Source organism: Poecilia mexicana, unplaced genomic scaffold (assembly GCF_051168715.1).
Source record: "Poecilia mexicana isolate PSO_F unplaced genomic scaffold, ASM5116871v1 scaffold_13, whole genome shotgun sequence".
NCBI lineage: Eukaryota > Metazoa > Chordata > Actinopteri > Cyprinodontiformes > Poeciliidae > Poecilia > Poecilia mexicana.
The window spans coordinates 20,151,505-20,295,683 of record NW_028263382.1 but is presented as its reverse complement, the minus strand read 5'-3'; the positions used below and the strand labels follow the sequence as shown (position 1 = coordinate 20,295,683).

General features: G+C 38.4%; 2 protein-coding genes and 1 long non-coding RNA gene across 3 annotated transcripts; 2 read left to right on the top strand and 1 right to left on the bottom strand.

Annotated features, from left to right (window-relative positions):
* Positions 1-29,290: 29,290 nt before the first annotated feature.
* slitrk3a (SLIT and NTRK-like family, member 3a) lies at positions 29,291-33,397 on the top strand. Its single transcript, XM_088011852.1, has one exon. The coding sequence runs from the start codon at positions 29,555-29,557 to the stop codon at positions 32,273-32,275; it is 2,721 nt and encodes a 906-aa protein (XP_087867978.1). The 5' UTR covers positions 29,291-29,554; the 3' UTR covers positions 32,276-33,397.
* A 29,872-nt stretch (positions 33,398-63,269) lies between these two features.
* Positions 63,270-131,543, top strand: si (sucrase-isomaltase). The gene is made up of 47 exons (XM_014986269.2): positions 63,270-63,802; positions 64,484-64,569; positions 64,791-64,911; positions 66,288-66,397; positions 66,539-66,690; positions 70,012-70,183; positions 70,483-70,582; positions 71,592-71,704; positions 71,805-71,930; positions 73,538-73,669; positions 73,871-73,990; positions 76,559-76,672; positions 77,093-77,177; positions 77,480-77,597; positions 80,221-80,392; positions 81,809-81,925; positions 84,359-84,513; positions 85,413-85,497; positions 89,026-89,082; positions 92,555-92,679; positions 92,804-92,892; positions 93,107-93,156; positions 93,508-93,687; positions 95,904-96,053; positions 96,147-96,353; positions 96,492-96,646; positions 97,218-97,386; positions 98,217-98,313; positions 98,948-99,060; positions 99,367-99,492; positions 99,771-99,899; positions 100,140-100,253; positions 100,386-100,448; positions 100,912-101,025; positions 101,130-101,220; positions 101,320-101,458; positions 103,300-103,433; positions 103,591-103,625; positions 104,215-104,331; positions 110,069-110,217; positions 110,803-110,887; positions 111,019-111,075; positions 111,498-111,622; positions 125,552-125,640; positions 127,197-127,246; positions 128,965-129,135; positions 131,204-131,543. Exons 1-47 carry the CDS (start codon positions 63,679-63,681, stop codon positions 131,276-131,278), a joined length of 5,457 nt encoding a protein of 1,818 aa, XP_014841755.2. The 5' UTR covers positions 63,270-63,678; the 3' UTR covers positions 131,279-131,543.
* LOC148155812 (uncharacterized) lies at positions 112,040-125,037 on the bottom strand. The gene is made up of 3 exons (XR_015765077.1): positions 116,468-125,037; positions 114,873-114,975; positions 112,040-113,083 (listed from the first exon to the last, which is right to left on the bottom strand). It is a non-coding gene; the product is annotated as an uncharacterized LOC148155812 (long non-coding RNA).
* Positions 131,544-144,179: the final 12,636 nt, after the last annotated feature.

The window sequence follows — 144,179 nt, the reverse complement described above, 5'->3', positions numbered from 1 at the left end:
TTAACGTACATAATAAAATAAAATAATGATGCAGTGTATACAGAGCATTACAAGAACAAAGAACGGGTGTTCTGTCAGGTCAGATCATGGTGTTCTGTCAGATCAGCATACGTTGTCAGATAGTCGTACGCTTAGCTCAGATATGCATACGCTGTCATTACCATATGATTTTATTTAATCAGCAACATAGAATCATGACGTAGATCATCATACACTTGGTTATTAACAGTTGTATGGCATCCAGCTGCAGCCAGACCTGCTTTAAACACACTTTGAAACCACGACAACGCATGTATATCCATCTAGTTATCACATTATGTCATATTATAAACAATTTAATTACTTATTTTCGTCATAACTTGTTGCGTATACTGACAACTCCACTGACGGTCGGACTTAATGCGCATGCGCTGGCATGGTACTCACTGCATGTATGCTATTCTGACAGCGTATGGCTATCTGATAGAACACCGGCTATATCTGTCAGACACGTCATTACCATAAGATTTCATTTAATCAACAACACAGAATCATGACGTAGATCGTCATACACTTTGTAATTAACAGTTGTATGGCATCCTGACTTAGCGGTTAAGTGAGTTTTACACGGGTGTGTGTTGTAGCTAACTCCAGCTGCAGCCAGACCCTGCTTTAAATACACTTTGAAACCTTGACAACACATGTATATCTATATAGTTATCATTGAAAACAATTTAATGACTTATGTTCATCATAACTTGCTGCGTATGGTGAACTGACAACTCCTCTGACGGTCGGATTTCTTAATGCTTAATGCATGTATGCTATCCTGACAGCGTATGGCTATCTGATAGAACAACGGCTCTCAGTGAGTGACACTCCAGTCCTATCTAATAAGTAAAGAGCCGTGCAGAAGAATCGACTGTTTCTGAATGTCACCTCACTATATTGCAGACTTTTGGACATAGCGTTGTCGCATATATGCGACAAGTCAGTCAACACCTCCGCACAATAATTCAGCATAGTGAGTGATAACATGTTTCATCACAATGCTTATGTGTCTCTGTACAGCTAGCTTTGCTAACATCACGTTAACGGAGCTTACCTTCTTTGAGCTACTTTTCTAAGTGACGAAAAAAGTTAGACGTTGTCCCCACCGTCTGTGAAAGCGAAGCGCTGCTGAGTTAGCTGTGGCCATCGGATTTCTTACTATTTATGCAGCGCTATTATATTACTGACGATTAGACAAACATTTTCTGCCACTGAGAGAAAACCACTGCGCATGTCCTGGAGCGCCGCGTGCGAGTGAAAGGTGGGGAGGGTGGGGGGAGTAACAGAAACACGTAGTTGCTTGGATTTTAATTGGTGCGTTTTGCATCCACTGAAAACAAAGATGTTAACAAATAAAGTGGACAGAATGCTGTACGTTTAGTGATATTTTCACAGTTGCGGTCTTGACTGGTCTTGAAATAAAATGCCGAGTCCTCAGCGCCCGAGACCGAGACAAGACCGAGACCAAATGCGGTTGAGTCCGAGACGAGACCGAGACCATCAAAAAATGGTCTTAAGACCGGTCTTAAGACCAAGACCAACTTCGAGTACCACAACACTGCCAAGACAGATAAATAATATAGTTTCTTTACTATCTATATCCTCAGAAAAAGGAATAAATGCAAAAAAAAAAAAAAAAAAAAAAGCAGTGAATTCATGTCATCCTGCTTACTTGTGATTTCTCATCCTCAGCGAGTGCAGATTTAGAGACAGAGAGGATTTTCTTCTTGAAGATGAAAACAGGCTCATTAGTCACTTTAGGTGCTTGGATCTGGAACCTGACTCTGAGTTCAGATAAAAATATTGAACTCGCCTTTTCAAAAATGTGACACACCAGAGTTGATCTATAGTACTAGAGGTTTGGGGGAATGTCTTCCACCATAACAGTAAACACCTTGAAATTTATCTTTACTTTTAGTATTGTCTGATATTTAAAATACGTTGATGTTGTGAAACATTTACATATGGCAAACATACATCAAAGAAAAAAGAAAAAGGAAGCAATAGGCTCTCGGAGAGAAAAGCTAAAAATAATTATACCTATGAAGTTGATCTTCTGTGAAGGTGTTTCACAATTATCCATTGTCCTTCATCTTCTTTCAGAAAGCAAGTTGCAAATTTATTCTAAAGCCTCCTCTTGTGGCATTGCAGTGAGATTCTGTTGGGTACGTACAGATGTGTGACTTTTAGAATGTTTGCGTCTGCGTTACATTAGAGTAACCTTACCAATATGTAATTTTTTAGTTTTTTGGTATGTGCAACATGTATGTAATCTAAATTAAAATGTGGTAGAAAATTAAAGAGTGCAAGAACAACTCTCTGTGATTTCGAGTGTGGAGTTGAGGCTAAAAGTATCGACTAGATATTTTCCCAGTGGTGTTGTTGTCTGTTGAGACTCTTGGCAGCTGCTGTTATGGCTCCCATTCAGCAATATTTACTGTTGGACCACATACAAAATTAGAATTTCCACTTCCTTTTGTGGTTGGTTTGTCAGGACACACAGCATCGTTGTCCAATCGCTGGTTCGCCACTGGAAGGTCTGGGAGGTTACCCCAGCAGCTGGTGTGCTAAAGGCAAAACCAACCAGTGGTTGGAATGTGTTTTTATTTTCCTACCCCATAAATAACATGCTGACACACTGCCGCCCTCACAAGCACTTTGGTGCTTCATATACAGTGAAAGGTCAGACTGGGTCTCCCTGATAGTTTGCATGGCAATTTGAAAAGGAAAGGAGTAAGGAGGAGTGGTTTAAGTTGGCCAATATGTGAGAAAGACAGGTGAAAGACATGGAAGATGCTGCAAAACGTATACAGAAAAAAACAAAAAAGACAAGCATGAGGCCAAATTAACAGGTAATTTCTTTCACCAGGTAATCAAGCACCGTCTGCATGGCTCTACAATCTGTTCCCAGACTTGGCATTTAGTGTTTTTGTTTGTTTGTTTGTTTTTCAATGTGTTCAGGACACAGAATATAAAAACACCCTTTCAGTAGTGTTACTCCATGCATGCATGAATAATTAATCTTTTCCATCAGTTAAAATAAATCTGCACTAGATGACCAAAAGACACATTTCTTTATATAAAAAAAATACATTTTATGAGAAAGTCTGTGTTCAAATTTAGAAGATATATCTGAATATTCAGACTATACATCCATTTGTCCTGTTCTGTGTTTTTTATTAATATGTAGCCTTTTTCTTGCTAGCTCAAGAAATATACATATAAAGCGAGTCATTTACTTCCTGTCTGTTTAGTGCTTTTCTTAAGTTGATTTTCATATCGTTTTTGTACTCTAACACTATGAATTCTTTGCAAACATCATACACAGTTTATCATTATTGCTGTTAAGTAGGCAAGTAGTAGACAAGGACAGTGTCAGCTGTGGGCTAGGAGTGGTTAAAGGGGGCCAGAGTATTTCCAGTCAGAGTAGAAATGAGCAGAAGGAGGAGAAACAGGGGAGTGGAGCAGAAACCATGAAAATAAAAGGCCAGGTTCAGGTGCCATGTGCAGGATTACTTTACTTATGTTTCTTTCCTTAGGATTATGTTGACCTCTTAAAATCAAAGCCTCATCTTTTTCACATCTAAAAGCATTCTATAAAATTATTAATTTCCCTTCTTGATGTATTGGTCTGTACAGCTTTGAAAGCTGGTTTTTGTTTCCCAATATTGGCTTTATAGGCTGTTTGTATAACTGTCATGAGGACACAATGTCCTCCTGAACCCATTGGACAACATGTTGGTTTTCAGGGAGACAGTTAAGGGGTTAATAAACTTTTGTCGACTGTTTGTCATTAAATACGTACATACACACACACACACACACACAGAGACACACCTAAACACACACACACACACACACACACAGTAGTTTTGATAGTGTTTTCATACAACACAGGAAGTTGTGTCATTTTAAACTTGTGATTCCACTTTTGTCTTGTGTGTGATTAGATGAAAGGCCAGTCCAAACCAAGCTCCCAGGCTGAATTTTAACCCCTGCCCGCCCCAGGATACCATCCATCTCTCCGTTTTCTCTCTCCTATGGCCAATAGGAGAGAGGCAGCGGACAGATCTCCAATTCATTACAGAGCAACACAGAGACAACAGTGTTTCTGAGCTGTTCTCTCCCACTTGAATTACATGCAGCACATAAACTACAAACTCATGGTTTTTACTCATGTGCCCAGATACAGTGTGAATGATCCGATTAATTCAGCTCTTTAAAGGATTTTCTGTGTTCTTTTAAAGATGTATTAATGTTGTGTATCACAGCTACATTTAGCAGTGACTTTTCTCCCTCTCTTCTCACTCCGTGTCTGGCCCACTTGGAGGGTTCACTGGCTGGCTTTTCTGACGATGCCATCACCATGTCATCCTCATGGTGATGGCATCCTAACTTTTGAGGAGTCAAACTGTCAATAGCTAAACAGACGCCGGGCTTTCGGATAAAGATTTTATTTAGGACAAGCTGAGTATTGAGTCTTATGTGTTAGCATTCTTTTGTGAGTCTCCAAAGCTCCGGTCAAGCTTCAGGTCTCCGAAGCCGTAGCTTCTCCACTAAACTTCAAAGTACTGGTTCTTCAATGAGTCTTTTGAGCTCCAGCTCATTGACAGGTCTTTGCATCCACATCTCCTTCATAAGTGGCTGTAATTCTGTCTCCTGCAGGGCCCTATGCTCCAGTCTGCATGCAAGTTTTCTAAAGGGTCAAAATCGACCTGCCTCTACTACTTTGTGTCAGCATGTGAATATCTGAAAATATTAATGAGTTCATATTTCATAACATAGATTAATCAATTTACTATTTTGACCTAAAAGGCTCTGACCCGCGCAGGGTTAAATAGTTCACAGCAGTGCGTTATAGCAGTGGGGAGTGACAAAAGATGAAAGGTTTGCGTGACAGTAGACATCGACAGAAGTGTTGTGTTGTGACGTTTGCCCATGTGTGCACATCTTTGTGTACAAGCACGAAATTTCACATGCACGAATTACACCAGTTACTTGGCTGTTTTAGGACAAGCGACTGTAACCTCATCAGAAATTAATGGAGTGGCACATTCCCAAATTAACATTTGAAAGAAAACCACTTCCTTAAAATACTCCTCAATTAAAAAATAAAATAAAATAATAATAATAATAATAAAAAAAAAAAACTGGAAAACTGAGAATCTTCTGACATGTTTGGTTTGAGACAGTAAAACATTTATTGAAAACGTGCAGACATTGGCAGACGGTGGCAGTTTAAGATTTGGGCTATGTGGGCAGTTGCCCAGGGTGGCATTAGAAAGTGGTGGGGCACCTAAGAAACTAAAATATATCTTATCTGTTGTTGCCCCCTGTTGTTGCCTTGGACAACTGCGTGCATATTTATGTGTCAGGCTTACAACAATAGGCACAGCCATTAATCGTGATTGATCACAGCGCCACAGTGTGATTAATCAGATTAAAATTTTTAATTGATTGGCAGCAGCACTAACACTAACATGTGGAAATGCTTCACAGCCCCTCTAAGTTTCCTCAGGAAGTGCAGTTTGTCCAGTCCATTCATATCTCTCTCATATTCTCTCTCAATATGCAGCATTGTGTGTCCCATTGATTCAGTGAGATGCTTGTCAAACATGATTGTACATACAAAGTTTCTGTTTCTAACAAAAACACTAGGTCCACTAATTATAACAACAGCCTGATAAATTTGCCTGGTTATATAAACTTAATTAGACTCCAAGGATTATGTAATAAAATCAGATATCATTCTGCTCGGTAAGTATGTTTCTTTAAAAAATGGCATTAGATTCAGCAGATGACTCATAGATATGCTCCTTAACTTTTCCAACAATGTAGATCTCATAAAAAAAAAACACGTTTAGATATCCTAAACATAAATAATGTTTTCATCAGCTGTAAGTTTAAGTTTTAAGTATCAGAAACGTCAGTCTACATGTAATTAATCTGCATGAAGTGGTTTGCTTACTAAATTGATTTACAAAAATGTAACTTTCAAAAATATTTCATTTCGTTGAAAGTATGTGCGATCTGAAATTCTCATCACAGCAAATGCTGCAGCATCTTGGTTAAGCAGAGTGTTTTTTTTTTTAGAGATCTTTCCAGGGAACATTTGGGTTAAAAAAAAAACATGGTAAAACTCTATGCTGTAATAATGTTACAAGTGCATGGACTAATTTGTCTGCGTCACACATGGACAAGATGTTCCCAGTTGTTCTCATTCATCCAATTAACACGTGTTCAGCCTTTATGTGAAATTAACTAATTTACAGAAAAAAAAACCCTCATTGTGCTTTGTGGTTGGTCTCTCATGCACCAACCACCACCAGACTTGACCCCTCACCAGAGGACTTGTGCATTGTTGCTGGAGCACAATGAAAGTCCCTCCTGCAGATTCATGAGCTGGAATTTCTTCAACCCTAATTTTATTTTTCCCTCAAGTCATAATTTTTGAACATGCTTCAGTTAAAATCAGTGTCTCTGTGCTGTCTAATGACAACGTCATTGGCATTCTGCTTTACATTGTTATGTTCTAATGAACAAAACAACATCAAATCGTTTTCAAAAACGTCTCCAGATGGCGTAGTGGGAATTATTGCAAAGACACATGGCCTTCTTCAAATTTTAAGCACTTCTGGTGACTTTAACTCAGAAAATCTAATATAATAATATGACAATAAATCAGAGTCAGCTCTATTGTCCAAGTTTATGTGCACAAACAAGGTTTGGTCAACTCTGCTTTCATTATACAGATATCAAATATAAATATATAGATATCTGATAGATAAAAGAGAAAGAGAAAATATTGATATATGTACATCCAGTTTTTCCCTTTTCTGTTTTCACATAGCTTTACACCTGATGTCATTTCACTTTCACAAAGATGCTTTTTTGTAACTTAAACGTTTAACCAGTGATAACATAGAGTTTTAATTACATGGACCAACCTTGAACTGACTGTCATTTGAATGTATAACCACTTTGGTGTCATTCACAGTGACAACGTAATTGGCATTCTCCTTTAAAATCCACCTCAGTGCCTGCATACATTATGCAGTGTGTGGGTAGATGTCATCAGTTGATCTAAAAATTTGCCCAGCACTAGAAATGAAGGATATATTTTTAACTTTCCCATGTCCTTTTTGCAAAGTTTAATGCTTCTGCTCGTGCTGTTGATAAAGCAATCTTGTTCAGTTTTATTGTCATGTAATTTAGCTTTCATTTATGTTTAGTCTCAAGCTTTACCTTACTTTCCATCTGTTTTAGGAAAGAGTATATCATAATAAAAACTTGATTGGCTAAAGGTAGTCTAATGTGACATTCATGACTGGTGAGCAATTTATGTAAAAATCAGTGTTAGGCCCAAAAGGGCTCCAAGCCCTTCTCTGCAGGCCTAAACATGATCAAAATCCCTAAAATATATCTACAACCCAAATTATAATTTTTTATTCAAATTTTATTAGCCTACTCCCAATAATCTATTCCCTTTTTTATAACGTTTCTCTTGGCTGCGCTGCGTCCCATACATGTCAGTGTGGATTATCGGAGCTCTGTCCAATCAGATTTCAGTATCTACAGGTGCTGGTCATAAAATTAGAATATTGTGATAAAGTTCATTATTTTCCATAATGTCATGATAAAAATTAAATTGTCATATATTTTAGATTCATTGCACACCAACTGAAATATTTCAGGTCTTTTATTGTTTTAATTTTGATGATTTTGGCAAACAGCTCATGAAAACCCAAAATCCCTGTCTCAAAAAATTAGAATATTATGAAAAGATTCTCTGAACGAGCAATAAAAATAATCATCTGAATCAACAAAGTAACTCTAAACACCTGAAAAAGATTCCTGAGGCCTTTAAAAACTCCCAGCCTGGTTCGTTACTCAAAACCGCAATCATGGGTCAGACTGCTGACCTGACTGCTGTCCAGAAGGCCATCACTGACATCCTCAAGCAAGAGGGTGAGAAACAGATAGAAATTTCTGAACGAATCGGCTGTTTGCAGAGTGTTATATCAAGGCACCTCAGTGGGAAGTCAGTAGGAAGGAAAAAGTGTGGCAGAAAACGCTGCACAACGAGAAGAGGTGACCGGACCCTGAGGAAGATTGTGGAGAAGGGCCGATTCCAGACCAAATTAAATTTTCATCTCCATAAAACTTTTCAGCAGATGGAAGCATGAAGTGCTCCAAAATCTTCTGATAGCGGCTGCATTGATCCTGCCCTTGATAAAACCCAGTGGACCAACACCAGCAGCTGACATGGCACCCAGACCATCACTGACTGTGGGTACTTGACACTGGACTTCTGGCATTTTGGCATTTCCTTCTCCCCAGTCTTCCTCCAGAGTCTGGCACTTTGATTTCCGAATGACATGCAAAGTTTGCTTTCATCCGAAAAAAGTACTTTGGACCACTGAACAACAGTGGTCCAAAGTGCTGCTTCTCTGTAGCCCAGGTCAGGCGCTTCTGCCGCTGTTTCTGGTTCAAAAGTGGCTTGACCTTTGACCTGGGGAATGCGGCACCTGTAGCTCATTTCCTGCACACGCCTGTGCACAGTGGCTCTGGATGTTTCTACTCCAGACTCAGTCCACTGCTTCCCCCAAGGTCTGGAATCGGCCCTTCTCCACAATCTTCCTCAGGGTCCGGTCACCTCTTCTCGTTGTGCAGCGTTTTCTGCCACACTTTTTCCTTCCTACTGACTTCCCACTGAGGTGCCTTGATATAACACTCTGCAAACAGCCGATTCGTTCAGAAATTTCTATCTGTTTCTCACCCTCTTGCTTGAGGATGTCAGTGATGGCCTTCTGGACAGCAGTCAGGTCAGCAGTCTGACCCATGATTGCGGTTTTGAGTAACGAACCAGGCTGGGAGTTTTTAAAGGCCTCAGGAATCTTTTTCAGGTGTTTAGAGTTACTTTGTTGATTCAGATGATTATTTTTATTGCTCGTTCAGAGAACCTTTTCATAATATTCTAATTTTTTGAGACAGGGATTTTGGGTTTTCATGAGCTGTTTGCCAAAATCATCAAAATTAAAACAATAAAAGACCTGAAATATTTCAGTTGGTGTGCAATGAATCTAAAATATATGACAATTTAATTTTTATCATGACATTATGGAAAATAATGAACTTTATCACAATATTCTAATTTTATGACCAGCACCTGTATGTGTTACCTGGGTCACTGAGTTTTTTTTGTTTATGATGGTATTGGCGGCTTGTATACATGTATGTATTTAATCCACCATTATAGTGGTGGATTAAATCTGTAATGTCCCTCTGAAGGCCCAGGTGCCAAATTCACATTAAGCCTAAAATAGTAGTTTAGATTTCAATTTGACCTTGATTTTAAAAAGTCAAATTATGATTTAATAAGTCACATTCTCTTCAACAAGATGATAGCCAGAAAAAAGTCATTTTGTTTAAAAGGACTTGTTAAAAAGTCCTTTTTAACAAAAATGTCCTTTGTTAAAAATTTTGTTACATTTTTTTAGTAAAATATGTGAAAATACAACTTGTTTGTGGCTGATATCTCTTTTTTCATTAAGGTGGAGTATTATGTAACAGTGATTCTTGAGAATAGGGACAAAACAGGTCCTATGGATAAAGCATGAAATTTGAATAAAATATACACAAAATATATTGTTTTCAAATATCTGACTAAACTAACCTGGGTCATTTGAGCACAACAATGTATATTTTTCTTGTGTTTGCTGAATATTTTTTTATTTTAAACATTGCAGTTGGTGGATGATGCCTGTAAAAGCCCTTGTCCAGGAGCAGAACTCAATACATTCTTATAGTCTAAAACAATTAAAGAAATACTAAAATTATATATTATGACAATTAAGTATAAGTAGTCATATAAATAATTATAAAAGTATCGATAAATTGAATTAAAAATAATTTTTAGATATTTTCCAATTCCGTTGAAATTTGTCCTTAGTTTTTGTCAACACCGTCAGAAATGAAAAGAATGTAAAAAAAATCAGGCATTATTGGGGGGCACCAGAACTTCTGAGGACCCCATGACGTTGTCTTTTCTCTTCCTTTGCTAGGAGGGCTAGTTAGCTCCGGTTAGCTTAAGTTATTCTTTAGTTTTTTCTTCTGTTTTATTCCTAAGTTGTTTGTCACAACCATGATGTGTCAACTCCATAACTGACAATTTACAAAACTTTGATGAAATTTTGCGAAATAAAAGCTTAATTTTGGTATAATGTAAATATTTCATGGACCTGACGAGCTACAATATGGCCTCCTTCAGAATAACATCATATACATAGAGGTAGTTTGGCATTTCGTCAACTCCGTCAGATGTCAACTCCGTCAGAGTTTTTCTGACTCTTTCAGTGAAATTGTTGTCAAATCTCACTTAATTGTGCAACTAATTCATTTTAATGTATTTTACATGAATTGCATTACTTCACATGTACCAAGTTTTTCATTTTACTCACTAGTTTGTCACCACCTTCAGTTCTGTGTCAACTCCGTCATGCACTGTCAACTCCATCAGATGGACTTTTTCTTGTTTTTTGTTTTAAATAATATTTATTTTATTTCTTGAGAAGCATTTGTCTGTAAATTGAGTAAAAATATCACTAATGGAGTATTTTAAAAATCATTTTAGATTTATTTTTGTCAGATGGTGATGACAAAGTTTTGGGTCAGGTCGATTAAAAATGTAATTTTTTTTAAAAAATTCGCAACTGGGAGCCTGTACCTTAGCATCTTCATATTTTCTAAACATTATTTGTCATATTTTCATACATAAGGTTGAGAAATAATAATAAAAAAAAATATGGGAAAATTAAAACCCATTTTGTCCCTATTCTCAAGAATCAATCAACTTTTTTTTTAAGCTTCACATCATGTTATAATATTTCCTCCTCAGAAACCAAAATCAAAGTGTTTTGATTCTTTAGAAATCCGTTAATTTCCATTTTCAGCCATTTGGGATGCAGAACCACTTTCTCTCACCAAGCGCCGGTGCTGCAGTCTCCAAGCTGAGCTTCCACCTCACAGCATCCCTACCTGCACCTTACCCACTCAACTACGTCAGATAAGTGTTAGCAACAACTAACACCTGGTAGAACTGCGCATCTGCCTAACTCATCATACAAACTACTGACCAGTGCAAAGCTCCTAACATTGGAAACAACTTAACGGAGAAACGCTGAAGTGTGCTGAGAGTTAGAGAGGGCAGGAGCTTCTTAAAGAGACAGAGGCCCAATTTCAAGGTGTTAAATTGCAAAGTCAAAATAATTTTGAGCCATGTTTGATAGACGCAGCATTTTTATAACACCTGAAAGTAACATTGTCACCCTATTGTGCTATAAAATGGCGCTGTGGTTGCTCCATTTCTCTGGTCTTGTTTGGGGTGTTCTCAAAAGAATTTTAGCAAAGGTCTGATTTGTAAATCTGTGGTCTGCAACTTGTAAATGTATGGACCTTTCACCTGTGATTGCTTTAGATAAAAGCAAACATCCACTAAAGCCTCACACAAATTTATGTTTATGTTCATACACAGTGTTTGTGTAATGTCACATTTATAGTGAGATTAATCATTTTTATGTATCTTTTAAAGTACAATCCCTTTGTGTTTGATATTTGAATAAGTTGGCAACTATGATCTTCTAAAAACCAAGTAACTGGCAGCTTTGAATTCACTAATCAATGCACATTCTTCAGTCAGTGCATGCTTGGTACTTTCAACACTAAAGTAAGTCTAAATACATAAAGATGGAGAAGTGCTGAGACCTAAATTGCCATTTGCCCCACAGTCGTTAAAGTTGGGCACTTAGAAAGAAAAGTGCTTGGAATAGAAAACCATTTATCGTCTCTCATGGCTTTAGAAAAGTATAAATCTAGATGGGCAGAGCGATAACTACCTGAATGAATTTCAGATGCAGGAAGGTTTTCCCCTTAGTGACTTAACACTGCAACCTTTATGGGTCTCTTTTTGCTATAAGTCAGTCTTTGTCATACATGGTATTGGTCATGCATTTTGCTTTACTGTATAATTTGACTTTTTCTAGGCACTGGCTCCATATAATGATTTGTTAAAGCATACCTACTTTTAAGTTGCCAACATGGGATAATTAAAAATGTTTTCTATTGACAAGTCACTTAAGAAATTATTGGTTTTCCAATAGAGCTGTGTGGTGGCGCAGCTGGCAGCACTGCACTGTAAAGACATAAAATCTTCCTAAATATTTTTCGCTGGTTTCTAGTGCAAATGAGATAAGGCTAACTTAAAAGTAACTTTTTCCGGAAAGATACTAAACCTTGTTTTAAGTAAATAATTAAAACTGCACAAGTTTCAGACTATGGTTTCAATATAAACCATTCGGTATAAATCACTGAATGGTTTAGCTGTTGCCACTGAACCACCTCCAGGAGCACTCGTGTTCTGGTTCAAGTTGACCCTGCAGCCAGAGCCAAACATGGAGAACAAGCGTCCAGTTTTCATGGTCCACAAACCTGCAGACTCAGCTTAAGCACTGAGTTCCTTTTAAGTAATTGTTGTACTCATACAAGATAAAGTTTGTTCATTAGACTTGAGTTCCAAAGAGAGAGTAATTCAAATTCACATTCAATTCAAATCCAAATACTTTATTGATCCCAAAGGGAAATTAAGATGGCCTCAAGTCTTCAAGGCATTTACAAAACCAGACAAAGTCGACTGAAGTCTTAGTTTGTGCCACTTAAATGCCATCTGAGCCATTATCTCATGGACTTTTGGGGTTTGTGTTTACTATTCAGGACATCATCCACTGGTAAACATAACCTGAATGATCTCAGGTTGAAGAATCAGGAGCAGATTCTCTTGAGGGAGCTGAGCTGATTGTTTGCTACTGTGGGGAAGCGTTAAAAAGGAAAGCAGTCAAAAGCAACACAAATCTCTCATATTTAGTTTAATATTTAACTGCAGACTAAAACAATGAGCTCAAGTGAATCCTGGAACATGTCAGTTGTGTGTGAAATAATTTCTCAGTCTGTGTATTGCACAACAGAAGCAATCAGAAGCAACATCTGATTGCTCTACACTGCTGATCCCCAAATCCGCGAGGACAGCTGCAAAAGATTCAGGTGAGCTTCTAGAAAAATTACACGGGGGTGTGTGTTGTGAATAAATCACTTGCAAATGCTGTGATAAATTACAGTTTTGTTCCATTCAAATGATGTTGTTAATTACTGGGTAAAGGTAAGAAATGCAAGCAGTCTAACAAAAAGAGTAAATGCCCGTCAATCTGCAAATCAAAGTAGTGTGATAAGCAAATGTGGGCAGAAGGTTGCCTGAAGTAAATTAAATGGTTCCAAGAAGATTTGGCTTCTCCTGATCTCTGCACAATAGAATAGAGATAATGACGTGTTGTGCTTATCACCACATGATGAGCCCTTGCAGTAGATATCAGATCGGCAGGCCCTTAAATTCCTAAACATAACCACAAGCAGAACATATGGTGTCTAAAAGCTTAGACTGGGGAGAAAATGGCTCCCTCAGGAAAATTCTAAGTCAAATTGAAAAATGAAAAGAGAAAGAATTTTATCTTCAACATACTGGGATGTGCCAATCACTCTCAAACAAAAAAAATAAAATAAAAAAAAACAGTGGCTCACACATACAAAAATAGCAAAACTTAAAGCTCAGACACAAAGCTAGCTGAAAAACTGAATGGCATGCTGGAGAACAGATGAACGCTTAAGTACTAATCTGGTATTCTGGGAAACATTAACACATTGAGAAAAAGGGGGTTACAAAGCAATGCGATCTCCTAAATTTTTTGCACCCATTTTGCTCTTCAATAAATTCACAAAGCAGGCTGCAGAAAACATTGATGGGCAGATTGCATATATCTAAAACAAAATGACCAGGTTGCACTTCCTGAGCAGTTGTAATCTGTGCTTATTTTTGCACAGGCAAAATTATGTAAAAGCCAACCAGCTAAAGTAGGTGAAGTTTAAAGTGATCGAAAAATGCACTCAGCCTCTTTAGAGCTCATTATGAACGATGTACATTATTACAGATCCCCCTTTATACGAACAGCTAATACTTTCTAGAGTTGATTTCAAATATTGTATATCCTGCTTGACTATAAACACAAACGCTTATGAAAAAGTAAAAAAAAAAACTTAGAACTGAGATTTAAAGGGATATTTGAGATGTTATTTTTAAGCAGACAATCTCTGAAGTAAAAACTGTTCCTCTGTACCTTTCCTGACTATACAAGAGGTTGTTTGGAAAAAGAAACTTTCTCCTGAAGGAATGCTGTTATTGGCTTGTCAATAACAGCATTCCTATTGCTTCTAAGAACTGCTACGTACTTAGAAGCAATAGGGTTTTCTACTTAACACAGGGTTAACTAGATAAATACCTTTTTTTTTTTTTTCCAATATGGTGCTTTTGTACACTCCCTCTTTCAGTGCAGCCCTGGGTAAATGCCCATATAGCCCATATCAGAAACCACCACTGCTCAGTCCAACAGTGTCCATGTAAAGGTTATAACAATCTGAATGATTAGTTGGGACTCATTCTTCTGCTTTTATCATTTTAAAACTGCAAAACAACCAATCAAATTGGTGAAGACAATTGAGGAGACAAGAGAATATTTGTGTGATCCAAAGTGACTTGCAGTAAAAGAACAAAGAAACACAGAAGAGAGAAAAATGGTGGACTGAAACTCCAAAGAGAGCACAATCTACTTGGAGGTGCAAAGGTGATAACTATGTTTTGTTGCCATCATGTCCTGACTGATAGTGCTGCCATGAAGGGAATCTGCTCAGCACAGGCAGTATTTCAGTGAGTCTGTGTCACACATAACGCGGTTCCCCGCATCCTTTCATTCCGGTGCTTAAATAAATTTTTCAAATATGAATTAGAAAAAAAAAATCAGCTTTGCTTCGTCTCTATTTTCTCTTAATGCTTGATGGACTTGGACTTGTACCTGCCGAATAATGAATCTGGACTGATCTGGTGGACTAATACGACCAGCTGTTTCGGCATGCTCAATTTTTAATGCCAATTCCCCCGTCACACAATTGCATTTCTACATAAAGAGATGTACTGCCATATTTTGTGGTTGAGGACCCAAAGGAGGCGCATGAGGCTGACAGAGTCATAATGAAAAGTTTTAATTAATAAAATTCAATGGACAGGTGCAACAACACAACAGGAATTAAACAACATACAAAAACCACTGAGTGGGTGTCTGATGCACGATAGAAGGATTGAAGGAAAAGAGAAAAGAGGGGTAATCAATGGAACAAGGAACTAGTGATTCGAACCAAATTAAAGAGAAAACTTCGATGTGGGGGAAGAGCAGAGGGGAAATGACTAATTGACCTGGAATGACTGTGGATTCAGGGAAACAAATTCCTCAAAAACTAAGATGGTCACACCACAAAAATCCAAGAATTAGCAGAAATTCAAGAAATTATCGGACTAAACTCCAAAGGTACCATGACATTCACAGCTTCACACAAAGCTCTAGAATCACCTTCTCACAAATTTCTTATAGCAAGTAAGGTGAAAACGCACAAATTGATTCTGATGACAATTACTGAGAGAGCTTTCTTGAACAGGACATTGGAGGGGTACTGTACTTCTGATTTCAGTGTCTCTTTAGAGTAAAGCTTTACAGTAATGTCCTACAGTTTGAACAATAATCTGATATCAGTATTATGATACACTCAAACCTGATGAGAATTTAAAGAGACCAATTGACCTGACAGTCATGTTTTTGGGCTGTGGGAGGAAGCTAAAGTACCCAGTTTGTCCTCAAATATTTCTCAGCAAATTATAACCAGCCATCGTGATTGCTTTTAAGCTTGGCCAGTTAAACTCGGCCCTCTCTTCCAGATTCCACCCAATGTGCATTAAAATGCTGTTAGTGGTGGTGATGTTCCTAACAGCAAGAGCGGCCCTTAAATCGTATTGTGCTTGAGGCCCCATACCATTCGGGGCACGGCCCTGCTAGACGAGCTAGAGCCACAGCACTGCTCAGCTCTCTGCTGGCTGCAAGAGACAAACAGGGAGATTTAATTTATGTGGCACAAGTAGGGTAATGGCTTTTTTTTTTTTTTTTTTTGCTTTGTGGCTGTTGAGTTTTTAATAAAAACCACAGAAGTTATTTATTTTTGTAGGCCAGGCTTCATGAAACTAGGTTTTCTGATCTATGCTCTTCATCGTCAGCTGGCTGACTCTTTAGCTCTCCTTCATGTGCTGAAGGATCTGCCTGGCTGGAGCGGAGGAGAGGCAGAGACGCATTGGCTGAGGCATAGTTTGAGGCAGAGTGTCGTTCCAAAGCAACAATGTTGGTCTAAACTGGCAGCCCACCCTATCCGACCAGGGAAACCCCTAGGAGTCCAATACGCCATTTTGCCCTGGATTATAACATAAGGGCATCCTACTGTTTGTTTATTTATATTAATACAGGCGTTAAATCCACAAACAGTGCTATAGTCTTTAAGGACAACTCCTCATTTAATAAATTTAGAAGACTTTCTTTGTAATTATCTTACGTGTCATTTTATCAGAACATTGAATCAGAACATTTTAGTGCTATTTTACTTGGGATGTTTGATAATGGCAGAAGCTTATTTTGTACAGATCACATTAGTTCTCAACTTTGTATTGTTTCATCTAATTCAGCAGTTTTCTGTTTATCGTTCTATTGCATGTTCGTTTTTACATTTGCCTTTTTCTTGGTGATTATTTTGTACTCCTACTTGATTTACTACGTTTAGTATTTTTTATGCAAGCGAGTTAAAATTACTTTTAGCATACAGTGGATGATGTTTTCCTGTAGGGCATTATGTGCAGTTTGTGTGTGACTCAGGCATCTAAGTTTTTGGCTTTTTGCTTTATGCACATAGAACTCTTCAAGCTAAATCCATACTTAGCATTTTTTAAAAACAAGTTTATTTTTTTTCTGACCACCCTTCAAACTAGACTGAATAACTTGTAAGCAATCCACAGTCTGACTTTATGATCATCTCTCTCAGTTGCCAACTTCTTGAAAGATTAGAAATGTCATTATACCTCTCCAGTGATTGATAGACAGCAACAATTGCCCCTCTAAGGGCTCTGTACACTAAATCAACACTAAGAAACTGCAGAGATGGAAGGCACCCCTGCTGTTTCTCTTCACCCCCACTGCGCTTCGTCATGTCGCCCAGGGCTAGAAAAAGACTCTACTGGAACTCAATTTAAGGACAACCTCAGTCAATTTTTAATGTAAAATAAATGCCTGCAAGATGTGTCTCAACTGTTGCTGTTCAAAGCGATCCCAAGGTATGTGGAATGCTTCACATGGTAGGAAACATACTCAGGGACATGCATGTATGTGATTTTTATTAAATGTCTAGGCTTTACGCATTAACAGAAAAGAGCAAAAAAGAACGAATAGCTCAAAGTGCCAGGTTTTCTTTTTCAATGACTGACCAGATGTTAATTTCCCATCTAAAATCAGACCTGACGTCTTTCCCTCTTGGCTTTGTGGAAACTCACACTTAAAAGTTCCTGACAAAAAAGAGCTTAAACATTTATACATCACTGTTAACTTTTGCTATTAATTTAAGGGTGGCCCTTTGAACTTTTTTTTTTTTTGATATGTACAAAATATCAAAGTACTTTAATGTTTTCATTTTTAACAAGTTGGAAGTAGTTGTTGAGATCTTAACGAGAAGTATGAGTTACATAACTTGTTCAGACAGTAGTTTTGACCTCATTAGCCTTATTTAAAGCAGCTACGTAGTTGTAAAAGCTTAATGTGCATGCCTCTTCGTGTAATGGTGGTGAGATCAGTACATTGGCCATCTATCCATCATGGGCCTCTCATTTCTACTCAGGTTCACCGAAGGCAAGAGCCTGTGCAGCAAATTTAAACCAACGATGCCACTGCTAACCCTATTGTCAGAAAATCTTAATTGCAAAAATATTTTCAACAAATACAAACTCACCCAAGCATTTAAATGAGTGTGAGAGACAGAAAAACAAAAGGTACAGTCCTAATAGAATCCCTTAAATTTAATTATGTTTTTGCTTTCATCAGCCAAAAACCAGGTTTTGTCCCTTTTTTTCCCTTTTTCGGGAGGGTTTCTCTTGATTTCCAGCTCAGCTTATGATAACAAAGCTGTGTTGGAGATTTGCATCAGTGAGGCACTTAGTATTTATGCTTATAAGGGTAAAATGTAAATCATCTCCTGCTCTCACTATCTGCTTGTGTGTAAAATTATTTTTATCATTCCCTTACTAGACCCCGCTTCACCTCCACTTTTTTATTTTGTCATCGAAATTTAGCCCCTAAAAATATTGTCGAAGCAGCATCTCATTTTCCTCTGTGTCTCTCGCTGTCTTGTTCTCCAGGGAGGGCTGGGTGTGAGAATTGGGTCTCTCAGTAGATATGTTGTGGGTATTTTTGCTTCGACAGTTTGAGGCTACAGCAGGCAGAGAGAGAGATTGTAGGACAAGATGGAAGGCTTCTAGACTTTTTAGCTTTCCTGCTTGTGTGTCGAGGTTGGTCACACTACAGGGATTTCAGAAGACACCCATCTGGCCATGGGCTTAGGATGACTGCAAGACGAAGAACAAAATATGCATATTTTTGTCCGCATCTTGTGAATTCCCTCCATCCTTTTGAATGAAATTTGCTCTACAAACCCCTCAAGGACGTGATCATCCCCGTTGCTTGTAGTTTTTCATGACATAGTTATAACAAAGAAAAGAAAAACATTTAAAATATGTGTGCAATGCATCCATATTCTGATTTTTTTAAAGCTGAAATACCGAACTAAATAACCGTTTAAATTGTATTCTTATCAATCGAGGTACACCCACGTGAATGTTAAGTCATGTTTGTTGACTCTCTCTTGAAACACCTAATACATGCTTATGTCTTGCTTCAATCAATTTAAGGCAAAATTTTAGAAATCTTGCCAAAGTACATAGTTTGTCCTTGATGAAAAAGAATGCAGATTGACAAAACAAATAGCTGAAAGGCCATCTTACTCTGCTGTTGCCACATATTCCAATTTCCTCAGGGCTCCCTACATTAAAAGATCAAGACAGCGGTTACATTGTTATGAGTGTTTAAAATTGTTGTTCAAAGTTTGTGTTATCAGTATGTTTTGCTTATGTTTTTTTTTTTCAGCATTTTTTCCCTTCATACCCACAATTAAATTTTTATCACGTTTAGTTTTAGCTTAAGGAACAACAATTATTCAATATGGCAAACATTTTCAAAAAGTTTCTGGGATATTGGCTGTGACATCAAACTTGTTTCTCGGGTAGGTGCATAATTTGGGGTTTGTTTCAGAAAAAAGTCAGAATGGTGAGATGAAAAGCTAGGGGAAAAAATGGCATCGCTTTCGAAACAATCAGAAGTTTACATCCATAAATTGCTACAGCTTTAAACAATGTGGGAAAGCCAATGTTCTGATGCGATGGCTTTGCAAGCTTCTGATGTGTTAATTTGAAATATCTGAGTTAAATGGAGGCCTCATTAAAAGACTGACTAAATTTTATGACACATTGTTTCCCCACTGATTCTCTATCTTTACATTTTAAAATTTTCAAAATGTTAAAACACCTGGATGTTATTTACCCTGGTTCTCCTGAATACAGTTCAGTAGTATGCATTTTTTTTGTAATCTTTTTCAAATTATACTGGTGTGTTACAATTACACTGTAACCAGACTAAAAAAAGACTCTTGGTATTATGTAAGTAGTTGTGTATTTTTAAGATGCAACAAGCAATTGCTATTTATTTCTTTATTTTGGATTACTTGTGCATCTTGAAATAAAGTGACAGTAAAAATGAAAATATAATAATTTGCTGTATTCGACTATTTGACATGCCAAGCAATTTGAAATAAAATTTGGCATATCATCATAAAAATTAATTCCTACATGGCTCCTGCAGTTTTGTAACAAAGACTAAGGTTGTCTCCTAGTTCGATGATGAGTAGCTCTGTGAGGGTTTTCAGGTCATAATTGCAGACAGGGACAATGTCAGAGACGGTACGTCTGAAAGAGAACGAAGGAGAAAGAACACTTGAACACTTGTCTACATTTTATATTTGGAAGCTCTTTTGTCCTGGACTTCATTTACACTGTCTGCCCAATCACTGAGACGTGACCAGATTAGTGAGCGACACTAAGACATGTCTGCCAACAAATGCACGACCTACACAAATACACACACACACCCTGGAAAAAAAAAAGAGAAGAATTTATACAATAAGCATTCACTAAAAGCAAACCTTTGTTTAAGTTTTTTTATTTTTTATTTATTGAGAAGCAATAACTTCTCCAGTAAAAATGATTATTTAGACACATCTAAAAGAACACAGGGTTAATTAAAATCCCCACTTCAACCTTCTTGTGAGATACCATGGAATAAAAGAGGAAAAGAAAGCTATTCTGTAAAACAGAAAAAAAAAAAAAACATTTGTGTTTAGACTGAATGAGCGTTTGCTGATTGAATTACTGTCTGTGCTGCTTTTTAACACCATAGCTGCAAACAGCCACTGCCTCTAAACACATAGGCCAAGGTAGATTCTTACCCTGAAAACAGATTGGAATTTCAAACAAGGCCCTGAACTACAGAGAGCAACTTTTAAAGCGAGAACAGCTGTGTATTTCCATATTCTCACTATGTCTTCTGCATAACCTTATCGAGAGCTTTTTTCATAAAGCCTGTCAGTCAGCAACTTTATACGGCCCCTGTAATAAATTCAGTGAAACGATGAATGCATTATGAAAAGAGAGAACCTCAAATAAAACAGTTGGTCAGTTTTTCTTGCAAGGTTGCTGCTTTCATTAAAATCATATGAATAATTAAATACGTTTTTACGTTCATACAGTTTGGCCCTCAAGCATGGAGAGCAAATACATTTTTGCCTTTCATTTTTCTTCTGTTTGATGTACCAAAAATCAAACAACCATGCTCAATTTTCCAAGTATAAAACAGCCTGAAGCCGTGCGATTATGGAACGGTATTTTACATGTTAAAAGACTTTTTTTTTTTTTTTTTACCCTTCATTTTATAATTGATTTTGTCTATGTTGGTCAGTGAAACAAGCTAATCAAGATTATGACTCAACCATGTGCTAACCATAGTGGAATGCTGTGAGACAGATTGGTGTACTGAAAGCTTCGTGGACTGATACACTGGCATGGAGACAAGGAGACATGAAAGCAAGCAGGCAGCGAGCCATACGGGCAGGCCATCAGGCAGAAAAGACTGGCAGGAGGTAGGTGGTCTGGCTGGTGGGCAGCCAGGTGGGGATGTAAGTAAGTGGAAAGCAAGAACGGCAGGCGAGGTGACACGTTGGTTACACTGACTCAAGTAGTCAGGCAGAGTGACAGGAGGTAAGACATGGAGACAGACAGACAGACCAACAGGCTGGGAATTGCTTGACTGTGCCCCTCGTCGTCCCTCGGGGTCCACTAAGGGCTGGAGCGGGTGGCATGTGGTATGTCACTGAAAGCCCCTGATGACAAGCAGAGAGGCAGAAACGGAATACTTTAAAAGAGACAGCTGAAGAGTGGAAAGTTTTTAATGGGATACAAAACTTTTTTTTTTTTTTTTTTTTTCTTGTATCAGATTTTATTTTATTTTTTATTTTAATTAATTTGTTAATTTATTTAATTATTTCAGGTTGCGTTTTTTTTAAAAGAAAACATATTTACCTCAGTATTAGCTGGCGATAGAGGATTTATCTCATATTTAATACTGCAACATTTAAGATTTATTCAGTAATTGACTCTTATTTCCATACTGATTGTTTCCGTTTTAGACATTCTTGCACTCATATAATTCAGAATTTTGATATGAATGCATTCTCTTCTCTTTTAAAATGTACATAGAAGTTTAAATAAGTAAATTATTTTTCTATTTTGTCTTAACATCTTATTCGGTCTTCCTGGTTGCAACATCAACGGCAGTGACAACATTGCTATTCTTGTTTGTTTGCTAGTTCAGGTTTTCATTGGGCATCATTGTCAGCCATTTCTCCTTCATGGTTTGGGAGCTGTTTGCTGTGTGTGAAGACATTGTCTCTTTATTGTGCAGCGAAGACCTTAAAAGGCCACAGATGTCCGGGTTGATTTGAATCTTTCTTGCAGCATTCACACAGCACAGTCACTTTTTTTTTCTTCCAAAGCTCTGCGCACTTGACACATTCACCAGTCTCCATCTGCTAGTGACCGCCACTTCTTCTCTGTTCATCTGAGCTGCAGAACTCAAAGTGTTCCCTTATTCGTCAGAACAGTTCACAGTGGGAAGTTGTATCAAAGAATCTCTTTTTTTTTAAGGATAAAATAATTCAAATATTGTTTATTTCATAGTATTTTCCTTGTGGGTCTTTATTGTTCCCAGTGATTTAGGTCGCTGAACCTGATGCTACCAAAATTTGTTGTGGGTTGTGATTAAAAGTCACACCAAACTTTGTTTCAATGAGAGGATTAAACGCTGAGCTTGTTCCATTTTATTGTTATTTTTAGCTTCCTCTTCACATAAAATAGGTCTGCACAGCCCTTATAAATATGCTAACTTGTGACTCCGTTATCCCAGCTGCTTCATCCATTGTGCTATAAAATCCCACTTCATCAGGCAGGTATTCATAAAACAGTAAATGACAGAGGCTAAAATCTATTTTCCTATTATATTTTCCCCAACTTTGATTCTGTATAACTAACTTTACTAATAACTGCCTTGGCATTTGTTAATCGTTAATCATACCTCAACCAAACCTGCTCACTTTTGTTTAGCTTTCTTTCAACAATGACTTTGTACTTTTGACCTTCACTTCATAAAGTTCCCATGTGTACAGTGCATTAGAAGTTAATTATTTCTCAGTCAGCAGATACCACACCTCAGCCATGGGATTTTTGCAAATCCTGCAGAGTTCCCTGGGTTTCTTTGGAACTTATCCGATTAATGTTTGGCCTGTTTAATTGTAGATTGACAGAGATCTCTTGGCGGGTTTGCAGTTGTGCCACACTTTTTGCATGCCAAACTGATGGATGGACCGGTTCTTCTTGAGATGCCTAAAGCTTGGAATATTAGTTTCTAAAGCAAACATCTCTCAAACTTTTCTGAAGCGTCTTCATTGCCTGTTTGTGATTCTTTCTGTCAGTGATGATGATGTTTATTTGGTAATATTCTCCCACAAGCCTTCACAGAACAACCGTATCTAAAATGAGATAAAATTAAACTCAAGATGGGCTCTAATATTGTAAGTAGTTGACATCTGAGAGCAACTGCTTGTACAGGATTTTGCTTAGGGGTGTCAAAGTAAAAGGTGCTGAATTACATATTAACGCCATATTTGTAAACAAAAATAAAAGTTGCAGTCGATATGACACTAACGGTCTGTGATTCATCATGCAAAACCCCAAAACTGTTGTGACATTTAATGTGAATAAGTTAAAAGGATATTAATATTTTTGCATACTATTCTAGGTAACCTGCTCCAAGACTGGTCACATTATTATTTCCTTTAATGACAGCTTATGGTGAACACATTTTATTTTCCTCCACTTACATTAAACACAATTTCTCATGACTCAACCTTTTTGGTCAAAACTTTTCAGTTTCCTACTCCACTTATTTTATTTATTTATTTTTTTTTTACATAGGGGAAATGCCCGTTTGTGTGATATTTGTCAAACACGGTGACATCAATTTCCACTGTACATTCTGGCTGACAAACTCATTAGTCCTGATTTGTACTTTGTCAGTTTCAAACAGCACTAAAGCACAAAGTCTTCGCAGCCTGTGTCCTGTGACTGAATGAAGGGTTTGGCGTGGCCTTATGTCACCCAGTGAGACAGCGGCTGACAGACTGACGGAGTGAATGATGGCTTTTCATGAGGAGGAATGGCAGTTTTACAGACCACAAGCTGCTCCCAAACACTCCTCTGACCTTTCTGCACTGGATTGCCTGTGAGTGTGTATGCAGGCCGTGGTTGTGTGTCTTCAAGTATTTATTGACTAAGGCCTATACATTTTTTCCTGAAGTAGCAAAAATGTATAGTGAAAGGAACTGATTCCATTTAACATAAATGAAAATTACTTTCAATCCTTTTACAAATCATTCATGGTCCCATACTATTTATTCGCAGATTTTTTTTATTTTTTTATTTTAATTTGAGGGCCATGTTGGTCATTTTATGTACTTAGTGAGATTCTCTGAGTTAAGAAAAGTCAAGGGTACAAGCTGTAAACATATTAGACCCTCAGAGCTCTATGAAGCGGCGTTTAAGGTTGCAACCGCAGAGAACATTAATTTATGTCCTATATACCCTGCACATGATAATGTCTCCAGAGCTCAATCATTTAATCCACCATGATGCGTAAAGTGACAAATCTCAGCAGGGATTACAAATGGCATATTTGCTCGCTTGCCTTATATCTCAGCAGATTAATTTCAGAAGAATTTAATACATTTAATAGGAAAACTCTAGTAGAAAAGTGTAGAGTTGACTGTTTCTGTCTAACTACGAAACAAATCTTTGTGCAAGCCTTCAATCAACAGGTTCTACACAAATGTTAAGAGTTGTTAGAGTTCAACCATTATTGTAAGAAGTTGCATTTTGTGGGGTAGAATTTAAATCAATATTCACAAAAAGACATTTGTCTGTGTTTTCTGAAAGAATTGGGATAGCATGGGGGATTTAATACAATGCGTCTTTTTTTTTTTAAATTATTTCGTAGAAGGCAAGAGGGGCATTTACAGCCCTGTGTAAGTATGTGTGTGAGGTTCTGTAGTGTCTGTGTTACCACCACTCCATTTTACTCTAGAGATAATATTGGCCTGTTGATGAGCCATGGCTGTTTCCTCCCAACATGACACCTGGCATTTACTAAAGAGTTCATTCTTTGTGTCATCAGACTGGAGAATGTTGCTTCCAGTGGTCTGAGAGTCCTGCAGATGCCTTTTGACAAACATCCGGGAGGCTGCCACGCCAGGCTTTCATCTGGATTGACTTACAGGCCTTACTGCTGAAGCGATGGTTGTCTTTTTGGAAGATTGACATCTCTCAGAGGAGCATTGAATTCTGATGGAGTGACCGTCATGGTTTTGGTCACCTACCGATCGCTCAGTTTTGATGCCCTGCCAGGTCTAGATCGAGTCCAAACTTATTCAATTTATGAATCATAGAGGCCACTGAGCTTACTGGCACCTTCAAAGCAGTATATATATATATATATATATATATATATATATATATATATATATATTTGTACTATACGGACCTTTTATAGACTTGTGTTTGACTTTCCAAGTCCACTTAAATAAACGGTTCACAATCACAGTGAAGGTAACAAATATGGAAAAGGTGAAGTGCGGGAATTCTTTCAGGATGTGCTACACTTTGAACTGGTTTAGTAACAGGGCTAATACTAAAGTCAAACCAGAAAATGTGAGATGTGATCGTCAGGAAAAAGTTAATGTTCCACCTCGTTAGAATACGTACAAATGAACATTGTGTTTAATATTAACAAGCCAGGATTATTATTTTTTTGTTTGTTTGTTTCCTTTTATCAAAAAGGACAAACTAGCTGAGTCACTCTAAAAATATTGTTTTAAGTTATTAACGTTTGATATTCAGCGTAGCTTACAGGCCAAATTACAGCAATCTTAGTTTTAAAGATGCAAGTCTAAACTCCGGTTGTGTATGTGGTACAGAGGACATGCTAAAGTTATCAACCAGAGATCCTGTAAGAAGATTACAACTCTCCGCTGCAATCACCCTCCTCTGTGTTAAGCTGCAAAAAAAAGAAAACAAAAAAATGTAGCAGGGTCTTCCTGCTCACAAAGTGGGCTTGTGCTGCCCGCTAGAGGCGAGACTGGGGAAGACACGCAGACGCAATATAAGACAGAAATGCTCCGTAGTTTTGCTGTCCCTGCCCTGCTGGTTGTAGACATTTGCTGCCACCGTCTTTGTCTTCTAAGCAAGGGTGACAGGTTGCGACTACCTCTCCCAAAATATGGCTGCGTCCTGAGGAGAAAAAAGTAAAGAGGGGGAGAGAGAGAGAGAGAGAGAGAGAGAGAGAGAGAGAGAAAATCGGGAGTAAATAATTTTCATTCCAATGAAACAAGTATTTAAAATGATTACACAGAGAGACGCAAAGACAGAAGCAGGCGTCCTGCGTCCAGTCTGGGATCCACAGGTCTTATTTATTTCTCACTGACTCACGCTCCCGCCGTCGCAGCTAGAGCGCTTCTCTCACTCGCTGCTCTCCTCCCTTCACTTCACTTCCTTCCCTCCTCTCGACAGCATCCAGAACTATAGAGCAGCAGTCCCCCTTCACTCGTGTTGCTCCCCACTCCCTCCCTCTCTCCCTCCCTTCCTCCGTCTTTCTCTCACTGCCAGAGATCTCTCTCCTCTCTGCTTCTCCCATCTCTTCGCAGCCCTCTCCCCAGCTCGGTCCGCCACTTTCTCTGACGCACGACGAGGGGAGGGAGGGGGGATGGGAACCAAGTCGAGGCCGATATGATCCACATGCCCGTACCGCTGCCGCTGTGCTGACGGGAGACGCGCTCCTGAAGCCGTCAGGAGAACACTCTCACCCGGTTGTTGAACGCTCGCCCAAGAGGCGGCTCAGGAGGAGGAGGTGTAGGAGGAGGAGGTGGTGGTGGTGGAAAGGGTGGAAAAGGAAGAGGATGGGCAGAAGTGGAGGACTTGCATTTTAAACAAACTGCTTAGAAAAAAAAGAGAGGAGAGAGAGAGAGAGAGAGAGAGAGTCGGTATCACTGGAGAGCAAGAGAGATAGGCGGAGAGATCGCATTCTTATCACGTCTTCATTTCTTTTCTCTCCTCTCTTTCGGTTCAGCCACTAAGAGAGGGTGAGGAAAAGGGGGAGAGGAAAAGAGAGAGAGAGAAAGAGAGAGAGAGAGAGGGGAGAGAGAGTGAGAACGAGAGAGAAAAGGAGAGAGAAGAAGAAGAGGAGGCGAAAGGGAGAACGAGAGATTTACCAGATTCAAACTAGTGATCTTTTTTTTTTCCCCGATGCTTTCCAATTGCTCAACAAAACTAAGGTGAGCAGTTATAGACTATTTCGTATGGATCATGGAAAGTATTTACCCGATATTTGTGAGTGAGAGTATGTGTGTGTGTGTTTCTGTGCTTCTATTGATGTCTGCATAGCCACGGACTTCAAACAGGGCGACAGCGAGCGAGGATAACTGAGCAGGAATCCATCCTACTAATCAATACCCGTTTTGTTCTTGCTTTAGTCCCCAATTTTACGGCCAATGTCACGACGAAAGCCTGCATTATGCTTGGCATGTATTCCAACACGCGCTCTGCTGTCTTCCCTTCTTTTTTTTCTCTTTTTTTTTGAGTGAGGGTGGGTGTGGGGGGTGCCTTGGGTTGGCACCAAATCAGAGACCGTTCCTTGTAGACCGGAACTTGTTCAGCATCATTTTTTTTCCCACACTAACTCAGCGCGATGATGTCCGTTGAAAGGTTTATATATTTTAATGGAACCTGGTTGAAATTTGCCAATTCATGACAAGCAGCACTTCTGCTTCTTCTTCTTCTTCTTCTTCTTCTTCTACTTCTTCTTCTTTTTAATTCATCCGGGGCTCATTCTTATGCGCATCTCCTCCTCCTCTCTCCCTCCTCAATGCCCCGCTGTCTCTGTCCATGTCCTCCTTTGTGTTTTCCCCGTTCAGGCGGCTCAGTCACCCCCTTCCTTTTCTCGTTCTCTTCCCCCTCCCTCGCAGCCCGGCAACGGACCGGGAGACGCGGGACGCACCGGGCAACGACAGGACCCATCACCGCAGGAGGAGGATATGTGAAGTTGGAATCCCGCTAAACTAAGTACGTATATACCACTAGAACTGATGCACCGCGAGTGGGATTATTATGGTGCCAAATTTGCTCCGTGTCCTGAAATGTTTTGTTACTTTTTTTTCTTTCTTTGACATCGCATCTGGCTTTTTGATCTCTATAACACGGAGGCGGAATCAAATCCTGCTGGATTACTCATGACACGGGGAGACAACATGAAATGAACATCGTGTAAAGATCTTTTTTTTTTTTTTTTTTTGCTTTTTTTTCTTCTTTTATATTTTTTGAGGGATTCCTGCGTTTTTCATTTTCAATTGCCGGGATTTTGCATTCAGCACCACGGGCAGCGCTTTTGCCTGGGCCATATGCGCTTCTCTATTTTTGAGCTGAACAGCGCAGTGGATACATGAGTTTGCAATAATGGCAAAGATTTTCAGAAGCTTTGCGTGTGTGCAGGAGAAGTGTGTGGGAAGAGAGAAAAATAAAGGCAGATAGAGGGACAATAACACAAGTGTCTGGCAGACACATCTTTTTTTTTTGTCCCCATGAGAGGAATACATTTTTTTCAGATGAAATTGACAACATTTCACTATTCTCACAATCACAACTGCTATTAATTTTCTTTTCGCCTCACAGCTGCCCGACAGCTGCACTTTTTTAAGCGTTTGAATCGCCCACTGCTCTTTTTACGTCTCGAATTGTTCCTATTGTCTTAAAAAGAGTTGGTTCTGCTAGTAAAACGGAATTTATCAGGTTTTCTCAAATTTGGACCAAAGACAAAAAAAAAAAAAAAAAAAAAGTAAAACATTTTGTAGTAAAATGTGCCCTCTTGCATATCATGGATTTAACTGGAGGTAAAACACAAGAGGTCCCCTAATCTAAACACATTTCAATACAAAATACAATACTTGCTCATTCAATAGTAATGAATAATTTTTTTGTTGCCTAAATCAGTGACTTTAACATGTAAGGCTAAAACAAGCTCTTTATCAGCTTTGAATTAGTAATAGAGATATGTTCAGGCTGGGCTCAGCACAAAAGACAATTCTGTTGCACTGTTTTGTTCCATGGTTTAAACTTTGATTGCTCATGGATTGGAGATTCTTGTTATGCATTAAATAAAGCAAGGGACAGTGTCTCCTCGACGGTACTCTTCCTTATCCACTGTTGCCTTCGTTTATTCATAGCGATAAGCATCTCTGCTGTGATTTATTGCGACCTTACCAGCACATCTGCTGTATAATAAATGACATTTCAGGCTACATAGTGAAGTGTAGTGTCTGACTGCAGAGAGCCGTTTGTGCTCTCTGGTATCATATTATCTATTTAAGAGTATAGGGCTTTATGTTTTGTTTTAAAAAGGTAGCAATATTGCAGGATCTAAAGTGGTGTCCAGTGTCTTTCTATTATTCATAGGTATTCATTTCAAAGCTGCCGTCCATTCTACTGAAACTAATGCACTCTTTCCTGTATCTTCCTTTTCTGTCTCTGTCATCTCGAACTTCTCTTGGTTTCTCTGTGTTTATGTACATGTGTGTTTGTGTGCAAAGTGTGTTTGTGTGCATGTAAAGTGTGTGTGTGTGTGTGAGAGCATTAACCATAAGCCTTCCCTTTTCTTGCGATCTCATCTACCCTGGCATTCTCTGTTGCAGTGCTGTGAAGTGGCTCTGTCCCTGGAGCTGAAACTTCATCGCCGTGGTGTCAGCGAGGATGCTGTGGGTTACCTTGCTGAGCACCATAGCCTTAGGATGGACCACACCAATCCCACTGCTGGAGGATTCGGAGGAGATCGACGAGCCCTGCTTTGAACCGTGCGACTGCGAGGTCAAGGAAGGCATCTTCCATGTCCATTGTGACAGTAAAGGATTTACAAATGTCAGCCAGATCTCTCAAATTTGGAGCCGACCCTTCAAGCTCAACCTGCAGAGGAACTTAATGCGGAAGCTCTACTTCAACAGCTTCCTCCATCTTAACAATGCCATATCCATCAATCTGGGTAACAACGCCTTGCAAGATATACACGCTGGGGCATTCAATGGCTTGGGAATACTTAAACGACTGTTTCTCCATGAAAACAAACTAGAAGTTTTCCGAAACGACACATTTCTGGGGCTGGAGAGTCTAGAATATCTCCAAGCAGATTACAATGTCATTAAAAGGATTGAAAGTGGTGCATTCAGGCACCTTCACAAATTAAGAGTACTTATATTAAATGACAATCTCATACCCATGCTGCCGAATTACCTTTTCCGGTCTGTGTCCCTAACACATTTGGACTTGAGAGGTAACAGACTAAAGACATTGCAGTATAAAGGCACACTGGAGTATGTTGGGCGGAGCTTGATGGAAATCCAGCTGGAGGAAAACCCTTGGAACTGTGTGTGTGAGATTGTCCAGTTAAAAACATGGCTAGAGAGAATCCCTTACACAGCTTTGGTGGGAGAGATCACATGTGAGACCCCGTTCCACCTACACGGAAAAGACCTGCGGGAAATTAAACGCAGTGAGCTCTGTCCTCTTCTCACCGATGCAGAGATTGAGGCCAAGCTGGGAATTCCTCGGGTGCCATTCAGCAATGAGAACACTTGGCCTACTAAACCTTCCTCCATGCTCTCCCCCTTTCACAACACAGCCTCTTCTGTGGAGTACAAGGACAGACCTGCGAAGCCTACCAAAAAGCCTACCAGACGGCCCACAAAGAATCCACCGACTCCTCGTAGCATTTACCCAGGCCTCAACCAGCCCCCCATTGCTGGCTACCAAACAAGACCACCCATTCCAATAATCTGTCCAGCTAATTGTATTTGCAACCTTCACATCAATGACCTTGGGTTAACAGTAAACTGTAAAGACAAAGGCTTTCACAACATTTCAGAGCTTCTGCCACGACCCCTCAATGCCAAGAAATTGTATCTCAGTGGGAACCTGATACAGAAGATCTACCGTTCAGATTTCTGGAACTTCTCAAGTTTGGATTTACTACATTTAGGGAACAACCAGATATCCTATGTCCAGGAGGGTGCGTTTATCAACTTGCCAAACTTAAAAAGTTTATATTTGAATGGTAATGACATTGAGCGGCTCTCTCCTGGTATGTTTCGTGGACTTCAGATGTTGAGCTATCTTTACTTTGAATACAACGTCATCCGTGAGATCCAGTCTCATTCCTTCTCCCTAATGCCCAACCTGCAATTGGTTTTCCTCAATAATAACCTGTTGAGGTCATTACCCAATGATGCCTTTGCTGGCACCAACCTTGCACGTCTTAATCTTCGCAGAAATCACTTTGTTTCCCTGCCAGTTCATGGTGTTCTGGAGCATCTGACTTCCATCGTCCAGATCGATCTCCATCAGAATCCCTGGGATTGCTCGTGTGATATCATCCCTCTCAAACAATGGCTGGAAAAGCTATCCTCCGTCATTGTGGTGGGGGAAGTCACCTGCAACACACCAGAGTATGCTTTTGGAAAGGACCTGCGTTCACTTGAGGTAGAGGTCATCTGTCCTGAGCTGAAGTACTCTTCAGGTCCCTCTCCAGCTCTGCCTGGTGGGGATGACCTCACTACAGGGAGCTCTGAACTGGGGGAATCAAGTAGGAGAGGGGCTGTTCCACTGTCGGTTCTCATCCTCAGTCTGCTCATCCTCTTCATTTCAGCAGTGTTTGTTACTGCTGGGCTCTTTGCCTTTGTCCTCCGTCGCAGAAAGAAGCTACCTTTCCGGAAACGTTCTGAGGTGGACCTGACTGGGATCCAGATGCAGTGCAGGATTTTTGAGGATCCACCGAGGCAAAGCTGTGCTGGCAACCCGGGCACGCCGGAGAAACCAACACCCAGTTTGCACACACATTCGCACACTACTCACACACATAGTCATGGCCACGTTTATGATTACATCCCGCACCCTGTGACTCAAATGTGTAACAACCCTATCTATAAGCCAAGAGAAGGAGAGATTGCTGAGGAGGAGATGGCACAGTTTTCAGAAAAGAAAGACAATGGCAGCAGTAGCAACAGTAACTATAGAACCTTGTTGGAGAAAGAGAGAGAGTGGACCTTGGCGGTCTCCAACTCTCAGCTCAACACTATTGTTACGGTCAACCACACCACAGCGGACATTTCAGGATTTCATGAGAATGGAGGGCTCTGCCCCACAGTGATTGACAGTCAGAGGCCCACGCCAACAGTGGGCTTTGTAGACTGTTTGTATGGGACAGTGCCCAAATTAAAGGACATGCATGTTGCACATGCGCATCCACCAGGCATGCAGTACCCAGATTTACAGCAGGACGCACGGCTGAAGGAGACATTGCTTTTCACAGCCGGGAAAGGCTGCTACCATGATCCCTCCCAAAGTGATTACCTCGAGTTAAGGGCCAAACTTCAAACCAAGCCAGATTACCTCGAAGTCTTGGAAAAATCCTACCGTTTTTAATAACTTTGTAGCCCGGTAGAAAAGAACAACAAAAAAACCCCAACATGATTTTGTCATTTTCACTATGCCACCTGACAGACAAAATTACTTAGACCAATCTTCAAGCAAAATTTGATAAAACAGCATGAATTAAAATAAATATGTGTAATTAAACAGTCACAAAGCCCCCACTCCCACTTAAATCACCTTTGAGGAGAGGTCATTCTCAGATGTTTCAATTAAGTGCCTTTTTTTCAGAGTAGCCAGCAACGTCAACCGTTATTTTTATAATATATAAATATCTCTATATGCCCTGAAGAAAGCAAAGGAGAAAAAAATGGGGCTCTGGGAAATAAAACACACGAACCATGTTACATCTGTCACTAAAATCCATTTGTATGGAGCTAACATGATGTGCTACTAGTTACCATGAGGACAAACGGGAGCTGGACGTCTCCCTTACTTTTTTTTTTTCTTTTTCTTTTTTTCTTTTTCCTCTCTTATTACTCAACTAGGATGTACAAACACCTGGAATCTGTGCACATTTTTTTCTTTGTAGGACATTATCAAAAGAGTTAAAAAAAAAAACAAAAAAAAAACTTATATTCAAACTGAACTGCAGTTTGCTGCATGCACTCGCTTCAGTGCAGGAAGTGAGAGGATTTACTCAGAACTATCACGTCACTCTATGAACAGAGATACCGCAACACATTTATGGTTCAGTGTTCTATTTAATTTTTTATATCTTATTAATATGGTTATTACTATAAATGAAGACTTATGTCTATATCAGGGTGCTTCTTGTAAAGAAAAAGGAAGCGCCAATACAGGGATGGTAAAACATTTGTGAATATTATTACGAGACCATACTGAAGGGTTTTCTGAATATTTCCCCACTCTTTGTTATGGCCCCACCCCCTCTTCCCTTCTCATTGCTTCTGGAGTTCCCATTGCAGTCCACTAACAGCTTTGTAGTGAGCACTTTTAATGTTTTCTCTTTCACAAAGATTTGAAGAAAAAATGTGCATATATTTATTCTGTAATTTCAGTGAAGAATTTTATTGTAAAGATAATGTTAAATCAATGTATAGTGATTATGCGTCTGGTATAGCCTTCTTAATAAAAACAAACTCTTTAATCTAATTGATGAAGGTGTCAATACCAATTCCAGTGGGACATGTGTGGAGTGGAATAACAGGGTGTGTATCTGGTGTAGGATGTGGTCAGCCATTAGCTTATACTAGACTCAAAAAGCATGCCAGGCCAAGAAGCAGTGCAAGGTATGACAATACAAACGTGTTAGTATTCACATAATGGGATTTGCATCCGATGTATCTAAACTACATGGAAAGCATAAATACAGGGTGCTGATTTTTTTTTCTTCTTTTTTAACAAAGGGACTCATTTTCATATTTTAATGCGCAGTTTGACTTTATTTTGTCCAGTACATTGCAGAGTTTAGCCACATTTAATCTAAAACCAAAGTGAAACACAACCCAGAAAAAGTAGAGTAAATGCCGTGGCCTCTTGTGGAAGATATCTCAAAAAGTAAAAGGCAAATAAGTGAGGAATGCCACAGCTGTCTCTATCTGAACATGTATCACTGATGTATGCAAGTAAAAGGGTGAGCGATATCATGATTGGAAAATACTTTTGTAATTTATACATTTCATCATTTGGCTCTCTCATCAAGTTGGCTATGTGCTTTCACTCCACTGGGGGGCGATAAAGTGTTCTGCCATTGCAGAAATGTTGTCATTATATAAGCTAGATTGGGTTTAGTTGACAGATACACACACACACACACACACACACACACACACACACACACACACACACACGCACACACACGCACACACACACACACACACGCACACACACACACACACACCTACACATGTGACTACATCATGAAGATATTATCTAATTAACTTATTAAATCTACACTATGAAATGAATATGTAATTTACTGTAGGAAATCATAATTTTATGTGATTTTTAATTGTATACCACAGGCTCCTTTCTTAGCCTCCTCCATTCTACAAACAGTGAAAAGGGAATTTTAAACAAAGGCTGAGGGTTGTGTCAACTATGGATTGATTTGCTGTAGAAGTCAATATTTTCAACCATTAGACTCTGTTTCTTATAGTAACATTTTTTGGGGGAGAGATGTGAAGTAGTCTTGTCATCCTAAACCTTGTAAGTACAGTGAATCTAAAAAGTTTACACATCCATGTTAAAATGCCGGTGTTTGGTGATGAAACCACTGAGACCAATATAAATTCTTTGAGAATTTTTTTCCACCCTTAATGTGACTTTTAACCAACACAACCTGACATTATTACATAACTCCGTTCATTTCGGTGGGAATGAATATCCATAGTAAATGTTTATTTGGAAATATTTGGTCGCTCGTCTTTGCAATACTCTAGACTTGTTCGACTGTGAAGGCATCTCTTCTGTTCAGCCCACTGTAGCCACCCCACAGGTTTCCAATCAAAAGGAGTTCTTAGTTGTTGGTAGACCTTTCTGTGAAAAAAAAGTAATTTGTTTGTGGAGAAGTCATTATTTTGTGGATTTTGAAATGCATTATGAGTTGGTGTGCTAAAAGTTGAATTCAGTTTTCTAGCAGAAAACTGAATTCAGATGTGAAAACATTGATAGTTAGGAATGTTCATGGTGTCCTTCACATTGATTAAATCCCCCGTATCCAGCTGCAGAACATCAGTCCCACAGTATGATGATGACACCACCGTGCTTCAGTTTATGTATCAAGTTCTTCTGGTGATGTGTAATGTTGTTTTAGTCCCAAGCAAACATTTTGGGATTATGGTTCCAAAGCTCAACACTGGTTTGATAAGACCATAACACATTTTCTTATGATTAGGCTTGAAGGCTTTTCATACATGAAAATGCTTATGTTTTTTTTCTATCTTACCATTGTACCCCAGGCCCAGATAGATCACTATCAGTACTTGTCAGACGTCCCTGCACTCCTCATCACAGCCTCCCTGGCCAGTTTTCATTGTAATATCATCACCTTTGGAGGAAAATCTAGTTCTTGATAATGACAATGTTGGTAGATATTTTCTACACCCGATGTGTAGTATACATAATGCCTTATAAAGCATTTTGTGCACGTCCTCTGATTGGCACCTTTTGACAAAGAGATCCCTCTGATGCCTTTGAAACTCTGCAGATTATTGTGTTTGCTCTGAGATGCAGCACAGGAAATGTCAGGAAAAACTTACTAGGATGACTGAATTTATGTAATGGTTAAGAAGAGGCGCTCTAAATGGTGACAGGTGTGTACTGATACCTATTTAAGATGAGGTTGTATAGGGTGTCCAGCCAGATCCCCGCATATGAGAGGCTGACCACACTTTCATTTGAGTTGCATGTGAAATAGGTTACATGCAAGCTTTAAAATGTTCTCAAATGATTGATCTGGGTCTCAGTTGTTTTGGATCACAAAAAAATAACATATCACAGGTATTTTACACTAAGGTATACTGACACCTTCACTGTGTGTTAATTGGGAGATGGATTCAGATTTTGTTTAATCCCTTTGCTTTGATTTCAATGAATTAAGTAAGTGATGCTTATTTGGAAATATAGTGTTATATTGCCTAATATATGTCAACATACACAAACTAAAATGTAGCAAACCAAATTTTATTTTCTAAAAACATGTTGAGGTATTGTTGATGAGTCATCTCCGGTATCGGTTATCAGTGATTCAGTCTGCAAGCTTGCATTAAATTGAGCATTTTATCTCACATCGCCTTCATTGTTCATTTATTTTTGGCAAGTGTTGCTGATCAGACCAGCAAATGACACATTCATATCAATTCTTCAAAAGTGTGGCCGTATAATGTCAGGCCTCTTTTCTTTTTATTGCTTTCAGAGGATGTTACGGTGCTGAAATGTGATAATCTGCTCCGCCTAATTTGTCTTGTTTTTCTGCACTTCCACACATTCACACACAGAAAACACACAAAACTTTAGACTCCATGAATACAAGGTCAGATTATGCCATAAACAGTTTTAGTGTGCACTCAGTTTGATTAAAAGCATGATGTATTGCTCTGTTAACCTAAACCCTTACCAACTCCAACCCACTCTGAAATTAACAGATAAATAAAACATGGCAATTGTTAATGATTTTATTTCCTTTTTACCCTCCCCATTGTTCAATCAATAAATGATTACACAGATGAGCATTGAGCTTTACTCCAGGACTTTTTCACGTGTTCTTGTTATTCTGCTTGAACATATGTTGGCCACTTGGCTGTGAAGGTTGCTCATATTTCTTCGAGAATAAGAATATGCTGTGATATAAACCCATGAGTAAAATCACTTCCCGCCATGTCCTGAAAATAAGCTCATTGTGAAACTGGTAGTTTTACACTGGACCATGAGTCCAAAGTGTACAGATGTGGTGAAATTCAAGTTATTTTACTTTCACTTAATACATCTGTGGTTTATTTCTTGAGATTCTATTTGACCCCACATTTTTCTATAGAAGTTTCTTAAGCAAAAGCATACATGCAATTTCCTATGTGGATGTTGCTCAAGTGAAAGCATTTATGGAATACATATTGCATTCTCGATATCCTATGAGGAAATTGTAGCTTTATAACTACAAGCTGAAATAGCATTCAGTTTTGCAAGTTTTTTGAACTGTGCCTGCTCTCTTTACTTCCCGTCATTTTTTTATTTAATTATTTTCTAGTGGATTTTTATGTCAGCAGCGTACACTTATTACCACAGCTGTCTTGATGTTTATTTCTATATCTGCCGTCTGACATGACATTGCCATGATACTCCTGCTGTTAATTCTTCAGGAGATATGAGATACCATAATCCTATTAGAAGAGCGTCAGCAGGCTCCTGTGACAACTCTGAATTCAGGACAGCCGTTAATTGTCTGCAGCTGCGCTGGGTAACATTTGGAGTAAAATTGATAATGGGGCAATCTAAAATTGGGATCTTTTTTCAAACTTGGTGTGGTGTGATGTTTTCTCCTTCTCTTTACTTACCTTTTTTTTAAAAATTTTTTTACTTACCTTATGTTGTGTTTTGGCCTCTGGTGGTATTTGTCTGCACTGCACATTGGAGGAAACGTGCTGTCAGTGTGGATCTGTATGCATTTATGTGCGCTTGTGTGTGCATGTCACTGACTGTGTGATGTTATCATCTGCTGCATGGATTGTTTGCTGATTTGTTTTGTGGTTATTTGAGTGAAAATTGGCTTAGACTTTGATTTGGAATTGCAGCCCATTATAAATGGAGAGGAAAGACAAGAGGAATTCTGCTTTTGAAGAGCAGCATTGATAACTGGGGCAAGCAAAGACCAACAGCTTAGGAAGGTGTGACAGAACATTGAATCAGCAGAAGGAGGTTCTGAAAATGAACACATGTTTAATCATCTAAAACTGCGAGTGTTATGAAAAGACAAAAGAGTAGGAGGAGACAAAGAGCTACTTAGTAGTATTGCATTTTTGTGTGTGGTATACATCTCCTTTATTGTAGTAAAATGCAACATTATCTTTAGTTTGCTTTAAAAAAAAAAGCCAATCTGCATCTGACCACTGTGCTGAGTTGCAGTGATGCAAATGCTACACACAAAAATATAAAGTTGTGTGCCATACAAGCAATCTTTCTTTGCTTGTATTTTTATCTAGCAGCTAACATGCTGGTGCTGATGGGTTATGTAGTTCTGTTGCTTGTTATGTAGCTCCATCAGCTCCATCAGCTCTGATCAGTTATCCTATCCCCAGTAGAGAAAACAATATCATTACTGTACGATGCAGCCACTGCCATCTTTTACAGGAAATATTGTGTCCAGAATGATGTCCAATGTTAGTTATCTGTCACATTGTGTGTTACATACATTTTAAAGTTACATTCTGGTCTAACCTGATGAGATTTACTGTGCCCTCTGCAAATGGAGCTTTTTATGGCTTTCGGTCGACAATGGTTCTTCCTTTTGCATGAAGATCAGATTTGATTTTATTTTTTTTTGCATGGTAGTTTTCTAAAGTTATGGGTCTCTGCAATTCCTTCTGAGTTACTTTAAGGCTCTCTGTTGCCTCTATTCATAATGTCCTTGTTACCAGGACTGTTAGATTGAGTGGATGAGAGCTGTCTTTTACTTCTACTTGATTCATGACTGAACCGTCCTCTTTGAGATGTGCAGCGCATGGGAAAACATAACCTGAAACTCCTATAAACTTCTTACTAGCTTCTTTCTTGACCTGCCTGCTGTCTTCCTTTATCTTCAAGACGCTGTTTCTTTTACTCTCTAACAAACCTCTGAGCCTTCACAGAAAAGCTTTATCTTAAAGCAAATCAAAAACAAATGAATTGGATTCACTAATTAGGTGACTTCTAAAGGCAAGTGGTTACGATGGAATGTATTTCAGGGCATCGTAGCAAAGAGGCCTGAAGACTAATGCGTGCAGAACTTTTCCGATTTTTATTTGTAAAAACCATAAATAATAATAATAATAATAAAAATATGTAATAATTTTCCATTTCACAGTTATGCTGAATTTTTTAATTTATGATTACATAAATTCCATCGATATACACAGATGTTTTCTAGAAGTAATGTGACAAAGTGTCAAAAGGTTCAGTTCAAGTTCAAAGTTCAAAAAGTTCAGAAGGACAGGGCATGTTAAAACAATGCAACCATTGTTTTGTACAGAGTCCACGAATATTTTTGCAAGGCACTGTTTTAAAATAGAAGGTTTTGGCAAACTATACTTTCTTTTTATTTTATTTTTTTTTTACCATGTGAAAGCTTTATTGTATGTTACACAGAAGGAGAAGTTAAAGGCATAGGACCACCCCTATAGATGCAGTTTCCAATGTCCTGAAATTATGAAAAAAAAATCTTTCACACTGCAGTGCGGGAGCTGAACTGATCCAGTATGCTGAAAGAGAGAAAGAGAGAGAGAGAGAGAAATAAAGAGAAAGAGAGATGTAGGAGAGAAAGAAAATGGGCGCAGAAAGCAGTAGAGTGAAAAAGAGGGAAACGGGGTGATTCTCACAGCCCCCTGCTACCTCTGCTACCATGTGTGCAATAAAGCTCTGCAGCCGTATTGTTTGCCTTGTGAGTTTTGGCTCCCTTGAGATTCTGGTTCTCTCCCCTGTCTGGGAAAAAAAAAATACTGCAAGTTTGGGGAAAGTAGGAGCCGTTTGTGCTGCTCAGCAGTGTACTACAGCCGCAGCTCTTGTGCATAAAACAGATTAAGAAATCTATGTCCTTATCACTCTTTCCAGGGAGAGAGGGAGAAGAGAACAGGAAGCATAAATTTATAAAAAAAGAATATGGAGCACGGTGTCCCTAGCTAGTGTTAGGAACAGTCCATTTCTCTCTTTGTTCCGCAGTGTGGGGCCTACTTTGTGCTTTTAAATGGCTTGTAATGAAATTCTATGAACTACTGCAGGAGACCTCTTCTCCTGCCCCTCCTCTTTCTAATGAAGTGACATTTGCACACTCACTCATCTTAATGGCCTACGATGTCACGTGATGCAAAAATTTTCACTTCAGTTAAACCCCATTGAAACATTTTGCGGTTTTCCACACCCATTTACAGTTTTGTGAAACTATTTAAACCTTCATCAAAATCCTCTATTTCTGCATTTTGTTACGCCTAATTGTTTCAAATGATCTAGCAAATTTTAATGTCAAGCATCAAATGACTTGACTAAATGCAAAATGCAGTTTTCAAATTATGACTGAGTTTATTAAGCTCTGTAAATTTACCCGAAGCCTATGTAGAAATGTGATTTTCTCTAAACCTAACGGCTGGTCAAACGTGGCAGCAAAAAAATCTTTTGTTTTAATTTGGCCATGTTGCATGTTTGTGTGGATGAAGAGCCTGTTTAAGGTCATCTTACTGCATCTCAGTCAGAATGGACTTTGGCAAATCTGCTCCAAAACCTTTATTTCTTCATGAATTAATGGTTAGACAGCCTCATTCAGGATTTTCTGCCAGAGAACAGCTTCATCATAACTCCATCGATTATGGCCAGTTATCCAGATCCTAAAGCAGCGAAGCAGACTGAGATCATCACTTTATCACCTGGCTAGTGGCTATTCATTTTCTGGAATGCTGTATCATTTCCAATCCAGAAAATGTTCAATTTTATCATGCTAGTCTTCAGAATATTTTCACAAACATCTTGTGGATCTTTAGGATTGTTTTTTGGGAAATGCGAGAAGGGCCTTTTTTGCTGTTTTTTGGTCAACAGTAGACTCTTGCTTTAGCTTTATGGATGTCATTTTAACCCGGTCTCTTTCTTAACAAACTGAATCATGAACCCTGACCTTAACTGAGGCACATGAAGTATTTTGTGTCTTCTTGAGTGAGACGGTGCTTTGCTCCTGGGTCATGTTTGCGGGCTTGCAAAGTAGAAATGACTTCATTATCCTTCCAGACTGATAGATGTCTAAATTTGGGCATGATCTGTTTCCCTATTTGAGATGCGTTAGCCGTTTTCATGTTGACAGAGAAGCTCTAATTACATGGCAGCATTATGTTTTCTAGTATCGTCATTCTGGCTGTTGTCAGGTGAGGCTACTAAAACGAATTCAGCTTTCCAATCACACTTAATTCACAGTTTAATAAGAAGACACAATTACTTTTTCACACAACGCCTTTTAGATTTACAGAACAATTTTACCTTATTGAATGAAATTGTAATTTTCTATGAAACCATGGGTAGCCATCCATTTGTTCCCTGTATATATTGGCAAACAAGATGGTGGTGACCATCAGCCCTCCCCGCGTCTGTGTAGAAACTGCATAGGTCATTTTTCTGTGGCACCTTTCAGTCATGTGGTCTCTGCTCTGCTTTAGCTGACATTATGCTGCTTTACACATATAGAAGGGGCTATATGTGTGTTTTTTCCACACACATGTCCACTCAGATCCAAGTACATCATTCATACAAGTCAAAGAAATATAATCCATGCGGTTTGTTTTGTATATTTAGGGTTCACTTTCTGCTCTTTTTTTTTTCCTGTCAAGGAAAATAGAAAAAACCTATTGCTTCATTTTTTATTTTGCATCATTTTTGTTTCTTTTTGTTATGTTGGATTTCTAATTAAAACAAACTAAAAATTTGTGAATGTGTGGAAATCAATTTTTCAAACACTGCTTGGACTTGAAATTAAATGGCAGATGAGGGAGACTGCTGTCTTTTTTAAATTTTTCCTCTGTTTAAAAATACAGCTGCTCCTCTCAAATACAAATGGCTTAGTTGGCCAAGCCCTCGTGCTGATCGCTTTTGTGACTGACGCGCTTGTTTGTTCAGACACCATCATCTTTCTCGTGGCTTCACAGCTGTTACAAATTTTGAAAATGTCAGAGATTTGGTGAAAGCAAAAATCTTGCCTCCTGTTCAAACACAAAAACAACAAAACATGCGTGAAATTTATTTTGATCAAACAAGAGGGGAATAATGTAATGCAGAGGACACTGCCAGCACGCTCTGTTCCAAGTATCACTAGAACTGATTATCAACATGACAGGTAGTAAGAGAGAAGAAGAGATGAAAACTAAAGTCTAGAATTACGCCTTAAAATTTGTCAAATTGTCTTGTTTGTCGAATTTGATTGTTGAAGTTTCCATGGATGTGGAAGCAACATGCAAGGCTAATGCTCCAAGAATGCAGCACTGAGTGAGTTTTAGTGAATTTGCATGAATTATTCATGTTTTCATGTGGATCACCATTATGCAAAATTGACTGTTTGAGGTCAAGTGAAAGATAATGTCATATTGTATCACACAGTAGGGTTTTATTAATAGGGGTTTGACATTCTGTAAGGCCCGTTGCTGAACCATCAGTTGTTGTTTTTTTTACTCGAAAAAACATGCGATGTTTCCATGGTATCAAACTAAATGCCATTAACTCACATTAATGTCTCAGAGAGCAAAACAGCAACCACACCTGTTTTATTTATTCTCCTTAATTAAAGACAATTTTCTTTGACTTAGGTGCATTTGATTACAGTAGAACATCACTAACACATAAAAACTTATATGTTGTTGTTTTTAACACATTGCCTGGTCAATAAAAAAAGACACCAACTGAATTTAATTGAGCAAATAGGTACGTGTCTCCTATTGGATAGTGACTGCATAATAGTGTGACGTTTTTGTGGTGGTATTACGTCCATTTAATTTAATTGTCATTGGTCGATCCAGGGCTTCTGCTCCTTTGATTTAACATTTTACATGTTTGTAAAGCAGCATTTCAAAGAGTGTATGCTTCAGAATTTAACAAGGTTATTTTTTTCTTCTTTCGTACATATTAAGTCTTCTATTAATTACAGAGACACAGAAGTTTTAAATTTGTTAAAACATTTTAATTTGTGCCCTTGTTCGATTTAAAAATTGGGCTGATAGAAAGAAACGTTACTAACTATTAGAAACGTATAAGAAACACTGCAAACTATTGTGCACTCAAAGCAACATGCAACCATTTTTGCTCAATTAAATGTAAAAACAATGTGTTAAATGTGAAACTTCCACAAGTTGAAGTTTCAGCTTGTGGACAGAGACCAATACCATCTCCACACCGACTCGTCCTATGTTAACCAAACATAGTTTTCTGGTTAGACAACATAATGGTGCTCATATTTTTGCAAGAGTGTGGCCTTGACTGTGATTCTGTGCACGTGTAATGATGTGCATCGGATGTTGTGCTCTGTGAAAAGTACTTCAGTGGAGAAGAAGCGATTTGTGGAGCATTCTGCCTAATTGAGGAAGGATTACTTGCATTGCTCGCATTAGCTCAGCATTACAGGAGTGAGCTTAATTAAGGCAAGTGAGATTTTAGAGGGATCAGCAATTCCCCACATTTCCATGCACCCACACACGCCTGAAGATTTCTGTGGGTCATAAATGTCCCGATACAGGGATTCATTGTTCCTGCAGCAACACAGTTTTTGGGCTTAAATGATGATGTGATTTTGGTTGCCTTTTTCGGAAGACAAGAAGCCCAAACGTGAAGATATGCACGCAGGTGAAGTAGTTGACTTGTTAAAATGAGTTCTAATGATTTATTATGTCCATTATATATTGTTTGACATAATCAGATAATTTTTGAGGAGGACGCTGCTTGTGTTCTTTGAATTCATATTGTAAATATCTAAGTAAAAACAAAAAGCATAATGTTAAAATGTTGTGATGGAAAATACATGAAATCCTTAAGCTGAAGTTGTTATGTTTAGAATTGTTTTGTTGTGAAGTGTATAGGAGGAGCATGTGTTGCTTTTAGTGGCACCAAAGCCATTCCATAATCTTCCTGGAAATCAGTCACATCAAAAGGAAGACAATTAAAGTCAGCAGAAAGGTTTTGATGATGTCTTGCGTTGCTACTTACGTCAGTGTGTGTTTGGAGTTTGACTGGACAGCGTCCATGGTCAGGAGAACATTCATAATACAACCATATTTTGTCAAACACCAGGCTAAATCGTGGACATAAATCGCTGTCTGGTTTGTTATGTTCATATTAGCAAACAGTGGAGATATTCATTAATGCATACAGCAGATAAAATGCTGTAACGAATACGGCAACATTTGTTTTTTTTTTTCACTAAGCAGAAATAGAAAAGTTCAATATCTAATTAATAAAATTAAATACCCTCCAGATGTCAATAATACCCCACATAATCTATGTGTAAAAACAAATCAACAAAAGTCAATCCATAAAATAAGTTATGAGTAATTAAAATAAATATGTACAACAAGGTATAGCATGCGTAAATGGATATATTGACATAATCACATATTTTATTAACTGTCCTGGCCTGTAAAAAGATTTATTAAAGTAACATAAAAGCAAAATTGATATATATATAAAAATGTTCTACTTTTCCAACACATATTAATTGCAATGGTCACAGCTGCTTTCCTAAATTTCTAAATGTTCTAGCCAGAGGAGAAAAGACGTAGTTTCACTATAAACCAGTCGTGACCATCCGATTTCTAACATAGGAGTGAAAGGAATAGTCAAAGTGTTGAGCGATGCAGAGAGCTTAAGATAGATGTAGAATTGGCAGGTGCAGTTTTTCCCATAGGACAAAATTGTCTGGTCAGAATAAGACCATGTGGGAACGCCGTTGTGTTGGCAATCTCACAGCATGCGATAACAAACTTCATCTAATGAAACAAAAGATGAACAGAAGGATGTACTGGGAAATAGTTTGGAAGAATCTGAACATGAAACAAGTCAGGATTTCCAAGAAATCCAGATAGAAACTTTGAAATGCCTTCGAAGAAATTAAGGTTGCTAGAAAGGCCCAGTCAATCGGCTGACTTGTAATAAATGTAAAAATTCCCTGGAAGAACTGAAGAACAGCGTGCATAGAAAGGACACACAAAACCTTCAGGTTTTGAAGACAGTCATGGTTAAGCAAATGTTATGAAGTCTCTCAGTGGAGGAGATGCCTTGAAATCTTCACTCCTAAAGGAACATTCTCCAGAGGTATTTTGTCAGTATGTTCAACACTTATTTCCTCTGTCATCTGAATGTTTTTTTTTTTTTTTTTTTACCTATTTGTGGATCAGTTAGTTGTTGATTATGTCGTCTGTGTGGATTTCTTGTTGGTGACATTTGGTTTGAATTATGGATAGATATAGATATATGTTACCAGCATCCAAGCCATTGACTGCTCAGTAAGTAATTGAGTAAGTTAGAAAGGAAGGAAGGAAGGAAGGAAGGAAGGAAGGAAGGAAGGAAGGAAGGAAGGAAGGAAGGAAGGAAGGAAGGAAGGAAGGAAGGAAGGAAGGAAGGAAGGAAGGAAGGAAGGAAGGAAGGAAGGAAGGAAGGAAGGAAGGAAGGGAGACTTCCTGTTTCTGTAAATGTGAAACTTAATGGCTTCACAGAATGGCTACAATCTCACAGACAGAAAATTATTTACAGATTTTAAAACAAATGGAAAAGTGACCAGTAAGTAGCACATTTCTCTCACTCTTTCTTTCTTTTTGCTTCTAGCAAAGGTCATGAATAATAAAAAAAACATTCCCTGAAAGACAGAAAACCGTAGCAAAGGAGTGCCAGGGCCAATAACTTAACTTAACTCTCTGTGCTTATGGTGTAGGAACTTTGCTAACATAACAAGGACAAATACTCATGATAATTTGAATATAACACACATAATTGCTCAGTGATTCAGCAGAACATGCGTAATACCGCAACAGACATCTTAGAGCTGCCTTACAAAAGACTCACAACATCTTAGATTTATCCATCAAACCAACACTTTGAGTTCTCAGTTTAACTCAAAGTCCAAGGATGGCTGTTTGGGAAACAATGATTACCTTTTCATTTGAGAGAAAAATACTTAACTGTACTGCAGTTTTTGGAACACAGTGGAAAATGACCTAACCCCAAGATCAATGTGCATCAAGTTGTGACGATGCAACTCAACTGTGCTGCTGCGTCGGTATACGAGTGAGCGCAGACACTGTTGGTGTGATGTGTGCGAACATGTAAATGAGTACATAGAGACAGCAAGTTGTTAGAAAAAACAGTGGAAGAAAAGCCTCCAATAAATTTGCCGTAAGCTGCTGTCACTCTTCCTCCCACTATCTCCTCTTCCACCATGGTCAGTTTCTTTCCTTTTTTTTGTAAATTCCCTCCATCTTGTCTGAAAAGGAGGGGGGCAGAGTGTGATAAGAAGCCAGAGGGAAAAGTGGGGTGGGTGATAAGATGAAAAGGCGTGGAGAAGAGAAGAGAGGATGGGAGATAAACAGTGCAGACGCTGCAGACAAGTGGAATTATGGACACTAGACTAAAGCGAGAAGGGGCAGATGGAAAGGAGAGAAGACAGAGAGGTGCTCTAAAGGGCAAAGACTATTTTTAAATGACTGATGTTTGAATGTGCTTTACTACTTTGGATGAAAAATCTTAGGGGCTTCATGAGTAATTTGATTTGAGGAATGACTGAGCGGTGACAAGAAGCTAGGAGGAGGAGATGGACAGACATGTAAGGAAGGGGAAAGTGTAAAATGTGTTGCTATAGCGCCCTCCGATGCAGCTTGTGATGATGCTTTTGACAGTGGTAGGGGAATCCATCATAGTTTTTTCACGTTGTTACACAAAATTACAGTTCTTTACAAATGTATTTTGGCTCATTCATTTTCATTTTTTTTTATCACACTTTCACATGTAAATTAAAAATGTAATATTTAAAGGAAGGTTTTTACTTACTGGCAGAAAAAAACTGTGCGTTAACTAACCTAGTCTCCTGTGTTTAACTATAGATTTGGAAAGCTGAGTTCAGTTCACTAACCCCATCCAAGCCTGATTAGTACCAAATCTATAGAATGAAGATTACAAAAGAAACCACAGCCTTTCTGGCAACATGTTGTGGGCCAAGATGGAATAGGATCTCAAAAAGAAACACAGTGTTCGAAATAAGAAAAGTATTGGCCAAAACTGGCACTGATGGGACTTCCAGGGTGAAAATCAAAGCTCCTGAGAAAAAAAACTTAGTGGTCCTGCTCACTTTTCTCCCCCCCCCCCAAAAAAAAAAACTATTGCTGATCCACAAAACCTTTAATAAAATATTTTGAGGACAGACAAAAAGTGGAACTTTTTTAGAAGGTGTGCCTTTAGAAGTGCAGTATTTCAGAAAATGGTCTTACTGACAGCCAAGCCTGGTGGTGGTACACCACACACAGGGGCTTCATGGTCAGTGGATCAAATAAAACAGTTCTCAATTTTTCTCCCACTCCTGAACTGTAGTGATCTGCTTGAGGCCCTCGACTGAGACACATAACATATTCACTGAACATATGCACCAGTGGTGAAAAAGATGTGTTACGAGATCACTGAGCGTCATGCTCCATGATGCTGGCGTTCTGTCTGCACCGATGGATGTTTAATCACCTGAAATGCTCAAGTGGCTCCAACAGCAGCTCAGAAAAACACTTGGCAGGACTTGAGATTTCGCTAAACGCTTTTAATTTATTTTCCGTCAGACTCTTGCAAAAAAGTGGTTTTAGATATGCCAACACAAATGGCAAGATACGAAAAAGTATGACAGCAGTTTAAGGAGAAGAATGGTGACGCAATCAGCCCTGATAAAATGAAAAGGCTTGGTGGCAAAAAAATAAATAAAAAATAGGTTTAGAATTTAAATTAGAGATACACCAGTGGCTTGGCAATTAAAAAAGAGGAGTGCTGTAATCTTTAATAAAATACTATATCTACAACAAGTGCCCACCATCTGGGGCAGAACAAATCCTATTTCTCTTTATTGTGCAGTTAGCTGGAAGCTATTGTATCATCACCATAAATCCCCAAATGACATAATGATCATGGCTTTCTCCCAAGACTTGCCATTTGATACTTATCAACTTTCATTTAAGTGTAGTTTAGCTAATCACTTTATATTGCCTTTATTACCTTAAAATATGTTTAATTTGGATTTAATCCTTCAGCCAGAGTACTTGCTTGACACTATTAACTCTTTGACTATTTTAATCCTGAAAGCCTGGCTGCAATGCAAAGGGATAATTTTGCTGCACATTCAGCCGTGCCCTTTACTGAAACAAAACTGAGTAGAGGGAGTACTGATCACCGCTATTGTTGTACATCCAAAACCCTAAACCTAAATCAAAAATTACCTCAAAAACTGCCTTTAGCTTTTGATTTATAAACTACATCCACTAGAATGAACAAAAAAAGTCTAAGATCCATCTTGCCGACACATTTTTTGCAAAGTAGACAGTTGTTTTTATTTTGTGGTTGAACGTCTCATTCACCTGCAGTTTTTGATGAAAAAGAAAATTTGATTTTTAAAAACTGCATTCCAACAGCTTGTGAGAGAAACCTGTATGCGTAGTACTCGGGAGTTTCTGATTGTGCTTTGTGCCTTGTGCCTGTGGTGTCATATCCTAGGCAAAATGCAGGGGCAACCTGATGATCTTCTCAGCTCCCCTCACCGTCCTCTGCAGGGCCTTTTGTCTGCCACACTACCACAGATGGAGCATGGCCTTGAGGTTCAGTAGGTCAACAAACTCCAACTCCATAGAGTGTTGTGAACATGCTGGTTGGTCGTGAATCTTTTTTCATCTCCCTCTCAGTGGAATCTTCTCTCAGTAGATGTCCTTCCTCTCTTCCTCTCAGTAGATGTCTCTACTGGGCATATATCAAAACACCAGCGGTGTTCTTCCACCAGGTGAGGTCATCAGAGATCTGTAGGCCACTTAATGTTATTTATTCTCTCTACAGTAACAACGCTGAGGGTGTGTGCGCCCAGCTTATCTACCAACTTGTTGACTATCAACCTTTAGAGGTTGACAGTCGACGTCTTTATTATATTCACGTTGGCGCTACATTGATGACTCTCCACAAGGTCTCAAGCTTTGTGACTTCGTTCAATGTGCACCGATGCTTTTTCAAAGAAGGCTGTTTTTGTTTTCCGTAACATTTTTTGACACAAAGGTTCACACGCTTTGAAACACAAACATTTGGTTCTCACTGTTGAACATTATGTTAAAACCAGAAGCATCTGAAGCCTAGAAATGCCAAACCAGCTAACGAGTCTTAGGAATCATCTCCAATTTGATCTCTAATCATCTGAACTTGAGGCCTGCCCTCAAGCTAAAGAAAAGTCCTCAAAAGTTTTAAAATATCATCACAGCTGCTTTAAAAAGGCTTTTACTGCTGTTGATATAAATGTGCATACATGTATAAATATAAAGAGACTACATAACTTTGTAGTTTTTTCATTGGATAGTTTGTAAGAAGGAAAAAAAAACAAAAACAAAGGCCAAACTAAAGTTTACTAAAATAAATGTAAACCAGGACTATTCTTTGGACAGATGGGTGGAACTATTTGGTCATCAGAACAGAGGAAAGAGAGAATAAAAGAAAAAGTTAATTAAAAAAAAATAACGGTGAAGGCACTGACTGGCTGATAATTAAAAAAAAGGAAAGTCATGTGGCATGTCTGGTTAGCTGCAACAACAGGATCTAGTTTGGTAATATGGCTATTTGTTAATTTAATCAAGGAGGTGTTCTGGGACAAATATGTTTAGTTGGACATGAAGTCTGCAGGAAGGAATCTTCTGATAGGGGATTTAAAATTTAAGTGGATATCCATTTTAACTAGGTACTATTCAATAACCTACTAATGTGGAAGTCCAAATGTTATTCGGATTTAAATATATTAATGTAAAAAAATAGAAAGAAGCATATACATTTAAACTCTCTCTCTTTCTTCCTCTCTGTGTGTGTTTTTGTTGACATTGAGTGTCTGAGATTAGATTGCTCTTGTGGGACCTGATTGAAACACTCCAGTGGATTGAAGTGGACATCAGTAAAGCCTGACATGGCACATAGCTAATGCTGAGCTCACACTGCTTTATTTATCACCCTAAAGTAGGACTGGCTGGATTGAACCAAATATTTATCATGTCAACACTGTCATTGGTACTGGTATTGGATCGATATTTCCTCGGGATTGATGCGTCAATTTCTGTTTCTCTCCAGTTTGTTTAAAATGTTGCATTTTTTTGAGTAGGTAGTAGACACATATTCACTATCTCCTCCTCCTGTATGTCATTTTGTTGTGGTGCCTTTCGCTCAGCACAGTACTGAGTCATTTAAGTCTCGCTGTGTCGCTCCTCCATCTCTGATTGCCACCAGACTTTTGGTTGTGCCAAAAGTCCGATGTTCTTCATTTGGGATTCCCCTTAAGTCACCAAGATTTCTGAGTGGTTACCTCACATTTTTTTGTCTTCAAGAAAACACCACATACATTGCTATGCAAGACAATCCAAAGTGTTTAATATCCCTGATTTTAGATCAGAGTAAATCCGACGTCATTCTGAGAGGACTCTGAACACACCACATATGGCAGCAATATCACTTAAAGTTTAAGATTCATCCCGAAAATCAGGGCGTCAATTAAGGTATTCAGAATTAGTTGAACATGTTGACAGAGTGAACACAAGAAGGCTAACTTCACCTGAGTTGGTTTTTATCATATTGCGCTTTATTTCTGTAAATTTAGACAGTGCCACACTGCTACAATTAAAGAAAAGGAGGAAAAATAGTGAGGTGAGTCTGCATTTTTCTGCATCTAACTCTTCCCAATAAAAGAAGAGCACACTGAACACAACTTCTGAGGGATCTACATTTTGCTCTTAATGTTTCTCTCCAGAAAATAGAGCCATTTATACTAGGAAAATTGATGATCTAACCGGTTACCTTCGCAAGCTAAAACCAAACGCCATGCCGGGAGTTTTTCTAGACAAAGCGCCTAAACTCGCCACCAGCTAGCGAGCGGCCCTGGAAGAAACAAAAGAGACAGACAAAACAGGAAGCTCTTTTAAGCAATAAAGGAACTACTGTCAACGCTGCTGTTACCGAATGTGAAACCACAGACCTTACAATGGACCAAAGACCTAAAACAGCTGAAGACCGGACCAGTCACAGAGGACGTCAACCTGCCGGATCACACAGTCTGAGCAGATGTACATGTCATTCATTGTTTCATTAATGAAATTGAAAGTGGCAGCACAAATACTAGCTTCTTCAGCCAACTCTTTCCTCTTCCTCCGTTTGGTCCTCCTCACCTTCATTACCTCTTGTGATTTCGATTTTTAAAAATCAGACAGCCTGCAGTATTTTTACTTTACTGTTTTTACATCTAAAATAAATATTTTTCAAAGTCTGTTGGGTAACACTTTATTTGAAGGGGTGTACATATGACTGACATAACATTCATTAAATTATCATAATTTAGAAAATCATGCAAAGTTGGCATTTTTAATAGACTTTTAATGCAACTTTTAGAGCAACTTTGCATTAAAAGTGTCATTGTTTACCGAATGACACTTCATGACAACTGTCATAAACATTCATAAAGACTTCTTTATGTTCATAACAGATGTTATGTCATGTTTATGACAGTGTCATGTCAGTCTTATGCACACCCCGTAAATAAAGTGTTATCGTCTATTGTTACAACTAATCGTGGATCCGTTTCAGACTGTTGGAAAGGGAAAATCTGGACGGAAATCAGCATAAAAATCTTGCAATGCGACCTGGGCATTATGTTATTTGCATTGTTTTAAAAAGAGAAAGATTTGACTTTTGCACACCACTTCCTAAAAGGAGCATGTTTGGGATTGACAGTGTTCAAATAAGCCTTTCAGAAAAGAATATGCAGGTAATTTCTGTCTTCCATGTATAAGAAGGCAGGAGACTGTGAGCCTATCAGTACAAGCACACAAATATGTGTCAGTGTGTGTGTGTGTGTGTGTGTGTGTGCGTGTGTGTGTGTGTGAGAGAGAGACTCTGGACTTAGTCCAAGTTCTGCCTTTTCTCCTAATTTTATATATGATATTTACATCACAAGGACAGTCATGGAGTCAAAAAGAGACTGGTAATGAAGTGTATCCCTATTTGCCTTTCATGTGTATGCGTGTGTGTGTGTGTGTGTGTGTGTATGTTTTTATAGCACAAGGACAGTGATGAGGAGAGCACTGGCATACTGACTAAGTGAAGTCGAAGAGAGGGTCTCTGTGTTGGCAGAGCCTCTTAGTAACAAAAAGTAATTCACCTAATTTAGTACACACACATACACACGCACCTACACGCACACACACACACACACGCACACACACACACACACACACACACGCACACACACACACACACACACGCACGCACGCACACACACACGCACACACACGTTTTAACCCAGAATCCTTCAGATAATGATGCATGCAGAAGCTACAGCCTAAGATGCTGCTGAAAAATAGCATTTTTCAACCGAGCTGCACTTTAAATTCAAACTTTCAGTTTTTGCTGCATTATTGCTACCGTCTAAATACACTGTACTGGCCTATGATTAAGTAAAGCCATCATCAGAAAAAGAGCTTGGTAAGAAGATGGGACCAGGAAGAAGAGACTATAATGGATAGAGCGGGCAGAAACGGAGACAGAGGATGGGAAAGATCAATACAGTCTGTATTTTGAGAGAAGCAAATCTGCATATCATGAAAAAAAAAAAAAAAACGATGCAGGGCGAGGGTGGAACGTGGGAGGAGGAAATCAGAAAAGCACAAAGCAAGTTTTCACGTTTTGTTTACACATGTTCAGGGCAGATATAAAGGAAAGGAAAACATCAGGGCAGATAATAGATAAAGAGAATTTGACAAAGGTGAGCCTCCTTGAGTTATCCAAGAAGAAAGAGACATAATCATGAAAAGGAATTACTCGATTAAAGATTATGGAGGATATCAAGAGAGGAGCTGAGACAGAAGCTAAGTCACGGTGCTTGATAAATCAGAGTGGCAGACTGAGGGAGGGACTCGGTCTTTCTCCGAGATAAGCACTTTTTATTTTCTTCAATGCACAGTACATTTTGGAAAACATGCAAGATGCTGTAATGTTGGTGAATATCGCAAAAACAATGAGTTAGAAAGCGCTGCTGCATGTCTGATTTGAGTTCACAGCAAATCCTAGATAATGAAAGGTCAATCAATGCACTGGAAGAAAAACATAAATCAGTTGTTTGGATCTTAGCAACAACGTTTTACTGGAAACATCTGTTGACATCTTGTTTTGCCATTGAAACTGATAAATTGTATTTTCAAAGCAACTTTAGCACCTTGGCTTCTCTCTATGTACCAAGAGGTATTATACTAGATTCAATACTTGGAATGACCAACTACATGCTGGCATATAGAGTCTAATTGTGTAATATCTACATAATTATGTAGCATTTATTGCAGTTGATACAATTTTGGAGCTTTATGGTTAATAATGCAAAGCATGCACACTGCACATCCCAACAATACAGAAAATAAAATCTAATAAAATACACACAGAATATACTTTATTCTTGCCTGCTTTTCTTGCAAACATAGCGTACAGTAAATTAATCTAATTTATGTTGTGCTTTTCAAGCCACTCATTTTAAGTTTCTAAGCAGTTAAAATAGACTGGCAGCTTGGAGAGAAATATTGTAAGCAAATTATGAATGTTTAAGTCCAAATATAAAGACACAAGCACAGATTCCAACCTGGATATTTCTTACTCTGAGACCAAAGTAGAAACAAACCCACCACTATGACGGGTATTCCTTGTAGTTTGATTTATTTTTGTCATGTCCCACAGGCTTGGATTCTAAAATTATACATGGTACTTTTAGTGAATAATTAAGCAAAAGAATTTGAGAGATTCCCAAAAGGAGCCGTCCGTGCCATGCACATTCCAGAGAATCTCTTACCTTTAGGTTCAGAAATGACACCCTCATTTCTTTGTGTGCTTTACTCTGCCGCAGCTCTTGGCACCTGACAAAAGTTCATCTGCTCAAGTTGTCATGGCAACAGAGACGTTTCTTGTTGCTACCCGTTTGCCCTGGATCCCAACCTGATGAGTTAAAGAGAGTCTGACGGGAAAAAGGATGCCATCTGATTGAATTTTTAAATAACAATGTAGATTTAATAAGAGGAGTGTTTATTCAGCTAAATATACATACATTTTTTCAAAATTCAGTACTTTATTTTTATTTTATTTTTTTTTTCAATTTTGGCAGAATTTCAGAATATAATATTAATCATTTCTGTTTAGGAGCTATCAATATTATAATTTTTGATGTCTAATTAAGTCACAATTTCATTGTTATTGTTCTAAAATTTTATGGAAGTGACTTATTTTATTATTTGAAAATAAGTCAAATAATAACACTGACTTATTTTATTTAGGGCCCCATAAAGACATCTGAAAACAGAGTATTTTTTTATAATAATGCTTTAAGGGCATGCTTCTATTTTTGATTATTTTGGAGGAGCTGGTTTTCTGAGGTTCCTCCTCTATTGTTTTTCTCTTCTCTGAATGTGTTTTTAATTTCTCTGAATTTCAGTTGTTTTCTTCAAATTCAGCCTCCCAAAAGTGGAAAAAAACTGCTTTCAAAATGAATATTTATTGATTTTGGCACATTCTGAAGTGGTGAGGTTCAAATGAATTGTGGTAAAATTTATTTTGTTATAAATATCTTACAACATAACGTCAAAATGAGATGACTTTGGAAAAAAAAGCCCTACATGGTCTCACTTTGAACATATAAACTATTTATTTCTAATCTTTGAAACGAATATGGTATTTAATCTAAAATGCGTACATTACCAAATTCCTGTTTGTCTCTTTGTAAAGTGTTAAATTTTTTTGTCCTTTGACAAAAAGAAATGTAAAAAGTTCATCTTACCAATTCTCAAGTCCCAAATAGATCCAATGCCATCTATACTGTCAATAAAACTGCATTGCTGTGATTGTGAATTCAAATCATGCACCGTTTTGAACATGAAGGTTTTTATTTTGAAGAGCCAAGCAGCTCTTTGTAGTGGTGATAGATGACAGAGGCAAGTAGAAGCTTTTCATTCTGAAATGACCTGAAGTCATTTAATGCATAATTCAACATGAGAGGCATCTATGAGGTCATTATTGTGAAGCTACAGCTAAAGTGAGCAGATCGGGTTAAACTATTGACAGCACAAAGTCTGCAGATGCCTCTCTTCTTTCTATTACCTGGTTGGACCCCCTGTTGTCTTAAGAACTTTCTAGTGTTTTTTTTTGCTATAGGATTGTCATTAAATTTGACCAATCCATAGCCATGTATTTGTGTCAAACCAAAAAATATCATTTAACAATGCAACAAAACAAAAAAAAATTATTGCAAAACAAAAATGGTGATGAAGTGCACGTTATCTTTCACATGAGTAATTTCCCCTAAGTAAAGGATTTATGTCTTTAGAAAAACACTTCTGGAGCTAAATATCCCAGGTTAACATTTCTTGCCTTTCAATTGTTGGAAATACCATGTGCAACAAAATTTGACAAGCGGCAGAAATTACATTGTGATGGATATCTTTATGTCTCTACAGCTGTTTGAGCGTTATGGCTTCTCTAAAATCCAGCCCCCACAGATTTTATAAAGTTATTGCCAGGTTTTACAACAACCTTGACAAAGGAAAGTAGATAAAGTCATACTTTGACCCCTTTAATAAATGCCCAACTCTTTCAAACATTATGCTTTGTACAGCAGGATGAACTGCCTTCCGTGCACAATTGAGCAACAGTTAATCATTAGACTGCAATAACACGCACTCTGGTTAAAGAAGCAAACAAGGCTTTTATCATACCTGTTTTATGAGCGAGAATGAGCAGACACACTCGTTTCAGTGTTGGTAAGTGGAGATGGAAGTCTGTTTCTGTCAAAACATGCAGACAGTAACAGCAACAATAACTCTTAAGAATGACAGCAAAAGCCATGTGCACGTACATATGTGGAGCTCTGTGCATTATTATTTTTTTGTGTGCATTAATTTTTCTGTTTCTTCTTAAAAGGGGTGTAACATCTGCACTGATCTTCTCCTGGAATGAAAACCTAGTGATAACATTTAGACAGACACCTTCCTAAAAGAACAGCAAGTCATTTTTTGTCAAAAGTGATTTTTGGCAACAACAAGAAAAAAAAAAAAAAAAAACAAAAACACCCAGTTTTTTTTTTGCCAAAAGACGATTTAAGCAAAAAAAAAAAAAAATCACATTGAGCAAAAAATGACATCAGCCATTATTTTAGGGAGGTGACAATATTATAGCTTGAGGTGTCTTTGAGAGACCTGGTCACTTCATAGAGTTGCAGAGTCATGGTGTAAAAAAAGCGATGATGTTTCTAAGGACAATGAATAAATAGATAAAACGAGTCAGCTGATTGTAAAGCAAACATTTCCATCATCCGATTCTGATGTGACTCACAGCCAGCCTTTCACTGCTGCCTGATGAGGAAAGGAAAATGTTCTTATCACATACCTTGATAAAAAAAAAAAAAAAAAAATGCTGATAACAAGGGGAAACATTGCATCCTTTATTTTTATATTATTATTATTATTATTATTATTATTATTATTATTATTATTATTATTATTATTATTATTATTATTATCATTATTATTTACTTTTCTTTTTACAAGGAATCAAGTTTTAAGGAGGAGGTTTCTATGAAGAAAAAAAATCTTAGTCAATAGTTTGAAAGGTTAACTTATTTCAATAATTCCATTTGCTACTGAAATATTTTATAATTTACATGCAGACTGATGTTTTCATGCCTTCATTTTTGACAGATTTTCTGCTTACAGCTAATTAATATTAGAAAACATCAGACCAAAAAACATTAAATAAAAAAACAGACTAACTCTCCAACACGCCCTTTCTGGAAGCATATATTGATTTATTGACATTAAATGATTGGTGATTTGGAGACACATTGAATCCTTGTGCCTTCCTCAATATTTCCACAGCTTACCTCAACTAGAGATAAAATAGCAATTAGGCGAAAGATCGCCTACTGACACAACGCATTATCAGCATCATTACCTGGTGGGTCGGTTTAAACCTGCTGTTTCTGCTTTTATCTGTGTCTTTAATTGAACATAGCACGTTAATGCACAGTTTGTATATGGGTTCACTAAATAGGGTGAAGACAGATCACACTCATCGGCATAAATTCAATAATAATTTTGCACCGATTTTTCAGCTACAGTTTATATAGCTGAAAAACAAATTGAAAACTGTTTACTTTTCAATTTGTTTACAAAAACACTTCTTTCTAAGGAAATCTGTATGATTGCACAAAGTCACTGACTTCTCCTGCTCCAGTCACTCCTGATCCAGCATGTAGTTGTGATAGTGGACAGTCAATTACATTGAGTCTTTACATTTGTTCCCATCTCTCACACTGAGAAAGCACAAAGCCAAGGTGGAGAGAAGTTCCCTTTAACTTGATAAACCTGTCTTAATGTCTGAGAAGAACCTAAAGGCACTATAAAAAAACAACAACAAAAAAAACAGAATCACTGGTCTGGTATCAGTATTTATTTATTTTTTTTGTTAAATAAATATGGTAAACAATTAATAGCTGCAGTAGCTCATTTAGCAGCTTCAAATTGGACAGAAACACATCCAAAAACATATGCTCTGAGTTGTAAAATATAAAGGTTGAAGCACAGCTCACAGTTTCCTTCAGCTGCTTTGTCTAAGGAAGAGACAAAAGAGGGCTAAAAAGAGAAAGAGGCAGATGTGTTATCTGTAGGAGGAGAACGTGGGGTTTTTGGCAGCAGTAGCTAAGCCTTCTTTCCAAGAAGCTGGGACAGCTAAACAAAATGCCAGACCGCATGTATCATACTGTACCTACAATTTTGCTAGAAATCCAAAATTGGAGAGTAGTAGGAAAATGTAGAGTGATGATAAATTGCCATTGCATTCTTGAACAACCTAGGCACGCTGAACAGATGTAGTTCAAGATAACCTTCGCTGCTCACCTTATTAGCTTAATCAAAAACGTTTCATGCAGTGGTGGCGAGCAGGATCCAGATGCAGAGAGGATGAAGGAGGTTGAAAAGTAAAACTGTTTACCAGGTGAAATGAGAAAATTCAAAAACATATAAAAGTCAAAGTTCAGGGGAAAATACGAGCGGATCAGGAGGACCCGGAGACATGCAAGAGGTGCCAGTGGGATCTGACACAGAACTGACCGAAAGATATTTAAACTAGAGAGTTGATTGCTAAATAAGGAGCATGTGTTGAATTATAGTCTATAGACATTGTAGTCTTCTGTACTTTTTCACTGAGGTTGTTGTGCAATAATTCCAACCCCAAAAATGTTGGTTCAAATAAATTATTAAATACCAAAATGAAATTAATTATATGGAAAAAGAAATTATGTAATGAAAAAAAATCTCAAGCATTCTTTTATATATATTGCAATATTTTTTCATTATCCTGTTATTGTGTAGTGTAAATCTAAATGTATTAAGTGAATAGGCCTGAAAAGCAGCTACACGTTGCAGCCCGTTTGCTTCATTCCTCATATCTACAACAATAAATACAACAAAAATGTCTCAACGGAAAAGCTTGCAGAACCGCAAATTAAAAAATCTTATTAATGAAAAATAAAATCTAGCAATTCTAAAATTCATAGCACTGTGAAAAAGCAAATTAAAACTTATGCATACATAGAAGTGAATTGCTGCTACAGTGCAGGGGCTAACGCTAGCAGGTCTGTGCATAAAATGTTAAAAGTTAAAGCTCACAGGCTAACAGCTGATGCTCATAACTGATCAGACGTTCACCAACTTCTGGCTGAGTTTGCTCTGCGCTGCGCACCAAGCTATGCCTAACAAGCACAGAAAGAAAAGAATACTTTCTCTGCCTTCTCTGAGCTAGAAAGAAAAGATTCAATTAAAAATGTATGAGTAGGAGAGTTCACGAGGGACAAGGACAAATGAACACAATATATGAGCAACATTGGACCTTGAAGCTGAAATTACTGTATTGCATTGACTTAGATACAAAGCTGCTACAGCTACAACAACCTGACATTACTGTTTACTGGAAAGTACACTGATTTGTAAAATGCATTCATGTCCATGTAAAACAGCAAATTGTGAAACAGTTGCAGATTTGTGAATACGTTTGCAAGGCACTGTATGGGGATATTGTATAACCATGTTCACACGAGCAGCAGAACACGTGCATTAACACACACATAAACTTGCTTGGCAGCTCTCGGTGTTGAGTGCCGACTTTTGAAGTGACTGGATCGATACGGGGGAGTGAATTGCCAATTTCAGTTTGTTCTATTGAAATCGGCTGTCGCTGCATTCTGGAGGGAAAGCACCTGGAATTGGCAGAGGCAGAGTAGAATTGAATTTGCTCAGGGAGACAGAGATTGAGGAGTAAACAGAATGGCTACAGTACAACATATACACCTATTCTCACAAACATACAGCATTTACTCGTAGTGTATTCACAGTTGCATGGATTTTTGGATGAATTACGAAGCCATCGCAAACTTGCACAACTCAAACTTTGTAAGCATATTTCGTCGTCTTTGATTGTTTGATCTTTGGAAATCCTCTTGTCTTGGAAGTCAATTTGGAGTACAGTTTTAGTTTTGTTTTCTTAACGCATGACAGAGGTCTGGTTGGACTGGATAAAATCTAACTAACTCATGGAAGAATAAATGACATCGGCAGGAAGCGTGGAGTTTTGTTTTGTATTTCAAGATCTCTCAGCCACGCTTACTAAACATTGTTACAGTTTCTGGAGTACCGTTTCTATTCTGAACATGTGGCAGAGGAAACTTCACTTCCCCAGCCACACGTTTAGCAGCAAACAACAGTCATATTCAACTCTCTATCACTCTTTTTATCTTTACAAGGCAGACAGTGAAGCTTGTATTTTATGTGTTTCTGGTTAATGTTTAACCAGAAACACATAAAATGGTTTTGTTGGTGTAGTCTTTGTTTTACGATGTCCCTTGAATTTGATTACACTGGTTATGTGTTCAGTTGCTTAACAGGATTTCAATGGTATTCTGATAAAGTTTACTTAATATAAAGCTCTGGAAAACATGAAGAGCCCTCTACATTGAGCCCCATTGAAAACCTCATGATTATCCCACCAAGTATTGATTTCTGAACTCTTCCTGAGTTAAAACATTAGTATTGTTGTTTCTAAATGAATATGAACTTGTTTTCCATTTCTCATTTTTTGCAAATAAATGCACCATTTTTGCTTGGAATTTCGGAGACGTGCTGTCAGTAGTTCAGAGAATAAAAGAACAATGTTCATTTTACTCAAACATGTACCTATAAAAAGTAAAATCAGAGAAAATGCTATTGTCACCCACTAATTGCATTCCCAACAACACTGCCTACTCTTTGTGAACATCATTGTCTACTTCAGTTTATCTGCATTTGTATTTTTCTTTTAGTCGGTCACCAGGATTTTTAGCTTAGATTTGGGCTTGCATTGTTGGCTTTACTGTTGACAAGTCCAAGAAAACAGCTAGTATTAGAATACCATCTGACAATTTATTCCCGTTTTGTATCTTTCAACTTTGTGATGTGCTGCAAATCTGCAAGGATCAGTAAATGTGTGGATGGATGAACTTTGTGATGTACTGTGACAAGTTCACAGTGAGCAGAATATGGTGTTGCTCTCATCCCAGGCTACATTTATGTGATAAAAATTGACTAAACATCTGTTGAGACATCGTCTTCCAAAGGTGTAGATTTTGGCATAGGTCCCCAAATTGTTTTTGTATTGCGGACCAGGATTGCAGAACTCCTACCACCATCACTACCATCGCATAGCATAAGGAACACCTTACTTTCGGTGTATTTAGGTAAAAAGGGGAAAAACATCCATCCTGTATCATGTTTTATTTGAAAATTTTGTCTTTAAATGTTTTCTTAAGGTATGCTTGTTAATTCCTATAATGTGGCTGATTTTTTTTAAACTGCTCACTCCTAAATGTGTCTTCTCTTTTAATGTATTTGGACAAGCAGGTGTCTGTCTACTAATGTTGACCAATTGAGAATCATTAAGGCCCAGTAATGCAGCCTATCAGGTTTTAGGAAGCGTGAAGAATAGCAGCTCTTGATGGAGGATTCTTGTTGTAAGTTTGAGCTGTTAGTAACTGACTTTCATGCAATGTTTCTCAATTCTGGTCCTCAGGCCTCCCTGTCCTGCATGCTTTAGGTGTTTCCCTTCTGCCACACACCTGGATTGAAAGTGTGGGTGATTAACAGGCTTCTGCAGTACTTGATGGCTGTAGAAGAGGTCATGCAATAATTTGGATCAGCTGTTTTGGAGGCACATCTAAAACATGCAGAGCAGGCGACCTGAGGGCTGGAATTGAGAAGCACTGATTTAATTCAAATACCTTTTATGTTGTCATTTTGTTTGGCAGCATTTGATGCAAATCGGAAAAAGGAAATTGCCTGTGAACTCTGTTAAAAGTGAGATATCAAGGCTGTTCTGTTAGCTTTTCTGTGCACCAAGAGTTTCTGCATCAAGTTTTAGAATTTGTTATGTGGCTATTTGGGATTTGTGTTATGACCTAATTTGGTATTTCTGTAATATCTAAACAGTGGGCTTTGACGAGTTGCCACTCAATCTACAGCATAAGAAGTAAACAGGGACTTTTCTCTGACACCTTGAGGTCCAACTCCTTTCCATGTATGGCAAACTAGAGGGATCCTTAAAATTCATCTCACTAAGCAAAATATGCTATCGTGTCATCTATAAGGACTTCACTAGGTATTAAAGAATGAAAAACTGGAAGTATTTCATTTGAACAGTTTGTTCCAATTGGCTGCGTGGTGATGATAGAACGTCCCACAAAATTACAAAATATAGGCCAAAACCCAGCAGATTTGTTGTGTTTATTAAAATAATTTCTGGGACATTTTAAGTTGATTCTGGATCATATTAAATGAGAATCCCAATTCTTCTGTGAATTTTCTTTGGCACGCCTGTAGAGAGTATTCTCGTAGACTGGACAGACAGTGCTTCAGTGTTGACCTAAGTTGTTGCTCTGATGTGCAAAGACATAGAGCAACATGTTCCTCCCAACTAATATCGCTCCAACATTAACAAATTTATACTGGTGAGTTATGCAGGTCTGCACGATGTGTTTTCACAGATTAGCTGTCTCATACATATTTATGTTAACAAATATGTAAAAAAAAGAAAAAAATTACATACTGCATCTTCAACTGTATTACAGTTCAGTTTATTAGTCATCATCTCTAATTACCTAAAATGTTTGGTTACCACAAAAGGTTGTGGTGAATATGTAAGAGGATTTTAATAAAAAGCTCATAATGATATTGCACTTTTGAAGATTACCAGTAATAAATACGATTACGTAAAAGTTTGTTGTAAAATGCTAGCCTGAGATCAACTGGCTGTATGTGCTATTATGAACTGTCAGGTTAAATTAAAAAAAAAAAAATCTGTTTTGGTAACAGTGTTCATAAAGTTTATGAGCTGTTCAATCAGTATACAGATAATTTAACTTTTGGTTTTGTCTTTTCGATTGTCGTGGTTTGTCTAACTAAAGAAACTTGTCTGTTGCTTGATTTCCATTCTGCACAGAAACATGAATCTCTTCATCAGGCCAGAACACTGCATTGATTCAAAGTTCTGCATCTGATTGTCCTAGGATCGTGGTCCAGTATGAAATAAGATCTAATGTTAACATACATTCTAACTGATGCAACAGAAAACATTTTATTGCCCAGATATTTACAACAGTCTAGCAATATATTTTGTATTCTACTACATTCATATTTGTGCTCTGTTTAATCCTCTAACTTCTGGAATATGAGAACATATACACAAGAGTGTTAATTACTAACAAGTGGTGATGTGACCATGGTGGGTTAAAGATTACACTCAATAATATCTTACATAATTCCACAAAAAAATACACTGTTACTTTGGTAATTACAGGTTAGTAATACATACTTGTTAAAACTGACGTAGAGGTCAGACTGAGTTCACACTCGCACAAGTTGAATTAAAATGACTGCATGGTAGATAACAACATGCTGATATGAGTTTTTTTTTTTTTTATTCAGATGACTTGTACGCTGCAGATTGTTATCTGACATTCGGTGACCTTGGGGTCTGCACGTTCAGACTGTAAATCACAAACCCACCCACAATAACTTGCAAAATGAGGAGAAGGAGTGGCAGTACCCTCCGACAACAGTACATCCTTAGGTTTATAAAGGAGCCATCTCTCTTGAGCTAATCACCATTTTTCCTTGAATGCAAAGGAGAGGCAAGGTAGGTGCTACATGGTTCATCTGTTGCATGCACTGTAATGCAATACTGCAATACTGTACAGATTTGACTCAGTAAAAAAAAATACTTATATATATATATATATATATATATATATATATATATATATATATATATATATATATATAATGTAAATATTTAACACAAATTAGTTTCATCATTGTCCATTTGCACAAGTTTTCAATTTGCAAATTGCATATTCTGTAAGAATCTGTGTGGACAAGGTGTGTGTCATCACAAACCCTCTGTTGAAAGTAGTAAGATGATCCACAGTGGGGAAGTTATTTTTAGGAGAGTAGTGCAAGCTAAAAGAAGACTAGTAAGTTTGCACACTTGCTCTCTGCTTGTCTGATTTTTATGTTGTTTTCTATGCGTAACCATGCATGTTAGTCCGAAATGTTTCGTGTTTTACATGCTGCTGATTGGAAACAAACAGGGGCATGCACAATTTTTGGTTCTGTAACACGTTTTAATTTCCCTTCCTTTACTTCGCAGCACATTAAACTTAATGGTTATGAGCCTTGCAAACAGCTAAAGAAAAAATAATAGATACGTGCATGGACAGAAAATTTTGAGAACTTGCTTTTATCAAAGGAGATGTCTGTAAAAAAAAAAAAAAAAAAAACAGAGGCAATGACGTGCTTGCAGTATGTAACATCTGTATATTTCTGTTTTGTTTTTTGTTTTTTTGTTGTTGTTGTTTTGTGGGTGATTAGATGGGGAAAAAACGATGGACCACTACAGAAATCATCCTTTTGATTCTGTTTATCCTGATGACCATATTGGCCGTCACTATGATCGCTCTTTTTATCACCAAAGAACCTGGTACCATTTCAGACGGTAAGTGAATTGTGCTAATAAAATAAAAACAAGACGTTTTAGAGATTTAAAGAAAAATAATTTAAAAAGTAAGGCTCTGGGTTCCAATCCCAGTCTGGGATGTTTCTGCATGGAGTTTGAGTGTTGCAAGCGTAGGTTTTCCCCAGGTACTTCAGCTTCGTCACGATTCAAAGACATGATTGACAGGTTAATTGGTCTCTAAATTGTTCTTAGGTGTGAGTGTGTGAGTGGATTCACTGCAAAAAGGGAATTTAGCTCCAACTTGAAAAAAAATGCATTGATTTGCTACATGTAACTGAATTAAGTTAGTCAAATTTAAGAGTGTGTGCGTGTGTGTTTTTAAGTTTGCACACACAAAATACTGTCAACTTCTGAAGCAAATTCAGAGGAAAATAATAATAATAAAAAATAAAAATAAAAAACACTCCAAGAGATTCTTTTACAAAGTTGTCAGAAAGTACATTTTTCAATAAATGTTTTGCCATCTGTGAAAATACCACTACATTTCAGCATGGATCCTATCTCCTTCCACAATTTCTATTATGAAGGACGGCGGCAGCAGCCTGACACTTTGAGATGTTTTAAATCACCACAGCTTGGAAAACTTCAAGAATTATTGATGGAACCAAAACGCATCTACATTTACCTGCTTTTTTTGTGTACTTGTTATTGACTTCACAGAAACAGCAGATGGATTTATTCCTCAGTGTCCCAACATTCCCATGTCTGAAAGAGTCGACTGCTACCCTGATGCTGGAGCCTCAAAGGTCCGAGTGAACATCATCTCCAGTGATTCAGTCTAATTGTTTTTAGCTTTTTTTTTTTTTCATTGTTCAGCATATAAAAGTAACACAGTTATTATGATTACTACTACTACATTATGTTGGCTACTACCAAAATCTCAACACTAATCACATCACTGTAAATAGTGGCTCTAAACTCAACATTGGTTAAAGGTAATAAGAGTCACATCATCTTGTTTGAACAGACGGGATGTGAGCAGCGAGGTTGTTGCTGGAGTCCTCTGGATGAGCGAAACGTTCCCTGGTGTTTCTTCCCAACCAACCATGGATACATGGTGCACTCACTCCAGACCCCCAAACCTACTGGTAAAACTATATTTTTCAGTTGTCACCTACGCTTTAAAGTTTAAAGCTCTAGTATTTACTCACCAGTACAGGCAGGGTTTTTTTTCTAATTGCTCCTCATGCTCTCAGAATGTGTGCGTCTCCCGCTATTTCCGCTCACTCTGACCAAGGTATGATTTTTCAGTGAAAGTGAGACATAGATGGCATATCAGAAAACATGATTGACTTCACTGCACGCAGGTTTTTCCATTTTCTGCTTGATCTCTCTGCCAAAAGTAAGCTGAGTTATTGTGTAAAAGCAAACAAAAAAAGGAAATATTGGACCTTTTTCATATTAAATCTAAACTATATTTTCAGTTGTTTTGTTTGTGAAGTAAAATAACACTTCTTTGAAGGAAGAATAAAATTGTGTGACAAGGATAGGAAAACTGAAGAAAATAATGACGTGTTTGTGGTTAGACTAAAAAGGAACACCATCCAATATATCTCTTTTTTACTTGGCAAGACTGAGAAATCCAAGGGAAGTAATGCAAAAATAGGTAGTCTGTCACATGCCAAACAGATAAAATGAGTGAGGAAAAATGTAAACCTTCATGTCAAAGCTACTCTTGAGCAAACTCTGCTAACATCGAAGTAAAATTCTTACACTTTCTTTTGTATGATAATAAAACAGTCATTTTTCAAAAAAATTTTCAGCTTGAAGTACAAAATTTGTTAATTCGTAGATATAAATTTCACTAACCAGATAATGTCAGAACGATTAGGTTTACTTATGACATTTTTGCGAACTAAAAGTTAGTTTTGTCATCTTTTCTCATGGTCAGAGTTCCTTGGTTCCTAAGCAGTTGATTTGTTTCCGGTCGCCCGTCGACTTTAGTTTTGACTCACCGGTATATAAATCACTGTTGTTGTGCTTCCCAGCAATCTACCTGGCCTTCAACCAAGAGACATGATACAGCGCGGAAGATTAGCTGGTGATATCATGGGTTGTTCAGATTGCTCCTTCTCTGCCACCCAGTCCAACAGTTTCCTTAGAAGCAAAATGATTTATTTGAGTGAACATGTAAGGGTAGGCATGTTTAAGCTGAATGAATCTACACCTTTTAGATTTACACAACCCTTAGGAATTATTCTTACTTGACTTTGTTTTGCATTTCTTTAATTAGTAGTTTGAGAGTTGATTGACTGTAGCAACTACTAGTTGTGTGTCTGAATGGTTTGGGTTGAATAAACTAAACTACAACCAAAATTTAAAAATTATTTTAACTGGACTGCATTTAACTTTGTGGCAACAGTGGACAAAAAAATGCTTCTTAATATGAAGCAGTTTCATAAAACTAAGTATATTCACTGCTACAACTGAAGTGAAAAAAAAATTATTGTGTTTTCTTCTGCAGAGCTTCATGTGGAAATGAAAAGAATGGCCTCTCCGTCCTTGTTTGGTGGAGACATACAGGAGCTGACACTGCATGCAGAGATGCAGACAAACAATCGACTTCATTTTAAGGTGATTGCTAGCAGACTTTCTCTCTCTCTCCCTCTCTGTCTCTCTTCACTGGAATGCTAAACAAACAGAGGTATACGTCGCAGTGTGTGAAAATGACCAGGAAATAGGACACCGCTTGATTGCCTGTTCCTTTTGCCTTAGATCTACGATACCAAAAGCACGAGATTCGAGGTCCCTCATGAGCACATCCCTACCGTCACAAGCAGCCCCTCCAGTGATATCAGCGAGACACTCGAGATCAGAAACAACCCCTTTGGCCTGATTGTGCGCAGAAAGGAGAACAAGAAAGTCCTGTGAGTGTTGCCATGAGGGTCTTCTACTACAATTTGTCTTGGATGGTAAAATTAAATCTTACACGGTATGAAAAGACTAAAAAGATAAAAGCATGTATACACATTAGATATGAAGAATATAAAGGGGACGTTTTAAATCTATGTTCAGGATAGACAATGCAGTTTTAAGATACATCATGTGTCATAGGACTTATAATCTAAGAGACAAGATGAGTTACTGAATATTTGATTAAGTGACTCACTTAATGGCTGTCAAACAACATTATCATTGATTTTGGGATTCTCATCTGCTTTAATTATGTCTGAAATCTTTTAAAGTGTTTTGCTCGTCATCTTGTTTTCATGCATTGTTACCTTACCATAATTTAATTCAGATTCGGGTAAAACTTGATAGGTCAACGCTGGCATCTCAATAGTCAACTGTATCTTGGAAATGTGTGTACCAGGCATCAAAAACAGCTCGGAAGAATAGGCGTGTTTTTTTTTTTTTGTTTTTTTTGAGAATTACAATAAACATAAGCTAATAAATAATAATAATAAGAAGAAGAATACATGACCAACAATAACTTCTTGAAATGGATTCCAATTGGCCTTTCTGTGCAGATCTTTTGTCTCTCATGAACAGCATTTGCTCAACTTAGATTATTTGAATGGTTTTCCTGTCTCAGAGGGATAATGAAAGCTTAATCTTACATTATTCCTTAAAACAAAGGACCACGGCATTTTAATCCATTTAATAACTCATCCATTCAATTTTTAATATGATATATTATTATGGGTTGATACTGATAAAGAGAAAGCATTAAAGTTGGCGCTCTGGGGATTGCTGGTGTGTTAATATAGGAATTACGGGTGACTAAGCGTCTATCTCATATGCATTTGTTATAGGATAAAGAAAAGCAATGCACGGGCAAAGGCTGTCAAATATATTTACCCACAGAATGCCCTGAAGTCTAAAAGACTTCAAAACTGGTAACACGTCAAATGTTGGGAACAAGCTTTCTAAGAACCCTCCTCCCCACACGCACACACACACACACACTCAATTTCCAATATAATCCCTGCATCTCATCATGCAAATGTGGCCACGTGTGTATTGATATGCCAGAGAACATGTGAAATAAACAGTGAGCTCCACGATTGGGCATGACTTCTCTAGAATACTTTATGGCCTTGAAAGAATGCAGTTCACTTAGGCTTTTCTTTATGTTGGCGTGTTGCAAAGGATACCAGCAGCAATTAATGCAGCTGCTTTGCAATTAAAGTAATGTTTCCAGCAGCATGGTGACCCATAATTGCAACATAAGTGTGAGACCTCACCACCTAACCCTGTGTTTCCTATTTAAATATCATAATATATATGCCGAGGTAGTCATGGGCGATAAACCTCAACTCCAAGAGTATCATTGCATGCAGAATGACACAAGCTCTCAAAGAAAAGTTATCTATTAATTTCACCTCTTTTGACTTTGCCTTTGCATATTTATATGTCCTGCTAGTGAGAGTTTGCCCCAGGTATTTTGCACTGCACGAAAATATGTCTGCACATCGGAAATGAATATTAACTTTCAAGTGGCTAATTACTTCACAGATTCTTGTTTGTCCCAGAGTTAAAATGCTGTTATGTATTTTTGTGTTTAGGTTTCTTCATCTTTAGTTAAAATCTAAAATACTTTGACGGCATAGTCCTGAACTGGACTTTTCTTCTCAATATTTGTAAAAAACAAACAAACAAACAAACAAACAAAAAAATAAAATAAAAAATAATAATAATAATAAAAAGAGTGAGCAACAGTTCTACGAACTGTGCCACCATGCACCCCACAGTAAACATTATTTATATGTATATATTATATATTTTTGACAGCAAATAGAAAAATGCAGATATAGACTATTTGTGCCTATTCACTTTTGCATGGTTATCTCAGGGAGGCCTGTCCTTGTCCTTACTACATCTTTACTTGCAGAATTAGCCGAGTAGAAATTTAAAGTCGAGTCTAGTTAGTGTGTTTGTTGTTTCCACATTTTTTGACTATTTAGATAGAAAGCAATGTTGCCTGAATATAAATTTGTCTCAGGATTTTTTTTTGTTCATTTTTTTGTGCTTCCAAAAAAAAAAAAACAAAAGAAAAAAACAAACAAACAAACAAGAAGACATGTCTTGGAAAAATACTGGAAATAAAAATACGCACTAAACTATGTATTCTAAAACATATCCATACTTTTGCTACATTTTTTCAGCCGAACAACAAGTGAGTAAGGAGTCATCCTGAGGTCACATCCCAACCTTTGCTTTTGCACTAAGCAGTATAGTTTCCTATCAATGCATTTTACAACCCTTCCTCCCACCTGGAGCCAGGAGACATGATAGCACTCTTGAGATTTGCTACTGAATTTTAATTTTGTCGTAACTTTAGCCGTCTTTTTCTATTAGTGGTTCTACATTATGACTAATCCACGTTGTATCCAAGCAAATGGGCCTTTTTCAAGTGATCGGTTTCTCGTAAAACAAACTGAGTGTTATTTTTTTTTTCCAAAATGACTTTTTCATCTCGATGTACAGCAGATAAGGAGACCTTAGTTAGCACATCAAGATCCTCTTTGCACAAATCTGAGGTGATATCCTCACAATGATGACATACTATCAGACATATATCTAGGAATATCTTTGAAATTAGGGTTAAATATTTACGTGTAAAGTATTTAAAATTGCACCATGCGTTCAATAAAAGCCGATTGTGTTATCTAATTGCACCAGTAACAGGTATACAACTTCTAAGTATTGATTGTGCATGCAGGCTAGTCGTGACTCTGCTCTTCTGCCTGTGTGGCTGCCATGTGGGTGTTGTATTGTCATCATGAAAGCTTCTTGTAAAAAGATATTTCTATTTACAGGGACACTAATGCACCGACTGTGTCATATAACCGATCATGATGACTGATAACAAACACTCTTTGCTTCTGCCATATGTTTATTATGATTATTCATTGACAAAGTATATTCATTGCATCCACAACTTGTGGGTTTTGACAGCTGTTTGCAATTGCAGTATTTCAACTGTCCGTGCATGTCTGGTGTTGAAGAAATGCTGCCCAGCGGGCTTATTAGAGCTTCATGAGATGGCCTGCTTTTATTTTTTTTCTCTCTTTGCAATAACCCCTCCACAAGTCCTTGTCTTATTTCTTCTCTCTCCACTGCATCTTACTCTTGTTTTCTTTCTCACATTTTCTCTCTTCTCACCAATCTGTTTTTTTTTCCACATCAAAATCTTGTCTCTCACATCTGGTTTTTTTTTATTTTTTTTATCTGAACACATTCAGGTTTGACACCACAATGGCTCCACTTGTTTTTGCGGACCAGTACATACAGCTGTCTGCTAAGCTCCCATCTCACAACATCTATGGCCTGGGTGAGCATGTACATCAAACGTATCGCCATGACACGAACTGGAGGACTTGGCCCATTTTCACCAGAGATGCATTCCCTAATGGGGTAAGAACTTGCACACGCAAGTCACACCACTGTTGATGTAGACGCAGCATGTAAATCAAGCCTCTTCAACACCAGTTAACTCTGATGTACACATGCATTTGTCCACGCATGCAACCTTCTACACGTCTGCATTCTGCCCCCCTCAAAGGGCTTTTAATTGAATGTTTCATGATCTAATTGGACAACATAGTCACCCCTCTTCAGTTGCAGCGAGGCCCCCGCCCCACACACACACATCCCTCCTGCAATTCACAGCTCTTTCCCACGTCCCTTCATCCTTCATTCTTTTCCCCCTGCAGGGAACACACAACCTCTATGGACACTATCCCTTCTTCCTCTGTCTGGAAGATGAGAGTGGAAAGTCATTCGGGGTCTTTCTGCTCAACAGCAATGCCATGGGTAAAGATAAACACTGACACGCGCACACGCAATACACACGTTTCTATGTTTCACTCTCCTCAGGGATCTTCACGGCAACCAAAGTCTACAGTGTGAAAAGGCAGCAGCATGTTTAAGAGCAAAGACTGATGTACACTCCCTCAGTTGTTACGTGGACAGCAACACATAGGCATGAAGAGCTACGCATGATTTTAAAATTTCACAAATTGTTTTTGCAAAAGTCACACCTTTGATTATATAATGACAGGAAAATTCATGTTTTTAATACTGATGCCACACCTACTTGCATAAAATGAAATAGAGGATTAATTCTCCTAACAGTTCTTCAAAATGGGAAACATAAGAGCACATTCCCTTCTGGCTGTAGAGAAGATGTGCATGAATCTTCAAAAGCCAGGCTGTTTGAAAAGAGTTTCTGCCCACTTATACGTGAGCTATAATTAAAACGATTTACATCGTCTGGAACAGTGAGAAACGAGGATGAAGGAGGCGACACGGTTATCTTGAGGAAGAGATTATAAAAAATAATGTACAATACTCACAGTTAAAAAAAAACTGTTGATTAAGCTACTGCAATACATATTTACTAATGGTCCCAGGAAATATTGAGGGTGCTATAGACAATTACAAAGCAAAGAGTAAAGAAAAAGGTTTTTGATACACTCCTATAGCATAAAAGAGGAAAAACACATTTCAGAAATGACTCCACACATGACAGTAATTTATACCTCACCCAAGTCACTCGGAAAAAAAAAAAAACTTCTGCTGACTCATTCATGCAAGTGTGCACAGAAATCAAAGAGAATAATTCATGGCTGAAGTAGATTTGAAAACACCAACAAAAAAAAGTCCACTGTCATGTTTAACCATCTTTTGTTTACTCTATTATACAATAAAAAAGTTGATTTTTTTTCACAATAAATAATGCATTGTTAAGACAGGAATACGATTTACAAAAAGAATGACGAGGGCAACTTGGAGAGCATGAATCACCTTTTTCTTTTTTCAGAGGTGACTTTGCAGCCTGCCCCAGCAGTGACCTACAGGACCATCGGAGGAGTCCTGGACTTCTACATCTTGTTTGGCGACACACCAGAAGACGTGGTGCATGAGTTCCTCCAGGTAATATTTTTGTTTCATGAATACATGGACACCTAATTTATTTTAAGTACTGTAAAAGCTTTACAGTGGCTGTATGACAATGTATATTCCTCCTCTCCAGCTCATTGGCATGCCTGTCATTCCTGCCTACTGGTCCCTGGGCTTCCAGCTTTCACGGTGGAACTACGGGAGCCTGGATGAAGTCAAGGCCACAGTGGAGAGGAATCGTGCCATTGGTCTCCCATATGTAAGATCTAGTTTTCTTTCAACTGATGCTTGCTTCTTTTTGTTTGTTTGTTTTTTTTTGTTTTTTGTTTTTTTCCACTTTTTAAGTTTACTTCATTATCTCCTTACAAAATTTTCATCTCATTTCTTTAAAACTGATAGAAGCTCGCAGCTAGAATTGCTACGTATTACTCTCATGTCATGGAAAGCGTTAGTTAGCATTTACTACCAAAGCTTTTATCTACAACGATGTGTTTTATACCTGATGTCTGCACAAGCTTGGCATGTTGTCATATCTCAACGCTGTTTAAATTTTAATTTGTTTGTAGCACTTTTATGGTCCCATTCTGAGTAAATGATAAACCCTCTATCAAGGTAGCTGAGGTGTAAAATTTCGATAATGGTACCACTTAAAATGAAAACATGACAGCTGTTTTATTGCTAAAAGCATAACTTTTTACTTTAATTGAATAATCTGTCAAAGTCTGTATATTGATTTTGACACAAAAAATCAATATGCAGAGAAAAACAGGCGTTTAAAACATTATATGAACCAGGAAGAAGCAGTTGCAATGTCTGGTACACAAAAGAGGGGCTTCTTTAACTATTACCACTGCTTTATAGCTTCCAGGAAGGGAAATGGAAGCAGCTGATAACTCACCTTGTAAACCTGTTTTTGAATTTGAACCCCTGTGTGCTTCCAGAGGCAAGAGACTCAAACCTCTACACTGTCTGTAGGAACGCGATATGAAGGTTGGAGCAAGAGTTCGATAGACAGCCTGAGTGATAGGGATGGCCTTTAGCTTAGATTGGGTAATCCAGCTCTCTGTCAAATAATGGAGAGTCTGCTGGCCTGCACAGGTTCAGTCCAGGAAGCACAATTTTTTAAGCATCAACGGATGTTAGCACTGATCAAAGATCAATCGACCAGGTTCCTTTTTATTATCTCATTCATCTTCAACAGAATGTTAAAAATACTCCAGTACTGCATTACTACTAAGCCATGAGATAAATACCAGTTCTGGTTGACATTTTCTTGGAAGTGAACCTCACTACTTATCTTTGTGGAGCATATGACAGTAAGACTACTGTCAGATGGTCTTTTCAGAGAGAAAACTGATATTCAGCATTCACTTTTAACCCTAATTATTCAATCAAAATTTAATAAGATTGTGAATACCACCTTAACATATTTAACTGTATCACAACAAGGCAATAGATGCGCAAATCAAGGACTAGAAGACTTGAGTTATGTCTTATCAAAAAGAAAATACACCTACAATCTCTATAATATTTTTGAAGCAACCGGTTGGACATGTCAGACTGCTGTATTACACATGAATATACTTAATAACATCACATAAAACACATATCACATTTTTCTCTGGAGGTGAATACCGTCAAAACGAAACACGGCAGAAACTTTCATAACTTAACAGACAAATGTTATAAGAGACACATAAGACATCTTTTGTCTTTTTTCTTTTTTAAAAATTGTAGAATGATTATTTTTGTGTCTTAACATGTGATTTCAAATTTAAAAATGAAGAGAAATACATGTTTTGTATAGATGCAGAAAAAAACGGACATATTATAGACAATTTACTGGATTTACTTTCTTCTTGACAGGACATTCAATACACAGACATAGACTACATGGAAGATAAGAAAGATTTCACCTACGACAAAGAGAAGTTCAAAGATCTTCCTGGGTTTGCTGACTACCTCCATGAGAAGGGGCAGAAGTACATCCTCATCCTGGTGAGAACTCTCATTTCTCACAAAGCAATGGCAGTAATACATCCAGCAATATGAACTTATCAAACTGGGCTGTGTACTGTTTTTCCAATCAACACCAATGTGACAATTAATTCACCCAGCCCACCCACAACAAAATTATGTTCACTGAGGTAAAATTTAAATATTGTAGCATTCTTCTGAAAAGGTGTTTCCTTTCCACAGGACCCTGCAATAGCCACCAGTAAAAGGGTGGGGGGTGCTCCATATGAGTCGTATGACCGTGGCACTCAACAGAACGCCTGGGTCTTTGAATCAGATGGAAAAACTCCACTTGTAGGAGAGGTAAGCTGTTTATTGGTACCGATCATCAAGTGTTGAAATAAGACCCAGAAATATCACCTAAATTTTCCAAAACTTTATAGAAATCCTGTAAAATGTTATGCAGTTCACCACTTAAATTCTTGCTGTTCACATTAATAGTATGAGATACACACTGCTACATGTGCCTGTGCTATTATTTTGCTGTCTCCATCTTGCCAGAAGAAATTTCTGAACACATTCAATCCTACAAAAGGTTATTTTTGATCATTTTTCCCACATTGCACGCATTTGAAAAGCGCTCTCCTGCAGAGTATCGAGGTGGGGAGCAAAAGTATGTTGCTCCCATGCTTTTATATTGTTGCCTTTTATTATACACATGATTAGACTTAGTCCCCAAACTAATTGCCTTTTCATGCTGTTTATGAACAGGTCAAACATGTGCATTGATTCTGCATTAGTGTTTAATCTTAAAATGTTCTGAGTCACTGCATGACAGATTGGGTGTGCAGATGTGTGCAAATGTGAGATAGGGAGAAAAATGCCTGGAGTTCATCTGTGTGAACCCATTTTTAAATGGAAAGCTATTTTAGGTCGTCTGCACATGCAGACTGCGCATGTGAAAATGACTGATTATAGTTCTTTTTATACGGCAGAATGTACTTCCATTCTGAGGATGAGCTGGCTTTTTCCAGAACAACATTTGCTGTTTCTACACCAGTAAAAAAAAAGTGATACATCCAGAAGCATCCTGGATGGGCCCCTTTTTATGCAACTCCTGTCCCATTGTCTCCCAAACCACACACACACTGCCAGCTTCACGCTGGCAGCACATCCAGCCTCAACTCGTCTGTAGTTGTTAAAACTCCAAAGTCTAGGCAAAATCCAAAAACACACAATAACAACAAATTGATACATTGGAGCCAATGATTTGGATTCAGAAACTGCACTTCATAAGTTATGTGTCGTCTCCACAAAGTTTATGAATTGATGCAACGGTAAAAATATTTAACCCAGACCTGTTCTGTTGCTTTTGGGGTGACAAATTAAAATTGAAAGTAGAATAAATGTCTGCATTCAGATTTAAGTTTGAAATCTGAAATGTTTGAATGTTTGAATGTTTAAGTTTGAAATGCATTTTTCATATGTTCCCTTATTTGCATGTTGAGGCAGTGAGCACCCTTTTGTATTCACCAGGTGTTTAAAAACCTGGTCTTCTATTTTTATTTTCCCTGCTCTATAATTTAAGATAATTCATTGCTTTTTGGGGTCATTGGTACATTATTAAGGATCAACTGTAGCAGTGTTTGTATTTTTCTCCAGCTGAAGAAGTTAAAAATAGACTTGGAAGCAACTGGTAGTGAACAGAAAGTGTAGGTAACATGAAAAAAAGAAGATTAGTCACCGTTAATGGATCAGACGGGGCTGTAGATAATAGATCAGAATGTACACAGAGACAGACTGTCTGTCTTACTGAGCAGCTGACAAGACAATTGCACAAGAATCAATTTACAATGAGACATGAAAGACAAAGCAACAGTTTATCAGGAGCCTGGAACAAGAGGACAGACAAGGTGGAAGCAGGAGAATTACTTTTGGAGGGAGGGTTGTGAAAGGGACATCGAAAGAAAAGAAAAAAAAAGTCAAAATCCAAAATGGTAAAAGAGGAACATAAAAACCTATAAAAAGCAGCAAAAGGTATGCGGTGACAAATGCCAGCTGATTTGTTTAAAGCATTTGCTCTGTAAAAGCCATCAGCAGGGATGTGTAGATGACAAAATCCTGGAGTAAGGGAACAAATGACTCATAAAAGAAAGATGGCATCCGCAACGGTCTATCAATAAGCTCTGACCTTGCCGTTCCTTCCACGTGCCAAAAGCATCGCCCATAAATCTGTGTGCGCGCACGTGAGTGTACATAAGCATAATTCATACGCTCGCTACAAACTGGGCTGTGAAGTTATTGCCAGCAGAAGTAAAGGTAAAAGATAGCCAGAATGGAGCAACCTTGAGATTTTATATCCACAGCAGAGTTTACACACAGAAACTGCTTACACACCCACACACACACTTGGAAAATTTCTCCCTCTCTCTGTGTGGATTAATCATTTTTCTCAATACACGTCATTAAGGGTGACTTCTAACACACAGTCACGTCGCAAGATTTCTATTGCATTATCGATTTCTTCTCTTCTCTGTTCTCTTCCTCAACTCGTTCGACTCTTTATCCCCTTTCTCCTTTTTCACCTTTCCCTCATCAATCCCACCCCTTCTTTTAGTTCATCTATACTTTCCTCTTTCCTATTCACACATCTCAGAGCTGCTTCTCCAATACCCCCACAGGCACAGTTTCCCCCCCCTCTTTTGCATAACTTCAATGAATCTCACTTCTACATATTTTCAGAAGGATGTGGTTACAGATATTCAAACACATTTGAATAATAGAATAAAAAGGTATTGTTACAATTGGAGAAAACAAAGAATGGAGCTTGCAAAGGGAATGCCAAACAAATTTTCCCACAGCTTTATCTGCAGCAACACTAAAGTGTAATGGCAGAAACAAATGGTTTTCATGCCTGCATCTTCTTTGTAGGTTTGGCCAGGGGAGACAGTATTTCCAGACTACACCAGCCAAAAATGCATCGATTGGTGGATAGATGAGTATGTGCGGTTCTCCAAGGAGGTCAAACATGACGCCCTCTGGATTGTAAGTGGATTTTCAGACATATTAAATAATTCTGGTAATTAGTTGAAATTCCGAACATCCTGACATTGTTCAGCAGCCATTTACAAATATTCAGCAAGGGACATCTTGTTTGAAGTTCTAAAGCATTTTGTGGCAATTGCTTTTCTATGCGTTGAGTATCACTGCATAGAACAAAGGCGAAGATAAAACCAGACGGGAATCTGTACCATCAATGATTTCTTAGTTGAAATTGTGGTTGGAACTTTCATTGCTCAGACATTTTTGTTACAAAACACACATTCAGTTTCAAATTTCCCTGAAATCCTGTGCTATAGCCAAGTGAATCATGGATTCACAAATTAGCTGGGGAAAAAAAAACAAAACGAAGGATAGATCTTTATTAAAGTCATCCCTTTGACATAATGTTTTTTTTTCATTCAGGATATGAATGAAGTGGCTAACTTCAAGAAAGGATCAAATAAAGGCTGTGCTGACAACAAACTCAACTACCCTCCCTACACTCCAAGTGAGACTTTCAATTTTAATAATCAAAAATAAAATCTCTTCTAATTCAAGTATTTATGATATTTAGATATTTATTAATGAATCTCTTTCAGATACATTTATTTCTTCAATTGATGTCTTGGCTTCAAATTAGATTTAAATAAAACATTATAGCAACTTTTAGTGTTTTTTTAGTGCACTTCTTTTTCTTTATCCATCACTTCCCTCTTTCTTAGTTTCTCCATGTCTTCTTTTTGTTTCAAATGTATTTAGCATTGTGTCAAGGTCTTCCTCTTACTTTGTTTATCTTTTCCTTTCCCACAGAGATTCTGGATGATGTGATGTACAGTAAGACCCTCTGCATGGATGCCAAGCAGGCGTGGGGGAACCACTATGATGTCCACAGTTTGTACGGCTACTCTATGGTGCTGGCCACTGAAAAGTAGGTGCATCTATAATCAGTGACATGTTGAATGAAAACAAACCCACTGCCTTGCATATATATATGAATGTGAAAAACAGAACATGCAATGCCACAAAATATTAGAAAGGACCATTAAAGTCAGACGGTATTGTGCCTTGACTGAAAAAGAAAATCAAGGAACTGGTATTTTAAAGTTTTATCAGTTCATTGCACTGAGGTGACTTATGCCCTGCTCCAAATCGCAGGGAATGATTCCTGTAGAAAATTGTAAGTCAGATACCATGTGCAGAATTATGTTTTAATGAGCCCAGCTCCCAGGGTGCCTTAAATTTCTCATCTGGGTTTTGGCACTGGAAGTGTGTAATGACCCATTATGTTTGCAAACCTACAAAGAGACATCACGGCGAGTATAGGGCATAATCACTGGAGCATGGAAATTCATACAGATCATGGATATCTGCCAAAAGACAGCACAAATGCAGGCTTTATAGCAAATAATACCCTTTGATGCTGAAAAAAATCCTCCTAACATACACTTAATTCTATATGCATCATGTAGACTGTAGGCAGGTAAATTTCTTTAAAATAGATGTGCTAAACATTAAAGTCATAATAATCTGGTATCTCTTTGGTACCCCAGACTTGCAGATATCAAATCACATGTCACATTTGTCTACAATTAAAAACAAACCAAGCAAACCAGGAGACAAGTCTTTAACAAACCATCGTTGTATATATATACATATATATTTTCTTTTTTCTGAAACTAAAATACATCAAAAAGTTTTGGCCAAACATATCCCCTAGTAGAAATCCATATTCTACCTTAAAGGCCCCTTAAAGAAACTATTTGACTTAAGAATCAATGTTCCCAACATGTTTTAGTTGGAGTTTTTTAATTATCTTAGTTTAACCAAAATGAGTTAGATTAGGTATATTTATTAGAAGGCTTGTAAAGCTTTTTCTCAGTTTAACTTTTCACAGTCTGATTGAAGTTTGAATTTTAAATATTAATTTCATGTTAAGGCTTTTATTTATGTGAAGTCTCATTTATTATTTATTTTATTATTTATTTATAATTCACTAAAATTTAACACTGCTTAAGGTGAATGTCAAATTTATTTGTATTCATTTATAAAAGAATAGAATAGAAAATGTCAACAATACTCCAATAATACTGCAGGATGTTTAGTTTTTATAAATTTTAATAAGACATTGTCATTCGGACACTTCACACTAGTCGGTGGCGGTAATGATGTCATGGACGTTGCCACGTCGCCGCAATGCATTCTGGGTAAATGACATATGCTTGGTCCGATTGCGCTAGCTTCATCCAGCCAAAACAGGGTTAAGTAACATCGTTAAGCCTTTTCCATTTGAACCAAAGGGAGTTGAAACTGATGGGAATGTAGAAATCACAAGGAATGAAGATGATGAGGACCAAACGGAGGAGAGAAACAGAGTTGGCAGAAGAAGGTGGTGTTTGTGCTGTGGCTGCTGCCACCTTCAGCTTCATTGAATGAGACATCTGACAGTGCGATATAAGTAGTTCTATGGCTTTGTGTCCAGTCCGGTAACAGTTGTTAAGGGTCCGGTCTTCTGTCCGTGGTTTTGGCGTTTTGTAGATAAAAACTGTCGACATGCATTTGGTTTTAGCTTGTGAAGGTAAGACCACCCGTTAAAGCCTTCATCAATTTTGCTCGTACACGACTCAAAGTGTGCTGGCGAGAAATGTTGAGGGCACAAATGTTGATGCGGTGGAAGTTGTGTTTGGCTCTTTCCCACTGCACATTTTTATTTTTTTTTTCATGTGGGAAACGATCCAGACTAACCTCACTGTTATTTTTTAAATAACAGCTAACAGTGGTGCAATGTGTGGCACTGTCTATTATTACACCAGTCAAACGCAATATTATAAAAACCAGCTCAGGTAAAGTTAGCCTTCCTGTGTTTACGTTGTAAATTACAGTACTGAACGGACCGGCCGCGTCATCAACTCAGCATGCATTGAACAGGTGAATAAATGGTGACCTCCATAGGTGAAGAATATAACAAAAGTGCAATAAAAAGATTACCTTATTATATTAGTACAAATCTGCAGCATGTGTTATTACCTCTCACTTTGAGCAGTCACTATAAAAGGCAGCAGAACTGTGTGCTCAGTGAAAGCACTAGGACTACAAGTGCTCACCCACCTCACACAAACCAAACACAAACCCACCTGAGACTCAGAAATATAATCCCACAGAAGACAATTTGGTGAATCACTACTTTTGTATTAACGTTGACTCATAATTAATTTGTCTATTTTTTATTCTCTTCCTGTTTTTCTCCCTCCTAATTAAAATGTAATATTGGCAGGAGACACATTTTGTAAACATCAGCAAGACTTTGTATTGTCATGGAGATCAATGCAGCTTCGATTTCTCCCAAGCTTAGCAATAACATAGAGGCAGGAAAGGCAAAAAAGGAGTACTACAAAACTGTGTGTCTGTGTATTTTATTCTGCAAACTCTGATGTTTGTGTGCACGTGCTTTAAAACTTTTTTACCCTTCGTAATCTGTTGTTTTTAGCTTCAATATCCTTTGCATCGTAATTACCTCCAACCACCTCACACGAGTCTCTTCTGTCTTCTCTCAGAGCTCTGCAGCAAGTGTTCGGGTCAAACCGTACCCTGATGCTGACGCGCTCCTCCTTCCCAGGTGTGGGAAAATATTCAGGACATTGGCTGGGTGACAATGGTGCGAACTGGAATGACATAAAATGGGCTATTCCTGGCATGCTGGAGTTTGGGCTTTTTGGAATTCCCTACGTGAGTACCACCACATAGTCCATTTGTACACGCACACAGACAAACATGTGAACTAAGAAATACAGGAAAGAAAACTATTTTACTTGTTGGTTGCCATGACAACATCATCCGAGAATCAAAGCTGGTTTGATATGTTGACTTTGTGCAACTTATGGAATTTGCACACGATAAAAAGGCTTAGACTAAAAGTTACTCGCTGTCATGAGTTCCTTATCTTTGCCTATGAGCATTTCAGAGCACATTTCTCCCACACGGCTCCTCCAGACTAGCAGCAGCAGCAATTAGCAAATACCTTGTGGAACTACAAGTCTGTTGAGCTTATAATGCTCCTAAGAACGGTTGTACATGGATGGCATGTAGAAGAATTGTTGTGATAACGTGCTGAAGTCAGGAAGGGAATTATGTTCTTAAAGAGACAGAGGCCCATGTCAACGCATCAAATGCAAAGTAAAATTTGTTGTTGTTTTTAATCTAGACAACATATTCATAACAACTGAAGGTAAAAGACTTGCGTGTGGTATAAGATAACAACATGTGCCTGGAAAATATATAATATTGACCTCTTTAAAGGTGTAGTTATTCTGGACTTAATGAATCACCTGTAAGATTACCAGTAACTTCTCCATAAAACCAACATTACTGACAAACATACTAAAACTAGAACTAGAACTGCACTTCCACTAACAACCCAAGTGTTTGTTTCTCCATTGCACATAGTGCAAACAGCAGTGAGAAAACAACAGGAAGCAAACTGCACACACACACCACACACACACTCTTCCAGCTGTGCACATCAGGTGGTCTTACAGATGCCAACTACTCCTGGTAGGACTCTGTCAAGCAGATTTTAGGAGCCTCAGCAAACACATAAACACAGATGTATGCTTCACAAACAAAGAAGACGACAAGATGGAAATAGGATTTGGACCGTTTCCTTCTTATTCTGTCAATCATTAAAAATTTGCCAGTGGTTCAAAATAGAAAACAGGGAGTTTTTGTGAACTTACTGAGGAGCAGGAGTTTGCATTGCACAATTGGCATGCTCACATCTCGTCTTCTGTGCAATTAAATCTCGACTGAATTTAATCTTTTTAAAAGAGAATCTCGTGGCCAGGAATCTCAGTAGGGCCAGTTTTCTTTGTTTTTTTTTTTTGCACTCCAGGTGATCTGTTATCATCAGACAGAGGTGTTTTATCGTAACAGGTGCTTAGACTGATGTTCGTAACCTTTAGATATTTCATTTTAATAAATCAAAGTAGGAATCCACAGCGTGAATCCACAAATTGTATTATGCTGAGTTTGTTAAATGGTCTTCTAACTCTCTGTTTCTAGTGCAACTCTAACATGGCGACACACAGACACACACGGCAGCTTCTGTCGAAATGTCAAACCTGATATTCCTCCTATGTGTTCCAGATCGGAGCTGACATCTGCGGATTCTTTGACAACTCAACTGAAGAGCTGTGCCGTCGCTGGATGCAAGTTGGAGCTTTCTATCCTTTCAGTCGGAACCACAATGCTGAGGGCTACATGGTACAGTAAAGGCATTTTGTCCTGAAGTTCTTTTATTTGAGTGTCACTTTTAGATTTATGTACTGCACTGCCCCTGTTTGGTCTGAAGTGCTGCAGGGTATACCCTTTATTCCATCGCATTATATAGGTGCTATAGAGTCCAAGCGGTTAAAACATAAACTACTTTTTTTATCCACAGAGATTGGTGTACACCAATACTAGTACAATTGCTTTGTGAAATGGGAGCAGTGGGACCTCTGAATTTTGGCTTTAAAACTTTGAATGTCAGCTGTTAAACATCACAGCCTCTGTAGGGACCAGAGTGAAAAAAAAATGGATTCACACACCACACGCTAATATTTGCAAATTTTACACTTAAGCAAAATGTAGCAGCTCTGCTGAAGTATGTCAGATTAGCATAATATGATGTGCCATATGGTGGACGCAATGCGAGCATGTTGTAAAATATCAAGATGGTTTCAGCTGAGAAGCCCCCCACTGACAGCAGATGGACTAGGAAGAATTATTTTTCTACCTGTACATCCTCACCTCCAGCTGTGAGCCTAGCTGGATGTGCTGGTCAGAAATGTAAACCAACTGTTTTACACTAACGATGGAAGCCAGCTACCATCTGACTACATTTATTTTAATGCATCTGTTAATTATCACAAGACAAAATAAAAAAACAAAACAAAACAAAAAAAAAACTTTTCTACATCTCTTAATAGGCCCATCCACAGACTGAATGTGCCAGGTCATTAAGACATGCTCCTTAAACATTGTATCGAAGTTTTTACACAAAACATAAAGTCGAGGGAAGACTGAGGCAATCCCAGAATTTTGGGGTTAAATTCATTGGACACTTTTATGCACTTTGAAAGCCTGCACACACAGCAGTTTCTCCTTAAAACACTGCTAAATTTAGCCTAATTACACAAGTCAAGTGCGGGCTAAATGACGAACCATTTGGGAGCCAAAGGAGCCAACGTTTATTGCTAATCTGATCCAAATGATCTGGCTCACTGATGGGGATAAGAATTCCCATTACTAATTTGTAGAAATGTGGTACGTTGGTGTTAAATTTAAGATGCTCATTTGATTTGGGTTTATAAAAATAAATACATGAATACCATCCATAGCAATGAGATAGACTGGAACAAAACATTGTAAATGAAAGAATCGGACAAAGGATCGTTGCTGTTGCATGTAACTTAGTTAAACAGCAGAGAACGTCCTCAAGATCATGACCTCTTTCCTATTCTCCATATTTTCAAATTATATGTTTTGTGATGTGGGATCCCCCCCCCCCCCCCCCCGCAGCTGAATACATATACTCAAATTTAAGACTTAATTTTATAATTTTGTTGAAAAATTTTCAGCAGGAGATCACCTTACTGGAATGAAAATGACTACATTTGTAGACTTTCAAAGGTCTTAACAAGGGTTGCCAGTAAAGGTAATTGGAGTATCTTCAAATGGCAAAATAAATCTAAACAGCTTTGCCTGGGGAATGCCTGATTAGAATCAGGCTTTAGCAAACAGCCATCTGAGCTGCATTATGGATTTTTTAAAAGAGAAACATTAGACTCTCAAAAACATGTAAATTTATCCAAGCAAGATGGATTTGTTGAGTATATGCTTAGACTATAACTGAGCTATTTTTGTTGTCGACACATACAGCTTGTAAGAAAAGCCAGTCTCGCATAACAAATGTTATGGAAACTGATGCTCTGACCGCACTCTTTCAGGGGCATTTCCATGCTAATCACTGATGCAAAAAATAGTTTTAAACTGTGCGCGCGTGTGTGTGTGTGTGTGTGTGTGAGGGGGCAGAGGTGGTGGTGTTAAGATGTCGTCTATGAGGATTGGTAGTTGCTAGAGGACAGCAACAAGATGATGATGATGAATCTGATGCACTATACCCACCAAACAAGACAGCTAATGTGTGACCTTTACTTTGCCCTAATCATGCCCCTCATCAAATGCCCATGCGGCCAAGACCAAGCACACACCGACCCACTCGCACAAGCTGCTCATCAGCCTCTCGGAGGTGCCGGGGGCAGAAATGATTGGCTAGATGTTAGAAGCATGGCCTGTTAACAGCTAATCATCCTCTCACTCACGCCGTCGTGAAATTAAATCATACTGTACTTCTTCACTTATTTTCTTTGCTGAATCCATAAAGGGTATTTCAATTTTTCTTTCTTTTTTTTTCATTTTACACCAGTTTAAGGTCTACTTTCATGTAATAAAAAAAATGGTTTTATTCCTCACCCGTTTCACTCAATTTCCCTACTCAGTTACTCCCATGCCTTATTCAAACAGGTGTCTTTTGCACCCACCTATCTATTTCTGGTTTATTCCCCAGAAGGTTAAAGACAAATCTTTGTTTTCTTTTTGTTATCCACTCCCATTCATCAGCCCCAACGCTTTAATCTGTTTTTCTGCCTCCAGCCCCAGGATCCCGCTTATTACGGTGCCGACTCGATGCTGGTGAAGAGCTCCAAACATTACCTGAACATACGTTACACCCTCCTGCCTTACCTCTACACTCTCTTCTACAAAGCCCACACCACAGGGGAGACCGTTGTACGTCCTCTGCTGCACGAGTAAGTCATCCATTATGTTGAGTTCTTTTGGTGCCAATTCAAACTGTTGGTTTTGTGATGTTTGCTATACTTTGGTCTTGATGTAGACGTATATACTGTTATTTTGTAGAGCTGGTAGTGTTCAAAATAACTTGTTGCTTTTTAATAAAAGTAACCTCATTGTCTATACTTACTGAATTGACTCCCTCATAAAATCTTATGTAAAACCTGCATATCTTGATGCAAATATGAGCAAGTTGCAGCAACCATGAAATGGGAATTTTCTCAATTTATTTCAGCAGTCATTTACGAGCATTTGGTAATAATACTGTAAAGTTTCAGTATATTATATTAAGGGTATTAACTTTTAGGGAGCTTATTTTATTATTAGAAGATTAGAACCTAAATGTTGTAAAGATAATAAACATATACTTTGTTGCATTGTTAAACTTTCTTTGTAGTCTCTTGTTCATTAAAATGACAATAGAAAAGTGCTTTGCACAGATTAAAGAACATAAAAATGGTAAAACTAAGTGGGGAAAAAAAATACACAGATATTGTGTACTGTGTTTCACTTCAGACTGAGAGACACTTGGATTAAGAGAAGCTGAAATGAGGAACCTACTGTAAGAGCTAATCCCTCAAGTTAAAATTATTTCTTAAAATGGACTCAGACTGCAACACTGACAATAGGAACAGATAAACATTTGTGAGAAGACTAAGTGAAGCTATGTAAAGAAAGTGATGAGTAATCAAATGTTTGTGAAAACTGAACTCGCTAATTTAGGATGAGAAGGATCCAAAGCTCTCCTTAAATGTCGGCTTTTCAGGGGGGGGGGGGTTCTAATAAATGCTGTCTTTTTAAAACTTGGATTAGGACATTCAAAGTGACTATATATTGCCACACTTTCTCTTGTAAGGTTCTACTCTGACAGCGCCACCTGGGATGTGGATCGCCAGTTTCTCTGGGGAAAACACCTGCTCATCACACCTGTGCTTGAACCGGTTAGTTAAGACACAAATTATATTTGAATTTCATAAGCAAAATGAAAAGAATAATTTTAGAATGAACAAGTGATGCACGGGAAGTCTTGTGTAACACAGAAGCAGCTCTATTATATCCTGGGCATTCAATAAAAAAAGCTGCTAAACAAAAAAAAAAAAAAAAAAAAAAAAAGGTCTAGCAGATTAGATGATCAGCTACTTATACGTGCAAACCATGACCTCCCCTGAGAAAATATGACATGGGATTTTCTTTGTTGCCCTCTCCTCCTCTCATCCCTCATTCAGCTCTCTTTCAAACCCTCCCTTCTTTCTCTCAGCTCTAATGAGAACGCTGACCTCATTACTAGAAGATTAGAAGTGCAGATAGAAGTGTGCACACTTGTTTGTTTGATAGTGTATGCATGATATCGTGTGCACTGATAAGTGTGCATACATGCAAATGGGTGTGTGTGTGTGTGTGTTTGTGTGTGTGCACATGCTTACACTTACTGTATGTGAAGTAATTGCAGTTGTGTCAAAAGGGCCTGAATTTTAAGCGGTTTTGAATGGCCTCTTGTGTGTTGCAAAGTATTGTAAGCCCAACTGGATTTGTATAAGGCTGGAGAGATTATAACTTTAACCATTGTGGAAAAAAGTTTTTTGTAAAAGTGGAAGTGTGTGTTTACAATGGTTTAAAGCTGGTGATGTGCTAAATGTAAGGAGAAGGAAGAGTCGAAGGGTGATTTAGTAGGATCCTATTTTAAGCACACATGATTTTCTGAAAGAAGATAAATGTACCTTTTCACAGCTTGTTTGCAGGCAGAGATATAATCCAGCTTTAGCAGTCCAGCTGGAAACAGGATTTTATAAAAAGAAATAATAATTCAGGAATCATGGCTGTGGTATCAATTATGACTAGGCACTAATTTTTTTTTCTCTCTTAAGTAGTAATTGCTTTCCGTCGCTGTGCCCTGATAATTGAACATGGAGAAAAATCAGCCATAAAAGTTCATCTCCAAAGAAGAAATTAATGACCATGCTTGTGATGACTGGGATTTGTGATGAATGCATTTCCAGTACATTACCTAAACATATTCTGGAAATGGATTCAGAACTTGCACATCATGTTGCCCTTGTCTAATAATGACATGTTTGCAGCTACTTGCACATGCAGCACTCCTAAAGTTAAGGACGCATAATGGACAGTACTGATTAGAAATAAAAACGGTTTATTATTATTATTATTATTATTATTATTATTATTATTATTTGCACAACCTTATAAATTTGCCTTGACGAAATTAAAACCTAGGACCATTTCTTAAATGTGCATCTAAGAAAATATTTAATCAAAAGAGGGTTTCGGCTCTCCAAAGTCAAATCTGAGATATAGAAGACATATAGGTACTTGTGCGAAGATGCATTACAACAAAAGAAAAAGAAACAAGCTGGAATAATGGCCCTATTTTCAAGTGCATCAGCAGATAAATAGCAGCTACTTTGCTCACAACACATACCACTTAGATAAAGCCAGTCCTTAGTGTTTTTTGCTGTTGTGAACGTTTTAACATGGACGTCCACCCAAGCACTTACATCACAATCATGTCCATCTTGTCATGAGGGAGTTTCTGAGCTGTGCTGTATGAGTTCAGTCCAGGACAGCACCATAGCATCTACTGTGTGGAACATATGCGTCTGGTTTTAGTTTTTTTTCTTTATTCTCTTTTTTCTCTGTCTCTCTTTATCCGTCTCTCCGTCCGCTATGCATTTCTCTAAAGTTGCTCTTTGTATAGCATTTAAATCAATGCATGATTTAACTTTGATCTCCGCGATAAACCAAGAGGATCTCCGGTACTGCCTCTATATGCTGTCCCCTCTGGTTTTCACAGTGCTTTCCACTCTGCTGATAACTCCCTTTTCTTTTTAACTCAACCTTTCATCAAACGTTGGCTCCCATTGGAATTCTCTTAATCATCTGCTCCCAACTTACCCTTGTGATCACATTCCATTGCGTCAAGTTTCTCTCTAGCTCGCTCTCACAGTTTTAGTCTGTAGCTGTCTCTCTCCTAGCTAGTATCTGATCATTCTGCCAGAGCAAATCTTTGGCCCAGCAGATCAGATCTAACCTTTTGACTAACCCAGCTTCAAAAACAAGGATGCGTGCCTTTTGCATTGCCCCCTCTAATTATAATTAGCAGCAGAGCTTCATCCTGTAAAGCCTTTCCATTAGTTGGTGAGGTGAGTGATAGGTGATACTAATATGTCAAGGTATGAGGGGAGCACTTATGTGCAGCACTTGCGACAGGTAAACAGAGCCCCAAAGGCTGCATTATGTGATTTAATTTGGTTTATAGATCCTCTTACAACCATCTGTTTATCATAATTTACCATTATTTATTGAGTTTCAAATAAAAAATAATAATCTTGAGCATTGCTTAAGCGCCAAGCCATGTCCCTAACTTTATGACCACTGTGCACTAATTTTGTAATGACTTCTACCAGCAGGATAATAATGCACCATAAAAATCAATTCAATTTTTTAATCATGCCAGTGTACTCCAGTCGCCTCCGCAGCCTCCAGATCTTAATCCAGTAGAGCACCTGTGGGATGTGGAACAAGAGAATCACATTATGATTGTGGAGCAACTATGTCATGCCATAACCACAAAGCATTAAGATAGTTGCAAGGTCAACAGGGTACCACATAGGTATACCTAATAAATTGGCCAGTGAGGGTATATCAAAGGCCTGAAAAACAAATCAAATGAGCTAATATAGGTCTTCTCTAATAATTTTCTTTTTTTGGAACCCAAAGACCTCAGCAGAGATCATCCCCCTCAAGTCTCCAACACACAAAAAAAGATGGATTTTTGTTGGAAATTATTTTTGTCTGTCCTCAGTTGCTACAGAGCGTTTCACAATTTGATATTTCTTGGAAGGACGTGCATTTTGCCTTACCTTTTTCTGTGCCCTCTGTGTTTATCTCTTCCCCTTCCCTCTGTTCTACACTGTCAGAGAGAACAGGGAAGTGACAATGCTATCAAAGCTCGGCGTACGTCTATTGATTGCTCCTGTCTGTGCACCACCTTAAGCCATCAAAGACCGTCACCTATCAGTCGTCTCTTGGTGTTGTCTTTTCCGTCATCTGTTGCAACGTAGCACCACAGATGAAATGTGACAAGATTTTTTATCTTTATTTTTTTTCCTGAAAAACTTTTTATTAGAGGATGGGCAGTTATAAAATGGCTTTCTGAGCTGTGAACATTTTAGCCTTTTCTTTTACAAAACGAATATTATGTCTGTCCCGCCTTTCTTTGCATAATGTGGCTTTTCTTCTAATCTGTTGCCTTATAAGATTGAAGTGTCAGGACTGGAACAGTGTGCTGTATAATCTATTTAAAAAAATAGGTCTGCTTTCAAATTAAATGAGACGCTGACATGTTGATTTCCACCCCACATGTTGGAGCCATACAGTCTTAGATTTACATTAGAAACTTAATGATATTGCACATGTGAACAAATCTAAAGTGTTTGTCTTTTCTCCTGCAGGGCGTGGACAGAGTCTCGGCATATATTCCAGATGCTCTGTGGTACGACTACGACACGGTAAGAATATTCTCTACTCTTCACCAGTTGCCCATTGGAAGCATCACATCTTATCTTACACAGTTTATTTACAGTATTAACCTTTAATTTCTTTTACGTTTTGTAAAGTTTGTTTTTGTATTGTGATAAGTTTTCAAGGCAACTGCACTGTCACTTTGCTTCACATGAAAGTCTTTGCTTTGGGTTACTTGTTTGTGATGGAGAAACTAAAGGAGAAAGAGTGAGGACAAAGATAGAGTGAAAGAAGGGACAAGTAGGAGAGAGGAGAGACTGTCTCACTGGCAGAGAGATAAAAGAGGTGCCGCACTCCTTTGGGACCTTATTTGGGCGTTACACTGATGATGTAAAGCGCCCACTGATCAGATGAGCGATTAGATTGGCTCTCGTGCTGCTGGCCCCTTGTACTGTTTGGTCCCCTGTGACGATTCGGGTAGGAGGATGGAAGGGTGGGAGAGTTTTAATATGAGTGAAAATGACCATGAAAGAAAAACAAGCTCCAGAAAAGGAAAGTACTGAAAACAGGAAAAAAAAAAAACAAGTATTGGTGGAGAGAAAGCCGATGGAACAGAGCTCAATATTAATAAAACAAGTGAAGAAAAAAACCCACTCCTTTTCATAAAACGAAGAGAAAACATGGCATGCGCAAAAACATTAAAAACAGGAAGATGAGGATCACAGATTTCGGAGAAGCAGGAAGATGTCATTTGGACAGAAAAAAAACTAACAAGACAAAGAGAAGATGAAGCTAAAGAAAACCTAAAGGAAGAAATGGGGAGAAGATGGGATCTTAAATTGCTTACAGACGCTCCACTACCTCCCAACCCACAATACTGTAAAGCAAAAAAAAAAGACATCCTGTAACATAGACATTATTTTGGTTGGAATGGATGAAAATATCACTTAAAAAAAGAATTAGTGCATCACAACAATGGACAGTAGGATGTGGCAAATAAATTGGGTAAGAAGAAGAACAAGAATAGATGGATGGAGAGGAGTGCGTGTCAAACTGGTCTGAGGATTCAGTCTTCAGTGGATCAGAAATTAACCTTGAAGAGTCAGGATCCTCAGATAAATGAAGGGTGGGACGCAGAGATGCACCAAGGGGAATGGTAAAGGTTTAGAGGGTCTACTCCCATACTAAATGAAAAGAGCCAACTACCTATAGAGCCTAACCATACACTGCAAAATATAACTTTTTACATATTCATTATAAATGACTTATTTATTTTCTGTCTAAATATTTCTGAAAATTTTAAAACTTTTTATATCATAGTCCAAATGCCATCATCTACTAACAATAAATGCACACGATTAACTTTTAGATGGAAATTGGGAAACTTTATATCTTAATATGGGATCAGCAGCCTTTAAATCCACAGAGTTATCTTTGTTTGGTTCCCACAAAATATTGAGTGCAGAATTGCAGAAGCTCATTGAACTTTAAAAGACATATTATTTTATAAAGTTTATATGAAAATATTTTGGTGAATATTTTGTATTTTGCTCTTAAATAACTAAAGTAATTATTTAATCACTATTCAAATTGTATTTATATTTTTTAGTAAAAGTAAGTAAAAGTAAAACATCAGTCAGTAAAAGCAAGGAGAACCAGACCATCTGACATTTATTTTTTGACATTTTCCAGGACTTTATGTAAAGCCAATTATAGGGTAAACACTCCCTTGTTTCACCACTAGTTTCATTATATTGTGGAATTTCTATGCAGATAGTTTAGACAGAAATGCTAAAATGAAAACGTTTATATGTAAAATTGTCCATTTTTGGATACTTTATTTGTCAAAGTCATTATGAGCCACTGTGGAGTGGATAAAGAAAAGCCACAAATTGCAGACCCGTAATGCAGGGCAGTCAGTGACGCAGGTAAAATGAGCCATAATTCATTAATGTTAAAGAAAAAAAAAAGAAAACACCACCATGCAGTCGACTGTCCACTGTCACCACATTCTGGTTCATGAGTAATCCTGAACAGTCAATGTCTAGATGTCGTCAGCTGGGTTTCCTTCGATGGAAAACTTTTTACCAATTTGAATAAAAATTAAATCTCACTGTGCCAGTTTGTAGCTAGAATAAATTTGAATGTATGCAGTTGAATTACATTTTTTTTTGTGAATTGTTGCTATGTAAATAAACTTATTTGAAATTGAATCAAATCAGAAATGGGAAGTCGTTGTAAAACTACAATGTGTAATATAATAGTTAAAAAAAAAGGAAATAGTTTGATACATTCCTGCAGATGTTCAGATCTCTGTCTTGAAACTTTATGATGCTGAAGGGACACATTGCAGCAATCTTATCTTGAATAAATCAGTGTGATCTGGAAAGCAAGAGAGGCATGAAAGGCAAGTGGAAGACAGGTCAAAAAAATCATCAGAGGAAAATTGGCTACAGAAGCCAGAAATATGTTGCAATATAGCAGATAGATGTAGATAAATAAGACTGCGCTGCCTTTGAGATCAGATCCAGTCGTAAAGATAACCAGCAGGGTCACCTCCACTCCACCATCATCTCATGTCAGACCTGAACTCACAAACTGAGGCATCACAGAAAGTTGACAAAAGAAACATCAATCTGTGGTTTCTTTTGTGATCTACAAGGTTGTAATTGTTTCCCAATTTTGTTTTCAGTTTGTATTTAAATCTACCAATACCAACTAACTCCATGTAATTTTTAATGAATATTTACTAGTGACAAAGTTGGAAAAAGGAAAAGGTTGAAATGATGCATTTATGCCATTGGCATACTTAAAATTTTGCATTTTTTGTGTGATATCTGTGATAACATCCATAATGCATACAAAGTAAAACAGGTAAAAATATTACAGCAAAAAAAAACAACCCACAAAGCTAAATGTATTTATTATTATCAGCTTGGCTTTTGAAACACCTCCAGAGGTCTGAAGACATACACAGACGTTAATTTATATGCACTTGTAGTAAACACAGTTTTATCCTTCCACTGTTACCAAAGATGTAGAAGCTTCAAGGAAACTAAAGGTAACCGATCTAAAGATTGAAAGTGCGATGAAGCACACAGCTTCTGTTCCTACATCGCACTCTTGTAGACAGCGGTGGCCACTCTTTTCACCTGCAGGGACCCCACTGAGATGCTTTATGTAGAATAAAACCCAGGTGGTAAACAGACATTTTCTATTGAAGCACACTTGCCTTGATTTGAAGTGCATAAGATGTTCAATGTGAGACTTAAAAGAACGGGTTCCATTCATTAAACTGTACATATAATCATATAAAGGAAATATTTCAGTTGGTAGTTATGCATACCAGATTCAGGTAGAACAAATGTAATACCTGCAGATAATCAGACATCAGGGTAAACAACTTTCTTATCAACCTAAACTGAAAAGTGTGGACACATAATACAGAGTCTTGAGGGTTACCTTTGATTAAACTAATGCTGAACACAACCTGCAACTATTTTTGCTTTAATAACGCAGATGGAGCGGATAGAAGTCCGCAAAACGCGTGTTGATATGTATCTACCTGCTGACAAGCTGGGCTTGCACATCAGAGGAGGCGCTATTCTTCCTACGCAGGAACCTGACGTCACCACAACATACAGGTTCTCGCATACAGCTCTTGTGTCACCCATACATATAATTACATTGCATGTCTCACATTTAACTCTGTGCCTTTTCGTATGCATATATATTATATTTCTGACAATTTTATCCATATTTCTGCAGTCGCCGTAACCCAATGGGTCTGATTGTTACTCTTGATGACAACAATCAAGCAGCTGGGGAGTTATTCTGGGATGATGGAGATTCCCGAGGTATCGTAACATTTCTCATTTTCAGCAGATGTGTTTGTGTCGCCAACACTGTTATTATCACTGATTATAGGCCTTCTTTTATTATTATGTAATGGAAGCACTTATCCATTTGAGCTCAAAGAATTGAATGAGTCAATAAAAGTATTTCAAACACAAGCAAGCAGCCCACACAAGTGCGGACCAGTTACTATTAACCTTTCAACTTTCCTTTCAGATACTGTTAAAGATGGCAATTACATCCACTACCAGTTCTCTTTTACCAATGTAAGTTCCAACCACATGCAATTTCACTGTATCTTCATTGACACGAGCTCACACTTAATGGTGAGAGCTGGTGGGGACTTTTGTCCAGATCACCAGGCTGGATTGATTTACAGATGCTGCTAAAGCTCTGTTGGATGAAATATAAAATAAAAATGATGTTCCTCCTTCACATATAGAGAATTGGCAGATATGTTTAATGTATGAGTGTTAATGTTATTCATATGCTCTAATGTTGAAAGCTCACAGTGTTTTATTTGTTAAATTAAATCATGAAATGGGTATTCTGCTGAACTGTAGCTGTCACATTTTGTGAATTTTAAGTTGACCCTTTTCTTGTCTTCTGTATTATAGGGACGCCTGGATTTACAGGTGACCCATGCGGGCTACAAGGATCCAAATAATCTTAAATTTGAGAAGATTACTATCATGGGAGTGCCTAATCTTCCCCCATCGGTCTCTGTGACTCACATGCCCTCTGGCTCAGTTACACAACTTCCAAGCTCCAGCTTTTACCATGATGCAACCAAACAGGTAAACAGACTTTAACTATAACTCAAAACATTAACCCCTTCACCTCACCGTTTTAGTTGCTGCGTAAACTTTCTTTTTCTTTGCACCTATTCATTAATAGAGAATTGCTACGTGTTTCTCATTTTGACTGTAAACACTAATTGGTTTATTGATGATGCCATGACGTGTTTCAGGTACGCTTCTGCTAAAGACTTACATGCTGTTGAATTTAGCTTTCTCTCTCTGTGTAACAAAACTATGAGTCTTCACACTCTTCTGCTTCAAACAGCAGACAAAGCTAAGAGTCACCTTGTAGACGAGTGGGGAAAATGGCCTCAAAGGGATTTAGATTGTTCCCATAAGCTTTGATGAAGACCAGGGCTATTATTACCAAACAGTTTTAAAGTTAACTCAGAACTTGGCTTGATAAATTACTCTTGTCTTTTCATATGATCCTTATAAAGTTGGATAAAAAGTTATCAAGATTAAGCAAATAGTCAACATTTTATCTGTTTTTTTTATTATTTTAATTAATCATTGACTGGTCATTTTATTTGGGATAGTTTTTTTTTTTTTTTTTTTACATGAACCTGCTTTTCACAGGGTAACGCCTACATAGATTTAGGAAAGACACCAGCATGTAGAGGTGCTGAAAAGGGAGGTGTAAAGGGGAGGTGTCTGAAGGCAACAGTAGCTCAAATAACCACTTGTTATTGCCAAGGTGTGCTGAATACGGTCCCTGAATGCACAACATGCAGAACCTTGAAGCAGATGTGCTGCAGCAGCACAATAACACACTGGATGCTACTCTTGTTAACTAAGAATGGGAAACTAAGGCTACTTATTCCCACAGATATGATTATGTTATAAATACGTTCCCTCCGTCTAGAAGTCAGAATAATGCCGAATCATGCTTAATTTTTGTGAAGTTGCAAACTAAAATCCTGGAATTATTTGTTTTAGTTGGACAATATTTGTGATGAAAAATATTTACTTAACTAGACCCATTACAAAAATAAATAAATTAATTAAATAAAAAATAATTAACATTATTGTAAGTGTAAATCCTGTAAGTAAGATAAGGGTAGAATGGGGCTAACCCCAAATAAGTAAGGTGAACCTAATAAAGTGTGAATTTATATATAAAAAAAGCACTTTACACCCAGTACTGTTACCTCAGACATGCAGGATGGATAAACTCTCCAACAGCTACACGTCTGCCATTTGTTCTAATAAAACCTGAAAAAAACATAGGTATGAAATTCAAGGTTGGCCTGTAACTGTAAGAAATGACAACAGTTCACATTAGTTGAGGGCCAAGAGGGCCTTCTGTGAGGGCCTGTGTGTGCAGGAAACCAAAACAAAGATTGAGGATAATGACTAAGAGCAATGATTCTACTGTAAGCTCTCATGGTTACTAGCAAAAGGCAAGAGTTTATAAACCATCAAGAGGTCCCGGGCGAAGTAGTGCAAGAGAGATTCTCCTTTGTGCACTTGTGTACTCATGTGTGCACCCACACACTTCTGTGTGTGCACGTGGGTGTGTGTGTATGCACAGCTGCAGATGCTCTTATGCGGATCCTCAAGGTCTCTCTGGTCACTCACACAAGCCTGCATTTATCAAATGACTCTCTGTGGTAATCATTTCCTGGGGGTGAGGGGTAAATGTGCTGTTGAACTTAAACTCGGGCTTGTTGTGACCATTTGTCTTTGTGAGATCAGACTGGGCCTTGAATGTAGATAGCAACTGCCAAAAATCATTAAACACATGTAGGTTTTTCAATACATGACTTCGATTTACGGGCGGTGGTATTTTATTTAAGCATTTTGTCTGGAAGAACATTTTAATGGCCTCTTGAAAAATGTATTGCCTAGCTCTAACTTCTGGTTTTCAATCCTCGTTTTCTTTTCTGTTCCTCCTTTTTAATTTCTTGTTCTTTAACATTTTGACGATGCCTTCCTTTTCATTCCTCTTCAATTCCATTGTTTCTAAATGTAATATTCTCCATCTTTGCTCTGGATGACATAGTCATCGCAAAAGAATCTGTGAAACATTGTACGCATCTAATGATCCATAGAGAAAAAAAAAAAATATTACAAATACTGAAATACGCATTGGGACTAGACACCATTTCATGAGCAATAAAAGTAAAAAATAATATAAACAGATGAAAACTTTACAGTTTGGATCTCCTTGACTGAATGACCACATGGATGTTTGGTATGATTCTTTTCAGGTGCTTTTCCTGTCCAACCTGGACCTGAGCCTTGGAGAAAGCTACACAGTTCAGTTTGACATGATAAGAGAAGAGCTTCAGCGTTTTAACTGCCATCCAGAGGATAATGCAGATGAAACCAAGTGCAAGGCCAGGGGCTGCCTGTGGCAAGTGAGTAGTAATTCACCTTGATGTTCATGAGTACACATGGTCTTTTGTGGATTAATGATCACCTTCCTAATTTGTTTTTTGTGCCCTGTGTAGACAAGTACCATCGAGAAGGTACCTTGGTGTTACTATCCAAATGACTACGGTTACACTGTTACAACAACCAGCGAAACCAGTACCGGTATGACACTCGATATCACTCGGAACATGAAGTACAGGAGCAGTGGTCGTCCAGGCTCACCGGATGTGAACAACCTCCGTGTCCAGATTTGGTATCACGCCAGCGACATGCTCCAGTTCAAGGTTTGTACTTTTTTTTTATCATTGTAGTGTGGGTTTTTGACGCTGCCCTTTGCTTCTTTTCTACTTAGAAAATATGTCTTTAAGACACTCATACCATTATATCACTCAATATAATAATAAAACCCCATCTTTGTCCAGATTTGGGACCCAACAGCAGATCGCTTTGAAGTACCGGTGCCACTGTCCGTTCCTTCGACTCCTGAGGCGGATGAAAGCAAAAGGCTTTATAAGGTCTCAGTGACTCAAAACCCGTTCGGCATCCAGGTCGTAAGAAAGAGCACAGGAACCAAGATGTGAGTATTCAACATTAAATGCCTGCTTCAGGCAGGCTGAACTCCAGGCAAATCTCTGACTGCGCCAGCAAATCCTGCTGTTTTGGGCACTTGGTTAATAAATATTTTTTTAATGTTGATGTAGCTGCTCTTCCAGGCCACCAGCACAATGAAAATCGCAATGTGTTTTAGTACTTAAAGAAACCTTTAATCCTCAAGTAAAATGACCGGGTCATTTTAGATTTTAAAATGAGACTGAAACCTCACCTTTTCAAAATAACTTTTAGTATTCACTTTTGTTTTATGCTGTATTGATCACCATGCATTGTGCTTTTATTTTTACATGTTAACGTGTTTTATAGGGTTTTCTTTGCCTTCAACTTTTTTATGTTTTCTCCTGTTCATTGGTTGAACATCTGTTTATTTTGAGGTCCACAAATTAGAAACTAGCATAGTCAGCGACTAAAGTAGCTTCCTGTTGCTCAGCAGGAGTCACAATGATGTCACATAACAAAAGAAGAATCTATTCCGAATAACAATTCCCTCTACCACCCTGCTTTTGACTAATTACATCCTCCATCGCTTTCCTCAGCTGGGACTCTGCCGTACCAGGTTTTACCTTCTCAGACTTGTTCATCCAAGTGTCGACTCGACTGTCATCCAATTTTGTCTATGGCTTTGGAGAAACTGAGCACACCACCTATAGACATGATCTGAACTATCATACCTGGGGGATGTTCTCCAAGGACCAGCCTCCTGGTGTAAGTAATCCACTAAATTTATACCTTCAAAAAAATAAAGAATAAAGATTATCATCCTAACAGGGGGCTTTTTAGTATCCAGCCTAACTATGGGGATTTTTTATTAAGCTCTTTTGATCACAGTTTCGTCACAGCTAGCAGTCATTAACACCTTTGTTTCCAAAGGTTAGGTCCTCTCAATGGGTTTTAAGCTTCTTGTGTTTTGCTACACCTGTGTGCCAAATGTCTTTAACATTGTATACTCTTCAGACATGTTAGAGGTGACCTGTATACATTTGTCTTTCTTTCTGCCATGTCACTTTGTTCTGTTGATATGAAGCAGTTTTTGAGTGTCATCATGTTTCCCCAAATAGTGTCAAGGCCAGTCAGGATGAGCTTTCTACCTACATCAGCATTATCAAGCATAATTGCTGAGCACGTGGGACAGCTCTGCAGAGTTCATACAAATGTTATGGTGCCCCTCAGACAGCAAGGATATTAAAACTAGAAAGGGGGGGAAAAGGCTAAAACACACACTATAAAAATAAAAATAATTAGTTTGCAAAAATATTCATAGCCCTTGAACTTTTCTTGGTCATGTTGCAGCCATGCACTTCAGTGGGTTTTCTTCTGATTTTAGTTGACATTTTAAGACAAAGTAGAGCCTAACTGTGAAATGAAAGTTCATAGTAATAGATTCAATAAAATATTTACAGAGACTTGCTAATGATACATCAAAGTGGTGAAAAAGCCAGCCTTTGGACAAACGGCACAGATATCCACATTTCAACCAGGATTTGGCAACTTCACAATTTAAATACTTTTTTATGTATTTACTTCCGTTCCTTCAGTACAAGATGAATTGCTATGGAGTGCATCCCTTCTACATGGGCCTTGAGGACACTGCTGATGCTCACGGAGTGCTGTTGCTGAACAGTAATGCAATGGGTGAGAAATGCATACGCATTAGTGCAGACTCTAAATCAAAGGTAGATAAGGGTTTAATGGGTATAGAGCAAGCTCATCAGTTTTCACATAATCCCAATGATTGACTTATTTTTAGAGTTGTAATGAATTTTACTTATGTTATGCATGCATATAATTACTACCTTCTATCAAGAAGAGTTCTTCAGATCCAAAAAAAAAACAGAGAGGAGAAACTTTGAAAACTGCTTTCTGAGAAAAAAAAAACATCTTACTCTTTACTATATCATTTTCAAACACAAGTGTTGGGTTACACACACTTTATGTAATGGTTAAATATCTTCAAGCTCCTACCTTTGGACGCATTCCTCCACCTTTGCCCATCTTGATTTCAGCCCACTATTAACTTCCTTTGCGGCCTCAGACAGTAACTCCTTGGCTAATGTCCGTTAGTATGAACTAACAAAAAAATGCGTCACAGAGGAAAAAAAACACTTAGTTATAGGAGCAGCCAAACTATGAAAAAAATGTAACTTATAAACTGGAAAATATCATTCAGACCTTACATACTGTAAAGGACATCAGACTTATTCTTGGACAAATTAGACTTTACATAAAACTTTTAAGAGTCATTAATATCTTAATATTTTGTGTCCAGATGTGACTTTCCAGCCAACTCCGGCTTTGACCTACCGCACAATTGGAGGCATTTTGGATTTCTACATGGTCCTGGGACCAACACCTGAGATGGTTGTGCAGGAATACACCACAGTGAGTCTTCTTTGCTTCATATAAGTGACTTCAGCTGTGTGAGCATGTGTGTGTTTTCCACTTGGCCCTGGGCCACTGGTGATGGACTGCGGCAGCTGGGAGTTCCTTGCTTCATTGCGTTCTTTCATTTAGCCGGTCCAAACACACATGCACACAAACACACATACAAACACTAAAGCACACAAAAAACAAACAAACAAACAAACAAAAAAAATACACTTTATGGACCTTGTCCTATTTTCCCAAAAAGCAACTATTTCCTCTGCTGAATTACCTTAACTTTCTTGTTTGTTTCCGTCTTTACAGCTAATTGGACGACCTGTTCTACCTGCCTACTGGTCCCTTGGGTTTCAGCTGTGTCGCTACGGTTATGCCAATGACTCAGAAATAGCAGAGCTATACAGAGACATGAATGCAGCTCGTATTCCCTATGTAAGTTTAAGAGACTTTTTTGGGTGTCTGTTGAGTGTTTAACAATAATGAATGAATAAATAATTACAAAAATGTTAAGGTCCTTCCTCTGTTGAGTCTAGTTTTATTAGTCCTTTTGAAGATGCTTAAAATTTCTACTTCTAAAACTGGATTAACAACTTTTATGAGTTTATTAGTAAGTTAGAGAAGCAATTATACAGTAATTTCAAGCTGAGAATTTGGCAAACGTTGTCAGTCAAGCGTTAACTAATCTGACCTTTACCTTTCATCTGCTGCAGGACGTGCAATACGCAGACATCGATTATATGGAGCGTCAGCTGGACTTTGTTTTGGACTCACAGTTTCAAAATCTGCCACGCCTGGTGGACGACATGAGAGCAGAAGGCATGAGGTTCATCTTCATTCTGGTAAACAACACTTAACCCTTGCTGGCAGACACATGTATGCACAAATACAGCCATATATCTCCAAGGCATTTTTACAGTTTAGCACACAGTGCATAGCATTAAACCATTTTAACTTGAGGCAAAAAGTAGTGGAGGCTTTTTGTAATGCTTTAGGCTTACAAATGATGTGTCTGATTCCAATAGTAAACTTAATATATTGTGAATCCCTGAAGTCGTTTATTGATGTGTGTTTAATTTCAGGATCCAGCCATTTCAGGCAATGAAACAGTTTACCCTGCTTTCACCAGAGGAAAAGCAGCTGATGTCTTCATCAAATGGCCCAGCCATCTGAGCAACGACATCGTGTGGGGAAAGGTAAGACTCAATTATCAAAGTCAGAAAATGACCCTGAACTACTGATAAAGAGAGACATAAAAAGATATGGTGATAGATTTTTTTGTCCCTCAGTTATTTGTGACTTTTTCTGTGGCCCTTTTTTCCTTTTAGGTCTGGCCTGATTTCCCAAATGTCGTAGTTGATGAAAGTCTTGACTGGGACACCCAAGTTGAGGTACACTGCCTCCCACATTTACAGTCTGAGCTTAGAATATTTCAAATATTTCAGCTATTGAATCGTTTTCATCTTTGAAACCCTCAAAGTAAAACTGGTTTAAACAATTTACTGGAAAGTTTGGTAAGCATGGGCTTAATATTTAAATTTTATCTTAAATGATAAATGGCTTTTACTTGTTCAGCACTTTATCAAGACCCCAAAACGCTTCACACTACATTTTAGTCATTCACATACGCACATTCACAAGCTGTTGGTGGCAAGCCGCCAGTCCCGCTCCGACAGAGACGGACGGAGTGGGAATCAAACTGGCAACCCACAGATTATAGGATGAATTTCTACCACCGTCTTAACACTTTCCTTTACATATGCTTTTGGTCGACTTTATGTAAATTTGTGGTGCATCAATGTAACTCAGTGAATGTTAACATTTTAATTATGTGCGTTTTTTGATCATTTCCAGCTCTACCGGGCGTACACCGCATTCCCAGACTTCTTCCGTACTCAAACCGCAGCATGGTGGAAACAAGAAATCCAAGACTTCTACAATAGGATGAAGTTTGATGGTCTTTGGATTGTGAGTATAAGGAAATAAATATATGGCTGTTCCATTAAGAAATTCTTCACAAAATTATCCACAACATTTCCTTTTATACATTGCAATCTACTTTTTCTCTGAAGGACATGAATGAACCTGCAAGTTTTGTCCATGGCACAGTTGGTGGTAAATGTCTTGGCAATCCCCTCCTAGAGAACCCTCCATATATGCCACGTAAGAATCTGTCTGTGTTTTGTTTTTTTTTCTAAACCCACCTAGAGTGACATTTTTAAATTGATTTTTGTGTGTTTTTATATTTTGTGCACCATACAGCCCTGGAATCCAGCCATATGGGCTTGAACCACAAGACTCTTTGCATGAACAGTGAGCAGATACTTAGCAATGGAAAGAAAGTTGCGCACTATGACGTCCACAACCTCTACGGATGGTCTCACACCAAACCTACCTTCGAGTGAGTGTATATGTCTTCATGTTTTCTTGGTTACACTATCTGAATTAACTTAATTGTTTGTATTAACCCATGTATTGTTTAAAAGGAACAGAAAGCTCTGACTGAACCGGCCTGTAGAGGAAAATCCAGCTTCAGAAGATTAATAACTCAAAATGTCCTGCCAGAAATCTGTTCTCATTAAATCTTTATGATAATGTTTGCCAGTGTAAAAGAAAATTGGTCCCTGTAACAATTTTCTCGCTGCGCTGTAGACACATCACAACATTACTTTAAGTTGTAGTACTAAGACTACAGCATAAGTGAGGTAACACTATTCTGTGGAAGAATTATAACCTCATTAGATTCTGACATTTTTTAGATATTGAATTTATAAAACAGAATTTTTGTGTCCTGTGCAATTGTGTATATGAAAGTCCTGTGAAACATCCAGGTGAACGTTTTGCAGGATTGTGAGGTGAACGACTTGATTGCAGGTCTCAACATTGCAGCACAAGACAAGTAGAGCAGCTTTTAGCTGGCCTGGTCGTTAAATTCCTATGCAATTCTGCTCAACGAAAAGTATCACTTCCAGCATAGTCTGGGTTTTCTCCCCTTGTCTCAGATTGGTTCCAGTTGATTGTTGACCTGGCTAATCAGCGAACAGACGGAGAAGTTGGTGTAAATTTTCTATGCTGTTTTAGACTTGCACTCTGCCTATAGATTTAGCAACAGCAGCAGAGGAAGTGAGTGAAGCCGTTCAGTCCATGTTGGCCACACTTCCAAATATTGAAATAGCATTAACAGCCGCTTCGCTCAGCTCAGCACTTCTCTCTTTGCAGTGGAGGACGGTTCTTTACAGCGCAGGCAATTTCTGGAAAGCTTTTTGGCATTGAACTGGCACGTTGCATGCAAACTCAAATGTTATCGATTGGGTGAAATGTAAAACTTCAACAGAGTCCACACCTCCAGGAAGCAATCGTTTCTCAGTAGCCAAGAGTCCAGACCCTCTGTACAAAACAAACACTGTGGGACAAGGGGCTGGTTTCTACCAGGCTAGCTTTTAGCCAATCAAATAATTCTCTTCTGGTCAAGTGACACCATTGAGTTGGCCTGGGCCAGAGTTGTGCCTCTTAACAGTTTACTGAAATCCATTGCACAGGTGTCATGTGGTTAAAGTAATAAAAAACTAATGGAAGCAGATGACAGCAGCCCCAGTGCCACTGCTGGTGGCATCCTCTGTTGTGAATCTCTAGTTTACCTCTGGAGTCAAAATTCAGACATGTGAATAACATCAAACACAACAGGTGTTGTCCTCACTAAGCAGGCAGGGATATACTTTATGTCTCTACAATGTATCTACTAAATACTAAAGGAGTGTGATTAATAATAGAGACTGTGCATGTTTTTATGTTTTGTAAAGATTTAGTGAGACACAAACGGCTGGAAGTTCAAACTGTTTATTACAGCTATTATTGAATGTAAGTTATATTGGATTTTGAGGTCAGGGCTGCAAATAAACCTTTTTCTATTCCTCTGGAATTCTGACTTGAAACTCACAAAAACTTTTACTGCAAACATGCAGAATAAATAAGATTTTTAATGTCTTTTACTGATAAGAAACAATACCGAGGAAAATAAAACTCCTGTTACAGTACTGTTTTGAGAAATACTGATCAGTCGTAATTCTCAGTCACAGAGGGCAATTACTATAATGTTGGGATTAAGTGTATACCTTTCAATGCCAAATGCAAAAGTTAAACAATATACCAGTGTAGGTGATTTATCCAGCATAGTTAGCAAGTACCAAGTTCCATGTATATCCGTGTCTGTGTTTTTGAGACAAACTGTCTTTCTTTATGCAGTGCTTTGCTGGAAGTCACTGGTAAGAGAGGAATAGTTGTGACCAGGTCAACCTATCCAACCAGTGGGAAGTGGGCAGGACATTGGCTTGGAGACAATAACTCCAGCTGGGACCAGCTGTTCAAATCCATCATAGGTATGTGCAGATACAGACACAAACTATAAAGGATGCAGGTTCTTGTCAATAATTGCTGATGATCTTTGCTCGCCTTTAATCTGACTCTATCAAGATCTGGCAGAAACTAGATAAAGCATTTCCTTTTTTTTTTTTTTTTTTCTTTTTATTCTTGCAGGCATGATGGAATTCAGTCTGTTTGGAATTTCCTATGTAAGTACCAATATCTGATCTTAGTTATGACAAGACATAATCTTATTGATATGACCTTGTTCTTTCTAAATGGATTACAGCAGCTTAAGTGATCTGATTTTGTTTGCCCGACCCACTGATCAAAGGACATCTCAGAATAATATGTGAAACATGTCATTACAAGCCCCACTCCCCCTGACAGAGTTTGAGCAAGCCTGACATGACCTATAAAGTTTGTCCTTAATTAATAAATCTTAGATGTAACTTATATTTTCAAACTCTTGTGTTGGTATTCTCAGGCTCCACTTTATTCACCTCTTTGTCCTTGACTTACTTGTTTCTGCCCCGTCCTCTTGCTCACACATCTTTCTGTCGTATCTCATCATCTCATTGTGTCTAGGAATAATCATAATCTGACACCTTATTGATTGTCTCATGGAGAATCATTTGCATGCTCCAAGTCGAGCCACGGGGTCACAGCACACAAAGACACTTGATAAATACAATGCTGGCAACAAAAGCGGTGTGACCTCTGTTGTCGTCGTTGGAAGCTGCCCTGTGTGTAGTTTCACCTGTTCCCTGACGCCTTTTCTGCCACTGTTGTTTTTAGACCGGCGCAGACATATGTGGGTTCTTCAACCCAACCGAATATGAGATGTGTCTTCGCTGGATGCAGCTGGGTGCTTTCTATCCTTACTCGCGTAACCACAACGGCAAGGGCAACCCGGTGAGTTACTTCAAAAACACTCGCATCGTCCTGACATCGACCACAAAGAGCTCAGCTTAAGGTGCAAATGTGTTTGTTCAGTCAGCTCAGATAGTTCAACTTCTCTTTAACTTCTTTTACATGCTTTAGAGTAAGAGGAATAAAGGACAATGCATTTTATTGCACAATAATTCTAACTTGTTGGACAAGAAATAAGAATTTTAACCAAGTTTTTGAGTCGCTGTCAAGTTGAATCATTGAGTTGATTATAACTGGCCGACAGTAATTGTTTACAAAAGAACAGAAAAACACTCCAGCATTAGTAAACAATTTGTTTGGTAGATTTGGGGTGCACTATAAAAATAAATAACACAGTCAAAAATTAACTATAATTTCTAATCATTGTGGGAATACAAACATTGCCTAATCGTCATTAGTTTATGATATTAGAGTTGGATGCTTCATGACTTACTGGAATAAGATAAAGCACTAATAATGACCACGAGCTGCAGTTGTGAATCTCTGGTTTGAAATCTTAAATGTATACTGATCAAACACAGTTTAAGATCATCTCTTTTGTGAAAACAGAAAATAGGGGAGCATTTTCTATGCTTTTCTTTTTAAATATTTTGTGGCACTAGTACACTTTATTGACACTAATCAGACAGGAAACAGGCAGAGAGATGTAGTAAAAGTCTCAAGGTCAGGGACATCAGATGGCTGTATGTCAAGAATCAGTAGCTTCCATTTAATGGAGAGCCTGCTCTACCACTGTGCATTTCCTGTTGTCTTTTTGGCATTAAAATTGCCTCAATTTAAGACCAAAAAAAAAAAAAATGGACTGGTTGGTTTGCAGCCAAGTGTGAAGCAGCCAGGATGAGGATCAGTGCCTCCAAATCCGAGGCCGTGGTCTTTAGCCGGAAAACGGTTTCAGAAATGGGCCATGACATCAGCAGGCGGGTTGGTGTAGCGTCTTTGTACCAGACTGCTGTTGTCAGGAGAGAGCTGAGTCAAAAGCCGATCTACGTTCCTACCCTCATCTGTGGTTATGAGCTTTGGGTCCTGAGCAAAAGAAAGAGGTCATAGATGCATGTGGCCAGCATGTGTTTTCTCTGCAGGGTGAGAAGCTCCGACTCAGAGTCGAGCCGCTGCTTCTCCACGTTGAGAGGAGCCAGTTGAGGTGGATCAGGAGTCTGTCTTGCTCTTGTGAATCCAATAGCTATTCTGTTTTGTCTTGTGAGATGAATGTAGATAATTCAGTGTGAATAACCTTAGACTTTAATTTGAAAATTACAACCTGAAACCGAAGTGATGGCAACCAAAAGTTTTACAGAAAAAAAAAAAAAAAAAAAAGTGTTTACCTGAACCACCCTGGAATGTTTCACAGCATTTTGTAAGAGCTTTGAAACCAATGTTGCTCAGAGGGCTCTCCTTTTACAGTGCTGATAACAAGTCAGTAGAGGCTTACTTCAAAAGGTCCAAACTATTCTTGCTGTTGACCCCGACCTCGGGAGCTTTTGGCGTCTGCGTTAGCCTGTAAAGTCAAGTTGTACAAACAGAGTTCGAACAACAAACTAAACGTAATCAACTTTTCCTTCTGTTTTCCACGTGGCATCTGTCTTAATTTGTGTCTTACACATACCTACACCGCACACAAACACATGGAAAAAAAGAGACCTGTTTGGTTGTCTGGTGTCGTTGGCATTCATTTTAGTGGTGACCTTTAAAAGCGTTGGAACACATCTGAAAAATCCAATAACGCCCGTCCAGAGATCGATCTCATAGGGCGAAATTTCTCCACGCGAGAGACTGCAATGCTAGACAGGGCACCTGCGCGTGCATCTTGTGTGTTTGTGTGGGTCTACATCTGTGCTTTTTAACGACATGGAGTGTGGATGTAATTGAATTCTCAAGGTGATCTGAATACCACAGCGCTGCACCTTACCTCCACAGTAAATACACACACGCGGCATTTAATTATGAACATTCAGTAATGAGAATATAACAGAAGGAAATACTGTCACGAAGACAGAAGTATAATAGAAGTAGGCTAATTAAATAAGCAGTGAGTTTTTTTTTTTATTTTATTTTATAAATGCATAAAAAAGTGTAAAGGAAGGAAAAGTGAGCCGTATGACAAAGGAGTTATAACGCTGTACAGGCTCAGCAGGTGCTTGCGCTTGCTAGAAAAAGGAACAAAAGTCAAAATTAAGAGTTAGAAAGCGAAAAGGTCATCTATCTACACCATAAAACATTTTCCTGTAGGTTTTATAAAAACAATATTTTAACATGTAAAGAGTGTAACCTTACAGACACACGACAACAACATCACCGCTGTAAACCAGATATGCTGTGCAGGGTTAGATACTGTAAGGGCAGAAAGAGGAGATTTTCTGCAGAGTCATTACCATCGCTCTGCCTCACTGTCTCTTTGCCCTCAGACAGACTTTTAGCACTGACCTCCAGATAATTTTAGTGCACTGGCAAAACACTGCTAGGTCCACAGTCAAATCAGAGCCCAATTAATTAAGCAAGTTAAAAAAAGCACACTGAAGTTCAGCACCCTTCATGTTCACTCTTCGTAAAATACCACAGGATTGTGGCTCAGTATCCGTATGCGAGTCTTTATGCACTTCACTGATTTAAAAAAAAAAAAAAAAAAAAATCACACAATAATGTTTTTAAATCAAGAGATAGAAAAAGCGCTCTATTTTCTTTTCACTGTGTTTTTCATCAGACATCTGCATTTTTTCATTAGGTCACAAACTATGTGCATTTTTCTGCTTATTTTACACATATGGAAGATTATTTAGGAAATTATTTGTCTTTTTTTTTTTTACTTTACTCTCAAAGGCAAAAATTTAAATTAGGTATGCTGCCGTTCTTTGACTCAGAGAATGAAACAAACTGATTTTCTGTGAGCTGTTTATAAAAACAGATGTTTTTTGAAGAATTGCCTTTAATTATAGACAAAATGTAATTTGTAAGACAGAGGGAAAAATCAGCTCTTTTTTATCATGACTGATAACCCTTAAGCTGGTCACCAAACAATTAGTGGCACTCATAAAATTACAATAAATTTACAATAAATAAAAGCTTATGTCAGTGGAGTGAATTTTACCACTTTTTTTTTCTCTCCTAGAAGTTCATGTTCAGAGCAAAGTGCTGAGAATTACCTTCCAGTAATCATATTTGATTGTACAGAATTAGGGGGGGAAAGGACTCTCTGAAATTTGAAGCAGATAGAATTCCTTTGGTCTCCTGATAATTAGAAGTCTCAAAATTTACTTGGAAAATTAAATGATAATCCGCTAAATTCACCGGGTCATAAAATAATGGAAATGATCTGTATTCAGTCGCATGCAGTTAGGCTTTCAATAAATGCCCGCTGAGCTGCAATTAATTATCACTGCTACAGGTAATGATCACATTCAAGGTAATACTGTGGGAGGGGGGGATTAAAAATTGTCCATCGTTTCGTTGCTGATCCTAATAGTTTCTCTGAAAAGTATCAGAATATAAAATTTTTCCAATCAAAAAGGAAGGTGGCACATACACACTTAGAATCTAATTTATCTACTGAACACAAGGCAATTTGCATATGGGGCACACATCCACGACACAAACACAAAGCATCATAGGGAGCAGCATATGGTCTTGGCACGCTTCGTCTAATATTCTTCATGATCGAGGGTGTGTGTGTTTACATGCGTGCACTCGACCAGATTGATTATTGTCCATGCTGCAGTCCCTAGCTGTAAGCTCAGTTTTATAATAAGCACTGAACAGTTTTATGTTTAACCCTATGTGCAGAAACATCACACCACATCTACTCTGTGTCTGCGATCCCTTTTGTTCAGCTGTTTTGATGATAGGCTGCTATCACTAAATAATGCAACGCTCTGCAAAACTATTTAACTTTTTCATATTAATGTCACACACACATCAGTGCACTGTGTTGTGCTAAAATAAGTGCATAACAGTCAAGTAGTAGGAAAATTATATTTGGTTTTCCGAATTTTCTGCAGCAAAAAGTGTGAAAACTGTGTTGCACGTTTGTATTCATCCCTTTTCACTTTAAAGGGAACACACCGGGACAGTGCTCTTTCGTAACATTAGACCAAAGTTGAACTTTTTGGCTTGCATATAAAATGCTTTTTTGAGGTAGAAGACAAACACACATGCTGAAACATGGTGGTGGCATCAACATGGCGTGTGAAGGCTTTTCTTTAGGGACAAGAAGACTGTGGTGATGGAACCTGTTTGTTGTTTTTTAGCCTCTAAAAAAATTCTAGCAGTTTTTTAGAGGCTCAGAAACCAATTAAAAGCTCTAAAACATTTGACACTGGAGCAGATGTTATCCTTCCAGCAGGTCAGTTACTAAAAATACAGCCTGAGATACAAATTAGTGATTTGGACAAAACCATATTTATGTGTTAGAATACCACGCCAAAGTCCAAACAAAAAAAAAAGTATATTTGTGGCAAGATTTATAGAGATGCTCTCCATCCAATGTGTTTAGGCTTGAACTAATTTACAGTGTTTAATAATTTTAGAGACATAAATCCAAGAGAAGTGAAGTGAATGACCCAAATGCAAGTAAGGCGGCAGGAGAGAAGCAGAGAAAAATGCAAAAAAAAAAACGTAAAACCGTAAATGGAACACAAGGAAAAACCCCGACTGGCAGCAACAACAAACGGTCTGACCTGGACTAAGAAAACCAAGTAGTATTGACATTGGGGAGCTTTTTCACTGGACATGAGAGCAGGAGGATGAGAGACGGCAGATGAGAGACGGCTATGAAGTACAGGGAGCTTAGACTCTGACTGAAGGGAACACAAAGAGCTAGCACTAACAAAACATTGTAAACACTAGCAGAATGCAAACCTTGGAATACACAGAGCTCAAAATACTACAGATCATCAGCATAATGAACAGAGTACACCCGGAACCAGGGAAATAAAGAACCTAAAAACATACAAGATGCTAAAGGCGTAAAACCAAAAGCATGTAGAAACTTAAAACTAAAGAATGACATCAATATTTTATATTAATATTTTTGGCTTTTCACACATTCAGAACCAGAATCCCAAACTTCACTTGCAGTTGTAGTTGGTGCAAAAGGCTCTTTTACAAAGGATCGACTCAGTCAGGCCTGAATACAAACTGAATCACATTTTTGGTTTTAATCAGTACAACAAATAGAAAACCACGGATCAATTTACTTTTTAAACTTGTTTTGTGTTGTCTGCTATTTAAAATTAAGTAAAATACAAATACAGTTGTTGTGACAACATATGTTATGAGTTGGAAGGCAAGTGTATTTCTGTCTTTGTATTAATACATGGCAAGATCATGATCATACATGATATTGCCTCGTTGGAATATCAGTATTTACTCCACTGATACCAGCCTTCATTTATTTATTCATTTAATTTATTCCCCAGTAATATAACCATTATATTGTGGTCGTGATCTACCAAAAATTGAAGGCTTTGTCTCCTGGTGACAAGGAAACGTTTTTATGATTTATGAGCAAAAAAAAAAAAAAAAAGATGGACCCAAGAAAACTAACCAAAGTGCTTATGAAAAAGATCAAAGGGTAGACCAAATTTAAAATGTTACTATGACACAAGTACAACATTTTAAATATAATTGCTATTTGTGATGAGATTTAAATGCATGTATACCATATTTTGCACTGATTCGAAATGTACTTATCTTCATCCACATATAATTGCATTTCCTTCTTCCTCAGAGACAAGACCCTGTTGCCTGGGATAACAGATTCGCTGAGGCGTCCCGAGATGTTTTGAATATCCGTTACACCCTCCTGCCTTACCTGTACCTGCTCATGTTTGAGGCTCACACCAAAGGAAGCACAGTTGTCAGACCAGTCCTGCATGAGTAAGTACAGACACATGTGTTACAGAGCCCCATACTCTAGAGCTTTATTGCTTGCAAAAAACATCTAATTTTTTGTCATCTATTGATGAGAAGTTCCTCTAAAACCAATTCAAGTGTGATGTTTTTTGAGCTTTCTTTCAAAGGTTTTAAGTACTTCTGCTTTAAAGACAATCACTATAATATCTATTCGATTCTTTTTCATTGAATCGGTAGGAAGTTGAAAGGTTGTGTCTCCGTAGAAGCCACAATGTAAGGCCTTGAACCAAGATGCCTTATTTCGAGTAGGACTGCCTCAAAGCCATTTGCACAGAGCCCAGTGGCTGCTCTTGGCAGCTCCCAGATGAGAGTGTTTGAAATTGTTCGAAAAAGATGTATTTATTCATCTGAAGAGACTCCTATAAAGTCACAGATGGTATTTAAGAAGCTGCCAGAACGAGTCTGGCAGGGTTACTTGGCTCGCATCTTCAAATCTCTGAATTCCAGCATAAGTATTTGAACAGTCGGTGGGGCGAAGGACGCATGAGTAGGCTTTGGTGACATGCCTTCTCTGTCAGGATTAATAGCTTCTTTGCTTCTCTGTCACAGGTTTGTAAAAGACAAAGCTACATGGGACATCTACAAACAGTTCCTCTGGGGACCCGCCCTCCTTATCACCCCTGCTCTAGGCCCAGTATGTTTATACCCATAGTACTTTTCCTCCATTTGTCTGTTTTTATCAGAAATATTTGACAAATATGACATCATTATACAATAAATCCATCAGCGCTTACCTTTTAATTTGTGTTGTTTTTGTGTGAACAGGGAGTTACGGAGGTAGAAGGTTATCTTCCAGACGCACGCTGGTATGACTACCACACAGTAAGTCTCTGACTGACAATCATTTTAGAGAAAGACACTCTCATCTAACGAACAATCTGTTTATGTTGGTCAAACAAAATCACTAAAAGAACTACACTGACTGACGGCAGAGTTTTGGACTTGCTGCTCAACAATTGTTAATTATGCTATTGTTAATTAAAAGACAGACTTCCCAGCTCAGGGATTTATTAGAAAACATAATGAATTAAGAAAGAGGCAAGAATTTATGATGAGGCTGTCCCGTTAGTCTCTGTTTATAACAGAATTACAGCAGCAGCCGGAGCAACTTCCTAATTTAAACCTTGACTAATGACCAACTTTAGCATTTTATGAAATATTCCGCTGCAGTATTAACATACCGAATCCATAGCTACAATTTCAAACAGTTCACTTTCACGAGTCCCTCTTAATTTTCTCCTTAGGCCAAGAACGTTGGTAAGCGTGCCACAAAAGTGTCCATGAACACACCACTGGAGCACATCAACCTGCATGTCCGAGGCGGATACATCCTGCCCTGGCAGAAACCAGAGAACAACACGTTCTACAGGTGAACACACACACACACACACACACATACTTGTATTAGGTGAAACGTGAGGACCATTTTTAGCGAGTGACTAGGTGGTTACGCGTGGGGACTCAACTTTCTAAATGAGCTAAAGACTCCATTTTAGGTTTGGATTTTTTTTAGGGACATTGGAACATGAAATATCATCTTTAACATAAAAATTTATAAAGTTTAGAAAATCAAAAATCTGTCAGGTTTTGGGTGCACGTGGGGACTTGTCCTTCACCAACTACCACCAGGTGGCACTGTGTAATTTTTGTGAACACAGTTTGTTAAATATGAGCAATCCTAGTTGTTTTAAGTCAATAAACTGCATTATATTAGATTTGTTTTTGTTTAATGATATTTTAAGTTCCTGGTAACCTGCTTAAAGCCAACCATCAATATTGGACTGCATTTTCAGGTTGTATGTGAACCATTTTATTACACAATTTCCAGATATACGTAGTACAATTCAACATGGATATACATATATGAAATGGATTCATTGATTTGCATCCATAAACATTAACATACAAACTTCCTCTTCTATGAAAGTATGCATACATACTTGGATTACAAAACTTGACTACAGCTGTCTCAGAACTTCAAAACTGGCAGAAACTCCAAACAGATCCGGGGTGGTAATGGCACTAACAAATGATCAGGTTCTTTAACAGTACCAAAAAAGTCAACGCTTACCTTCTTTTGAAAGTCTCTCGTTTTAACGCATCTATGCGATTTTTCACATAGAATTTAACCCCTTGCCATGTCCTGTCCTTGAGGGCCACTGGCGAGGTTTCAATGCACTTCATACAGTCATGGCCAAAAGTTTTGAGAATGATTCAAATGTTAATTTTTACAAAGTCTACTGCTTCAGTTTTTATAATGGCAATTTGCATGTACTCCAGAATGTTATAAAGAGTGATCAGCTTAACAGCAATTTTTGATTTTGGGTCCATGGCCTGGAAACTCCCCAGATCTTAATCCCATTGAAAACTTGTGGTCAATCATCAAGAGACGGGTGGACAAACAAAAACCTAGCAATTCTGACAAAATGCAAGCATTGATTGTGCAAGAATGGACTGCTATCAGTCAGAATTTAGTCCAGAAGTTGATTGAGAGCATGCCAGGGAGAATTGCAGAGGTTCTGAAGAAGAGGGGTCAACACTGCAAATACTGACTTGCTGCATTAACTCATTCTGTCAGTAAAAGCTTTTGTTACTCATAATATGATTGCAATTGTATTTCTGTATGTGATGAAAACATCTGACACATGAAATCCAGAGGGCAGCAGTTCATGTGAAAATATAATATTTGTGTCATTCTCAAAACTTTTGGCCATGACTGTACACTGGGCTTTCTCAGGAACCTTTCCAGATTCAATACAGTCCATGAGCGTTTTCTCCACCGCCTGAATTTCTTCTTGGCTCCACTTGAGTCTCTTCTTTTGTGGTGGGCCTGAAAAATAATTAGGGGCACATAAGTGTTCTTCAATGAAAAAAGGTTTCAGTCTGTGTGACAGGGCAAGTTATAAAGCTATCACAAAAACATTTTTTAATCACAGCTGTAGTAAAGTATTTAATATTAAAGGGTCAGTTGTCAGCTGTAATAGTTGCCACTGATGAAGCTGACAACTAGTAATGAGTGAAAACATTAATCTCACCAGTCCTTAAAAAAGCATCAGCAGGTACCCTGCCAGCATGCCTAGGTGGGCCCCATGTGGGGGAAAGGAGGGCTGATATATGGGTCCCATATGGGTTTGTCTGCGGGTTCCACAATGGACCCACATGGGTTTGCCCATGTAGGGCCCATGTAGGGCCACAGCCCACATGGGCCCTACATGCCCTATATGGTGGGGGCCCACATGGGTTTGCCCATGTATGGCCCATGTGGGCTGTGGCCCTACATGGGCCCTACATGGGCAAACCCATGCCGGGCCATTGTGGAAACCGCGGACAAACCCACATGGTCTGCCCTCCTTTTCCCCACATGGGGCCCACCTAGGCATGCTGGCAGAGATGTGAATTATGGCATAAAAACAGAATCCGACGCTGAACAGTGAAAAATGAACACATGATGTGAAACATGATGATTAGGCAGCGCAGCAGGTGATGAGTGAAGATTACTGAGCATCAATAAATTATAAAATAAATCTAGAAACAGAAAAGAAACTAAAGTGGACATAGCAATAAACCAAGAGAGGACAATACTAATCAAAGGAAACTAAATGGAAATTAATGAAGAACAAAATGCAAGAATAAACTAAGAAACTAAAGTAAATACAGAGGAATAAACTGGTATGGCAAGACCTTTCGATCAATAATTAATACATAGGATGTATGGCAAGAATAAACACACTATTTCCAGATAAAAGGTAAAATAATATTGTTGAAGTGCCATGGGTTTGCTGAGACCATATCTAATATTGAGAATAAATATATCTTACAGACCATAACAGTAAATAACTTATCACTTATTTATGTTTTTAATTATATTTGATATATTTATTTCTTCAATATTATTTTCATGTCAGTGTTAATGTCATGGTGGTGTTCAGTGACTCCATGACACTTTCAGTTTGACTCATTAGGATTTGATGAAGAACCAGATTTGTTCTTTGTAATTTCTGTTCAGTAAAACTATTAATCTATAATCAATAGACAGGTCTATATAAAGAAATAATCCATATTTCTGTCTCATATTTGTGTGGCATTAAAAGGAACTTTTGTTTTTCCACTAAAAGCTCTGGTTTGCACAGTAAATGCCATTTGGGTGAAATTTTATGGATGATGCTCTGATGTCCCATTCTCCTGAAGGCAGCACAGAGCTGCACCACAAGAAACTGACAAACATTGAACAGAAGAAGAGTTATGATTAATGTAGTTACAGTTCTATCCATGTTTTAATGCTGCAGAGTTCAGTTGGTTTGCAAATAGTCCAAAGTTTAAACTGGCATGTTGTTCATCTTTTATCTCCTCATTTTGTGGAATATTTAACAACTAGAAAATGGCACAAAATAATAATATTTTTTCCACTCTGATTGGCTGCTGTTAGGCCTACCGATGTTAACCTGAATGTTCATTGCATTTTTCTTAGACGCCTGTGAAAATAATTTCTATTCCCATGACTTTTTGTTCTCTGGGAAATTATTTCTGATGATAAATACAGAAACAAGCATAAAAATCAAAACATCTACAATCATCAGTTAAAAAAAGTGTAATACTATGATATTTATAGATAAACTTACAATCAGTTCTTGTGAGCTCAGGCACGCTCGTGTCCCGTACTTCAGCTGGTGTTGGACCAAGGATGACGGTATCGTCGCTCTCATCGGATGACTGTTTCAACTCCTAAAAATTGACAAGTTAACAGTAAAATGCCTAAATTAGCTGTTACAACTTAATACAGAGCTACAGAGTCAACTTCAACTTCATGAAGGTATTTAGAAATCCCAAATATGTCACATATTAACAGCATCAAAAGTGTACAGGCTCCATCAGATTACACTGGAGATTCTGCATTTCATGGTGCATAATATGAAAACACAGCACTTAACAGAGGGGGTGGGAGGACAAATAAAGCAAAAGCCTTACTTATATATTTAATACTAACCATGAAGTGATCCACCCGGATCTGTCACAAATACACCAAAAGCTAATATTCTGCTGTGTCCAAATTTGACAGTTAAAAATCAGACACCCACACAGGAGTTAGGTACTGACCGCAGCAAATTACATTTGGACTATGATATCCATTTTCACCTAATCTGACCTATTAACTGTAGGTTAAATGACACAAACTATGCACATTGATTTTATACTTCAACATGCAGGGTTTCCCCCAGAAAACTTGCTAAACCCGGTGGTCGGGTGCCCAGGCGGTCCACCGTGTTTTTTGTATTAAAAGATGTTAAGTTGACAATAAAAGTAAAAATATCACTGGGTAATTATGTTATGGGAAAACATCATCATTGAACTGCTATATAAACCCACAACTAGTCTTAAAAACAACTAATCAAAAAATACAATTAAAATGAATATCAATTCTGTCCACTTCTGTTAAATCCAAATTAAGTCAGCAGCTCCATTGGGCCCCCAGAGCTTCAGAGGCCCCATAAATGCTAATATTTTAACACAGACCACCATTTGTTTATTGAGATTATCATTGCTGCTAAATTTGACATAATGGTTTCAGCATACATAAATTAAAAGGCTTTAAATTATTTGACATTTATATGCAAGACAGTGGTTCTTAACCTTTTTTGAGGTACCAAACCCACCAGTTTCATATGCGCATTCACTGAACCCTCCTGCAGTGATAAATAAAATATGATTTCCCCAACTAGAAGAACAACTAAAGGAACAACTAGACTGTTACTAAATAAAATTAGCAAAGCTATAAGAAGTCAATAACAGATGAATGTATAAAGGAAAGCAGTTGAACTGGGTCCTACCAAAACATCTCCCGCTGTCAGAGATGACAAATGTGAGAGTGAGACATATTATCTATCTATTAGAGGTGTGCCGATCGATCGGCCATCGATCATAATCGGCCGATTTCCGTGAAAAAGTGTATGATCGGTGATCGCCGATCACGGTATTGGCACATCTCTATCTAGATTCATACTTAGATACTGGCATATGCTGCCACCCCTGAAAAAATCCCTGCCCTCCTCTTGTCACCCCATAAATATTTTGCTAGATCTGCCCCTGCACACCTCCCTTCTCTTACCTGTGCGGTTATGCACAGGTTACATTAATTTAGCTGAAACAGTTATGCAAAAACAATTTAAAAGTGGGAAAAACACTGTGGGCTAATGCATCTTTCCCTGAGATAATTCACCTTTTAAACTGGAACAGCCGTCACTCCCATCACTGGATCTGCATCTCTGGTTGGGATTTTCCTGGAAAACCCCCCCCCCAAACATTCAATGATTATAAATGTGTCAAAGCCCTGAAATTCATTTTAACAAAGCAGATTCACTCTCTTCCCCTCAACTAAAGTTATGATGCTGAAGTTAGTTTCTAATTCACAGCTCTTCCCCAAATATCCCAACCTTTATTATTCTAAAGAGAATGTAGTCTGGTGTAATGTGCCCTGAAGGCCCCCCTCCCAGCAGAATCAACCTTTACCCACAAGGTATCCATTTACTTCAGCCTCATGTTTTAGATCCTCATGTCTATCGTCTCTCCATTCAAAACACATGCAAAAAAGCAAAAACCCTCTTCAATCACACAAGCAGGGTGACTGAAAATAGTGCATATTTCATTATTTCTGCTTTATGAGGTTTGCAATTTGCTAACTTAGCTTTTTATATTTTGCATTTGAGTCTTTTTTTTGAGCAGTCATATTTTAATATATTTTTTAGGTTATCACTTTTATTTTTATTTTTCTTGTAAGACTGCACATCAATAAATAAAATATAAAACATGCATGTTTCTTATTAGCTGTACTAGGCTAATGTAAGCTAGCCATCCAAGTGAAGCACAATTGAAACAGTTTTTACAGATCAACACGTTTAAACAGCATTTAAAAGTATATCTGACCGAGTGATATAATGGATAAAAACTAGGAGTCCATTAAGATAACTATAATCTTACCATTTTTTTAGATCAATCCTCGTCATACGTCGCTCCTCATTCCTCGGATGTGTTAGCATGAATCCCCTCCTTCGGTGTGCAGTAGTCAAAAAGGAGCGCTTGATTTTTCCTCCGGCACACGCCGGAGTTTCTGCTTGGTTGCAAAAAGCATTGAGCTGAGGTTGACGGCCCAGCCCTGTGTTAATAACTAATGACACCTTAACTTTGGCGTCACAACTTTCCCGCGCCATCAATTAAGTTTTAAAACTATGAAATTAATAAGTTACATTTTATTATCTCCCACAGTAATGCTTCAGGAGACAAAATTATTCTTTGTAATGGAAATTTTGTAGGTTCAACACCAGTCAATTCTGCAAAGTTTGAGAGCAAGTTATGGAGGAATGTTGAGGGGGGATGGGCATGGGTGAGGTGGGGACGTCAAATCTCAGGAAGTGTGTGAGATGGCAGCCATTATAGAGAGACTGGGGATAGAGGCTATAGCATATCAGAAAAACAAGATGTGGAAAAATAAATATATAAATTAGGAAAGTTGAAAGAAAGTGACTGAAGAAATGTGAGCCAGTCAACCTGTTTGATTAGCATACTGATTTTGTTATTTTCCCACCGTTCTTTATCTTCAACCAAGCATGTTGAGGGGGATGGGCATGGGTGAGGTGGGGACGTCAAATCTCAGGAAGTGTGTGAGATGGCAGCCATTACAGAGAGACTGGGGATAGAGGCTATAGCATATCAGAAAAACAGGATGTGGAAAAATAAATATATAAATTAGGAAAGTTGAAAGAAAGTGAAGAAATGTGAGGTGGTCAACCTGTTTGATTAGCATACTGATTGTTTTTATTCTCCAACCATTCTTTATCTTCAACCAAGCATGTTGAGGGGGGATGGGCATGGGTGAGATGGGGACGTCAAATCTCAGGAAGTGTGTGAGATGGCAGCCATTACAGAGAAACTGGGTAGATGGCTATAGTACATAAGAAAAACTATATGAGGAAATGTGAGCCAGTCAACCTGCTTGAGTTGCATGCGGATTCTTTATTTCTCTTCTCCCACCATTCTTTATTGTCAACCAAGCATTTTCCTTAAAAAGTTCAAACATGCTATACTTTATAGTTCAGCATGTTTCCCTCCAGGCCATGGAGGGAATGTTGAGGGGGGATGGGCATGGGTGAGGTGGGGACGTCAAATTTCAGGATGTGTGTGAGATGGCAGCCATTACAGAGAAATTGGGTGGAGGCCTATTGTAGATAAGGAAAACTATATGTGGATGAATATGTGGATAAGATTACTATTATACTATTATATTATTATACTACTATATATTACTATTATTATACTACATGTGGATAAATATGTGGATAAGATTTTTATTTCTGTTAAATTTTGTATGGGCAAGTCACTTAAAATGATGGACAACACTGCTCTTTGTTTTATGCTTTACATAAAACAAAGAGCAAATAAAGGATTGTGTTCAGCAGAAAGCTTCTGCACTTAATGCACCTAATACCGTCATTTCTACTAAGCAGGCCTAAACATGACCTGTTTGACTTGACTAATGAACATGGAGTGAAATACTTTCTCTTTAGGAATTATTCAATTAGTTTTAATTCAATTTCCAGACATAGAACTGCTATGTTTACCATTTTATTAAGATTCCTGTTTCTTTCAGTCATACCATTCCCCTAGCACACAATGGGATAGAACAGTACCCCATTCCTAGAACTGTTTGATAGAACGTCAGACTTGTCGCATGAAGAATCAGAATCACTTTTATTGCTATTGCTAGTATACAGGGTCATGTGTTAGGAAATTGCTTTGATATATTGATGCAAAATATGACTAAAAAGTAAAAATATGTATGCATGTGCAGAATAGCAGGTAGATAAAGTGGCAGTGTTATGCAACATTCAATTATCTATTGTTAACAGTCTAATGGCTGAGGTAAAGAAGCTGTTCTTGAGAAGTGTTAGTCGCAATCCAACCTGCACGACCTACATCCCTGAAGTACAGGTCATGTAAATGTTGGAGGTTGCACCCAATCACCTTTTCATCAGTATGCATGATGTGTTGTAATCTAGGTTTGTCCTTGGTTGTGGTTCCATTGTACCCAGTGACAGAGGTGGTGAGGACGGACTTGATGATGTCTGTGTTAAACTGCACCAACACTCAATTGGCAGTTTGAGTTCTCTCAGCTGCCATAGCTAGAACAACTTGTTCTGGGCCTTTATGATAAAGGAGCTGATGGTTGGCTCCCACTTGAAGTCCTGGATGATGGTAATGTCCAGGAAGCAGAATGAGTCCAAATTGGAGATAGAAAGGACTCTGAGAGGGGATGATGGGTCTGTGACTTTCCTAAGTCTATCATTAACTCCACTGTCTTCTGGGTATTGAGCTTGAAGTAGCTGCACCAAGCCACCACCTCTAGTGTGACCCTTTTTTATTTTAGTTTCCAACTCCTTTATCCATGGAGGGTATTCTCTCTGTGTTATGGCCACTCTTCCATCACAAAGGTCCAGAAAACAAAAATGCCAGAGTAGTCCTTCAGGAGAAGGTTTTTGACTCACTCAAAAACAATAAAAAGCACTCACGGAGACTTTTCCTGTGTCAAAGGAGTTTCTTTTACTTATAAAAATAACAAAAAATAATCTCCGAGTTGACTTCAAATAAAACGTTAATTTGCGGTACAAAAACTGTTTCACTCCTCACTCCTTCACCCAACAATCAGATCAGCCCCAACAGCTGCTTCTGCCTGTTAATCACTGCAGGAGGAGGGTCTAAGCAAAACAAATAAATACATACATACATAAATAAATAAATATACAACAATAGAGGTACAATACAACTGGAGGTGGGGCACAATGGCGAGCGCCTGGTGGCCGGGCTTTTACCCACGGAGCCCGGCCGGGCTCAGCCCGAAGAGGAGACGTGGGTCCCCCTTCCAATGGGCTCACCACCTGTCGGAGGGGCCAAAGGGGTCGGGTACAATGTGTAATGGGCGGCGGCCGAAGGAGGGGACCCTGGCGGTCTGATCCTCGGCTGCAGAAGCTGGCTCTTGGGACATGGAACGTCACCTCTCTGGTGGGGAAGGAACAGGCGCCAGTGTGCGAGGCTGAGAGGTTCTGGGTAGAACCTCTCAGCTTGAAATAGCTGAGAGGTTACTCTCAGCTACTTCAATCTGAGGTTACTTCAAGCTGAGAAATAGTCGGCTAGAAATAGTCGGCCTCGCCTCGACGCATGGCTCTGGTTCTGGAATCAGTGTCCTTGAGAGGGGCTGGACGTACTTCCACTCTGGAGTTGCCCACGGTGAGAGGCGCCGGGCAGGAGTGGGCATACTTGTTCACCGGGTTTACCCCGGTGAACGAAAGGGTAGCCTCCTTCCGCCTATGGGTGGGGGTAAGGGTTCTGACTGTTGTATGTGCTTATGGGCCGAACAACAGTTCAGATTACCCACCCCTCTTGGAGTCCTTAGAGGGGGTACTGACCTGGAGGGGCGTGGTTGGGAGGAACGGCCCCCCCAATCTGAACTTGAGTGGTGTTCTGTTATTGGACTTCTGTGCTCATCACGGATTGTCCATCATGAACACCATGATGGACATAAGGGTGTCCATATGTGCACTTGGCACCAGGACACCCTAGGCCGCAGGTTGGATGATCGATTTTGTCGTCGTTTCATCGGATCTGCGGCCGTATGTCTTGGACACTCGGGTGAAGAGAGGTGCGGAGCTGTCCACTGACCACTACCTGGTGGTGAGTTGGCTCCGGTGGTGGGGGAGGAAGCCGGTCAGATCTGGCAGGCCCAAACGTATAGTGAGGGTCTGCTGGGAACGTCTGGCGGAGTCCCCTGTGAGACGGAGCTTTAACTCTCATCTCTGGCAGAACTTCGAACACGTTCCGGGGGAGGTAGGGGACATTGAGTCTGAGTGGACCATGTTCCGTGCCTCAATTGCCGAGGCGGCTTATCGGAGCTGTGGCCGCAAAGGTTGTTGGTGCCTGTCGCAGCGGCAACCCTCGAACCCGTTGGTGGACGCCTTCGGTGAGCGATGCTGTCAAGGAGTCCTATCGGGCCTTTTTGGCCTGTGGGACTCCAGAAGCAGCTGATGGGTACTGGCGGGTGAAGCGGCATGTGGCTCAGGTGGTCGCTGAGGCAAAAACTTGGGCATGGGAGGAGTTTGGAGAGGCCATGGAGAAAGACTTCCGTACGGCTTCGAGGCGATTCTGGTCCACCATCCGGCGTCTCAGGAGGGGGAAGCAGTGCAGCACCAACACTGTTTATAGTGGGGGCGGTGTGCTGCTGACCCCGTCCCCTCAACTCGGGACGTTGTGGGCCGTTGGGCGGAATACTTCGAAGACCTCCTCAATCCCACCAACATGCCTTCTGTTGAGGAAGCTGAGCCTGGGGACTCTGGGTCGGGCTCTCCAATCTCTGGGGACAAGGTCGCCGAGGTGGTCAAAAAGCTCCTCGGTGGCAGGGCCCCGGGGGTGGATGAGATCCGCCCGGAGTTCCTTAAGGCTCTGGATGTTGTAGGGTTGTGTTGGCTCACGCGTCTCTGCAATATCGCATGGACATCGGGGGCAGTTCCCCTGGATTGGCAGACTGGGGTGGTGGTCCCCCTGTTCAAAAAGGGGGACTGGAGGGTGTGCTCCAATTACAGAGGGGTCACACTCTTAAGCCTCCCTGGTAAGGTCTATTCAGGGGTTCTGGAGAGGAGGGTCCGTCGGATAGTCGAACCACGGATTCAGGAAGAGCAGTGTGGTTTTCGTCCTGGTCGTGGAACACTGGACCAGCTCTACACCCTCAGCAGGGTCCTGGAGGGTTCTCTGTTGCCACTGATCAGAGGCAAACAATCTACATAAGTTACTTTTAATGGTTTTGATAACCTCATCAGAATAATGTTTCTGGTTGTCAGCAGCAGTGATACTGAACCAAAGAGGTGAAATTTTATCCTGTAAACCTTAAGAGGTTTACTAATGTCCCCTTCTGGCCACCACAGAAACCTCAGAAAGTCTCTGTCCTTTTCATCAACATAAACTTGATAAAACATTGCCTCAATGTCTGCCATAACAGTGATTGCTTCTTGGCGAAACCTTAACAGTACCCCAATCAGGGTGTTTGTTAAATCAGGACCTTGGAGATGTTTCTTGTTCAGAGAGGTTCCTTGAAATGAGGATGTGCAGTCAAACACCACCCTCAGTATGTTCTTTCGCTTATGGTAAACGCCATGATGCGGAATGTGCCAGACATGTCCATTCTCCCTAGTGACTTTGGTGCTGCTTGGCTGAAATATGTGGAATTTAGAGCCAAATGAATGGCAATGGCTTGCTATATTGTGTGGGCATGGGGAAGTCACCTTCCAGTGTAAACTTGTTGAGCTTTAAAGCAAGTAAGACCAATTTATCTGGTATCTGCCTCAGTATCATCTTGATTAGATCAAGGGAGTCAGAAATGGAACTTTCAAAGGAAAAAAACAGACTTCTTGTTCTGATAGGGTGTGCATTTATGTCATCATATGACCAAATAGTATCATTTGGCATACCACATGGATCACTCATTGTTTGGTATAAATCAGTCTTTCTTTATAGATTTTCCAAATTTATGGTATGAAGCTCAAAGTTAAGGCCTGGCCATGCCCCTTTAACATCCACAAAAACAAAAACAAAAAATTGATAATCATTACTCCCCAACACCTTAATGCAGTGGTTCTTAACCTTTTTTGAGGTACCAAATCCATCAAATTCATATGCGCACTCGCTGAACCCTTATGTAGTGATAAACAAAATTATTTTTTTCAAAATTCAAGACATAGGGGGTGACCCAATTAGAGTCTATTTGGGTCACCCGAAGATCACTAAGTCTTCTTCAAAGGTAGAGTCTCTGATAACAGTTCTTCAAAATATAGTCAGTGTTTTCAGTTGAGCTGACTGTCCAGGAACGACCCAAGGTATTTAAAATTTGCCACAATTTCAACAGGTTGACCATCGAGAGAAACTGGATCCACTTTAAGGTCTTGTTTAGATCATTTAATTAGCTCTACATTCTTAAGAGAATGAAAAATTAATAATAAATAAAGACTTTGCAGTATTCTGATTTAGTAATGTAATCCTTCTAGTGCAGGCTCCCAATCTGCCTCTGCGCGAAAGAACGCACACCTTTAATATGTCCTCAGACGCAGGCGGAGTGTCAGGGTCAGACATTGTTAATGATCACACAATCCCTTCACTTTCAAATAAGTTCATCCATAAACATCCTTTTTTGTTGCAATTCTTTTCCAAAATCCACAACTTTGCTTTCTGTGGCGATTGATTGTTTCTCTGCAGCGCAGCTGCACTTTCATTCATAAACTCAATCAGCTGATTTTACTCACTGCCCGCTGGCTGCTTTCTTTGTTCTTCTGTGAGTGATCGGCTGGATCCCACAACTTTGCGCTTTTCTTCAAGTCGTCGGTGAAGGTTTTTGTACTTGTTATGGCCACTCTTGCATCACAAAGGTCCAGAAAACAAAAATACCAGAGTAGTCCCTCAGGAGGAGGTTTTCGACTCATTCAAAAACAATAAAAAGCACTTGGGGAGACTTTTCCTGTTTCAAAGGAGTTTCTTTTGCTTATAAAAATAACAAAAAATAATCTCTGAGTTGACTTAAAATAAAACGTTAATTTGCGGTACAAAAACAATTTCACTCCTCACTCCTTCACCCAATAATCAGATCAGCTCCAACAGCTGCTTCTGCCTGTTAATCACTGCAGGAGGCTGACTGAGTAATTATGTTACCACCCCCATGCCACTAGAGGCAGTAGCAACCCCGAAAAGAATTTGGTACAGAATTTGGTAAAAACTGTGAGCTTTGCTGAAGTAATAAAAGACACAAGTTCAAATTCATGCTGAGAAGTGGAGCTTCTTCAATCAGTGCGGCAGAGGCTCCACTGAACCCCTGAGACCGACTGATCAAACCCCTGGGGTTCGAATGAACTCACGTTAAGAACCACTGCCTTAATGTCATATTGACCAAATTTGAAGATAGCTCAGAATCTGTAGGAGTTTGTTGAAGTTCGACATGTATGAAAAGTCAAAAATGCCAAAAAATTTGACCCAAAATGGCAACATTTCCTCCAAAAGGCTTTTTTTCTTGTTTCAGTGGGTCCTACCGATGTACCAAATTTCAGCTCTTTACGATTTGCCAGTTAACTTGAGTTTCAATAGTGTGTGTGCACTTAGCTTCTCAAAGCTAAGAGCGCAGCTTTGAGCTAAGCTGCTTATTTAATATTTATAATAATAAATAATAAATTTATTTATTACAATAAATTTATTATTATTTATTGTAATAAATTTTATTTAATTTATTGCAATAAATTAAATAAAAAAGTAAATACTGGTAAACTTCACTTTAAATTGCAATAAAATAAATTAAATGAAAAATACTCCATTAATCCCACAATGTAAAAAAATAAGTTAAAAATATTACATTTTTAAAGTTAAAGTTTAATTTCACCAATAAATTGCAAAACCTCTGACCGACCAATAGAGGGAGCTAGAGAGTGAGCAGATGGTGACGCACTGTTCCGGAACACCTAGCCTAATGGGGACTGCAATAATCTGTGTGACCACTAGGGGCGGTTCCCTTATACACACACACACATTTTGTCTTGGAATGGAATTCGTGGGGACTTCCTGGAAAACTTCACCAGGCATGTTTATACACCATTTTCTACTTGAAAATGGGGTTGTGCCGGTGGGGACCTCAAATTTGGTCCCCACGTGTCATCAGGTCCCCACGTGTATGCACAGAGTCAGGCTGAAGTCCCCACGCGGCAGGTAAAACAAGTACACGCACACACACACACACACACACACACACTTCTGTCAAATCGTTACAGCACGCAGTCAGTGATCAATAAATTAAAGATATTAGAAGAAAACAAAGGCATGCCTTTTGGGAAGCATCGATTTCTGTTCTTGTGTTCCCATTAAACATACAAAAAGAAAAGGTTGTATAATTTTATCCACGTTAAATAAATGAATAAAAATCTTTCTCTAAATCCTTATCATCATACACTTTTATAATTAGAGATGATATCACATGTTGCAAATGTGAATACGTTTATCTTTAAAATTAGATGTTGTCAAACACAAGTCAGTAAGTTGCTATTTTAGCTCAGTTTGGCTTGGATTTAGTCACATGCATGCAGCATGTGGAACAACAGAGTGGCTGAGAGCAACACTAACAGTTTGATCAGGTGGATCCCCTAAGCAGAAATGGAAATGTTTTTGTCTGAAGCAGCAGGTATAAATAGAGAAGCTCCTTTAGCTCTCACCCTCTCTGTCTCATCCCTTTCAGTCGGAAGAACCCGATGGGACTCATCGTTGCCCTGAGTGACTCTGGAACTGCTCAAGGATCTGTCTTCTGGGACGACGGCGAAGGAATAGGTGAGTGAAAGGTCACTCATCCAAAGAGGAGCTTGCCATTTCATGTTTGTGAATGTGTGTGTGTGTGTATTTATGAGGTACTTATTCATGATAGTCAATAACATTTCAAAAACACAAACACATTAAAGAATTCATGTTGCATGTCTGCATGCATACAGCCACATATGATCGCCAATCCAAAATCAGATTTGAAATAAATTGTTGAATACAACAAGATAAAACAGAAAAGCTTTTGTAGAGTTTATTTGAGGAGTTTATTCAGTGTGCCTCGTCTGAGTACCACACGGTCACAAGTAAAGGATGCAACTCAATAAATGACCACATCATCAGCTTCTGTAGCAACGGCCCTTCCTCTCTGTGGAGGACGTAAGTGACTCTGCTGGACAACTTTGAGCAGTTTTTCCATGATTGCTTAGACCAAGATCTCTGTGTAAAATATCTTATCTGTATTAGCTCTATAAGCTATGAAAGACATTAACATGTAAATCCATGGGAATATCAATTAAACATATCACTTTGTGTACACAACTTCAGAAAATTGGGAAAATATAGTTTGTTTGTTTTTTAATGGGAAAATAAATATGTAAAAAAAAAATAATTGATTGGACATCCTAATAAACATTATTGCATCTTTTTTGTGCACAACTTTGTTTAAAATGAAAATGTTCATAGAAGATTTCAAAAATCCATACTTAGTGTACATTTAGAAATTTACAAAATGTACAGAAGATAGCTATAATTTACTACAATTTGTTGTAAGATTTTGTAGCTAAATTTGGCAAAGCTATAAATTTAAATAGGCCTTAACAGATCAAGCCAACCAATGAACGAGGAATATTTACTTCCTCATTCGTTCTTGGATTGCTCTCACACACTTAAACTAATTTAGCGTATTAAGTGTTTCTGTTAGAAAATGCATTACTCTGTGAAAGGCATGTTTGTGTTGGGACAAAGGAAGGGAGATAGAGACCAATCGAGGAAGGAGGAAGGTGGTGGGTTGTGGAGGTAGTGACAGAAACTATTACAGTAATTCCTTGTGTGGCTGCCTGGAGATATGCTCTCCATCACTCCTCCTTTATCGTGTCCCTTGCTCCTTTCTCATGTGTCTGTCTGCCTGTCTGTGTCTTTTTATGTTTGTTTTGCCTCTTGGTTTCGTCTGTGCTTACCTGTATTATGTACTATTCTCCTGTCTTAAGTCCTGAAGGCTTTAGTTTTATTTCACTCCACCGACAGTCAGGCTGTCGACTTTTCAGCCGCACACTTCTCTGTTTACCCACTTACAGAGCCAGCTCATTACTCAGTTTCATCCATTTGGGCATTTTGTACTTCTAATTAACTTACTTTGTTGATAGAAGTCTGTCATTTGCTAACTTAACTCACCCTGAAATCAACTTGGGGTTACCACTGAGCCAGTATTGTTTTACTCAAATACTCAACCGCTGTATAAGTTCAGTACTCGTCCTGAGTTTCTCTGTGACATTCATTCTGAAGTTGCACACCGATTTAAACTCCATGTCTCTGCTCTGTGCTTAACTTTCTCATTTCTCTCCCAACAGACACAGTTGGAAAGAATCAATATCTCCTAACCTCCGTTAAGGCAGAAGAGGTGAGTTCAAGGGTCAACTAAAATTCACATGTTCATAATGTTCCTCTGTACTTTTATCACTGATTATCTAAACACCAGGCACCCTTATGCATAGAGTTTGTGGATGACTAAAAATTATTAGGCAACGGTTTGTTACAAAACATTGAGTATATATATATATATATATATATATATATATATATATATATATATTGCTATTTTATATATATATATATATATATATATATATATATATATATATATATATATAAAGCTAATTTTTCAATTATAAATTTCTCTTAGGCCAGTGATTTGTACAGTAAACTTAAATAGTTGGCAAGGTTGTTCTTTGTCCTTGACAGTTTACTAAAGGAGAATAAAATACCCACTGCATCATCCCAATGACAGGCTAGGGTTTCATTTTTTTACTAAAACAAGCCACATCAAGCTGGCCTTTTTCTTTAAACAGCCTCTTTTCAAATAGCTCTATTGTCCGGGGAGAATAAATACTGTTTCAGTGCGGACAGAGGACCAAAACAGAGAGGAGAAAGATGCTTTAAAAAATTTACTTGACTTTGCAAGGACATGGTCTCAGAGTATATTTACTGTCCGTTAGAACAGATACACTGTGTGCTTTTAGGGGAAACAATACACTATGCAACCGAACCAAACCATCTTCATTATGTTTTTAAGTGGAATTATGACAGGATAATCAATTTAGGGAAAAAAAAACACACACACAAGATGGATGCAAACCTCTTGTTTACATCCAAGAAATAGTTGATTTATAAAAACACATTTTCTGTTAATATGTGTGCCCACTTAAAGACTTGTGGCTAAGTTTCATTATAAGGAAATATTGACTAGACCTCAGTTTGAGTCAAATATGCCAGTAGCTTCCTAGTCACTGGGACTAATAGGACTATCACTGCCCTATTTGTTGTTTTATTTCGCTTTCCTGCACGCACAAGCACACATCCATCGGACAACAACGCTCCAAGGCATACATATGTGCGCACGTCTACAGTATACAACGTTACAGTTAGCGTGGCCAAACATCTGTGGCAGTCCTCAGGTTCAGTCCAAAGCAATTTTACACGGCGATAAAAACAGACACATTATCTGGCAGCTGATCGAAGGCAGAGCGGCAGAAAAATGAAAGTGTGCCTGTGTGGGTGTTTGTGTATGTACACGTGAACACACAGATGTGAAAAGATGAGGATAAGTTGGGTGATGCAGTCAGTGCAGCCTGACAGATTAGCAGATCATTGTCCATTCTGGACGGGCTTTGTGAACATTTATTGTGCATTTGCATGGGTTGGTGAGGGAGTTTGGTCCTGTAACTCGAGGACAACACTCGAGTTACAGGAGTGTTTTTGGAAAAGTTCAAGATGAAGACTCTTTGTCATTCTGTGCTGTAGGAGTCGTGGTTATTTTATTTCTTTAATCTGGTGATTGCTAACTGGAAGGAAATGGAGTTACCTGAATGAAGTAAATGATAAATGGCTTCTGGTCTCAAAATCTATCATGCCAACATCAATCTTTAGAAAAAAATGTATAGTATACAGACTTGTGAAACTGTTAGGAATAAAACAACTAATATAGAGTTAAAAACACTGTTAAAAAAACAAAATGTATTTTATCAGATAAACAACCTAATATAAATAGGTAATATTTTGTATTGCATTTTCATGCATTTGATAACTACTGATTATCTGTTTCTTTCTTTGTTTCTCCAGAAAACGTTGTCCAGTCAGATTGTTCACGACGCTCTAGACCCTGCTGATCATCTGATCCTGGGCGTGGTGAGGGTTTGGGGAGCAGGCACTGTCAAGATCACCGGGGCGACCCTGACGGACAAGGATGGCGCGACGCACTCGCTAAGCGTAACCCACGACACCAACACTGAGGTCAGAAAGTGTTTTCAAATTCTCACTGTCTATGATCTTGTTTTGATTGTTTTCTGTTTTTAAATAAGAGGAACAGAAGTTGTATAGAACTGAAAGACAGTTTGGGGAAAAAAGAAACAATAAATTGCAGTTTGGTGTTGGCAAAGGAGGCTCTCTCCAGGCGCTTCTTCTTTTCTACATGTACATGCATCACAAGCTTATTTCTGTTAAATCTTACACTCAAAATGCCACGTTCATTTCTGGTGAAATATAGACTTATCTAAAGTATAGGGTTTGTAATTTATCTTTACCAAAGTAGAAAATATAATAAAAAATAAATAAGTTCAGTGATAATGTTTTCCCTGTATGCATAAACATATCATCTTATTTTGCATGTGAATTTTTACAGCTTTCTGCTCTAATAACCCTCCCGTAAGCAAATTAATCAGTGTCTGACATCTGCAGCTTCTTGTGCATCACTGTCATACCTCATCCAGATTTTTTTTTTCCATTTCAACACACACGTTAGCAGACAAGCACACACACACACACACGTTTGAGTTGACTGAGCATTTTCTAGTCTGCTTAAAATACCCAGCAAAGCAAGGTTCGCAGCCCATATCCTGCTGTGCTGCATTCTGTTGTCTAATAGCTGTAATTAATGCTGTTTTCTCTGTGACACTATTGTTCCGTCTTCATTTTGTGATGAACACAGGACTTGACGTAGGACAGAGTTTTTAAAACTGCTTGTATTTTTTTAAACTTTTGCCACAGTGTCATATCAGCTGTTGCTTTGACAGAAAGAAATGTTTAGGAAACTCGCGAGCATTCATAGAGGTTAAAGCAAAACCGTTACAAATATCCAATATGCCTTACGGTTCAGGTTTGTTTGATTTTTAGCAGTCGCTCTTCAACGCAACATTTGCGCGCGTCGTCTCTTCTTCTTCACATCAAAGTTACTTCACAGACTGATTTTGAATGAGCCTACTCAGTGGTCCTGTTTGAAGCAAAAGGTTCATGGTCCACAGGAACGAATTCGGGGTTCAACTCGGGGACACTTCAGTGGGATTGTTGCTGAGCACATCAGGGCTTTAGGTGGTAGAAAACCCAAAATAGCTCAAAGGCATTGTGGCAACAATAGTCCAAGATAGGAAAATAAACAGAAAGGGATTTGAAAGTAAAGACCAGGCAATGCAAAGGTGGACAGCGCAGTGACACACGCAATATGAAGAACTGGCTCAAAAATAAAATAAAAGATGACGGGAGATGGCGTGTTACTTCTCACTTTTGACTGCTGTGAAATACTTCTGTTGAGGTTGTGTACCTGCACTCGGTTTTCTTCTTGAGAGCATGAAAATGATACCCAGTGCAAATCCTTAAATAATCAGAGGTGAAAAAGACTCCAATCTTCAGATTTGATCTGACACTTGAGAAGTTAGAAAGCGAAGTAAGTCAAGAGGTCGGGAATTGCATATAAAGAAAGTCAGTACTTCTGTTGTTGGGTTGCACCTGTGTTGGGAATGGAAAGACAGACTCTGAATGAAGAAACGGCAGAAATATATCCCATCTAAAGAGTGAGAAAAACACGCCGAAAAGGATTCATATGGAGGAAGAACAGGCAGAGGGAAATGAGAGAAATGGAGTAAAGATGACACAGTTTATCTTTACAGTTGGCGATAACAACTAGTTGAACAAACAATCTCTTATCTGTAATCCTAGTCAGAACTTGAACATCAGTAAATGAATCGGTAAGCAGATGGCGGTGTCATCGAGATACTGTGAGGTAGGAGAGTCATTTCTGCCGCGTATAAAACAAGGTAGCGACAGTCATGCAGAAAACTGGCTTGTGGTTCGGTACATTAGGACTGATATTACCAACCGAGCAGTTTCTAAGCATGTACCTGTTATAGCTCAATGACGTAGTTCAAACAAAACAAGGAGCAAGTGTTAGACACATGTCTGCACACTTATTATGCATGGCCATAGAGATAGAAAATGGTGCAAAGCAAATGGTTGTATTGTGAAGTTGTTACACATACAGCACGGCGTCCGATGGCTCATTCATTCTTCTCTTTCTTTCTCTCTATAGGAGCTGACTATTGATGTTACCTCAAAGGCTGTTCCTCTGCATCATCCTTTCAGTATAACATGGAAGACCGGCTGAGAGCAATCATCACATTTTTTTGCTATTTAATGATTGATCCAATTAACCAGATTTTAACATAAAGCCTTAATTTATTGTATCTGTGCCTCTTTTATTTTTTTAAACAAAACCTTTGTTTTTTTTTCATTTATGTGTCTTAAAATGAAATGCTAAGCAACTTATGATATGTGATAACTTAAACTTGTAATAATGTAGAAACTGTAATGTTTGCTTTAACTTTTTTTCCTTAATAGTGTAATATTAATAAAAATTATTTGTCTAAGTATGTTGAAGTGAAAAGTATGTTTTTTTATAATCATACAGTCAAAAAGGCTCCAACAAAATATTTGTCTTTCATATGACAATGTCACTGCACATTCATATTTTCAATCATAGATAGATAGATAGATAGATAGATAGATAGATTGATGTCTTATGGTAGGAAATCTTCTATTACTTCCATAGCTGCTGTGTAATTGTAACTATAAATGCTCCAAACTTGTACTTTTAAAACATTTTTTTTTAAAAGAAAACATTTAGCCCTCCCATGAACTTTTCATCTCCCAGTAACAAAAAAGTAGTCATAAACACTCAAATATCTTCTGCTGCTTTGCTTCTATACATGCCTTTATTCTCTGCACAAATGATGAGGTCCAAAACTTTTTACACAATAGATAATTTACGTCTTACATTTTGTGGATCAATACATTTTTAGAGCCATTTTTATGGAGACTGTCTTCCCAGACAATGTGGTTTTAAATGAGTTGCAGTAAAAATGCGTCTTTGTCACCAGAATGACTTCAAGATGCAAGTGTGTCACAGCTGAAGAAGGAAACAAAAACATAAAGCAAAATGAAAGCGACAGTGGAAAAATACTGACGACATCTGAAGGTTGTCAGACATGAAAGGTGTGTGGGGTGGAACGTGTGTTCTAAACATGTTTTTGGTATGCTTATGTGAATCAGTTATTGAACGTCATTGTGTCTTTTGTTAGAACTTGGGGGAGTTTTGCAAAATTATAGTCGCAGTGAAGTGGTTACCAAAAACCGACAGATAATGAAGGAACAAATGGTTCATCTGCATGCTGGTTTGATGCTTCAGCCATTACTTCTGTAATAAAACCATTTGCTTATGTGCGATTGCACTCGCAACTATTTACTCAGTAATTCCGACGCTGATTTTCAAGTGACAACTTACATATTGAAAATAATGACTTCTCTCCTAACAGACTCGCCTAACAGTTAAATTTCCATAAAATACAAACCAAATGCAAATGGAAAACGTTTCCACATGCAAACGTTTTGCCTAAATTAAGGCTTTATGTTAAAATCTGGTTAATTGGATCAGTCATTAAATAGTTAAAAATGTGACGATTGCTCCCAGCCGGTCTTCCATGTTGACAGAAGTATGCTGCTTCTGTCATGTTCAAGACATTATTTTGACAGTAACGTTGCCTCATTCCTGGACTGGTCCCTAGATTCCTATTCATAATTTTACAGGCTCTCTGGGTGTCTCTAAAAATGCTGTACAGAAGCATAAGTGGTACCTGTGGAGTCTGGAAGCACCTGAAATTCTCTTGACTATTCTGAATGGTGTTATGAAAAGGAAACTTTAGAATAGAAACATTCATTATTGGAATCTCCTTTTTTACAAGGCAGAATGTAATAATGTTAATGATGTTAAATTCGCAGTGGAGTTCACACTGAATTATGGGATTGTTTTGTATTTGATTTGCAAAATCTGACCTTGATTTGAACATTTCTCCTATCGGTATTTAGTATTTTGTTGCTGACTGATCAGACATTTAAATATCAAAGAGGGCAATTTCACTACTTTCTGGACTTTAGACAGCCTCAAATTCAGGACGGTAATCCAAGTAAGAACAGAACGTACTTTGTTCCTTTAGCTGAATGTAGCTAAAATTAAAAAAAGAGAGAGAATAGATCAACTTAAAGCTCTGTCTTCGAAATTCTTATAGATGAAATAAAACTTCCTAAGTTCACAAATATAGGTTGCCTAAGTTATTCTGTAGCTCCCAAGAAAATCGGTGCATTCTAACCAAGACGAATCCAGTTAAAACATTGAGTTTAAAACATTGTGTTGTTTCATCTATTGGAACCTGCAGAAATGCCTTTCTTCTAAGCAGTTCAAGTTGAATGTTATTTTGATCGTACGTCCTGAATGTTATTAAGACCTGCAGCAAAAATGAAAATCACCAAACCCGAGCAAAAATAAGAGGTTTTGAATTGAAAAAAAGGAATTCGGTTCTATTTTGAGTAGATAGTAGATTGTGCTTTGCTTCATTATGGCTCATATGCATTTCTGCACAGGAAGTCATGGCGACAGACTGCACAGCAGGCCGCTTAACGTTTGGCATCGCATGACATGACACTTTCAAGGGAACACATTCTTATTTATTTTCTGTTATGTAAGCAGTACACTAGATGACATCTTATGACAAATGTGATGCCTTTATCAGCCTTTTCCCCTCACTCTCTGACACAATGCAGATCAGCTTGTCGTGGATCTCTTGATAGCCAGGAGGCTCCTTTCAGAGCACACTCACAAAGTGTCCTGATTATATAACGCTTCTGTCTGCCTAAATCAACCTTTGTGTCAAACTAAAAGTATTAAATCCAATTTAATCTGACAAAGACATATGTTTTTTTTTTGTTTGTTTTTGCACATTTTCAAATGCTCCCTTGTACAGCAGACTGAAACATAAAAGAGATCAACTGATGTGTTGGCAAAATGTTTAGATTGCATTTTTGCACTGAGCTGACAAAATAAAATGCATCCATCTCATCATTTATCCTTTCATTTTCTGATGTAGGTTATATATTTTTAGACATTCAATTCAATTTTTATGAAGTTTTTGAAAGTTATGATGCGTTAGATATTTCATTAGATGTTTCCAGACTTTATTTTGTGATATTGAACATGAGTCATTTTCACATTAAATGCATTGTTCCTGTTGTGAAACTTATGAAACTATATTATGAACAAAGCACAATGTCAGCTGAAATGTCTCAACTCTTAGTCAGACTGGCATTTTTTAATGTCAGATTTTTTTGTCAGTGTGGGGAAAAGAAGTGTAATATGACAGCGGACGAGTGGAGTAGTTACACTAGATTTCTTATTAATTTATTAATTAGGGCTTAAATTCTATTCACATTTAAATGTTTTACCTTAAAAGTCAAGGTTTAGACAGAAAGGTTGACTGAAACATTACTATATCTAAAAGTCTCTCAAATATGTCATTTGCTTTAAAAATAGGTGTTAAATTAAGTTTTATATGCCCATCAGACAATGTTAAAGAATTATTTTCTACCTTTTTAATGTCATGTGATATACACATTTAAGTAATTGTATGAAGTTATAATTGATTCTTTTTTTTTTACTTAAATACAAATCTGAAAAGCGTGAAAACCATTTTTATTTAGCAATGGGAATGGAGAAAGAGGAATAAGAATACATTTCAGTCTCTAGATGAGTGAAGCACCAAAATAAACTAATATTCTATAAAAAAAAAAACAACTTGAAAAATCTGGTAGCATTTCATGCAGTTTGTAAACTTTCTAATGGAAAAAGTGTTTGAGCAAATCTTCTGGCTAATAGAAAAAAGTCAAGTGGCTATTAAACAATAACAGACTATAGAATGAAAAGACAGAAGCAATGGGCACAAAAATTCAAGGATCATCATTAAACACATGGGGAAAAAATAAATATCTCAGCCACTCACTGCTGACAATAAGCACCAGCGAATGAATGAATGAATGAATACATAAATGAATGAATGAATGGAACAAGATGATACAAAACAACAAACAGCATGGCAGCATTTTATTGCACTTTAAAACTTCCGTTAACTTTAAAGCAATCCATCTGCGGTTTCTTTGAATATAACTTGAAAGCACACGGACGATGCAGTTCGTTCTTCTTCACCAGTTAAAGTTACAGTAGGAACAATGTCACCGTTAATGGGGAGTAAAAGTGGAGTGAAGCTGCAAGGTTACTTACGAGTCAGTGCAAATTGAGAAAGATTCCTTGTCTGGATAGAGCGCTGATGAGAAAAATGCATTTCTTTCAACGGATTGTGGATTAAGAACCAAAGGACGGCCACACGCGCACAAATTCACAAATCTCATCAAAGGCCAAAGCGGCACACCCACACACTCACATTTACCAACATTCCTCACGCATTAAACCAGAAACGGGGCATGCACAGAACAAAGATTCACCAATTGGCTGGAGCATCCATGCAGAAAAGGATTTAAATATCACTGAAAATGGGACCACACTGATTGCATCACTTCCGATTCAGCAGAGCTGGTCAAATGCCTCTGGTGACTAAGTAATTCAATACCCCAGACAGTATGCATAATGTCACAAATAACCTTGCACGCATGATCACCTGCAAGCCTAAATGAAATTCATTCGCTGCTGTTTTCAAGGATGTAAGGTGTGGGTGTTTAGGCTGTAAGCGCTCTAGGGTTATTTGAAGTTAATTACATCTAGGGCCAAACTTCTGAAAAACTGTTTTGTTTCCAAGCTTGCCTCATCTAAACATAAGACAAATATGTGGCAGCTGCTCCCTGTTGCCATCAGCTAAAAACAAAAATAAGATCCAATAAACAAATGAGTAATCTCCACTCATTACATACACAGAGGGAGGTAAAGATGTTTCCTTTGGTTATTTTAGGGTTGCCTTTCCTTGTTTTTTGTATTATTTTTTTGCTCTAACTCATTAGAAACACATTTACTGAAGTATCTACCTCTTTGATTCACTGTAGATTAGAATCATTCCTGATAAATGACACATGTACATCATTTAGTGTGCACTCGGGCTCGTAAAACTTTGTGATTGAAATATGTAACACATTTGGCTCATATGAAGAAAACGGGACAAGTGCCAGCAATCATGGTGTGTGGTTATAGGCTAAAACTGGAAAAGAAAGCGAAAAAATATATATTTTATTTAGTTTGTGGGTTACTGGCAACAACTTATCTCTGACTGACATTCATAAAGGACATTGCTAACAGTTATTTGTAAAAGTATTCACATCTTTTAACCAAATTTGCCTCAACCTTAAATAAATTTCATTGGGATTTAATATGACATCATTCTAAAATAGTGCATAGTTATGACCCGGAAATAAATTAAAATATTGCTTTGATTGTTTCTTTTTTGCTTCTTTTTTTATTTTTTTATTTTTTCCCTTCAGCATAGACATTTTGTAGAACTGGGCCGTTCCAACACATACAGACTGATCTGAACTAGGGTGACCATATTTTGAATAACAGAAAAAAAGAAAATACTTGGTCCAGTCCTGAAAGACTTTAATCATTCATACTCTGTAAGACTTTTGATCTCAACATATTTAAAGTGTGTTTTCTCTATGTGGTCTGATAAAGTAGCAAATTTCAGATTTCAAAAGTCAAAATGTATAAAAAATGGCGACCACGTCCTGGTAGGTTTGCAATTACACGATCTTTGGTGGGTTACACAATACCACAGAAGATGTTCTTGGGACATTTTGTATCAAACGATCCTGCACTGACGTTCTCCAAAACTTTACTTCTAACCTATTTGGTGTCTTCTTCGTGTTCATGGTTTTGTTTTGGGGTTTTTTCAACAATGTTCTCTAACAAACCATCCATCATTTCCCAGAATGTGAGGAAGTTTTATAGGGTATGAACACTGCAATATGAGCTTATCAGCCGGTAAAATATCTTATATCAGTAAGGTATCTTTGTCTATGTGAGCCTCCTACGAATCAAAGCAAACTTAAAAAAACTCTGATTTCCTTTGCAACTGATTATCACCACAGAACAATACTGTCTATGATGACAAATTTAGGGTAATGTTAGAGAACAAATTGTGAAAATAGAGAGAGGTCCAAGAAGCGAGAAAGGAGCTGTGCGAGATGGGGAGCAGTGACATGTTGAGAGAGCGGGTCAGGAAAAATAAAGAACTGTGGATGAGAGTCAGACACTGTACTGAGTGCTGGGGATGGATGGAAGGACACGCAGTGGACGGGAATGTCCTTTTGCAAGAGTAGATCTGATTGAGGTCAGTTTTGCTACCAGATAAGACACCATTTTAATCACCCTTTGTCTGCCTCATCACCATGAAGGGGCTGGCCTCATCAAGAGGAAAGAAGAGAGAGAGAGAGACAAAGAGAGACGGGGGGAGAACAAATGTGACTGTAGAGACGATGAAAATGGAAAAAAGCTTTGCTGAATAAGACAGTGGAAGAGGCAGTTCCCCAACGAGAGAAAGAAAAAAGTTGGAAAGAAGTGTTGCATTATATAAAATCTTGAGCTGAAACAATGAAAGCAATGGGTGCAATAAATATAAAATAAGAGAAAGAAAAAATGCTTAAGTAACTCACAAGCAGCATCAGCACAGGAAAAGTGAGAGTAAAAAATAGAACAAGGCCTAAACACGCAATATTTTCAGAAAAAGGTTTCTGCATCCAGGAAAGTCCTTGTTTAGTTATTGTTTGATGTTTAGTGATGTTTTGAATTTTATTGCATTGTTAAAAAGCAAATAGTCTGTATTTATTTAAACAGTCACATCACTGCATTACAATAGTCTCTTTCTAAAGCTAAAAAGACCTCCAACCAGCACAGTTTGGTAATCTTCACCATATTGATGTCTCCAGTCAATTCAGCAGCGAGCCTGTTCCATGACGACCATCAGACTGATCTGTCAATCACACTCATTGACGAAGGCAAACCCCATCCATCCACTGCTTATGGTGGAGAATTAAACAAATACTAGTTTGGCAGGTAATGGAAAACATAGTGCCTTTCAGCTTTGTTAGAAAAGTCACCTGGAGTAGATTGTTGTCATAGGAACAACAAAAATGGTGAAATGGTAAAATGTTTCTTTTGATGCGGAGTCCGGACACCAGACTGCTTTAAAATAGAGAAAAGTAGAAGTAGATGCAGCATTCATTCTTCCTAGTTTTGTATTCTACGTTGTTCTTTCACTGATCTCGTTGCTGCTTTTGATTAGGTTTTCACATGCATAATGTTCGTGCAGCATCACATACTAATGCTGTTTACCTTTTAAAGAAATTCAATTTGGTTCCCATTTACGTTGTCTAAACAGTGCTAAATCACAAAAAAATAATAACCTTAGGACATTTTACATGAAAACAAACGTATCCAATTTAATCTAATTTACAATCAGATTTAAAGCAATAAGTAAAACATCTTTCAGGGATATGAAAAAACACCTCCCAATAGATACTAAACAATGCAATATCCATTAAAAAAAAAAAAAAGGTTTAACTTACATTTTTTTAAAAATAGCATTTTGAAGAGCATCTTTACTCTTTTCAATTATCGATGGTAGTATCTTTATTCATTCCACAATAATCACGTCCTGCTTACTATTTACTGGTACTTTGACATTTTCCATGTTCTTGAGATTGGAAACTCCCCTTGCCATCTAGCCTCTGTAGTCTCTATCTGCAGTTGTTTTAGTTTTTATTTCAGTTTCTACTTTTATAAAACACGAAATGAGTAGGCCTCTTTTATCCTGCACACGTTCCTACAGGCAGCTGTGGACAGCTTTATTACAAGAACCTGTGCTGGATCCTGTGTATCAACTGGGCTCCTCTCCACCTAATGCAGAATACAATGTTTTAGCTGACAAAGACAGTAGAGGTTTTTTTAATTAGATTTATGATGCTTTTCTCTTCCACATGAATACTGATGACAATTCTTATAAAAAAAAATAATAATGAGCAATATAATACATTTATTATCACTAATAACATTGCACTCTGGAAACAATGTGGTGCGACGCTTGCCTGTGGTTTCTGTGTGATTCTGCTTTAAGTCTGTGGCCTGCTGTCATCACATCACCACATACATGTGTGACTCTTGGAGAAATCTTCGGAGCCAACACATTAGGGGAGTGCAGCTTCACTGAAGGATTAGTTTGCACAGCAGGAGCCTGCTTTCAGATGTGTTAGCATAATGCTGGAGACAGCTGGGGATAGGAAAAGGAGCCAGAATAAGAAGACAAATAGAACAAGAGAGATGGGTCTCTGTGAAAAGAAATTGAAAATTAGAAATGAATCACGTTGATTCAAATGATATTAGGGCTGGTAAATTATGACTTAAACGCCCATATTTTATATTACTTTAGACTCGCATTGATTCATAAAGGACTGAGATTATTCACGACTCAGTGTCACTAAAATAAAGCAAACATGGATTAGAACTGTATTATTTTTAGAGCTATTGTCTTTAGTCTTTCGCAATAGCTACAAATGTAGCTGGGGGAGAATGCGAGCGATAAACAGGATCATTGCAGAGATGTGTGGCATGAAAAGGAAATTCTCTCCCCCTCGTTCAGGCTAGCAGGGCTGAGCCCTCAACATGTCAAATATAATGTTACCAAAAGTAAAAATAGCAGTTATTGTAATTGTTTTGTTGTAATCTGCCAATATACAGGTTTTTATCTTCAACCATCAATGCCAACATTGGTATTAGCAGTAAGGTGGCCACGGTTATGAATACCTTTACTAAAATTTATTTGCACTCTGCTCTAATTTCTACTATAGTCTATCAAAATAGCTCTGTTAGAACTTGAAGCTCAAAGTAAGATTCAATTTCAGAATAATTGAACTACTTTTCAAAAATGTACATTTATTGCAGTGTTAGCAAACACTATGTTCATATAAACACTGCAACAAACAACACCTTGCCACTAAATTATTAGGCCCGAGCAGCTAAGCGCTGCGAGAGCCTATTGTTCCTGTACTGTTTCTTATTAGGCCCGAGCAGCTAAGCGCTGCGAAGGCCTATTGTAATCGTGCTGTTAATTATTAGGCCCGAGCAGCTAAGCGCTGCGAAGGCCTATTGTAATCGCGCTGTTTATTATTCTTATTATTAGGCCCGAGCAGCTAAGCGCTGCGAAGGCCTATTGTAATCGCGCTGTTTCTTATTATTATTATTATTATTATTATTATAGTTCTTGTGCCAAATGAATTGGCTTTTTGGGGGCTTTATCATATTCAAAAACTCACCAAACGTGGCGGGGGCATAGAGCCCGTGTAAAATTTACGTATTTTAAGGTCCTCAGAAAAATCGCACAAGAAACGGCTCAAGGGCGCCACCTGGCAAATTTCAAAGGACCCTTTCCTATTCACTTACTTTATCGTAGAGACTTGAAACTTGGTACACTTGTAGAGCTCCCCAAGACACTCAGAATTTACAATTAATGTCATAGTGCAAGTATCACAGAATGTCGGCCATTTTGGATTGAAGTTCCGATTTTGACCCGATTTTGGCCGTTTACAGGGTTCGCATTTTTTCGAACTTGTCCTAGGGATTTCGATCGATCGGCTTCAAACTCGGTCAGATCGTTCATAAGGCATGGCCGATCCAAAGTTATCGTAGGTTTGCGTTTTCGACCTTCCTGAAGGGGGGTTACCTGGGGTCAAAGTTCACCTAGTCGCCATGAAAAATAAAACGGTTATAACTTTTACAAAAAAACTCACAGCAGCACCAAACTGTCAGTGATTGATCATCATCGGGTCCCCTACAATACCCAATGGTCAAATGATGACATCACTTAGGCCACGCCCCCTTAGAACAGGAAGTGTCATTTTTTACTGTGAATGGTCGCTATCTGACCCCTTTGACCTAATCAACATGAAACTGTGTCCACAGACAGAAAACATGTTGGTGTGTCATGGATTCCAACCCTGTTTCGCTTTGATGGAGCAGGTGGGCGTGGCAGCGTGGCGAACTGACCCTAAACGCCGTCGCCATACGTTTGGCTGTAGATTCCACAATTTTAAGCCCAGCTGCACCAAACTTCACATGAGTGATCCTGGTGGGATGCCTTACGATCCTATGTCGTCATAGTCTGACGTCATCTAAGCCCCGCCCCCTCAGAACAGGAAGTGCCTTTTTTTGACTTGTAAAGCTCCATCTATGGTTCTCTCAACCTAATCAAGATGATTCTGTGTTGGATGACAGATAACATGTTGGTCTCACTTGCTTTAAAGCGCCAAGAGTCTTCAGTAGAGGGCGTGGCCGTGGCAGCGCGGCGAAGCAGAGGGAACGCCGCCGCCATACGTTTGGCTCTAGATTCCACATCGTTCAGCCCAGCTGCACCAAACTCACTAGGATGCATCCTTATTTATCCCCGAACAGGAATCCATAACAGTCGTTCATGGGCGTGGCCTAATTTCTCTACAGCGCCCCCTAGAATTATTTAAATAATCAGCCCCAAGCCATGCTTTAACCTAGAATTATGAAACTTGGTACACATGTGTATGATGTCAGGACCTACAAAAAAGTCTCTTGGAGCCATGGTGCAAACCCAACAGGAAGTCGGCCATTTTGGATGAAAATCCGCCATTTACTGTTTTTCATAGACGTCACATCTGATCCATCTCCTCCTACAGCTTTCGAGATACAGACTTCAAACTCAGTCAGCAGAGAGTTGAGACAATAAAGGTCTGAAGTTATCACAGGAATTTTTGTGTGTCAAAGCGTGTGGGCGTGGCAAAGTCCCAAACTTTGACTATTCACCATTAAGCATCAAAGTGACATAACATGCACATACAAGGTCACAGCTGCATCAGACTTTCTATGTCTCATTATAGACCAGTCCTCATCACGGTTAGGTGGTCGATTGATGACATCACCTTAGCCCCGCCCACTTCCGACAGGAAGTCACCTGTTTTTTCTACTGTATGTCTTACTTTTACACTCTAAGTCATATGGGATTCATCCTGTGCAGACTGACATAAAATGACATGAAGATGAACTCTGTCAATGCCTACTGATGCGTGGGGGCGTCGCAAAATGGCTGTCCCTCGCCATATGCATACGATCATCTCTTATTCACAGACACATCATCCGATTTACACCAGACTTTTTATGAGTGACACTTGTGAACCTCTAAGGAGCCCAGTGGAGTTTAATTGCAATTTGACTCCACTGCGCCCCCTATGTTAATCAAACAGCTGTATCTCCTCTCTACATGGCCCGATGTGCTCCAGATTTTTGGTTCATCGCCAGGGAGCTCTGCCGAAGCCGTAAAAGCGGATAGCGTGGATGAGGGCGCGCGAGCGTCGGCGGTGGCGGGCGGGTGGCGGTGCTGGTACCCCCGCGGTGGCTATAGGCCGGAGCAGCGCTAGCTGCGAGGGCCGCTTGAGGCTCCGCGGAGCTTTAATTATTATTATTATTATGCTTCCGCCAAATAAATTGGCTTTTAGGGGGCTTTATCATATTCAAAAACTCACCAAACTTGGCGGACGCGTCAGGTCTGTGTGAAAATTACGTATTTTAAGGTCCTCAGAAAAATCGCACAAGAAACGGCTCAAGGGCGCCACCTAGCAACTTTCAAAAGACCCTTTCCTATTCACTTACTTTATCGTAGAGACTTGAAATTTGGTACACTTGTAGAGCTCCCCAAAACACTCTGAATTTACAATTAATGTCATAGTGCAAGTATCACAGATTGTCGGCCATTTTGGATTAAAGTTCCGATTTTGAACCGATTTTGGGCGTTTGCAGGGTTCGCATTTGATCGAACTTGTCCTAGGGATTTCGATCGATCGGCTTCAAACTCGGTCAGATCGTTCAAAAGGCATGGCCGATCCAAAGTTATCGTACGTTTGTGTTTTCGGGCTTGCTGAAGGGGTCTTTCCGGGGGTCAAAGGTCACCGATTCGCCATGAAACATCAAACTGTTATAACTCTTTGAAAAAAACTCATAGAAGCACCAAACTTTCAGTGATTGATCATCATGGGATGCTCTACAATACCCAACGGTCAAATGATGACGTCACTTAGGCCACGCCCCCTGAGAACAGGAAGTGTCATTTTTTACGCTGAACGGTCGCTATCTGACCCCTTTGACCTAATCGAGGTGAAACTGTGTCCACAGACAGAAAACATGTTGGTGTGTTGAGGATTCCAAGCCAAGCTCATTTGAATCCAGCAGGTGGGCGTGGCGGCGTGGCGAAGTGACCCTAAACGCCGTGTCCTTACGTTTGGCTGTGGATTCCACAATTTTGAGGCCAGCTGCACCAAACTTGACATGACTGATCCTGGTAGGGTCCCCTACGAACCTATGTTGTCATAGTCTGACGTCATCTAAGCCCCGCCCCTCAGAACAGGAAGTGCTTTTTTTTCCATGGAAAGCTGCCTTTCTGGCTCACTGCACCTAATCAACATGATTCTGTGTTGGATGACAGATAACATGTTAGTGTCACTTGCTTTAAAGCGCCAAGAGTCTTCTGTAGAGGGCGTGGCCGTGGGACCGCGGCGAAGCAGAGGTAACGCCGCCGCCATACGTTTGGCTCTAGATTCCACATCGTTCAGCCCAGCTGCACCAAACTCACTAGGATGCATCCTTATCCATCCCCGAACAGGAATCCATAACAGTCGTTGATGGGCGTGGCCTAATTTCTCTACAGCGCCCCCTAGAATTTTTTAAATGATCAGCCCCAAGCCATTCTTTAACCTAGAATTATGAAACTTGGTACACATGTGTATCATGTCAGGACCTACAAAAAAGTCTCTTGGAGCCATGGTGCAAACCCAACAGGAAGTCGGCCATTTTGGATCAAAATCAGCCATTTCCTCTTTTTCATAGACATCGCATCTGATCTATCTCCTCCTGCAGCTTTTGAGATAGAGACTTCAAACTCAGTCAGCAGAGACTTGAGACATTAAAGATGAAAAGTTATCGTAGGAATTTTTCTATGTCAAAGCATGTGGGCGTGGCTAAGTCCCAAACTTTGACTATTCGCCATGAAACATCAAGATACAATAACTTCCACATAGAAGGTCACAGCTGCATCAGACTTCCTATATCTGACTACAGACCACCCCTCATCACATTGAGATGGTCAGTTGATGACATCACCTTAACCCCG

Bases quoted from the DNA above. Each gene is read 5' to 3' on its own strand.
- slitrk3a (XM_088011852.1), top strand. From the start codon at position 29,555: ATGCTGTGGGTTACCTTGCTGAGCACCATAGCCTTAGGATGGACCACA.
- si (XM_014986269.2), top strand. From the start codon at position 63,679: ATGGGGAAAAAACGATGGACCACTACAGAAATCATCCTTTTGATTCTG. The intron at 101,459-103,299 runs GTGAGTGTATAT...TTCTTTATGCAG, and splicing joins CACACCAAACCTACCTTCGA to TGCTTTGCTGGAAGTCACTG. The intron at 104,332-110,068 runs GTGAGTTACTTC...CTTCTTCCTCAG, and splicing joins ACAACGGCAAGGGCAACCCG to AGACAAGACCCTGTTGCCTG.